General features: G+C 50.8%; 5 protein-coding genes and 1 pseudogene across 7 annotated transcripts in view; 3 read left to right on the top strand and 3 right to left on the bottom strand.

Moving 5' to 3' along the window:
• Positions 1 to 6,759: 6,759 nt before the first annotated feature.
• Positions 6,760 to 10,238, bottom strand: SERTAD1 (SERTA domain containing 1). Of its 3 annotated transcripts, none has more exons than XM_033158652.1 (2): positions 9,445 to 9,519; positions 6,760 to 8,145 (listed from the first exon to the last, which is right to left on the bottom strand). In XM_033158652.1, the coding sequence occupies exon 2, from the start codon at positions 8,139 to 8,141 to the stop codon at positions 7,413 to 7,415; it is 729 nt and encodes a 242-aa protein (XP_033014543.1). In that variant the 5' UTR covers positions 8,142 to 8,145; positions 9,445 to 9,519; the 3' UTR covers positions 6,760 to 7,412. The 3 variants fall into 3 exon arrangements, with proteins under 3 accessions (XP_033014543.1, XP_033014544.1, XP_033014542.1); XM_033158653.1 differs by having other exon boundaries at positions 9,449 to 9,519; XM_033158651.1 differs by lacking the exon at positions 9,445 to 9,519 and adding an exon at positions 10,114 to 10,238 and having other exon boundaries at positions 6,763 to 8,145.
• A 453-nt stretch (positions 10,239 to 10,691) lies between these two features.
• Positions 10,692 to 11,989, top strand: LOC117051928 (annotated as a pseudogene).
• Positions 11,990 to 19,631: 7,642 nt separating this feature from the next.
• Positions 19,632 to 23,188, bottom strand: LOC117051927. The gene is made up of 2 exons (XM_033158650.1): positions 23,112 to 23,188; positions 19,632 to 21,406 (listed from the first exon to the last, which is right to left on the bottom strand). Exon 2 carries the CDS (start codon positions 21,397 to 21,399, stop codon positions 20,455 to 20,457), a length of 945 nt encoding a protein of 314 aa, XP_033014541.1. The 5' UTR covers positions 21,400 to 21,406; positions 23,112 to 23,188; the 3' UTR covers positions 19,632 to 20,454.
• Positions 23,189 to 26,313: 3,125 nt separating this feature from the next.
• Positions 26,314 to 38,819, bottom strand: BLVRB (biliverdin reductase B). Its single transcript, XM_033158649.1, has 5 exons — positions 38,671 to 38,819; positions 32,558 to 32,719; positions 32,367 to 32,456; positions 27,392 to 27,523; positions 26,314 to 26,772 (listed from the first exon to the last, which is right to left on the bottom strand). The coding sequence occupies exons 1-5, from the start codon at positions 38,753 to 38,755 to the stop codon at positions 26,609 to 26,611; spliced, it is 633 nt and encodes a 210-aa protein (XP_033014540.1). The 5' UTR covers positions 38,756 to 38,819; the 3' UTR covers positions 26,314 to 26,608.
• Positions 38,820 to 44,251: 5,432 nt separating this feature from the next.
• On the top strand, positions 44,252 to 129,523 carry SPTBN4 (spectrin beta, non-erythrocytic 4). The gene is made up of 36 exons (XM_033158648.1): positions 44,252 to 44,515; positions 47,082 to 47,233; positions 47,784 to 47,957; positions 49,535 to 49,626; positions 50,822 to 50,902; positions 51,001 to 51,116; positions 57,882 to 57,994; positions 60,160 to 60,347; positions 62,766 to 62,883; positions 64,164 to 64,322; positions 65,893 to 66,195; positions 71,082 to 71,232; positions 74,448 to 75,321; positions 76,445 to 76,582; positions 78,844 to 79,224; positions 80,087 to 80,462; positions 86,663 to 86,865; positions 91,971 to 92,061; positions 94,580 to 94,741; positions 100,626 to 100,889; positions 105,167 to 105,391; positions 106,830 to 106,919; positions 107,806 to 108,084; positions 109,524 to 109,654; positions 110,641 to 110,845; positions 112,978 to 113,355; positions 115,219 to 115,463; positions 117,416 to 117,554; positions 117,826 to 117,910; positions 118,976 to 119,172; positions 120,723 to 121,348; positions 123,605 to 123,686; positions 123,855 to 124,138; positions 125,259 to 125,432; positions 127,261 to 127,303; positions 129,319 to 129,523. Exons 1-36 carry the CDS (start codon positions 44,338 to 44,340, stop codon positions 129,481 to 129,483), a joined length of 7,662 nt encoding a protein of 2,553 aa, XP_033014539.1. The 5' UTR covers positions 44,252 to 44,337; the 3' UTR covers positions 129,484 to 129,523.
• A 7,015-nt stretch (positions 129,524 to 136,538) lies between these two features.
• The window catches only part of SHKBP1 (SH3KBP1 binding protein 1), a 17,589-nt gene continuing 14,110 nt past the window's right edge, over positions 136,539 to 140,017 (top strand). The window contains exons 1-4 of the mRNA XM_033158647.1: positions 136,539 to 136,632; positions 136,840 to 136,893; positions 138,013 to 138,058; positions 139,331 to 139,404. Of these exons, the coding sequence (XP_033014538.1) occupies positions 136,562 to 136,632; positions 136,840 to 136,893; positions 138,013 to 138,058; positions 139,331 to 139,404 (245 nt within the window). The 5' untranslated portion in view covers positions 136,539 to 136,561. The remainder of the gene's footprint in view (positions 136,633 to 136,839; positions 136,894 to 138,012; positions 138,059 to 139,330; positions 139,405 to 140,017) is intronic.

The following is a 140,017-nucleotide window of genomic DNA, read 5'->3' as shown; positions in this document are numbered from 1 at the left end:
TACCAGCTTCTTTACAAGAATATCATGGGGCACCTTGTCAAAGGCCTTGCTGAAATCAAGATAGGCTACATCCACAGCGTTCCCTTCATCTACCAGGCTTTTTATTCTGTCAAAAAATGAGATCAGAGTGGTCTGACATGACTTATTTTTCAGAAACCCATGCTGACTTCTCTCTTCAGTAGTACATGTGAAAAGGATCTAGGAGTCTTGGTAGACCACAAACTTGACATGAGTCAACAGTGTGATGCAGCAGCTAAAAAAGCCAATGCAATTCTGGGCTGCATCAATAGGAGTATAGCGTCTAGATCAGGCATAGGCAACCTTCGGCTCTCCAGATGTTTCGGACTACAATTCCCATCATCCCTGACCACTGGTCCTGTTAGCTTGGGATCATGGGAGTTGTAGGCCAAAACATCTGGAGAGCCGAAGGTTGCCTATGCCTGGTCTAGATCAAGGGAGGTAATAGTACCACTATATTCTGCTCTGGTCAGACCTCACCTGGAATACTGTGCCCAGTTCTGGGCACCACAGTTCAAGAAGGATACTGACAAGCTGGAACGTGTCCAGAGGAGGGCAACCAAAATGGTCAAAGGCCTGGAAACAATGCCTTATGAGGAACGGCTTAGGGAGCTGGGTATGTTTAGCCTGGAGAAGAGAAGGTTAAGGGGTGATATGATAGCCATGTTCAAATATAGAAAAGAATGGGTTACAGGTGGGTAGCCGTGTTGGTCTGCCATAGTCAAAACAAAATCGAAAATTCTTTCTAGTAGCACCTTAGAGACCAACTGAGTTTGTTCCTGGTATGAGCTTTCGTGTGCATGCAAGAAGTGTGCATGCACACGAAAGCTCATACCAGGAACAAACTCAGTTGGTCTCTAAGGTGCTACTAGAAAGAATTTCGATTTTGTTTTGACTATAGAAAAGAATGTCCTATAGAGGAGGGAGAAAGGTTGTTTTCTGCTGCTCCAGAGAAGCGGACACGGAGCAATGGATTCAAACTACAAGAAAGAAGATTCCACCTAAACATTAGGAAGAACTTCCTGACAGTAAGAGCTGTTGGACAGTGGAATTTACTGCCAAGGAGTGTGGTGGAGTCTCCTTCTGTGGAGGTCTTTAAGCAGAGGCTTAACAGCCATCTGCCAGGAGTGCTTTGATGGTGTTTCCTGCTTGGCAGGGGGTTGGACTGGATGGCCCTTGTGGGATTCCAACTCTAGGATTCTATGATTCTAAGATATGAAGGAAGTGGTCTTCTTCTCAGTGCTTTTTTTCCTGGGGGGGGGGATGCAGGGGGACACAGACCCCTCAACATTTTGTGAATCTTTGTACTTTTGTTCATTTACTGTATTTATGTTTCCCAATTTGAGCTTTAACATGGTGATTGTTTTGAGTCAAAATGAGAGTACCCTTAAACATTTTTTTAAAGAAAAAAAGTATTGCTCCTTCTAGTCCGGATTAAGTCTTCCTTCTAGTCAAGGTCGAGTGCCGACCCAGTACTGCCCTCTTGTGGCTGTTCCACAAACGCCGTTCCCATCCCTCCTGTCTTTGCCCGCCCTGCCTCTCTCTCTGGCTGCCCTTCTAGTTACAGGTACCGGTAGGTAACTGTGTTGGTCTGCCCTAGTCGAAACAAAATAAAAAAATAAAAAAATCATTCCAGCAGCACCTTAGAGACCAACTAAGTTTGTTCTTGGTATGAGCTTTCGTGTGCATGCAAATAAACTTAGTTGGTCTCTAAGGTGCTACTGGAAGGATTTTTTTTAATTTTTAATTTTGTTTTGGCTGCCCTTCTGTTATTACTCCTCCATTCCTCTACTCTCGAGGAGCTCTGGAAGAAACAGGTGCCCCTCTTGCTCCTGGAAGAGGCTCTGAGCCTTTAACAGGTCCATAGCACTGCCCTATGAAAGTTTTATTCAGAATAGCAAGACCCACGAAAGAAGACTCGAAACAGTAACAAACTGATTTATTCAAAGTCCAGTTAAACCAAACGAATGGTCTTGATCTGGTGATGCCATATTTGCAAAGTCTGAGAGGCTGGGCAGAGAGGGCACCGTTTTTGTTGTCTTTTTGTTTTCAAATTGTTATTTTGTTATCTATGTCATTTTAAATTGTGGTTGATATGAATGCTGTATTCTTAGTTTTGGATTTTATGATTTATGTGGAATTTTTTTTCATTGGGTTGTGTACTTTTTGATGTGTTTTATTTATTGCTTATGACTTCTGCTATGTTGGTAATTATGTAAATCTTGTCATGTTGTAAGCCGCCTTGAGCATTATTTTAACTATGAAAAGGCGGGCATACAAATAAAAAGCTCCCCCTCTGCCCCCCCATGCCTCTTAGCATGGAATCCTACCGCCCCCCAAGAGCCGCTACCACCCACTTTGAGAACCCCTCCTATAGTACATTCATCTTTCAGGTGCCCCAAGGAGGGGGCGGGATTGAGCAGCAGGGGTCCAGGGCACTGGAAAAGGGGTATGAAAAGTTGGGCAGCTGCTGCAGTCCGCTCTGCCAGGTGTATGAAGGCGCCTTCCTTTTCCTTTTTTCCAGGTCCTGCCTCCATCCCGACGCTCTGCCTGCCTGCCCCCAAACCAGCGGACAATTAAGGCAGGATGAGGCAGCCTCTCCCCAGGAATCTAGGGCAATGAGGCAGGACCCATGGCCCATGGGGTGGGGGGTGGGCAGATGCCAAGGGACATGAGTCAGCCCAGCAGAGACGACACATCATTTCCTCCGTTCGCTTCCTGCCCGGCCCGACTTCAAAACACCTGCCCCACATACGGCTCCTCCTTGCCGTTCAGTGCTGAAGTCTCCACCTGCCAATCATCCCCACCTTGAAAGGAGGGGGAGCCTCATCTTCACAAACAGGCAGCCCCGTTTAGGGAAGCTTTTAAAATTTGATAAATTATTGTATTTAATATTTTGTTGGTAGCCGCCCAGAGTGGCTGGGGAAACCCAGCCAGATGGGTGGGGTATAAATATTTATTTATTTTTATTTCCCCTTGAGAAGTAGACACTCCCTGCCCACCCCCACACGCCAGGGCTCACCTGTCTCCGTGCTAAAACCCCTTGCTCAGCACAGCAGTTGTGGTCCCCCCTCTAACCCCCACCACGTCCTCTTTCAGTCCACAGAATTGGTACCTGACCCTGGAAGGGCAGTTACAGGTGGGTAGCCGTGCTGGTCTGCCATAGTCGAAACAAAATAGAAAATTCTTTCCAGTAGCACCTTAGAGACCAACTGAGTTTGTTCTTGGTATGAGCTTTCGTGTGCATGCACACTTCTTCAGAGAGGCTTCCTCGTTCCCCGGTCTCCATCTCCCAGCGCCAGCGGGGATACGCGGGTGAGAACACCTTCAGCTGAAGCCCACATATTGGGAGAGGGCCCCCCCCCAGGCGCAGAGGATAAGTGCATGGTTAGAAAGCAAAGTCCGGGGCGGAAAGAGACTTTCCCTCTTTCTCTGCACACTGCAGGATTCCCTCCCTGGGAGAACCCACCAAACCCCTTTGGAGGACTTCAGAAACTCCCTTATCACCTGGCTTTTGATGACTGATGTTATGGTTCTTAATTGCTGTTGTATTATTTCCAGCTTTTGAAGGAGGAGCTCTCATGGAGGAGAGCACTATCAATGGTTACATGGCCATGCGCTGCCTCCACAGCCAGAGGCAGCAATGCTTCCGAGTCCCAGTCGCTAGAGTCAGGAGGGGAGAGTCGCTCTAGTGTTCAAATCCTCCTTGCAGGTTTTGTATCGTGGGAGTCTGGTCGGCCACTGTGAAAACAGGATGCTGGACTAGATGGACCACTGACCCGATCCCACAGGCTGTTCTTATAATAATAATAATAATAATTTTATTATTTATACCCCCAGCCACTCTGGGCAGCTTCCAACAGGCTTTAAAAACAGAATAAAACATCAAACATTAAAAACTCCCTTAAAGAGGGATGCCTTCAGATGTCTTCTTATGAAACCTCCAGGCCTCAAGACCATCTATCTCAATTCTTAGGAGTATTGAGCAGCTGTGAGAACAGGATGTGAGACTGGGTAGGGCTCCTTTAGCCAGATCTAGCAAGCTTTTCTTCCTATGAAAGCCACTTTTTTGGGGGGGGGGGTAATTTTAAATGCAGGATAGGAATGATTGAAGAAAGAAGGTGGCGTAATAGTCAGTGACAGACTAGTAGAACCTGGGAGACAAGGGTTTGAATCCCACTGGCTATGAAGCTCACTGGGTGACCTTGGGCCAGGTGCTGTGTCTCAGCCAAACCTACCTCACAGGGCTGTTCTGGGGGTTAAATGAGGAGGGGGAAAGCCACGTGTCCCCCCCCTCAAGTCCCTTGGGGGGAAAAGTGGGATAGAAATGCAATAGACACAAGGATACACAAAACATAAAATGTTGACCATGGTTTCCAGCCGCCTGCCTTACAACTAGCCCAGGCAAAAGTGAAGAGAGCCCAAAAGGTTTGTGTTTAGCCCCATAAGGAGATTCCCTGGATGCAGAGAGAGCAAGGAGGGGGCTTCTCTGGTCTCCCTCACCTTGATGAGCAAACAGCGGGGGCCGTCTAATGAACCAGGACTTCTCTGCCTGCTTGCAAGGCACTGTCATGCATGCCCAGAGATGCAAATCAACTGTGTTGTGTGTGTTACCTACAAATGGGCCAGGCGTGTACCCAGCCTTTGAGGGCCCCCTTCCCCAAAACCGCTCAGGGCTCTTGGAAAAAGACATTTAGTCTGATGGGAGAAGGAGCTAAAGTTCTCTTTGCCCAACTTTTGCTATGCCATAAATCATTGCCCATCACACAATGGAAAGACACTCCTGGGCTCAGGTGAGGCAAACTGATGGAGGAGCCTCATCCTCCATGCCAACTGAACAGAGCCTCCACATACAGGGGTGATATACCTGCAAGCGCCAGATGTTGTGGGCAAATGAACACCCCTGCTGTGTTTGTAGCCTTGGTTGAGTGGGGGCTTCCTAGCAGCAGCAGCTGGCTGGCAATGGTGCAAAAGACATATGGGAGGAGGGGTGCGGTTGGCACTGAGCTTGGTCTGACCCGCCATTGATTTTCTGACATTATTAAATTTAAATCAGTGTCAACGTAGTTTGAAATATGCCACCTACCTGCATCCTGTCACCATGGTTTCCTGTCTGCAAGTTGCGCCCTTCCCCTTCAACCAGTGGCTTTAGGGGATAGATTCAGTCTGAAAGATCCCTTTCTGGGAAGACTTACAAGAATCACATGATAGTCAAGTAATTCTGGAGCAAACTTCCAATCAGCTGTTCCACCCCCCCTCAAAGGATATCTATCAAGGAACACACACCCTCCCAACTTTCTTGCCAGACTGCGAATGAAGGCGACACCTTGGGACCTTCACTGCTCAGGTATAGCACCTGTGCCCCTGAGCCATGAAGGAGACAGCAAGCTGTGATTCCTGCATTGCAGGTGGTTGGACTAGATGACCCTCGGACCCCTTCCATCCGTACAAGTCAGGAAGGGCTCCAAACTGCCCATCTCTTCCTCCCACCCACTGTTTCCTGACGAAACCCATCTCCTTAGCAAGGGACAGCCAGCTATTCTCCCACAAGCCTAGATGAGCAGGGCCAGCAAGCCCAAAGGTCTTTGCCTACGTGAGACTACCCAAGAGGGGACTGCAGTGGGAGGGGATCAAATACACTCTTCCCCCCCCCCCACCTGCGCAAGGGCCTACCCATGGAAATGACATGTGGGGTTCTTTGCAGCAAAATAAACCGAGCATTTCATGGAAGGGCCTAGAGCAGACAAGGGCTATGGGATCCCAGCACAAAAACCTGTTGCGGCCCAAGACCCACCTGGAGTCTTGTGTCCAGTTCTGGGAGCCACAACTTAAGACGGATATTGACAAGCCGGAAGGTGGTCAGAAGAGGGGGACCAAGATGATTGAGGGTTTGGAAACCAGGCCAGATGAGGAATGGTTGAAGGAGTTAATCATATTGTTGGAAGGGACCAAAAGGGTCATCTCAGCCTGGAGAAGAGAAGACTGAAGAGTTCGCCTGACAGTCATTTTCAAATATCCAAAGGACTGCCCCATGGAAGACGGAGGGCGGTACCGGAACCAATGGCTTCAAAATGCAAGAAAGGAGATTCCAATTCAACATTAGGAAGAACTTTCTGGAGGTATGAGCTGTTGGGCAGTAGAAGGGCCTCCCTTGGATGGCACTGGCCTTTCCTTCATTGGAGTTTTTAAAGCAGAGGTTGGATGACCACTGGTCAGGGATTGCAGGGGGTTAGACTGGATGACCCTTGGGGGTCCCCTCTTACTATGGCTCTACCTTTTCAGGTCCCTCAAGTGCAATACACACACAGAGAGAGTAAGATAAATTTGGTCGTTTAAAAAGTGATATGACACATAAACAGTACATGGGATTGCCAGGCTTTGACTCCTCGGCACTCAGACAATAAATTACCCTCCCAGACTCACAACCATTTGCCGCTGAGGGCAGCTCTCAATACACCAGACATTTGTGTGTGCGCACATACGCAAGGATGCAGGCGCAAGGGAGCACCTGGTGCTGCTTTTCTTGCCCTTGCAACTCAGAGGAGTCAGCCGAGGGGTGGAGGAGGAAATGGAATGACTGCATTCTGGAGAAGGCGGGGCGAGCTCAGCAAACAGGCCCTTCAGGACGACCGAGACTCCGGTGCTACTTCTTTGCAAACAGGTCAGTCAACATCTGGCCCGTTGGGGTTTTTTTTTGGGGGGGGGAGAAGCCCCCCCACAAATGGAAAATCCCACCCCACCCCCGGGCCCTGGGAAGCAGGAGAGCTATTCCTGCCTTAAAAAGTTGTCGCAGAACCTTGTCATATCAGATACAGTGGTACCTCGGTTTACTAACTTAATCCGTTCTGGAAGCCCTTTCATAAACCGAAACCATTCTTAAACCAAGGCGCGCTTTCCCTGATGAGGCCTCCAACTGCCGGTGCCCCTCCACCATTCGGATTCCGTTCTTAGACTGAGGTAAAGTTTCCAAACCGGGACACTACTTCCGGTTTTGTGGGGTTCGTAAACCAAATCGTCCGTAAACAGGACTGTTCTTAAACCGAGGTACCACTGTAATCTGTTTGAGCCTCTTGGAGGTGCCCAGATTCTCACAGAAAGCAGGACTCTCACCGCAGGCATGTCAGGGGGGCAATATCTCACACAGGAAGTTGAGGAAACAGCTTCCCGGAAGATGTTAATACGGCCATTTTGCATCTTCATGCAAGGTGTGGCTGTTTCGATGCAGTCAGCATAGAACTACTGAAATTAACCGACAGTCGGTCTACTTGGAGGCAAACTCTGCAACACCCCCATTTCCCTCCGTTGCCCACTTGCGATCCACCCACCAGAAGTGCCTCCACCCCAAGGTGAAACTCGTCTCCTACGGGAACGTCCACTCCCCCCCCCCTCCCCGGTCACAGCTCCTGCGCCTCCACCAACATGTCCATGAGATAATCAAGGTCCGCCAAGCCCGGCCGCTCGTCTTCCGAGCTGGGAAAGGCTTCCTTGAAGCTGGGGAGGCTGGTGGGTGACCACAGCTCACAGTCATACATGGAGGTGTCAATGTCTTCAAAGATGCCCTCCAGGCCCTCCTCCAGCAGGTAGGTGCTGGGGCCCACGGGGTCCAGCGGGGCGGAGGAGCACGGTTGCGACGTCCGTTCCGGCTCCGAGCAGAGCAGGCCCCCCTCGGGCTGGGCGGCGGAGGGGTGCACGCCATCCCCAAACCCTTCCAGGCCGCTGAGGTCCTCCAGCATGGTGGAGAAGACGGAGAGGTCCATGCTGGAGAGGAGCAGCTCGTCCACGTGGGGGGCGAGAGAGGGCGGTGGTGGAGGCAGCCTCCTGCCAGGGTCCTGGAGGGCACAGGGTAGGGCGTCCCCAGAGCTCTCCCTGCAGATGGAGCTGCCAGCGGTGGTTGCAGGAGGGTCCGGTTGCTGGAAGAGGGCCCCCGCAGCCGGCTGCATCTCATCCTGGATGCGCCGCAGGGTGTTTGCCACGAGCACCAGGTGCCGCAGGTTGGGCTCGACGTGCTGGAGGCTCTGGTGCAGCTTGGAGACAGAGAGGCTGAAGAGGGAGCTGGTGGGGGCCGCGGAGGGGGCGGCCTCGTCCCCCTCGATCCGCTTCCGCTTCGTGCCCTTGGCCAGCATCTTTCTGGGGAAGGGAAGAGAAGAGGGGAAGGGGGTCAGGGGGAATCTGTAGGGGAATATGCCAGGCCCAAGCTGCCCAAGGCAGCAGCTGGGAGAGTCACCCCAGGGTGGCAGCAGCAGCAGCCCCTCCCCTCGAAACCCTGCCCACCTGGGAGGGAGGCCCTGCTCCTTCCTGTGCAAAGCCTTCCCCCCCCCCCGCAAAAACTGGAGCAGGAGGAGCCTCACCGGAAAGGCGCCCATTTTTTGGGGGGGGGTTCTGCCCCATTGGTTTCATAAACCCACCCCCAGTGCCCCCTACCCTGTCAGAAGCATGTTCCAGAAGAGAGGTTTGCACCAAGGAAGATAATAAATAGCACAATAAAAGTCAAAGCAGTAACAATCAATTGCATGTCTATTAAGAAACCGTCTGAAACTATTAGGCACCAGTCTTTCTCAAGTTTGGGTCTCCAGCTGTTGCTGGACTACAACTCCCATCATTCCTAGCTATCAGGATCCAAAGTCAGGGATGACTTGGGAATTGTAGCCAAACAACGGCTTGAGAAAGGCGGGTATAATGGATTCAGCAAAACTGGGGAACTGGGTCCAGCGATGCCCAGCAAAACTGGGGAACTGGGTCCAGCGATGTTACCCCTCCAGTGCCCCCTGCCCCCCTCTTGCCTCTTAACTCCCCCCCCCCCCGTAAATCCCACCCCACCCCCAGGGGCCAGCGGCAACTTTGAGAGCCTTGATCTAGATCAGCCTTTGCTAGCCAGCTGCCTTCCTGACGCTCTGGACTACAACTCCCACCAGCCCCCCAGCATGACAGAGGAAAAAGTAGGAAAAAGTATCTGGTAGATCCCAGGACTCTGGGGAGTCCTGCATACCCAATATTCCAGCTGTATTCCATATTATCGCATTTTTTAAGGGCTGGTTTGAAAATGTCATTTATTGTTTAGGTATCTGTACCAATATGTAATTTTTAAAAATAAAATGACAGTGTGAGATGCTTCAAGAGGCCAGAAAAGCGGGGATTAAATTAGGAAATGAAATAATTAAACACACACACGCCCCAGCTGCGAAGCTATTTGGAAGCTGGTTGTTGATTTTGCCCCCCCCCCAAAAAAAAACACACAATGCAACACTATTTTTGGTTTCGGTGTGAAAATATCCAAGGCTCTGATCCAAAGAAGCGCCGCCCCCCCCCCCGCAGTTTATGGGGTGGATCCGATGCTAGCCCTACTCAAAGGAGACCCACTGAGGTTTAATGAACACGGCCAAGTGAGGTCCGTTAATGTCAATGGAGCTACTCTGGAGTAAAGCTTACATACGACGCCCATTAAGAAGAAAGGTCTCTGAGTGAAGCTGTGAGCCGGGCAGGATCTCCACTGTGGACCCAGCTATCGGCCAGCTTGCAAGGAGGGTCGGATCCTTCCCCGCAGTTGACGTGGGGGCGGGGATGGGTGGGGGGCGCGGTGCCCAGGCCCCACCCGCGCAGGGCTTCCGTTCTGGATCCGGCCGCTCTGCACGCAGCGCTCCGCTCAGCTGGGCTCCGGGATCCAACTCCCCGGAGGAGAGCGAGATCCGGAACCCCTTCCCCCCGCTTTGGGGAATCGAACGGCTAAGGAGATCCCTCCTCCCAAGTAACCGCCTCCCCCCAACTCTCTGGGACGGGATCGGGCAAGTCTCGCCTGGCCCGGACCCCCGGACCCCGCATCTGCCCGGCGGCCGCATTTTGGGAAGCCCTCGCGCCCGCGGGTGTCCGTCCGGGCGGGGGCGGGGGCGGGGGCGCGTCCACGCGGATCCCGGCGGCGGGCGCGCGCGCGCAGCTTCCTCCCTGTCGCTGGAGCGGAGAGTGACTCATGACGAGGCGGCGGCGGCAAGTCGGGCTGAGTCCCCGGCCGGTCAGGCGGCGCAGTCCCGGGAGCTGCTGCCACCGGGATCCTCGGGAGCGGAAACCCCGCGAGGGACCCCCGAGACCCCCCGATTTACATACCCGACTCTTCAGGGGCCAATCAGCGGGGTCTGGAACGCGGCGCACAGCCAATCAGGCGCCCGCATGCTTCCCCTCCGCGCTCCGGGCTGGAATCCCGCCGTCGCTGCCGGAGGGGAAGGAGACATTCGCCCTGCGGGGGCGGAGAAGGGAGGCGCCGCCGCCGGCCAATGGCAGCGCACGCGAGGCCGCCTCATCTGCATACAAGGGGGTGGCGCAGGGGACGACTCATCATTGCGGGGAAGGAATGGGGCGGGGCGGGATGGAACAAACAAGCCGGAGGCCCCGCCCCACTCCGCGCTGATTGGCTGCGGCGCGGAGGAGTCGATCCGGATGCGAGGCGTTTAGGCGCGCGCGGAGAGGAAGGGGCGGGAAGAGGCTTTTGAAACAGCAACCGAAATATCTCCCCCTCACTTTTTCCTTAAAATATAAAGCTATAAAATTATCACTTTGTAGACCCACATGAAGGATTTTGTTTTACAGTCAAGCCGTGAATAAATTTTATGAACTAAACGAAATTTTTCCAGTTTAAATATAGCGCCCCCCCCCAGCCTTTTCCCCGGCGGGAGCTTAGGCTGTAAGGAAAGCTCTGGAAATGGTCCGCTACTCACTCGATCCGGAGAACCCCACAAAATCATGCGAGTCAGGGGGGGGGGCAACCTTCGTGTTCAGAGCACACGTGAGACTGCCCAGGCCACCACCCGGAAAGCTACCAAGTACTTGAAACAGGTGGGTAGCCGTGTTGGTCTGCCATAGTCAAAACAAAATCGAAAATTCTTTCCAGTAGCACCTTAGAGACCAACTGAGTTTGTTCCTGGTATGAGCTTTCGTGTGCATGCACACTTCTTCAGATACACTGAAACAGAAGTCACCAGATCCTTAAATATAGTGGGGGAGTGGGGAGGGGTATTACTCAGAAGGGTGGTGGGAATGGGTGATCAGCTGATAGGTGTGGAAAACCTGTTGACGACTCTAAACGGCTGCAGTTAGTCTTGCAGGGAAAGGCAAGGGGTGAGATGGCTAAAGATGGCTTTGTTATGTATAATGAGATAAGAATCCAATGTCTTTGTTCAAACCAGGTTTCTCCATGGTTTTAAGTTTGGTGATTAGTTGCAATTCAGCCACTTCTCTTTCCAGTCTATTTCTGAAATTTCTTTGTATTAAGACAGCTACTTTGAGATCTTTTATAGAATGTCCTGGGAGATTGAAGTGTTCTCCTACTGGTTTCTCTGTCTTGTGATTCCTGATATCAGATTTATGTCCATTTATCCTTTGGCGTAGGGTTTGGCCTGTTTGTCCAATATAGAGAGCTGAAGGGCACTGTTGGCATTTGATTGCATACACAATGTTGGAAGATGAGCAATTAAATAGTCCTGAGATGGTGTGTTTGATGTTGTTGGGACCAGTAATGGTGTTATCCGGGTTTATGTGGCAGCAAAGTTGGCATCTTCAAGTACTTGAAGGTTGTGACCCTAAAGAAGCAGTGTGTTCCCTTCTGTCGTTACAATGGTGGCGTTGGCAGATGGGGCTGGACACAGGGGCGTGCGCCAAAAAGCAGTGCTGAGTTCTTCCTGCACGTGCTTAAAATGCTGAGAGCCATGCTGAAATCGGGGGTCTGGATGTAGGCTCTGTGTTAATTGAGCACATTCAGGTTAACAAAGCTCCTAACACGCGCAGGTGAACCTACAGGGCTCCTGGTGGCATTAACACATACACAAGTTCTCATTGCCACATTTGAGATGATCCTCGCAGAGAAGGAGCAAATTGTCCCTAAGCCAGAAGAGGAAGTTGCTCAAAAGAAGAAGATATCTCAAAAGAAACTGAAGAAACAGAGACTGATGGCTTGGGAATAAACATCTATTCAGTTCACAAATAAAAAACAAATTTTAAGTAAATAATAATAATAATAATAAATAGCACCCCCAAACCAAGAATGAATCGGGATGCAAAGCAAAGTGAGGAGTTATGGAAAGAAGCACCAACCGTGCCCCGAAACCCCTTAAAAGCTCTAAACTGCAACTAAAAGCAACCCCTAACACGCTTGGAAGAAACTGCACATGCCTCGAGGCATCCCTTTAAAGGAAGCCCAGACTGTGGAGCAGCAGCAAGACACCAAACCAAGGACAGTTCCAGTCCTTGTACAAATCCGACCTTTTCTTCCACGGGCAGGGAGCTCCCGAGGTCCTCCCGATGGCCCTGCAGCTGCGCTCCACCTCCCATCAGCTCCTCTGGACCTACTGAAGACCGAGCAACCGCAACAGGTTTGGTTATGACCTTTTTGTGTGTTTTGTCACAGGGCTTTATAAAAACCCACAGGCAGAGTTCCTGGCATGATTAATGTCCATGTCACATTGAGCTAAACAAAAGTAAACAAACAAATGTGACCTGAAGCATCTAAATCAGTGATTCCCAATTAACTAATTACTGAGGACCCCCTATTTTTCAAAAGCCAAGCCACAGATGCTCTACTTTTGGAAATTTTGATAACTCTTTGATAGTTAATTCTGCAAAGCAATGTGGGGTAGCCCCTAATAAGCAAAGGATTTTAGGTAGGTACTAAAAAACAGGCTAGGGCTGAGCGATACCTGGATTTCAACATTATGATGTATCAGCAGCTAAACATCACGATGTTCCGATATATTACAATGTCTGAAGTTAGAGATCAGGCTGAGGGAAGCAGCAGCCAGGGAGATCAGGCAGTTGGGGGGAGGAGAGAAAGCGGAGTCACCTCCATGGTTTGGGAGGGGATGGGGGGCATCAAGCCCCCATTAGTAGGGCAGCCAGGAAAGATGCTCGTCCTCTGTGGCTGCTGGTGCTTTGCTGCTGACTAAGAAAAGCTGCTGTGCCTCCATGCCAGGGGAAGATAGTGCCATGGTGCCTTGAAGGGAAGGCGAATGACAAACAGTTGGGGGGGGAGGCAAGGGATGGGGTCATGGACCCCCTGGGTGCGTTCTGCAGACCCCTAGGGGTCCCCGTACCCTTAATGGGGAACCACTGATCTAAATCATCCTCTCCTAACCCGTTCCCCCTCCCCCCCCAGCTTCATTGGGCTACCTGCAGTCCCAGCTAGCATAAGCCATAGGGTGTTGAGACAGGCAGACAGCGGGAGGCTGTACAGTGGGTACAGTGGGACCTTGGTTCTCAAACTTCCTCCTTTCTGGAAGTCTGTTTCAAAACCAAAGTGTTCCAAAACCAAAGCACGCTTTCCCATAGAAAGTAATGCAGAATGGATTAATCCTTTCCAGACTTTAAAAAACAACCCCCAAAAAGGCAACTTAACATGAATTTTACTCTCTAATAAGACCACTGATCCATAAAATGAAAGCAAGAATCAATGTACTGTACTATAAAATAAATAAGACAGTGTTGTAGGTTTGATCTTCTTAGAGTCCCATGGACTGCAAGACGATCAAACCTATCCATTCTGAAGGAAATCAGAAGGACAGATCCTGAAGCTCCAATACTTTGGACACCTCATGAGAAGAGAAGACTCCCTGGAAAAGACCCTGATGTTGGGAAAGATGGAGGGCACAAGGAGAAGGGGATGACAGAGGACGAGATGGTTGGACAGTGTTCTCGAAGTGACTGGCATGAGTTTGGCCAAACTGCGGGAGGCAGTGAAGGATAGGCGTGCCTGGCGTGCTCTGGTCCATGGGGTCACGAAGAGTCGGACACGACTAAACAACAACATTGTAGATGATGAATTTTTTTAAAAAAATTCCTTACTTGCTCTGATGATAGTCATTGTTTGGAGGGGGGACTTTTATCCATTTCCTCAGTCACACAATCAATCAATCAGCTGAACTGGGTTCCACACAGTCACAAAAACAAATTAACCAAATTAACCAAAAAGCCTCAAAAACAAAAAAGTAAAATAAATAGCAAAACCAAAAGCGCCAAATATTGTGGTTCTCAAACTTGATCCTTTCCAGAAGTCCATTTGACTTCCGCAATGTTCAAAAACCAAGGCGCAGCCCCGGAAACAATAGCCAACATCCACATCGGACATTCAGCTTTTGAAAAATGTTCAAAAACTGGAACACTCACTTCTGGGTTTTGGGTGTTTGAGAACCAAGGTATCACTGTAGTCCCAAAAATCCTGGAGGGCACCAGTTTGAAGAAGGCTGGTCTGAAAAATACACAAATAGGACTCTATGACAGATTAGAAACAGTGCTTTTGACACATTCTGTGGCAGATCCTTCAATGACAAGAGATGGTGAGAGGGGCAAATAATTTATTTTGCGTTCATCAACGTGGCTTCTGTTCTGCCCCCTCTCCCTTGCTTGGGACGTTCAGGAGTGGGCAGTCCCCCCCCCCACTCCCTGCAGGGCTCTCAGGCTGGACAGGAAGCTTTGGCAACACCCAGAGGATCACAAGTGGAAAAAAACACGTGATGTAAAGGCAAGTTAAGAAATGAAACTGAACGGTTGCTTGCCTAGGATCCAGGAAACGCCCCTGCAGCCAGCCTGCCTGGAAAAGCCCTTTTACCCACAAAATGCGCATGTGGCGGTTGGGTGTGTCCTCCAGAGTGAAAGGGGCATTCTGCAGGTGCTCAGAGGCACTGCTGTTGCTGCACATAGTTCAAGGCTTGGCTGGCAGAGTGTGAGAGCCCTTCAGTTCTCATTGAGCCCAGTTGCTTTCATGGAATAACTGGAAAGTGTCGCTGTTAAGAAAGCCTGGTATATTGCAGCTGCCAGAGAAAACTCAGTTCCTCACCTTGAGTGGAGACACAAGCTGCATTAATGTCAGCTACCTTCACCTGCCAACCTAGCAGTTCGAAAGCATGCCAGTGCAAGTAGATAAATAGGTACCGCTCTGGCGGGAAGGTAAACAGTGTTTCTGTGCGCTGCTCTGGTGTCAGTGTTCCATTGTGCCAGAAGCGGCTTAGTCATGCTGGCCACATGACCTGGAAAAACTGTCTGCAGAGAGGACAAATGCTGGCTCCCTCGGCCTGTAAAGCAAGATGAGCGCCACAACCCCAGAATCATTCACAACTGGACTTAACTGTCAGGGGTCCCTTTACCTTTGTTGTTGTTGTTGTTCAGTCGTTCAGTCGTGTCCGACTCTTCGTGACCCCATGGACCAGAGCACGCCAGGCACGCCTATCCTTCACTGCCTCTCGCAGTTTGGCCAAACTCATGTTAGTAGCTTCGAGAACACTGTCCAACCATCTCATCCTCTGTCTCATCCTCCATCTTTCCCAACATCAGGGTCTTTTCTAGGGAGTCTTCTCTTCTCATGAGGTGGCCAAAGTACTGGAGCCTCAACTTCAGGATCTGTCCTTCTAGTGAGCACTTAGGGCTGATTTCTTTGAGAATGGATAGGTTTGATCTTCTTGCAGTCCATGGGACTCTCAAGAGTCTCCTGCAGCACCATAATTCAAAAGCATCAATTCTTCGGCGATCAGCCTTCTTTATGGTCCAGCTCTCACTTCCGTACATTACTACTGGGAAAACCATAGCTTTAACTATACGGACCTTTGTCGGCAAGGTGATGTCTTTGCTTTACCTTTACCTTCAATTTAATGCCCCTCCTGTGGGCGAAAGGAACAGAATGCTAGAAGCAGCCTCTCACGAGGGCATTCCTGGCGCAGAAATTCACCTGTGCTGGGGTGGGGCACGTGCAAGAGCCAGGAGGAGAGGTATCCACCAATGGGAGTTCTCAGCAATTTAGTTGCTCACCTCTCCATCCTCAAAATCTAAGCATCGTAACAGCATACAGTGTGCAGAGGAGGGCAGCCAAGATGATCAAGGGTCTGTAAACCAAGCCTGATGAGGAACAGTTGCAGGATCTGTGTATGTGTAGCACCGGGAAAAAGGAAATTGGGAGGAGATATGGTAACCAGAAGCTTTCTTCTTGGGTATAGTGAGTAAAGAGATACTGAGACAAGATAAAAAAAATTGTTCTTATATGAAACAACTGCAGCAAGAACTTTGTTGGCCCAAAGATGGAAAAAACAGGAGTTACCAACATAAGAAGAGTAGCAAATGAAATTGATGGACTTTGCAGAACTGGCGAAACTGACGGGAAGAATCTGGAACCAGCAAGACCAAACATTCCAAAAAGACTAGAACAAATTTATATTATATTTGAAAGACAACTAAGTAATTAATATCACTAGCAGGGTGATCAGAAGATTTGTAAGTTACTCCATGGAAGAGGAAACAAGCTTGTTTTCTGCTGCTCCGGAGGGCAGGACTCAAACCGATGGATTCAGATTGCAGGAAAGGAGATTCCCACTAAACATTAGGAAGAACGTTCTGGCAGTAATACCTGTATGACAGTACTTTACAACATACGCAAGTTGAAATACTAAAACAGATTAAAATTGCTTCAAGCTTCTAAGCATCTGGACAGGCTTGTCCAAGCAAGAATGTTTTTAGCAGGCGCCCAAAGGAATGTAGTGAGCACACCTGCTTGATCTCAATAGGCAGGGAGTTCCGAAGTGCAGGTGCTGCCACACTAAATGATCTTACAAATTTGGTGGCATCTGTAGTAGTGCCAGTTCTGCCAAGTCGTCAAATGTGGGGTCAGGCAATCTTGCAGAGAGACAGTAGAAAGGGCTCCCTTTCTACTGTGTGGTGAGAGAGCCAGTGTGGTGTAGTGGTTAAGAGTGGTAGACTCGTAATCTGGGGAACCGGGTTCGTGTCTCCACTCCTCCACATGCAGCTGCTGGGTGACCTTGGGCTAGTCACACTTCTTTGAAGTCTCTCAGCCCCACTCACCTCACAGAGTGTTTGTTGTGGGGGAGGAAGGGAAAGGAGAATGTGAGCCGCTTTGAGACTCCTTCGGGTAGTGAAAAGCGGGATATCAAATCCAAACTCTTCTTCTCTTCTTCTCTGTCAGGGATGCTTCAGCTGTGATTCCTGCATTGCAGGAGGTTGGACTAGATGACCCTTCCAACTCTACAATTCTATAATCCCTCCAGCCCTCAAACAGCTGGCTCTCAGGACGTTGAGCCACTGCTGATGCCAGGCCTTTGGGATTGGGGCCAGGTTTGCAGGCACAGCCCCCCATTTCTGTCCTCAGGTGTTTCCTCCCCCTCCAGCCTTAAGACTGTCCCACAGAAAAAATGATGGCATTAACAAGAAATCAATCAACAGACAAAGTTAAAAAAAGAATGGGAATGTTTTAATAATTACTTAACAAAACAAGGTTCCAATAATAAGACTTGGCAGTGTCTTGAATAATTTCACAGGTAGTAAAATATTTTCCTCTTCATTCCAAGATGAGGATAAACAATTAAATACAGGGCAAAAAACAGGAATACTCAAACTGGAACTGTAATGAGGTAGAAGGAAGACAGCAACATCATAAATTGAAAAGGGATTCAATCCAAATTGAAGGTCATAATGTACAAAAAAACATTATTATTGGTTTGAATTATATTAAGTATTACTTTATAATAGATCTATATCAGTCTAAGAATAATCGTTGTAAGATTGCTTTTTTATGTATGCCTTTTTTGTTTGCTTTTATGTATGTTTTTGCTAATGAAAAAATAAATTAAAAAAGACCGTCCCACAGAAAGAGAGCTCTGCTGTGGGGTTTCTGAAAGATGAAGCCTCCAAGCCCCAACTGAAAATGGCAGGAGGGGAGAGTCGCCCTGGCACTCAGGTCCTGCTTCTCCACTTCCCATCATGGGTTTCTGGTCGGCCACCAGGATGCTGGACTTTGGCCTGACCCAGCAGACTCCTCCCAGGTTCCTATGCTGACTGGCTTTGGGTTAGTGAAGGAGGGCAGCGGGCGAAGGTGCCCTCTGAGCCACATGCCAGCGGGAGGCCAGGCTCCCCCCCCCACTGCCTTCCTTGGGTGGAGGAGATTTTTGGGGAGTAGGAAGGGAGCTGCTCTACAGAAAACCTTTGGCCACCCAGCCTCCAGCCTCCCAAGGTCTCACTCAAGGACTCCAGGAAAGAGAGCCACAACAAGATTACTGGGGGGGGGGGCAATTTATTTGCAGACAAAAACAGGAACTTTCAAAAAAAGGTTACTTGCATAGACCATGGCTCTGGTGCCAGAACCTCATGTGTCTCTTTCATTGCTAAAACATGCCAGGAACCAGGAGGGTGAATGACGTTGAGTCTGGAGCTAGAGATGTTTGGAGCCTGAATGCAGAATGTCTGTCTCTTCCTGGCACATTCAGGGCACAAATTTAGGCACTAGGATAATCCAGAGCTGCCTTGTATTGTACATATTGCACTTAAGAGGATTGCATATCACATTTTCCAAAGAACTAGCTGTATAAAATCTTCTGGCACCATAGAAGTGAATGTATTTTTAAGCACTTTTGGTCCTCCAGATGTTGTTAAACTACCTCTCCCATCAATCCTAGCAAGCACAGTCAACGACTAGGGATTGTGGGAGTTGTAGTCCTGCAATATCTAGAGCAGGCTTCTTCAACCTCGGCCCTCCAGATGTGTTTGGCCTACAACTCCCATGATCCCTAGCTAGCAGGACCAGTGGTCAGGGATGATGGGAATTGTAGTCTCAAAACATCTGGAGGGCCAAGGTTGAGGAAGCTTGGTTGAGGGCCTTCAGCTGATGCCAGAATGTGTTTGTCCTTAAGGTGGCATATGAAAGAAAGCCGGGCTGTTCCTCGTATTCACAGCTGGGGATGGAAGGAGAGGCACCTCACCCTGGAAGTTGCCCAGGAGCACACACCCCAGTCCTTTGCCCTCCCCTTTAACATATCAGGCAATAATTTATTACATTTATAAATAACTTGTTACAGACATCAGCACTGACCTGAGAGCTTAGCTTTTTTGGTTAGGTTTTAAAGAAGGAATGCAATATTGTGATATCTGCACTGCAGCGGGGTTGGGCTAGATGACCCACAGGGTCCCTTCCAACCCGACAATTCTGCGATTCCATCAAAGCAACACAACTTGTCTTCAAGTACTTATTGAAGGCGGGTATTCAGAAGTCTAGAAGGGACATTTGCAGCCACGTTGGGGCTCTCCATCCATGCGAGATTTTAATTTGCATCATGCTCATTGGAACAGGACTAGTGAGCCAAAGCAGGCCACTCCAGGGCACCCAGTCAGAGGCTAGCAAATGGTCCAAATGTCTGCCAAGGCAGGAATGAGGCTCCAGAAGTCTCTTTCTGGGGTAGCCAGAGAAATGCAGAGATTCACAGATCACGGGTGCTCCCCAAATTCAAGATCCCAGGGAGAATGGCTCTGGCGAGAAGCACATTCCTTGGCACATCAGCAGTACCTTTCCAGGGCAGACGACCACAATGCGCATGTGTTTGGGGAACCACAAAGCAGGTCCGTCTGGCCAATGTCAGAAGGTGGCAGCAGCAGCCCCAGTTTGAAGAGGTAGTCAAGATGCAATTCCAGGGCTGCTTCAGCCCACTGGCCACATGCTTGGAAGAGGTAGCAAAGGAGTTCCCTCCCCCCCTGAACTGAGCCAGCAAGAGGCAAGGCTGGCAAAAGATACCCACTGGGGGTAGCAGCAGCAAAATGGGCTTGAGTACAGAAAGAGAGTTGGACTCCAACTCCCATCAGCCACAGCCAGCACAGCTAATGGTTAGGGAATGATGGGAGTTGGAGTTCAACAACGTCTGGAGGGCCGGAGGTTCCCAATCCCTGAACTAGGGAGAAGCCACCCCACCCTACCTGAGGCCACGCTTGCCCTGCTCCCACCCCCAGCTACTGAGAGTCAACCTGCCAGGGCTCTGACAGTGTGGGGTGGAGGCAGGAGGCCAGGGCATTGAGCCAGGAGAGGGGGCTGGCGATTTTGGGGGGTTGACGGTGCCCATGAGGCAGGAGCCAGAGGAGGGCAAAAGGAGTGGTCGGAGCCGGAGATGGGCAGGGAGGACGTGTCAGAGGAAGAGGCTGTTAAGGTGAAGGATGGGCCCATCAAATGCCCACCATCTTCTTCCCCCATGGTCTCCTGGAACCAGGAGAGGCTTGAAGAGCAAGAACGCCTCCCACGCAGGAGAAGCTTCCGGTTGTGCCCACGGTTGCTGCTACCACCTTGCAGGGCTCAGACCAGGGGAGTTTCTGAAAGGGCACACTTTTGTCCATGAAGAGTTAACTCTCAGGCCTGGGCCCTCTTTGGTTGGGGGGGGGGGGCAAGGACATTCCCAGAGCCAATGACAAACGTTTCCACTACTCCAATAGACAGGATTTACTGCACTTGCAGCAAATGAGAGTTTAGTCACTTGTTTGTACCCTTTCAAGTAGAATGGAAAGTGTAGGTATTGGAAGGTTTAAAAGCTAGTTGGTTTAGTCCTGCAAAACCCACGGTCCCTTTTCTTTGGGAAGTCATGGTCAATTGACCTGTAAACTTTAATGACAGCAGAACCTTGAAATCCAAGGGACCCAGAGTGGAGCATTTCAGGAGCGGAGAATTTGCTCCATGTAATGGTCGAGGCTCCCCATCCTGCTGCTCGCATCCTGACCGGGAAGAGGCGGCGCTTCAGCCTGGGGGGCATTCTCAGCAGCAGCCTGGCCTGCCATGCCAATAACTGGGGGCTGCCCGTTGCTTGGCGAACCCCACAGGACGCTCTCAAACTCTGACATGTCGATGTCTGCGAAGAAATCCTCTGCAGGGATGTCGCTCGCGTAGCTGGAGGCTAAGATCTCAAGGCTGCCAAACAAGGGGTCGCGGAGCTGCTCCTCATGGCAGAGGGCAGCCCAGGCACCAGCCTCCTGCACTGGGCTGGCAGCTGCACTTTCAGAGGGCCGGTCGTAATCAGTTCTGGGGCCAGCCAGAGACAGGCAGGGGCCATTGCCAACTTCCTGTTGCTGCAGACTTTCCCAAAAATACAGGACTTCACCAGCAGTGCAGAGGAAGGAATCCAGGAGGGGGTCAGGCAGGCCGTCTTCACTGGCCACCTGTCCTGCATCTTGGCAGGGGCTGGAGAAGGCAGGCAGTGCCCCCATGCTGATGCCCACGTCAGCTGCTCTCGCCTGGCTGTTGTCCACGGCACTTGGAGGCTCTTCTGTTGGCTGCGTGGGCAGAGACACTGTGCCTTCGCTCTCTGCTGGGGGACCCTGCCTTGTCTCTTGCCAAGGTGGGGCACCCTGGGGTGCTGCCAGCCCAAGGCCTGTTTCCTGGCTCCCTCGGCTGGGGTCTTGGAGGTGCAGGATGGTGTTCTTGAGGAGGACGCTCTTGTGCAAGTCTCGCACGTAGGGCTTGATCAGCGTGGCGTATTTCCCCTGTGCCACACGCAGGAAAGAGCAGCGCTTGTGGTCTGGGATGTGGCAGCAGCGGCTCTGGTTCCTGGCAGAAGCCCCATCCTGCTCAAGGCGCTGGCATCTCAAGCTACTGGGAGCCATTGTCTCCCTGGAGAGAGGGAGGAAGAAGGCACAAGTCAGGATGGAGCCAAGCAAGGTCAGGGCTCAGGAGACGGGGAGGCAAACCACACTGGCGGCGACTGTGTGCCAAGTGGTGGATCTCGTAGGTGGACAGGGCCCTAAGCAGAAGGGGTGGTTCTCCCAGCGATGCTACTAGCCATGATGGAGGTAGCAATGCTTCTGAATGCCAGCTGCTGGAAACCGCAGGAGGGGAGAGTTGCTCTCATGCTCGAATCCTGCTTGCCAGTTTCCCAGAAAAGGCACCTGGTTGGCCACTGTGAGAACAGGATGCTGGGCTAGATAGGCCATTGCTCTGATCCAGAGGGCACATTCTTCTTATATTCTTATTGAACCTCCAGGCCCAGAGGCAGTCTATCTAGATGCCTAGACTCTTAAGGGCTCTTTTGCCACTGTGAGAACGGGATGCTGGGCTAGATGGCCTGATCCAACAATCATGTTCTTTTCTTGTTCTCATAGTGACCTACCAGATGCCCAATGGAAAGAAGCCCACAAGCAGACCTTAAGTGCAACAGTGACCCCCCCCTTTGCATTTCCCCCAGCAACTGGCACTCAAGAGGCATTAACTGCCTCCAGCAGTGGAGGGTAGTAAAACACAGCTATCCTGGCTAGTAGCCCTCAGAAGCCCTCTCTTCCTCCACGAGTTTGTCCAATCCTCTTGAAAGCCATCTAAATTGATGGCCATCCCTGGCTCCTGTGGCAGGGAGTTCCATAGTTTAATTCAGGGCTATGTGAAGAAGCCCTTACTGTCCTGAATCCTCCAACATTCAGCTTCATTGGAGGTCAACAAATTCCAACTTTTTAGTGCAGTCCCCATTTTCTCCACAATCTTGCACCTTCCTGCCCCCACCAAGGAAACTGGAAGGCCCAGTGTTTACCCCTCACGTGTGGATGGTACAGTGTTGAATGGATGTGATCCCTGGAGGGGAAGGGTTTTGTTTTAGGCTTAGGGGTCTGGTTTCTTATTTGGGGCTCAGACTGAGTGGAGACATTGTCCTCAGTTTCTTGGGGAAACTCCTGTTTTTTTGACTAGGCAGGTCCCAAAAGCAGCAGAGGTTTCAAAGTGGTGCCTGGATGGGTTGCTCCGGTTCCTAAAGGAGCCCTGGCCTCAAAAAGTTGGCCAATTCCTGCAGGCCTAAACTGTGCTACCCCCCACCATAGCCAGGTAGCTGCCCAGGGTTCTCTCTCGATGGCAAAGTTGCTCCCTCGAGAATGACCCTCCCCTGCCCGCTCCCGAGCTTCTGGCCATGACTCACCCCCGAGCCATTCACCCGCCCAGGCCGGAGTTTTCGCCACCTCCCCCCTCCGCAGCCAGGAAATGGACGTGCAAAACCCAGACAGCAGGATAGGTGCAGGGCGCGCAAAGGGAGCGCAAAGGACCCGCCTGCTCTCCCTGCAGAGGTGGGGGCGCGAGACGGAAAATTGGGCAGCGGGGCCGGCTGAGGAAACAAGCCCCAGCTCAGCCCAAATCCGAAGTCAGCGAGCCTCGCCGCGGACTAGAGAACTACCCCGGATTAAGTCCTGGGAAAAGCACGGGCGCACTCCAGGGCTGCGAGGCGAGCCCTTTCGGGGGTCTCCTCGCCAAGGTCATCTTGCCCCGGAGTCAGCGAGCCAAAGGTTGCAGATCCCCCCACCCTGCTCTTTGCCCAGGAGGAGGAGGAGAAGGGGCTGCTTACCTGGCGGGGGCCGGCGCGCGGAGTCTCTGCGGAGCTGCGGGAGCGCCGAGTAGAAAACGCGGCACGTTTCTGGCTTCTGTTCCCCGTCGATCCCCGTCGATCGGCGTTCCCAGCAGCGGCGGGGGGGCGGGGGACTAGCTCCTTGCCCATTGGTGGGCTGGTCCGGAAGCAGGCCCTCTCATTGGCCGGGGAGAGACCCTCACCTGGCAAGGTCCAGGTGCCGCCTCTAGCGCTCCAGCGGCGCTGCTTCGCTCCGGCCTCCAGGTGGCGCCGCAGCCTCCCTCCTAGGTCTCAAGTCCAGCGCCGACGCCACCCGGACGCCTGGGCTCTTTGGAGCCCTGTGAGCAGTGCCGGATTTACGTATAAGCTAAAGCTATAGCTTAGGGCCCCACTCTCTTGGGGGCCCAAAAAAATTTAAAAGGAAAATAACCTGGATGTACATTTCCAAAATATAAGATAAAAACCAAATAAAATAAAACCTACATACAGCAACCATGTTTTGTGTTGTGTAGGCTCCTATGATGTAAGTAATGGGCCCCACCTGCTCGCCTGCTCCCTCAAATATCACTGGTTTGCTCATTTCTATATTTAGGGTGCCGACATTCTGCATGGACTGGTTGCATGGGAACATGTGCAAAGGGCTTCAGATACTCATGAGGTCCATAAATTACCATATAGCATATACTAACTATACCAACTACCAACATGAGTCTGACCAAACTGCAGGAGGCAGTGGAAGACAGGAGTGCCTGGCGTGCTCTGGTCCATGGGGTCATGAAGAATCGGACACGACTAAACGACAACAATATACAGTGGACGCTCAGGTTGCGAATGCATCTGTGCGGGAGGCGGATTCGCAACCCACGCTGCTGCGTCTGTGCACACACGTGATGCAATTCACCCCTTCTGTGCATACGCCAAAACCCGGAAGGTTCAAGGTGGTGCACAACCAGAAATTGCGCAACCTGAAGGACAGCTGGACATATAAAGGGCCCCATTACCTTCAGTAGCTTTAGGGTCTCATCAAACCTAAGTGCGGCCTTGCCTGTGAGGGGGGCGGAATCTAGCAGCAGCGAGTTCCGCAGGTTTAAAAGGCTGCTTGGAATTCCAGAGGGTCCGTGGGATAGGAATGACCATAAAAAGGGGAGACATCTTACCACAGTGCAAATTAAATTAAATCTCCACCATGAGAGGTAGATTGCAGTTGATCAAAAAGTCTGTGCATTTGGGGTTGAATAAAGATAATGGCCAAAACAGGTTTTTAACCCCAACCTGCACCCTTTCAACCTTATACCTCTGTGTACTGCAGCAGGTTGCAGCCTTCAGCTCAACAGTTCTGATTCTAGGCACCTGCTGGCAGCAACCAGCCCTTTCATGCATCAGATAAAGTGTCTCCTAGCTCAGGGACTCAGTTTAGCCTACCGGGGTCTTCAGCCCAAACCCGTAAGAGGAAGGTATGCGGGCACAGCTTCGCTGTCCTTTCTTGGTCCTTGTGACAGCAGAGCATGAAAGTGCCAGGTGTAGAGATTGAGAGGAGAGGAAGGGAGAAAAATGGCTGGGTCTAAATCACGCACTCCGTGAGCCTCGGGTGCCCCTGTGTGTTTGTGTACTTATCATGTGGATCCAGTCGAAAGGCAGGTGATCCTCCAGGGCAGGCAGCCCACCCATCTCCCCGTCCCAAACTCTGCCCACCACCCTCTGGCTAATGGTCTGTCCCAGAGACATGCTTGACCAGGAAGCAGGAGGCTCAGATGGGGAGCAGCCGCAGCGCTGCTAAAAAACACAAAGCAAGAATCATAGGATTCTCTAGTTGGAAGAGACCCAAAGGGTCATCTAGCCCAGCTCCCTGCAATGCTAAGTTAATTCTCCCAAATACGTACTACAGTGGTACCTTGGTTCTCAAACTTAATCCATTCCAAAACCAAAGCGTTCCAAAACCAAGGTGAGTTTTCCCATAGAAAGTAATGCAAAACAGATTAATCTGTTCCAGACTTCTAAAAACCACCCCTAAAACAGAAATTTAACATGAATTTTACTATCTAACAAGACCATTGGTCCACAAAATGAAAGCAATAAACAATGTACTGCAGTCACACAATCAATCAATCAATCAGTAGCTGAACAGGGTTCCACACAGTCACAAAAACAAAACAAAGAGCCACAAATACAAAAACACAAAATAAATAGCAAAAACAGAGACACCTCAGCATAACAAACACTCAAATCAGAAGTGTAACACTCAAAATGGAGCATGTTTGGCTTCCTAAAGAAGTTTGCAAACCAGAACACTTACTTCTGGGTTTGCAGTATCTGAGTTCCAAGTTGTTTGAGTACCAGGGTGTTTGAGAACCAAGGGACCACCACTGTGGTTGCTGACAATTGCAGGAGGGAGAGCTGCTCTTGTGCTGCTTGTGGGTGTCCTGCGATGGGCATGGGGCTGGCCACTTTGGGAACAGGATGCTCAACTAGATGGCCATCGGCCTGATCCAACAGGCTTGTCTCGTGTTCTTCAGCCTCACAGGCCGCAAGTAAAAGGCGAGGGCCTTACGCACTTTCTCTGCCCACTCAGCCTTGCCGTCTGAAGTAACAGAGTGCTGCGCTGCTTTCAAGGGTAACACAGGTGTAGAAGACAACTCTCAACTGGCTCCAAGTGGTGACATCAGAGCCCGAAGGATTGAAATAGGTCAAAATATACTTTTTATTTGACTAACTTTTGTTAACAAGCTTTCCCGTTACACAGAACTCTTCAGCAAGGAAGAGGGAATGAGGTTCCACAGCCACAGGAAGCGAGCAAGGTTACTCATTAACATTAATGCAAATACTTTGTGATTTAGCCACTCCCATTCCAGACCGCTCTCTAATGGCTAGTAATCTTACCATTTAATACATCTATCAATCCCTTTTTAGCTAAATAACGTCTTATGATACAAAAACCTCACTCCCTTCCGATGGGTCCTGGCCACTCAGGCTGCCGTTCTGCCCAATAGTTCTGTGTACTCCTGAAGATTACACATTCCTGACCCCAATAAGAGACTTCTTGGACCAAGCAAGCAGCGCCTCATTCACCAGGGACCCCCTAGCCTTGCTCCCTTCTCTTGGGATGTGGCAGGGAGAACACAGCGGCTCAGAATCACTGCACAAGGACACTGACCTGGGGGGGGGGGGAGAGAGAGAGAGAGAGAGAGAGAGAGAGAGAGAGAGAGAGAGAGAGAGAGAACGGGACAAGCACAGCCACTGTTTAACACAGGAAAACACAGGCATGCAGCAACACCAGTCAAGGTGCCTTTGTGGCATGGAGGGTGTTGGGTGGGCAGCTCACACCCCCATGGCTCATGTTAAGGGGAGAAAGGCACTCATTATAGCACACGAGGCAGAGAGAGGGTTGGGCGGATGGAGGGGGTGGCATCAGCGATGGAGAATTTCCCTTTTGTCAATGGGACGAGGCTTCGGAGACAGAGAGAGAGGCCGACAGGGTGATGCTGGCCGGCTGGCCAGCCTCATTCCTTGGGGTAATGCCTGGAGAGGTAGACGTTCTTCCCATCGTACTCGGAAGTGGCCAGGCATTTGAGGAAGAAATGCCCGAGGTCGTGCTTGGAGATGACTCTGGAGCCGCTGGAAGTGTCCACGGTCACGGTGTAGTCGCCTGTGAGCGGCTGATCACCTGGAGGAGGAGGAAGAGAGCCCAGGTGAGCTGGCCCAGGGAATGGAGCCTGTGAGGGATCTCCCCCAAAAGACTGATACAGAAATCCCACCGCCCCCAACACAAATTCTGCTTCCCCTCCTGCGCCTTCCCAGCTTCTTTGACGAATAAAAACAGGCGTGTAGTTTAAACGGTAATGGTGTTTGGGATTTCATCTGTGTCCCGTGCTGCCACGTTTTTCAGGGTTTCCCTGGTTTTAAAAAACATTTGGGGGTCAAGCTTCCTTGGTTGGGAACACAGAAGGAGTGTGGTGCAGCAGTTAGAGTGCCGGACCAGGACTGGGAGAGGAGGGTCCCCAACTCGGCTGTGAACGGAGCTCACTGGGTGACCTTGGGGGCCAGTTGCTGCTTCTCTCAGCTGAGCCCGCCTCGCAGGGTTGTTGGGAGATTAAGTGAGATGCAAACCACCTTGAGCTCCTTGGAGGAAAAATGGTGGGATAGAGATGGAAGAAAGAAAAGAAATGGCGATGGGCAGAGGTGTGCCTTAGACAGACACCCACCCACACCCTCCGACCCCCTCCCCACAGCCCAGAGACGCAGAGCCCACCCTCCGACCCCCTCCCCACAGCCCAGAGACGCACCTGCGATATGGGGGGGCATGACGTAGACGCAGTCCAGCCCCGACTCCTTCAGGATCTGCTGCATCCGGATGTGGTCCTCTGTCACTGGGCGCAGCTTGGCCGGCACCTTGTCCAGGTCCCACATCAGGAAGGCTGCAAGCAAGGCCAGAAAGTACAGTGGAGAGCTGGGTGGCAGGATCAGACCCTGCAGCAGGCGCCCGCCCCCACCTGTCTCTCTCCCGGGGCGGGGGACAGAGGCCAAGGGTGCTCTCCACCCCGCACCCCCGGTCATGGAAGGCTCAAGAGCTGAGGGGCAGAGAGGGAGAGTTTGCACCTGATCTTGGGGACCTGAGTTCAAACCCCACCTGGGCAAGAGTAATCCGCAAAAGGGGAATGTGAAGAAGGGCAGAGGTGTGACTGTAAGAATTTGTAAGAGGCTTTGGCAGGTAGCCGTGTTGGTCTGACACAGCTGAAATAAATAAAAAAGTTTAAAAAATTGTCCAGTAGTATCTTAGAGACCAACTAAGTTTGTTCTGGGCATAAGCTTTCGTGTGCATGTGAGTGTGCATGTGAGAAGTGTGCATGCACACGAAAGCTTATACCCAGAACAAAGTTATTTTGAAAATCTAAGTAATACTCTATGCTTTGGGAATCTTTAAGGGAATCTTGGAGGACGCAGAAGGCACTGTGGGTTAAACCACAGAGCCTATGGCTTGCCGATCAGAAGGTCAGCGGTTCGAATCCCCGTGACAGGGTGAGCTCCCATTGCTCGGTCCCTGCTCCTGCCCGCCTAGCAGTTCGAAAGCACGTCAAAGTGCAAGTAGATAAATAGGTACCACTCCAGTGGGAAGGTAAACAGCGTTTCCTTGCGCTGCTCTAGTTTGCCAGAAGTGGCTTAGTCATGCTGGCCACATGACCCGGAAGCTGTATGCCAGCTCCCTCGGCCAGTAAAGCGAGATGAGTGCTGCAACCCCAGAGTCATCCATGACTGGACCTAATGGTCAGGGGTCCCTTTACCTTTACCTAAGGGGATCTTAGAGACCCTAACCCAGCCGTTCCCAAACTCCTCCCACCCATTGACCACTCGAACATGGGTCTTGGTGAAGATTTTTCTGCCTCTTGCAGTGTATGTAATGTGCTGTGCTGACAGACACATCACAGACCACCTGGGTGAAGGTTGTGGACCCCCGTTAGGGAACCCCAACCTTTAACACAGTCACCCCATCATATTGCAACTAAACTGCTGGCCCTGGCTACTACCCCTTGTGCCCCATTCCCTCTTTGGATCTCATTGAAGAGTTGCAAGTTGCTGGCAAACGCCCTCGCTCTAACCATTAGGCACACTTGGCTTATCTCCTCTCTATGGCCCACTAGCCCAAAGTGCTAGTTTTGCACATCTCAGAGGGGACGCCTGGGCTGATGTCACGGGAAGACTATGCCAAGCTGCCTTTGGGCATTTTTTCTGCAGGGTGCAAGCGGTGAAAGGCGCCCCAGATCTCCCCCTTACGCAGAGGTTACGTTCCAGGCTCCCACACACCTAAGCAACATGCACCTACGTGGGGAGCCTCATCAGAGCGTGGCACGAGGGCGATTTAAGAGGTATCAGAAAGAACTTTGCCTCCAGAGCACCAGAAAGGGCAGAGAGCAGCGCGTCTGAGCCCCCGACAAGACAGCTTCCCACATAACAGCTGCTGAGTGACGCAGTGAGACAGCAGCAAGAGATCGCAGGGGCCATTTTGGAGCCCATAATTTGTTTTTTCTTTTAAACCTTTATTTCTGGACTTTTGGCTCACTGACGGCCACTTTCCAGCTCTCTCCCACCATTTGAATTGATTGATTTCCTGTGTGTGTGTGTGTGTGTGTGTGTCTGTATTTTAAAAGATTTGGTTTTTAAAATATTGCTTTAATTCCTTTTTAACAATTGCCATTTACACACGCTTAACTTTCTGTATCCCCTCTCTGTTGTTTTAATTTGCATAATCCGCCAATCCAGGAAAAAGCCAGGAGATAAACATCCTAGGCGAGGTAATACCAGTTTACTGGAAGAAGCAAAGCTCCCCAGTGTGGAAGCAAGGATTCTTCAACATCAACTTTGATAGACTGGTCATGTTGTGCGGATGCCTGATGATCGTCTTCCAAAGCAACTACTCTATTCCAAACTTAAGAATGGAAAGTGTAATAATAATAATAATAATAATAATTTATTATTTATACCCCGCCCATCTGGCCGGGTCTCCCCAGCCACTCTGGGCGGCCTCCAACAAATATCAAAATACAATACAGAGTCACAAATTAAAAACTTCCCTAAACAGGGCTGCCTTTAGGTGTTTTCTGAATGTCAGGTAGTTGTTTATTCCCTTGACTTCTGACGGGAGGGCGTTCCACAGGGCGGGCGCCACTACCGAGAAGGCCCTCTGCCTGGTTCCCTGTAGTTTTGCTTCTCGCAGTGAGGGAACCGCCAGAAGGCCCTCGGCGCTGGATCTCAGTGTCCGGGCTGAATGATGGGGGTGGAGACGCTCCTTCAGGTATACGGGACCGAGGCCGTTTAGGGCTTTAAAGGTCAACACCAACACTTTGAATTGTGCTCGGAAACGTACTGGGAGCCAATGCAGATCTCTCAGGACCGGTGTTATGTGGTCCCGGCGGCCACTCCCAGTCACCAGTCTAGCTGCCGCATTCTGGATTAATTGCAGTTTCCGGGTCACCTTCAAAGGTAGCCCCACGTAGAGCGCATTGCAGTAGTCCAAGCGGGAGATAACCAGAGCATGCACCACTCTGACAAGACAGTCTGCGGGCAGGTAGGGTCTCAGCCTGCGTACCAGATGGAGCTGGTAGACAGCCGCCCTGGACACAGAATTAACCTGCGCTTCCATGGACAGCTGTGAGTCCAAAATGACTCCCAGGCTGCGCACCTGGTCCTTCAGGGGCACAGTTACCCCATTCAGGACCAGGGAGTCCCCCACACCCGCCCGCCTCCTGTCCCCCAAAAACAGTACTTCTGTCTTGTCAGGATTCAACCTCAATCTGTTAGCCGCCAACCATCCTCCAACAGCCTCCAGGCACTCACACAGGACCTTCACCGCCTTCACTGGTTCTGATTTAAAAGAGAGGTAGAGCTGGGTGTCATCTGCATATTGATGAACACCCAACCCAAACCCCCTGATGATCTCTCCCAGCGGCTTCATATAGATATTAAAAAGCATGGGGGAGAGGACAGAACCCTGAGGCACCCCACAAGTGAGAGCCCAGGGGTCTGAACACTCATCCCCCACCACCACTTTCTGAACACGGCCCAGGAGGAAAGAGCGGAACCACTGTATAACAGTGCCCCCAGCTCCCAACCCCTCTAGCCGGTCCAGAAGGATGTTATGATCGATGGTGTCAAAGGCCGCTGAGAGATCCAGCAGAACCAGGAAACAGCTCTCACCTTTGTCCCTAGCCCGCCGGAGATCATCAACCAGCGCGACCAAGGCAGTTTCAGTCCCATGATGAGGCCTGAATCCTGATTGGAAGGGATCCAAATGGTCCGCATCTTCCAGGCGTGCTTGGAGTTGTTCAGCAACCACCCGCTCAATCACCTTGCCCAAGAATGGTAAATTTGAGACTGGGCGATAGTTGGCCATATTGGCCGGGTCTAGAGATGTTTTTTTAAGAAGCGGTTTAATGACCGCCTCTTTCAGCGGGTCTGGAAAGATTCCCTCGCAGAGGGAAGCATTCACCACCGCGCAGAGGCCATCGCCCAGCCCTTCCCGGCTAGCTTTTATAAGCCAGGATGGGCAAGGATCTAGGAGACAGGTGGTCGGTTTCACTCGTCCAAGCAGCCTGTCCACATCCTCGGAGGTAACAGATTGGAATTGATCCCATGCAACATGACTAGACAGGGCTCTAGCACTCTCCCGCCCCGGCCCTGCTCCCACGGTGGAGTCTACCTCCTTCTGAATCTGAGCGACTTTATCTGCAAAAAACTTTGCAAAAGCATTGCAGGAGATCTTGGGGTCCCTACCAGACCCCGGTGACAAAGGTGGTTCTGCTAGGTTGCGAACCACCTGGAAGAGTCTCCTGCTGCTGTTTTCTGCAGATGCAATAGAAACAGCGAAGAAGGTCCTCTTCGCTGTCGCCATTGCCACTTGGTAGGCTCGAAGTTGAGCTCTAGCCCGTGTCCGGTCTGATTCAGAATGAGTTTTCCGCCACCGGCGCTCTAGCCGTCTCAGCGACTGTTTCATCGCCCTCAGCTCCGGGGAAAACCACGGAGCTGTCCGGGCTCCATGCAATCGGAGAGGACGCTTCGGAGCCAGACAGTCAATAGCCCTGGTTAACTCCGCATTCCAGCGGGCCACCAGGGAATCAACTGAAAGGCCATCAACATGGGATAATGCATCCCCTACCACTCTCTGGAAACCAATTGGATCCATTAAGTAGCGGGGGCGGACCATCTGAATCGGTCCCACCTCCCTGCAGAGGGGAAGGGTCGCAGAGAAGTCTGGTGGTCAACAAAAGAGGTTCAAAGACTCCCTCAGGGCAAACCTTAAAAAAATGTAGTATAAACACTGACAACTGGGAAACACTGGCCTGCGAGAACAGCCTTGACCAAAGGTGTCATGGGCTTGGAAGATGCTCGAACTCAGGATACAAGGGGCTAAGAGTGCTAAGAGGAAGGCACGCTTGGCAAATCCACACCATGATCAACTCCCGCTCGGAAACCTATGTCCCCACTGTGGAAGGATGTGTGGATCCAGAATTGGCCTCCACAATCACTTATGGACTCATTGTTAAAACTGTGTTTATGGAAGACAATCTTACTCGGCTACGAGTGATCGCCAAAGAAGAAGAAAGATTTTGGGTGGGAACTGAACCTGGGACTTTCTGGAGGCAAAGCACATGTCTTGCCACGGAGCTATAGCTCTACACACACACACATACACACACACACACACACACACACACACACACAGAATAGCCCCGTTGGCTTAGAGAAGTCCTGCCTGGGGCAACTGACCTGAGAGACAAACCACCACCTTGCGGATGCCGTGGGATTTCATGGCCGCCACAATGTTCCGGGTGCCTTCAGACATCATGGTGGTAGGACCTGACAGGAGGGAGAGACAAGGAAGAGAAGAATCAGCTGAGCTGAGGGTCACGGGAGGGGGCAGGGCAGGTGGGGGGGAGGGAGGGGGCAGCTTCACCTACTGAGGTCATTGCGGGTGCCCAGGATGACGATCACGGCATCCTGCCCCTTCACGGCTCGGTCAACGTCCGCTGGGTTCAGAACATCTCCCACCACCACCTGCGCCGGGTGGGGCTCTGGCGGCAGCCGGACTGGGTCCCGCACCAGCACGGTCACCTGGTAGCCTGGAAAGAGAGGCAGGATGAGGCCTGTGGGGCAGGAGGCAGCCAGGAAGGGGGCAGGAGGAGCCCAGGACTCCTGGCCTCCACTGTCAAGCTCTGGAGGGGCAGCAGGAAGGAGGAACAGAAGGAAAGTCATAGCATCATGAAATTGTAGAGTTGGAAGAGACCCTGAGGATTGTCTAGTCCAGGTAGGTCCAATTCTCTAGAGACTGTGATCTACTCCCTGTATAATAAAACTGGCAGTGATCTACCCATTGTCAAGCTTTTTGCGGGAAGGGTTGCCCAGAGTTGCTGAGCTTTCTTTAGGGGGGGGGGAAGCCCAGAGTTATTGAGCTTTTTTTTGGGAAGGACTGGCAAAACTTGTTCAGCTTTTTGGGTTTGTTTTTTTCATAAAATCGCTCATGCAACCGCCCGACACCCTCCCTGATTCCCCCCCTTTGACCCCGCCCCTGGGAATACAAGCTTTCTCAGCTGCAGCAGCGATGCGACAGAGGGCAGCAATCCATCACTTTTTTATTGCTGCAATCGACCTGGAACACACCCGCGATCTACCTGTCGATTGCGGTCGACCAGTTGAACATGTCTGGTCTAGTCTAACCCCCTGCTAAGCAGGAATCTACAGCTGTCCCATACATGGATTGAACCAGCAGCCTTCGTCTTATCAGCACCACACTTCATCAGGCAAGGCCTTCTTCCACCTGCCTTGCCCCACCCTCCAGCCTCTGCTTCTCCCTTGGTATTGTATTATTTTATGCAGTGTGACTTGCCATTGTTTTTATTGATTACAGTTTAGAAATTACTGGTATTTGTAATCGAAACAAAATAGAAAATTCTTTCCAGTAGCACCTTAGAGACCAACTGAGTTTGTTCTTGGTATGAGCTTTCGTGTGCATGCACACTTCTTCAGATACCACACTTCTTATCTGAAGAAGTGTGCATGCACACGAAAGCTCATACCAAGAACAAACTCAGTTGGTCTCTAAGGTGCTACTGGAAAGAATTTTCTATTTTGTTTCGACTATGGCAGACCAACACGGCTACCCACCTGTAACTGGTATTTATAATAATTGTTAAGAGTGGATCTCTGTTTAATTTTTATATGCTGATATTTAATATTATTCTACACTATTCTAGTGGATTGTTGAATATTACTTTTTTATATAAGTTGCTTATTTTGAAGTTATGTTTTATTATCACATTTTTGTACAGTATTGGATTAGATGGTTATAAGGCATACACTCTTTGTTTCTGCAGCTTGTAAACTGCCTTGGGGATTGTAAAATAGAAAGGCAGGAAACAAATTAAAAGTGAAATGAAATTAAATCCAGTCCTGCTGAATCAGGCCAGTGCCCCCCCCCCCAGTCCAGCCTCCTGTTCTCACAGGGGGGCACCTGCAAGCAGGGCCAGATTTAGGTTTGATGAGGCCCTCAGCTCCTGAAGGTAATGGGGCTCTTTCTAGGTCCAGCTGTCCTTTGTCAACAAGAAATTGTTTCTGGCTTTTGTGTTGAATCTATGCTATATGGTAATTTGTGGACCTCATAGGTATCTAAAGCCATTTGCACATCTTGCCATGCAACCAGTACATGCAGAATGTAGGCACCCCATATATAGAAAGGAGCAAAGCAGGGATATTTGAGGGAGTAGGCAGGGCCCATGACTTACATCATAGGAGCCCACACAACACACAACACGGTTACTGTAGGTAGCTTTCATTTTATTTGTTTTTTTATCTTATATTCTGGAAATGTACATCCAGGTTTTTTTCCTCCCTTTAATTTTTTTGGGGGGCCCCAAGAGAGTGGGGCCCCAAGCTAGAGCTTCTTTAGCTTATATGTAAATCCGGCACTGCAGGATCCGAGCAGCAGAGCCCTCTCTCCTTCCAGCAGCTGGGACTGGGTAGCACTGCAGCCTTCCCCTCTGGAGGCCGAGAGCAGCCGCCCTGGCAAGGAGCCCTGGCAAGGAGGCCTCCCTCCTCCACTTCTGCCCACCCTCAGCTGATCTCCAGTTCAAGATGCAGGAGAAAGGAAGAGGCGATTCTCCTCTTTCTCCCTCCCATTTCCCCTTTTCTGCCTTCCAGGCACCGGCCCTGCTTCTGAACTGCTCAGGCAGGAAGTTGCTCCATCCAGGGGTGTAGCGGCAGAGGGGGGCTATGGTCCCCAGCACACAATTTTTGAGGGCAAACCAGCCGCCCCCAGTCCGGTGCTCCCCTCTGCCCGCCAAGCATGGGAGTAACCAGGGGGGGGGCAGCTGCTTCTCGGATCAAATAAAACAACAGAAATACTAAACTAACTGACCAATCATGTTGGCTCTGCCCCACCCAACAAAAATCCTGGCTCTGCCCATGCCCCCAAGGGCCATGTTGGCCTGCCAGGATCCCCCTGCATGGGTTGGCAGGCAGCTCAGGGTGGCCCCGTTTTACTCCGGTGGGAGTGGGGTTGCTCCGGCCCCCCCTGCCCGGCCCCAGCCCACCAACCCCGGGCACCAGATAATAATAATAATAATAATAATAATAATAATAATAATTATTATTATTATTATTATTATTATTATTATTATTATTATTAGTACCCCGTCCATCTGGCTGGATTTCCCCAGCCACTCTGGGCGGCTTCCAACAAAAATCAGATACAAAAATATCACACGTTAAAAACTTCCCTGAAGAGGTATTTTCTGAATGTCAGGTAGTTGTTTATCTCCTTGACCTGTGATGGGAGGGCGTTCCACAGGGCGGGCGCCACTACCGAGAAGGCCCTCTGCGCTGGACCTCAGTGTCCGGGCTGAATGATGGGGGTGGAGACGCTCCTTCAGGTCTACTGGGCCTTTGAGGCCGTTTAGGGCTTTAAAGGTCAGCACCAACACTTTGAATTGTGCTCGGAAACGTACTGGGAGCCAATGCAGATCTCTCAGGACCGGTGTTATGTGGTCCCGGCGGCCACTCCCAGTCACCAGTCTAGCTGCCGCATTCTGGATTAATTGCAGTTTCCGGGTCCCCCTCAAAGGTAGCCCCACATAGAGCGCATTGCAGTAGTCCAATACTGACCCTATGCCACTAGCTCCATCCTTCATTTCATTCCTTGTCCACTTTTCTTTAACCCCCCCCCCCCCCGGAGAGGCCGAGCTTATTTAAGGAAGAGCTATATCCTCTTTGAGTCAGCAGAAGCATTTTCTCTGCCCTTCCCCTGCAGCGCTCCCTTCTCCTTTTGGCACCTGATGCCCCCCCCCCCCGTAGTCACACTCAAAGCAGGAAGGCAGCAGGCAGTCAGGAAGAACCACAAGCCCCACCTTGAACGCAATTCGCTCCTCAAATCCCTTCTTGCTTAGTTAGAAAAACTCTGGTTGGGAATTGGTCCATAGATTGTAAAACAATAAATAAATAAATATTGCACCCGTATATGTAGTTTTTATATTGCTTGTGCTATTTTTAAAATAGTGTGTCCTTATTGCTCTGCTTGGTCCTACTTCCTTGACTTTGCTATTTAACCATGCTGGCATCTTCCTCCAGGCTCGCTTCGCCCCTTCCAGTCTACACTCTGCTCTTCAGACAGGTTTTCTCCCCTCTTCCCACACACCACCTCTCAACTTTCTTTTCGCTAATCCTCTTATTTATTTTCTGAGAAATGTCTCCTTTCGTAAGGCTGAATTCAGCAGCGGTGTCACATCTCAGCTGGGCATTCTTTAGTATTATATCAGGAGTCCCTGCCTCTCCTCTCCTTGGTCCCCAGGACTATTGATTGCAAAGAGCCATTGTTATTTGTATGTCAGCATTTGGGAAACCAGCCGAGGGCAAAGGCTGAATCCTGCACCATGTGCTGCAGCAGGCCAAAGAGGAAGGCTGGGGCCCTTGCCCCACGGTGACCCCACAGGCTGTGCTGGTGGGGCAGCGCTTTCAAGGGGAAGTGGGAAAGGGAACAGGAAGGTGGGAGAGGAGGGCAGCAGGACAGGATCTGAACCAACGGATTCAAATTGCCAGAAAGGAAGAACTTTCTGAGGGCTAGATGGCCCTCTGTCAGGGATTATTGGATGAGATTCCTGCACTGCAGGGGGCTGGACTGGATGATCGTTGGGGTCCCTTCCAACTCTATGATTCTATGGCCCCATGAGGGTAAGCAAGAGTTTGGAAACTAAGTCTTATTTGTGAGGAATAGTTGAGGGATTGGGGATGTTCAGAGAGGAGAACAGAAGACGGAGAGGAGCTTGTTTTCTCCTGCACTAGGGGAGGAGCCAAATCAATGACTCAAATGACAGGCAGGGCGATTCCATCTCAACCTCAGGAAGAACTTTCTGACAGGAAGAGCCGAACAGACTCCCTCCAGAAGTTGTGGACTCTCCTTCCTTGGAGGTTTTTAAGCAGAGGTTGGCTGGCCACATGCCACTGAGATTCCTGCATTGCACAGGGTTGGACTAGATGACCCTGGGTCCCCTTCCGATTCTACCAATCTATGATTCTAAGGCCACCTGATAACCCCAAGCATTACCTTCTTGGAGATGCATTCCTCCCCAAAATAGTTCCTACAAATGTAGCAACCCAGAGCTTCCCCTGCCTGCCCTGGCACGAGCATTGGCACTGCGGCAGCAGGACCTCTTGGCAGCCACCCAGAGGATCGAGCGGAGGGAGCCCTGCCTGAGGGTTTCTGTCAAGGGAATCTCAGGTGGAGCAAGATCCGATCAAGTCCGGGCAAGGTCTCCCCACCCACCCACCTGCTGCTGCTGCTGCTGCTGCTGTTTTGGCTGCTGCTGTGCTGCAAAGGGAGCTTCTGCAGAACTCCAAGTTCTTTTGCGTCCTTTTCGGCAGTGTGGCCACTGAAGGCCAAAAGGAGCAAGGCAGTGGGGGGTGGCTCAGTTGGTCACCCCAGGTAGTCAAAGGAAGGGGACTTAAGCTGGACACTCTCCTGGCCCAGGACACAAGGCCTTCCCATCCCGCTCAGCTCTGCAAGGTTGTCGTTGCTGCACGAAGGAGCTCAGCCTTGCCTGGACACAAAAGTTTGCCCACAAATGCCCGGGCTCCTCTTGTGGCAGGGGCCGAATCTGCTCCTCCTCCCGGCCCTCCAGTAACACCAACCTGTCCCACCCGTCTCCTGGCCACTCCTGATAACCCCACCTTCTCTTTATCTCTCAGTGCACAAGGTGGGAGGGAACAGCTGGCTGGTTAAGGGGGCGGGGAGAGAAAAGAATTCTATTAAGAATACTGGGAAGCAGTGTGGCCTAGTGGTTAGTGTGTCAGAAGAGGACCTGGGAGATACCAGAATTCAACTCCCTCCCCCCTCCTGCTCAGCCATGAAGCTCAACTGGTATCCAGCCCCTGCCTCTCTCGGCCTTAGCCTACCTCACATGGTTGTTGTGGGGATTAAATGAGGGGTGGGAGAATCCTGCACACCACACTGAGCTCCTTGGAGGAACAAGTGGGGATATAAATGCAGTAAGGAAAGGATTAAATCCTGGGGCTTTCCCCCAGTTGCAGGAGCACAGAGGCACCTTTCCTTGCTTATTCCTGCACTGAAATGGGTCCAAGCCACCCAGTGGGTGCGCAAGGGGGCAGCGACCGCCTCCCATCTCAGCCAAGAGGGAACTTCTCTCTCCCTCTTTCTCTCTGACAAAGCCTACCCTGCAGGGCTCTCGCCAGGAGGGAAGGAGGACGGAAGCGGCGCAGCAATTTGGAAATTATTAACTACAGCTGGGGAGTTTGGAGGAGCCGGTTCTCGCTCTCCGCCCCCGGCCAGGAAAGCCACCCGGGCGCGAGTCGGCTGCAGCTGAGCTCCAACCAGCGGGGGCCGTGGACGGCTTGTGCCCGGCGCGTGGGCGGCAGGGTCCACCCACGGGCGCCCCAAGGGGCGGCAGCGGGGCCACGTCGCCAGGCTGGGGGGCTGTGCAGGGAGGGGGTTTCCTCTCTCCGGCGCCCTCCCCCCGCCCCCCGTGAAGAGAGACACGACGGCGCCCCCCACTCCCCGTCCTCTCACCAGCCTCGACGGCTTGCGCCAGGGTGGCCAGGCCAGTCATGCCGGTGGCGCCGAAGATGGCGATCCTTTTGCAGGCTGCGGCCATGCCGGACTCCTTCCCTTCTCCGCCCGTCGGCCGCCCGCCTCCGCCCGCCTAGCCCCGCCAGCGGCCAGCCCTTCCGCTCGGAGCTCCGCCCGGGGAGGCAGGACGGGTGAGGCCGGGGGCGGCGCGTCGCTCGCTCAGCCTGGGGCTCCCTCGACGGGCGCCACGGGAGGAAAAGAAGACGGGGCTCCCTGAAACAACCCCCCTGGCCAGCTTTCTGCCTCGGCGTTGCTCTTGTGCCTTCAGACGGCTTTTATAGGAAATGCCTGCCAAGCAAGGGGGAGAAGCCCGCCTCTCTCTCCAGCGCGCACGAGCCGGAGCGCAAAGCACAGGAGCACAGCTGGAGGGGGAAAGTTGGAGACCCTCTCCTCGCCCCCAAAATGCGGGGGTGATAAGGGGAGCGTGAGCCGCCGCGAGGGCTGCTGGGAGATCCGCCCCACCATGCAAAGCGAGCCTGGCGCCGGTGGGTGGGGCGCCTTTCGCCAGCTTGCGGATTCCGCGCTCGTGTGAAGCGTGCCAGGCGCGGCTCGCGGGGTTGGGCGCCGGCCTCTCGGCGGCGGGGCGGCGGGCACGCCCTCCTCCGCTGCCCCCTGCTCCCAAAAGGCCCTCCCAGGCTCCCTTGTCGTAAACCACTCCGACAAAGATCCCCAGCAGCCGCCCCCTCCCACCGACGACCCTTCGGTACCTGCCTCTCCTCCAGTGCCGGTGCGAAGCAGCCCTAGACGAGGAGGATCCCCGGCTGAATCAGACACTCAGCCCTCCCCACCGGCCCTCTCTCCATCAAAGAGCCCCTTCTCCGCGCGCCCCCACCCCTCTTTGAAGCGCGCGGCTCCGGGAGGAGGGGCCGCGATGCGCGCCGGTGCCCGGGCTGAGGGAGTGGGAGCCGCTCGGCCGGCGAGCCGAAGGACGGGCCCAAGGTGACCGCTTGCTCGGGCGCGCCCTCTTCGTCGCCGCCGCCGCCAGCCCGGCGTGCCCTCTTTTGTGCCTTGCTCCCCCTGGGGCCGCTTCAGGTGGGGCCGGCTCCTCCCCCCCCCCACCCCGCGATCATCCTTGGGTCCGCGCCCGCGTGCGCGCCTGTCTCCGTGTCTGCCTTCCTGGAAAACGCTCCGGGCAGCGGCGGGGCAAGGCGGGCGGCGGGCGCGGGACCGGCACGGAGCGGAGCCCCGGGATTGGCTGCTGCGGCGGCGGATGATGCTGCGGGGCTGCGCCGGGGGCTTCCGTCGCCGGCCTCCGCTCGCCTTCCGCAGCCACTGAGCATCGCCGCCCGCCGCCACGACCGGGCACCGTGCGGGGCGAGGCCGTGGGACGCTTCTCCGCGCCGTCAGGGCACCGTGGGGAGGTAAGTCGCGGGGGGTCCCAGTCATGCAAGGGCTTCCATGCCAAGGGGACCCAGAAAGAGAGTTAGACACCCGACCCCCCCAAATCGCTCTGTTTCGGTGGGTGGGGGCTGGCCCTATATTTGGGGCTGGCCTTATCTTTGGGGACGGAGTGGGGTCTGGTCCTACGTTTGGGGCCGGGAAGGGTCTTGCTGAGGGAGCTGTCCATGGTGTGATGGTTTTGATCTGCCCGAGGGAGCGCTGGGGCTGCAGGCTCTCTCTCTCTCCCCCCCCCCCACAACATTCCCCGCCCCCCTAGTTTTCTGCTCCCGGCGGCGGAGGAGAGGCCGCCCCGGCTGGACCAGCGCGTGCTTGGCGGCATGTCCGCGCGCCTTGGAAAGGCACTGGCGTCCCCCAAAAGCTGTGGCGGGGAAAGGTCAGGGGACGCCTCTCCATCCCTGCCAGGCAGAAGGGCAAGGCCGGAGGAGAAGGGCCTGCTCAGTCCTTGATGCCCAGCAGGATCGGGGCCCAGCAGCACCTGCAGTCTTCGGGTCAGTGCCCAAAGATGGTGCCGGGATGGAGGCGCGTCTGCAGCGCTGCGGAAGGGGGGAGACAAGCTGCCCTCCCCTCTTGCTCCCCCTTCTTTGTGGCTTTGCCCGCCCTTTCTAGGGATTGTTCATGTGCCCCCCCTGCCCGATCCTCCAAGAAGTCGAAGCCTCACTGGGGGGGGGGGGGCTCCTCTGCTGTGATCCTGGGTGGCTCCCCAAGTGTCATGCAAGAGGATCGTGAGCCAGCCCTCCCTCTTGGGCCCAGACAATTTTGAGACTTCAGCGTTTTAAAAAGCTGAGCTTAAGTTCCTGAAAACAGCAGTGCTTAGAAGCTGGGCTCTCTATTATTCTGGAAATATATGGGGTTTTTAAATAGCTAAATGGGTGAGCAGGCTGCATCCTACCTGCCAATTTCCCACAGGGAGGTGGTTGGCCACTGTGAGTACAAGATCCTGGAGTAACGGGCCTGATCCAGCAGGCAGGCTCTTCTCCTCATGGGCGGAGCCAGGATTTTTGTTGGGGGGGGCAGGACTTTGTGGGGGGCTGGAACCAACATGATTGGTCAGTCAATTTAAGTATTTCTATTGTTTTACTTGATGGGGGAGAGCTGCCTCCCTCTTGGCTAGGCCAATACTTTTCCTTTTCTTACAATTATTTACTTGCATCAACTGTTTGGTTAAATAAGTTATTAACTGAAGTCAACACAATTAGATCTGGACTTTGGTCAACCTGGGGGGCCTCCAGATTCTTTGGACTACAATTCCCATCAGCCCCAGCCAGTGCAAGTCCTGCATGATGGGAGTTGTAGTCCAAAGCATCTTGGGTCTGCTTGAAGGCTGGCCAGGCCATTTCCCCTTCACCCAACATGCCTGGAGCTGTTACAATTGGCTGTTCGATGGGCAATTGTAATATGTGTGTGTGTGTGTGTGTGTAATATAATACAATACAGTATAATATGAAGAAACCCGCTTAGAGGTTTAATGTACAATCAAGCAGTATATACACGTAAAGTAGCGTACAATCAAGCAGTACTGTATAGAAATTTTGCTAATTAAGTAATAATTGGCAGTATGACTAGGATTCCTGAGACAAATTATGATTCTTTATTACTTTAGACCAGCTTCAGACTGGTCTACCTTCCAGAGCTACAGTCGTATCTCAGGTTACATACGCTTTGGGTTGTGTACTTTTTGGGTTACAAACTGCGCTAACCTGGAAGTGCAACCTGACACGCGTGTGATTTGCGCATGTGCAGAGCATTTTTCACAGGTTTTTTGGGTTTTTCTGTCTGTGCATGCGCAGAACGAATTGTTCAGGTTACGTCCTTTTCGGGTTACGTACTGTAACCCAGAACGGATTAAGTATGTAACCCAGGGTACCACTGTATTGTGAAGGCCTCTCTCTGCCCTGCTCCCCCCCTTGCCTCCCCCCCCCCCTTGCCTTCTCCTCCTGCCTCCTGGACAGAGAGCTGGAGGCAGCCATGCCTGTGGATTCCAGTTGCTGGAAACTGTGGGAGGGGAGAGGGATCTTGTGCTTGGGTCCTTCTTGCAGGTTTCTGGCCAGCCACTGTGAGAAGAGGTTGCTGGACTAGGTGGGCCACTGGCCACAGTCATCAGTGTTGCCTTTGAGGCTTCCCTTATGTTGGACACAGTTTTCCAGGTGTGGTCTGGCTAAGGCAGAATAGAGTGGGACTCTTACTTCCCTTGATCTGGACACTAGACTTCTGTTGTTGCAGCCTAGAATAGTGTTAGCCTTTTTTGCTGCTGCATCACACTGTGGACTCATGTTTAGCTTGTGGTCCACCAAGACCCAGAGATCCTTTTCACATGTCCTGCTAGTAAGCCAGGTGTCCCCCATCCTATATTTGTGTATCTGGTTCTTCCTGCCTAACTGCAGAACCTGACATTTGTCCCTATGGAAATTCATTTTGTTAGCTTGTACCCAGTTCTCCAATCTGTTAAGGTCATTTTGAATTCTGATTCTGTCTTCTGCAGCGTTAGCTACTCCTCCCAGTTTTGCGTCATCTGCAAATTTGATGAGCACCCCCTCAATTCCTCCATTCATGTCTTTTATAAAGACATTGAACAACAACGGGTCCAGGACAGAACCGTGTGGCAGTGCAGCACCCCACTTGTCACTTTTCCCCAGGATGATGAGGAACCATTAATGAGTACTCTCTGGGTTCGGTCAGTCAACCAGCTACAAATCCATCTAACAGTTATCTCATTCAACCCACATTTTACCAGCTTCCTCATGAAAATATCATGGGGGACTTTGTCAAAAGCCTTACTGATACCAAGATACACTCTGTCCACAGCATTTCCCTGATCCACCAAGTTTGTAATTCTATCAAAAAATAATAATGAGATTGGTCTGGCATGACTTATTTTTGAGAAACCCATGCTGGGTTTTAGTAATCACAGCATCCTTTTCTAAATGCTCACAGACCAGCCTTTGTATTATCTGTTCTTGGACCTTCCCTGTGTTATTTTTGAAGATGGGAACAACCCTTACCCACCTCCAGTCTGTAGGGACCTCACCCATTCTCCAAGAATTCTCAAAGATCATGGACAAAGGCTCTGAAATTCAATCCGCAAGCTCCTTTAGCACCCCTGGATGCAGATCATCAGGCCCTGGAGATTTGAATTCATTGGGGTCACAAAGTCGGACACGACTAAATGACTAAACAACAACAAACAAGTATCTAGGTGTTCCCTTACTACAGTATCTATTTTCCTATCTTGGGCTGCAGCTCCCTCCTTAGAATATTTATTCTGTTATCACCAGGTTGGCCATCGCTTTCTTTTTGGGTGAAGACAGAGGCAAAGTAGGTGTTGAGCAGTTCCGCCTTCTCTCTGTCACCCAAGAGCATTTCTCTGTCTTCCCCACACAAAAGACCAATCCCAAACAAATCCCAAAGCACTTACAAATAACCAGAACAGATCATCACAGCTATAGTGTGTGTCATATTATATGATTAAGAAATCATCCATAAAACCAGGGCTTTTTTTCAGCTGAAACTCCCCGTTCTGGCACCTCTCCTGCCACTGGCATTCTAAGAGAACAAGAGGTGTTCTTTTCCTAGAAAAATCGTCCTGCATAAAACATAATCTATAAAAGAGTATTAACAAAAGAACAATGAAAAATTAAGCGAAATCCTATTATGTTTGCATACTCCTCTCTCTTAGAACTCTTGCACCCACTTCAGTTTCTCCAGTTCATTAAAATACACCCATCCAGGGTCCAAGGAGGAAATACCTACAGCAGGCATTGCCAAACTCTGCCCTCCTGATATTTTGGGACTACAATTCCCATCATCCCTGATATGGGTCCTGCTAGGCATCATGGGAGTTGTAGGCCAAAAACATCTGGAGGGCCAAGTTTGCCTATGCCTGACCTACAGCAACAGAGCAATACTTTAACTTATTAGTTAAAAAGCAGGATTTTTGTCTCATGGGGTGCTGGGAGGAGTTGCTGCTTTGTACAGAGTTAGGCCCTTGAGGCTCCATCTGGCTCACTGTTGCTTACACTGACCGGCAGCAGCTGTCTGGCCTTTCAGAACTGTCCTCTCCTTGACTCTCAAAACTCCATCTTTGCATTGTGTCTTCTCAGTTGGTCTCCTGTGCCATCTCCGCAGGAGGGCTGGCCGGGGCTCCAGGTGCCCATGAGGTCCTTCCGCGCAGATCTGTGAAGGAGCCTTCCTCCCGGTGCCAGGGCCAAGATGGCAAATGTCACGCCAGCCAAGCTGGACAACCTGGAGGCGCAGCAGCAGCAGCAGCAGCAGCAGAATAACAACACCCGGTGGGAGAGCACTGAGCACCACCACCAACACCGGCCCTGGGATGAGGCCACGGCCACGGCCAAGCTCTTTGAGTGCTCGCGGATCAAGGCCTTGGCCGGTACGTCTCTCGCGTGGTTCTTGCCGGCCTGCAAGGATATAAAGCGTTGGACAAGGGGAGGCTGAATTGCAGGCATCAGGCACAACATGGGTGAACTTGGCTGGGCTTGCAGATGCCCAGGGTTGGAAGGGACCCCCAGTGGACATGTAGTCCAACCCCCTGCAATGCAGGATGTGCCAGAGCACAGGGATGTGGTCTGACCCCCCCCCCAAGGTCCCACAGGATTGCTCAGTAAGAGACGGGGGCACAATTGGAGGGAGCAAGGAGGCCAGCTTTGTGGGAGTCAGGGGTACTAAAAATCTGCTTAGGCCCCCACCCTCTCAGTTCCCTAAACTCATCGCCAGTGACTGCTTCCCTGCCCTGCAAAGCGCATTATTCAGAATAGTGCCTCGTACAACCCACTAAGGAAGATAACAGCGTGGTGAAATTCAGAATGGGAGCAATTAATTGCACATTAATTCCAAATCCAATAAAGACTGCTTAATTAATTCCGCATGATGCGTTCCCGATCTAGCATGCCAACGGGGCTGGCAGCTGCATCTGACTTTGGTACTGGCGATGGGACAGTGCCCCCTTTGTTTGGGGGGCAGCAGGCTAGTTTGCTGGGGGTGGCTGGAGGGAGGGCAGAATCTTGAGGAGGTTCGGCTGTCTTTTTGGTGATTCCCCCAGTGCCGAAGGGTTTGTCTGTCCCTCCTGTCTCCCCGGTAGCCTCTGAATAGTGAGGGGCTCCTGCCCCCCTGCTCAGCCTTACTCTGCCACCCCTGATTCTCCCTGGCACCCAGAAGCCCCCCTCTCCTCCGTTTTGAAAATTGCTTGTGTGGCTCATTTCAAAGACAGCTGCAAATTAGCCGGTGGATGAATAAATAGGGAGGTGAGCTGACCATGGGTTCCACCCAGTTCAGCATTGTCTACACTGACTGGCAGCAGTAATGTACATGGGGGCAGTTTCCTTCATCAATGTGAGGCTGCCTGCCTGGTCCTGGGAGGGGTGGGGTGGGGGTGGGGCCAGATGGACAGCTGAGTTGGCTGTCAATTTGCCGGGATGCGCGCCTGTCAGTTCATCTGTGAAGCCGTTGGGGGGAGGGGGGCTCTCTCTAGGAGAGGCGAGGGGGCTTAAGCTTGCTTTGCTGGTGGCGCTGGAGTTTGGGGTTAGGAATCGGCCCCAGCCCGTCATTGGAGACAGCCCCTTGCCAGAGCCTCCCTCGTTGCCGGGGGCTGGGCTAGATGACCACTTGGGGTCCCTTCCAAGTTCTTATGATTTTTGTTTTCTTTATTTACATATTTAAAATTATACAAATCAAACACATTTTTCTGTTATGAAAGAAAAGAAAAGAAGGGAAGGGAAGGGAAGGGAAGGGAAGGGGTGAAATAGAAAAAATAGAATAGAAAAAAAATACAAAAGAAAGTTAAATGAAAAATCTTATTAAAGACATACAGTTTTTTAAGAAATGCAAACCACCATCGACATTATTATAAACATATATTTCCAGTAAGAGGTCCTTTTATCTTCAACTTATCAATTTCTCCTTGCCACTCTTACTTTTTTACCTATGCCTAATCTCTGGTTTTATTCCTCCTTCTACCTCTATGCCAGGGGTCGGCAAGGTTTACCAAGGCCATGGGCTGGGTCACTCCCATGGAGATCGTCCGTGGGCTGGACTGGCGCAGCACGATGCCGGAAATCGTGTCTGCGCCTGCCCAGATGCGAAAAATTGTTCCTGTGCAGAAGCGATTTTTGGCGTCTGGACATGTGCTGACGTGATTTTTGGCGTCTGGGCATGTGCAGACGCCATTTAGCGCAGCGCGCGGGGGACTTGCCAAGCGGGCGGCTCGGTTTGTGGGCAGCTCATGGGCCAGTAAAATGGTCTTCGTGGGCCACATCAGGCCCATGGGCTGCACGTTGCTGACCCCTGCTCTATGCCATGGGTAGGCAAACTAAGGCCCAGGGGCAGGATCCTGCCCACTCACCTTCTCACTCCGGCCTGCGGACGGTCCTGGAATCAGTGTGTTTTTACATGAGTAGAATGTGTTCTTTTATTTAAAATGCATCTCTGGCTTATTTGTGGGGCATAGGAATTCGTTCATTTTTCTCCCCAAAATATAGTCCAGCTCCCACAAGGTCTGAGGGACAGTGGACCAGCCCCCTGCTGAGAAAGTGGTTCATAATGTCTCATTTCTAAAAATTCCTGCCTCTGTTCTTGTTCTACGAAAGACCATTCTCTTAACTCTGTGGAATTTCATCTATGCTCAACCAAGAATCATTGTTGGAAACGTATTTCATCATGTCATTTTTAAAAACACCCCATCCCATTTTAAAAACAGCCCAATGATTTCTGACGGATTCTGTTGCTTTTTCTAGTTCAAGACATTCCCATAGCGCTGTTTTGACCTTCCAAGTTCTATGGCTCTGCAGCGGCAAAGCTGGTGGGCCCTGGGCAGAGCCCTCTGTGCGCTTTTGGGGTGGGTGCCCTGGTGGGCAAAGGGAGGGGGCTGCGGGTTCCCTGGGGGTGGAGGGGGGACCTTGGGGGGCTCTGCCTACTGAGCTTGACCCCCCTCTTCCTGCCAGATGAGCGCGATGCTGTGCAGAAGAAGACCTTCACCAAGTGGGTCAACTCGCACCTGAGTCAGGCCTCCTGCCGGATCAGCGATCTCTACACTGACCTGCGGGACGGATTCATGCTGACCAAGCTGCTGGAGGTGCTGTCCGGGGAGCAGCTGGTGAGGAGGGGCTTTGGGGCGAGAGGAGGCGGGGAGCGTCTTGGGGGGGGGGCTCCGTCTGGAAAATGTGGGGCCAGACCTGTGGATATCTGTGTTGCGCTGATGAATGCACTCTGCACGTGGTCAAGGGCATTTCCTTCTTCACTCCGACACCACTGGTTCCAGGATTTCTGAGGTTTTACTCTGCGGGGGCAGGAGAAGGGCCTGATACAAGATGCGTTTGCGAGATGCGAGAATGCACTGTGCACATGGTCAGAGGCGTTTCCCTCTTCATTCTGAGTTTCTGGCATTCAGAGCAGGCTCTGGCGTTTTGCTCTGTGGGGGAAGGAGAAGGAAGTCATGTGGGATGCATTCTGTGTTGCAAAAGAGAGTGCACTCTGCACATGGTCAGAGACATACCGATACTCTCCTTTGCTCTAACACCACCGGCTCCAGAGTTTCTCGCACTCGGAGCAGATTCTGTGAGGGGAGGAGAAGGGCTTGAGGTGGGGGGTCCCTTTCGGGGGGAAAGAGAGTCTCCCCCCCACCCGTCTGCTTTCGCCCCCGTCAGCCCAAGCCCACCCGCGGCCGGATGCGGATCCACTCCCTGGAGAACGTGGACAAGGCCCTGCAGTTCCTGAAGGAGCAGCGTGTCCACCTGGAGAACGTGGGCTCCCACGACATCGTGGACGGAAACCACCGATTGACGCTCGGCCTCATCTGGACCATCATCCTGCGCTTTCAGGTAGGGCCCAGGGGGGCGAAGACCCCTGCCCCACCCAGGAAGTGGGGAGCTGGGAGTCCGTGGGGCTCTAGGGCTTCCTGTCAGCCGCTGAGACTGCGAATTGTGGCAGTTGGGACACACTACAGTGCTACCTTGGTTCTCAAACGCCTTGGTTCTCAAACGCCAAAAACCCAGAAGTAAGTGTTCCGGTTTTCGAACGTTTTTAGGAAGCTGAACGTCTGATGCAGCTGTCAGCTATTGTTTCCAGGGTGCCTGCGCCAATCAGAAGCTGCGCCTTGGTTTCTGAACATTTAGCCTGGTAGATGAAGGGAACGCTGTGGATGTAGCCTATCTTGATTTCAGCAAGGCCTTTGACAAGGTGCCCCATGATATTCTTGTAAAGAAGCTGGTAAAATGCGGGCTAGACAATGCTACCATTCAGTGGATTTGTAACTGACTGACTGACCGAACCCAAAGGGTACTCATTAACGGCTCCTCTTCATCCTGGAGAGAAGTGACTAGTGGGGTGCCACAGGGTTCTGTCTTGGGCCCAGTCTTATTCAACATCTTCATCAATGACGTGGATGATGGGCTTGAGGGCATCCTGATCAAGTTTGCAGATGACACCAAATTGGGAGGGGTGGCTAATACCCCAGAGGACAGGATCACACTTCAAAATGACTTTAACAGATTAAGAACTCGGCCAAAGCAAACAAGATGAATTTTAACAGAAGAAGAAGAAAAAGAAGAAGAAGAAGAAGAAGAAGAAGGAGAAGAGTTTGGATTTGATATCCTGCTTTCCACCACCCGAAGGAGTCTCAAAGCGGCTCACATTCTCCTTTCCCTTCCTCCCCCACTGTGAGGTGAGTGGGGCTGAGAGACTTCAGAGAAGTGTGACTAGCCCAAGGTCACCCAGCAGCTGCATGTGGAGGAGTGGAGACGCGAACCCGGTTCCCCAGATTACGAGTCTACCGCTCTTAACCACTACACCACACTGACATAAGAATAACAACAACAAGAACAATAACCCCGAACTGCCCTGTGCTCTTTGGTGGTATACAGATTTAATAGATAATATAATGATAGTATTCTCAAAGCTACTAACATGAGTTTGGCCAAACTGCGGGAGGCAGTGAAGGATAGGCGTGCCTGGCGTGCTCTGGTCCATGGGGTCACGAAGAGTCGGACACGACTGAACGACTGAACAACAACATAATGATAGCACATCCCCAGATTTATTTATTTTAGTTCATATAATTTACACTCTACTTGGTTGCCAAAAGGAATGAAAGAAACCTCAAAGCGACGAGAACAGAATTCGAACTCTGAGCCATAGAAGGAATGAGAGATGATGGTCTGGTGGTTGTGATACGAGAGAGAGAAGACGGGGTTCAGCAAGGGGGAGTGGGAAACGGGAGGGGAAGTCGGGAAAAAACAAAGAAAAATGTATTATGTTTTAGAGTGCATATGTGAAATTTTTGAAATTTAATAAAATAAGAAGGGAGGAAGCTGAACTCGGTTTGCAAAGAAATAAAACAAGAAACTCCAATGGCAACACGTTGCAAAAGCTTAAACTGCTAAAATGTTGAAATTTGCAGATCCAGGTGATCAAAATAGAAACGGAGGACAACCGGGAGACCCGCTCCGCCAAGGACGCCTTGCTCCTCTGGTGCCAGATGAAGACGGCCGGGTGAGAGGGCAGCTCCCCTTCTCTTTTTATTTTATTTTATTTTATTGAGATTATTTACAACACATAGACACACACTTGTCAAACTAAACATGAAAATAATAGTACAGAATCAAAAGAAAAACAAACAGCAACAAAACACAAAACAAAAATAATACAAATAAGACATGACAACGTACGAAAACTTATACAAAACAAATAATCAATTATTTTATACACACACACACACATACACACACTCACATTTCAGTTCTTCTTTACTTCTAATTGACTTCCTTCATCCTCAACACGGTTCTTTTTTGGAAAGTTGGGAGAGACTCTGGAAGGAAGACATCAGATTTACAGCATGTTATGATTTAAAAAGAAAATTGCATGAAAATGCTTTACGGGTGACATCTAACGCCCCTTAAGCTAGCCAAAATGTTCAGATCTCAGACAAACACTTGTTGGAAATGCAGGGAGGCGGAAGGCACATGGCTCCACATGTGGTGGCACTGTAGAAAGATCAGACAATTTTGGGAAATGATTTACAACAAAAATGTGCAAATGCTCCTTCCCTAAGAAACCTGAAGCCTTCCTGCTAGGAATTGTGGAAGGGGGAGGATATTCTAAATTAGATTGGCAAAACAAGATAAGAGAGTACTCTGAACTGGCAAGATTATCAGCAAGGCTAAGAGGCATTGCAGATGAAAAATTTATTAGAGTGGGATACATACAGAGTCTATGTAAAAGAACATTGTCCAAAGAGCAATCTATTGGCAGATCTTGATTGAGCTTTGGTGTGTTAATAGGATGATTTTGTAAAATAAAATCTATAGTAAGTTAAATAACATGTAGAAAGCAAAGTTTAAGCGCATATTTAAGGAATTTAATTTGGCAATGCGAGGGGAAGATTGGAGGTCTTGTCAAATTTAATCACAAATGGATGTACAAAGCAAGTATTAGTTAAAGAATAAATAATTGTTTATTTTTTATTTCTTATTTTGCCTATAACATCTATTGTATGTTTCTGTTATAAAGTTTTCAACCAATAAAGCGTTTAGAAATGGGGTGGGGGTGGGGAGGCCGTTTGCGGTCTCCCTGCCTGGCCAGGTCACCCAGGGGCTGCGCTTGCTGCTTGCCAGGCGTGGGGCGAGAGGTGGAGTCGCCTGGTCAGGTGCAGAATGGCCTGCGCCCGCTGACCCTCTTCCCTGCGCAGGTACCCCGAGGTCAACATCCAGAACTTCACCACCAGCTGGCGGGACGGCCTGGCCTTCAACGCGCTCATCCACAAGCACAGGTGTGAAGGGCCAAAGGGGATTGTGACCCCACCCCACCCCCAGTGGGAAATGTAGTTTGCTGCATGGACTGATCTCTTGTGCCCATTCTCTTTGCCAGGCCAGATATCATAGATTTCAAGAAGTTGACCAAGTCCAATGCCGCCTACAACCTCCAGAAGGCTTTCAATACAGCCGAACAGCAGCTGGGACTGGCCAAACTGCTCGACCCGGAAGGTAAGAGATCCCGGAATGATCCCGGAAGCTTCAGATCCACGGCAGAGGACATGCTCTGCGTCCCAAAGGTTTCCAGTGGACATCCCTGATCAGGGCCGTCTTACCCATAGGCGCTAGGGGTGTGGGGCACCTGGGCACTGGGCTCTCAGGGGCGCCAGGCCAAGAGTCCAGGGCCCGAGAGTTGAGTCCGGGGAAGAGTGCCACGGTGGTCTCTTCTGCTGCAGGCGGCTCTGTGCCGCGAGTTTTGGGGAAACTGAGCCAGTGAGACGCTGAGGCGGCCAGCCGGCTCCACCCTCCTGCGCACCTGGACTGGGCAACCGGGGTGTGTGCGCGCCAGGCAGATCTTTGCACCCCGGGGCAGGATATGCTTAAGACAGCCCTGTCCCTGACTGCCGTTCCCCTTAAGAGGAAGCCTTTCCTCTGAGGCCTTGGAGAGAGCTCCAACTTTTGCCAAACTGGTGCCTGCTGGGGGGCGCAGGTGGGCATTTCAGTCCAAGACAGGTGGAAGGGGGCACAGGGTGCGACCAATGATGGAGAGAGCCCTGGGCGAGATGGATTCCTTACTCATTTAATTTCATATAAGTGGTACCTTGGTTCTCAAACTTAATCCATTCCGCAAGTCCGTTCTAAAACCAAAGCGTTCCAAAACCAAGGCACACTTTCCCATAGAAAGTAATGCAAAACAGATTAATCCATTCCAGACTTTCAAAAACAACCCCTAAAACAGCAATTGAACATGAATTTTACTATCTAACAAGACCATTGATCCATAAAATGAAAGCTATAATCAATGTACTGTACTATAAAACAAATAAAACACTACTGTAGATGATTAAAATAATTTTTTAAAAAAAATCTTACCTGCACTGATGATGGTCCTTGTTTGGATGGGAGGCTTTTATCCATTTCCGCAGTCACACAATCAATCAATCAATCAATCAATCATAAAATGAAAAACATAAAATGGAAAAAACGTGGAGAAACCTGAGGAAATCAGATGGTGTTTTCAAAGATTTTACAAGCAACTGTACAAGGAGGAGAAGATAGATGAAGCAGAAATTGACCGATTTCTGGAAAAGAATGGATTGCAAAAGGTCCCAGAGGAAAAACTAGTTACTCTCAACCACCCAATAACGATACAGGAGATAGAAGATGCGATAAATAACATGCAATTGGGGAAGGCTCCAGGACCGGACGGTTTAACAGCAAAATATTATAAGACATTGAAAGACTGGCTATCGCAGCCACTAAGAGAAGTATGCAACAAGATACTAGAAGGAGATAGGGCACCAGAGACGTGGAAGGAAGCCTTTATCACACTGATTCCAAAACCAGATACTGATAAGACTCAAATGAAAAACTATCGCCCAATATCCCTTTTGAATGTGGATTACAAAATTTTTGCAAATATATTGGCTACAAGATTGAAAAGAGTGTTGAAAGATTATATACATAGAGACCAAGCAGGTTTCTTGCCAGGAAGACAAATTAGTAATAACACGAGAATTATTGTGGACATTTTAGAAAAACTGGAGAGAAACATAAATACAGATGCGGCACTATTGTTTGTTGATGCAGAGAAAGCATTTGATAAAGTCTCTTGGACATTCATGAAAAAGAATTTGGAAAGGATGGGAGTTGGTCAAAAATTTTTGAATGGCATTAATGCCATCTATACAGAGCAAAGAGCTAAAGTAATAGTAAACAGTGTGATATCGGAGGAGTTTGAAGTTGAAAAGGGAACAAGACAAGGGTGCCCTATCTCCCCTTTACTTTTCATTACGGTCCTGGAAGTCCTCCTAAATATGATACGAAAGGATAAACAGATAAAAGGAATTCGTGTGGGAGAGAAGGAATACAAACTACGCGCCTTCGCAGACGATTTGATGTTATCCCTGCAAGAACCGGAAAGCAGTGTCCCCAGAGCTTTGGGAATAATCGAACAATTTGGACTTGTAGCTGGTTTCAAGTTAAACAAGCAGAAAACCAAAGTTTTAGGAAAAAACATGAGTGCAGAACAAATTCAAAGAATACAGGAAGGCACTGGCCTCAATTTTGTTAAAACAGTAAAATATCTAGGTATCAACCTCACAACCAAGAATTTGAACCTGTATAAGGACAACTACGAAAAACTGTGGATGGAAATAAAGAAAGACATGGAAATATGGACAAGATTGAAACTGTCGTTAATGGGAAGAATTGCCGTGATAAAAATGAATGTCCTACCAAGGATGCTGTTTTTATTCCAAGCCATACCAATTCTGGACAAACTGGATTGTTTTAAGAAATGGCAAAAGGACTTATCAAAGTTCATATGGCAGGGCAAAAAGCCAAGAATTAAGTTTAAGATTTTAACAGACTCCAAAGAGAGAGGAGGCTTTGCCCTGCCGGACTTAAGACTCTACTTCGAAGCAGCGGCCTTTTGCTGGTTAAAGGACTGGTTCAAACTAGAAAATGTTGATGTATTGGACTTGGAAGGGTATGATAATATGTTCGGTTGGCATGCATACCTTTGGTACGACAAGGCTAAGATCCACAGAACTTTTAAATCTCATATAGTTAGAAAATCCTTATACCAGGTTTGGTCTAGATATAAAGACTTGTTAGAGAGAAAGACCCCTAGATGGATCTCTCCAGTGGAGGCCAAGGCCTACAAGAGACCGAACATGTCTGCAAATTGGTTAAGATATATGGACATATTGCAGCAGGAAGGGGACTCTTTTAAGCTAAAAAGCTACGATCAAGTGAAAAGTCAGGTCCCCGACTGGCTGCATTATCATCAGGTATATGAAACATTCAAAATGGACAAAAAAGTTGGTTTTCAAGTAGAAAAATCAAAACTGGAAACAGAACTGATAGAATCGAACTTTAAGAACCTTTCCAAAATGTATAATCTTTTGCTAGAGTGGCATACGAAAGATGAACTGGTTAAATCGTCAATGATAGATTGGGCGAAAGATGTAGGACAATTATTATGATGGATGACTGGGAGAGATTGTGGCAGAAAGGTATCAAATTTACTGCTTGTCATAGTTTAAGAGAAAACATAATGAAAATGGTTTACAGATGGTATTTGACACCAGTTAAGATTGCTAAGATGAATACCAAAATGTCAGATGTATGTTGGAAATGTAAACATGCGAAAGGTACCTTTTATCATATGTGGTGGCTGTGCCCAGCGGTAAATGCTTTCTGGGATAAGATTTATAATGAGCTCAAGAAGGTAATGAAAGTTACCTTTTGTAAGAAACCAGAGGCATTTCTTCTGAGCATGACCAATGAAGAGATACCCAGTCAGGATAGAGTGTTTTTTATGTATGCCACAACAGCAGCTAGAATATTATTGGCAAGAACATGGAAAGGAGAAGAGATACCAACGGTGGAAGAATGGCAGATGAAGATGATGGAATATATGGAACTCGCAGAGCTGACCGCCAGAATCCGGGACCAGAGGGAGGAGAAGGTGTCAAGGGATTGGAAGAAATTTAAGGACTATTTAGTCAAAACAGTAAAATTGAATATCTGAGCAGAATTAAATAGAATAGCGGCTTTAGTAGATATATGTTAGATAAAATTGTTGGTAAGATATTTTTGTGTGAAAAATTTAATTGTTAGGAATTGTGTTAAGATTTGGAGTTAAAGTTAAGATATGATTAAGCAAAGTAAAGTGTATTAGAAATTGAGCTAATGTGAATAGAACAAGATACAAAGCTACCTTGAAGATATATATGATTTTGAAGACAGTGGAGGGAATGGGGGAAGCCCCTCAAAATAGAGAAGTTAGTAACAAGAAAAGTAAGAGGATAAGTGTTAGTTTAAAGGTTTGTATATGTTTCTTTTTATTGTGATTGTCTGATTATGTTTTTGTGTTGTGTTTATGTATTGTATTCTGTATTTTTATATTGTGAATGTTGTTGTTTATGTCATGTTTTCCCTTTGTCTTAATAGAAAATAATAAAATCTTATAAAAAAAAAAAAATAAAATAAAATGAAAAACAGGCCACAAAACAAAACACAAAAATAGCAAAAACAGAAGCACCGAATGTCACCTCAGGAGACTGTATCAGAAATAGAAAGCTGTAACTACGATGGGGGCGGAGCTTAAAGGAGCTGTGCAAGGGTGAAGAAGGAAGGAAGGAAGGAAGCAAGGAAGGAAGGAAGGAAGGAAGCCGTAATTACTGTGTGGGGAAGCCGTAATTACTGTGTGGGGAACTGCGCAACAGTGAAAGCGGAAGCTCAGGAGCACGCTCGGCTTCCGAGGCAAAGTTCGAAAACCAGAACACCTCCTTCCGGGTTTGCAGCGTTCAGGTTCTGAGTTTTTCAGGAACTAAGCTGTTCGAAAACCAAGGCAGCACTGTAGGTACTTTACTTGAGTGTCAAAAACCACTCAGAGCGGTTTATAAAAAGATAAACCGATAAAATTGCCACGAAGAAAGATGAACAACAATAATTTTGAAATGTTAAAATAACAGACCAAAAACAGATTAAGGTTTACGCCCACTTTCTAAGCATCTCGAGGGGCTTCAGAAATGTTTTCAGTCGGTGCCGAAAAGAAATCAACGAAGGCACCTGCCTGATGTCAAGAGGCAGGGAGTTCCAAAGTGTAGGTGCTGCCACACGAAAAGATTGATTTCCTACAAGTGTGGCACGGGTCTTAGGTGGCACTTGTAGCAATGCCAATTCCACCAATGGACACATCTGGGGTAGTTGATCTCGCAGGTAATCTGGTCCCAAGTTGTTAAGGGAGACTTCCAGCTCCTTGCAGAATCAGAAAGGCTGCTGTGGGGCTGGATTTGCGATTGTGGAAGGATCCCAGCACCCAAACATTTAAGGCTGGTGCCTTGGGCCCCGGTTGCCTCCTGAGACCCAGGCGGGCTCACTCCGGCGGCTGAGCTAGAAAGAGAACCCAGGAGTCCGGGCTCCGGGACACGAGCTCTGCCAATAATCCGTTATTTTCTCTGCGGCCTTACGGATCCTGTCGCCTCTCCTGTGCTTTGCAGCATAAACCCATTTTGAGCTGCTTACTGTAATCAGATCTCCCTGATCTAATTTGTTTTAATCTGAAATCTTTCCAATTGGGCCTCTCTTTAATGTTGTGCGTGGCTGCATTTAATTCCTGTCTCTCTTAGCCACTCTCCAGAGATTACCCTCGCTGCTTCCCTTGCTCTGCAAAATGCTGAATGGGTTGGTGCCACTGCATTACTTGAAGTGAACTCAATTGGTCACCTTCTTGGTGGCTCTCAGGTGCACCTCTCCGCATCTCCATTGTGCCACCTGGGTGTGGCCTTGAGACACAGCGCCTCGCAGCCCCCTCTCCAGCTTATCATTCGCCATTTGGCAGAGAAAATCATCCTCTCCCACCTCAGCTGATCCCCATTTTTTTTGGGGGGGGGGTGTTGCTCAGTTCTCCAGCATGACCTGTCCTTCCTTTCCTCAGTTCCCACTTCAAATCATAGAGCTGTCAAGTTGGAAGGCCCCCAAAGCACCATCTAGCCCACCCCCAGCCCTGCTGCTGCTGCGGGTATTACCCCCTGGCAAAGCCAGCGCTGGCTGAGATGGAGAGGAGAAGGCGAAGGCTGAAGATGTTTGGTGGGAGCGTTGCCTTTGCGCACTGGCCACGTGAGGAACCGGGGATCCCGCTTCCCATCTGACAGCAGACCCCCCACCCCACATTTTCCCAGGTTTCTCACCCAATACACCCCACCCTGTCCTTAATTTTGTGATTTCCCTTGAAGGTTGTGCCCCCAACACCCCCCCTATCTTCTCTGCAGTCCTCCATTGTGGCTCCCATTAGTGGTGCAGGAGAAGTCCTGCTCCTTTCTCTCCAACCATCACCATATTTTCTTTACCCCCCACCCTCAAAAAGAACCCCCCCTGTACAGCTGAACCCTTGCCAGAGACTGGATCCCAAATAGCCTGGGATCTGTTGGCCACGGATCAGCTGCTTTTAAAACAATATATTCTCCTGTTAGCCCCACCAACCCAAATTATGCTCCCTAAAGAAAATAATAATACAGTAGTAATAAAATCTAGGCCACCCCCAGCAATGCAGGAATCTCAGCTAACAAATCCCCAGGTGCCCAACCTCTGCTTAGAAACAACCATCAAACATCTCTTACTGTCAAGTTTTTCCAAATGTTTAGTGAGAATCTCCTTTCTTATAACTGGAAGCCATGGGTTCGAGTCCTACCCAGCAGCAGAGCAGGAGAAAACAAGCTGGCTCCCTCTTCCATATGACATCCCTTGAGATACTTGAAGATGGCTCTCCTATCTTCTCTCAGTCTCCTCTTCTCCAGGCAGAACATACCCAACTCCTTCAACCGTTCCTCATCAGGCTTGGTTTCCAGACCCTTCATCATTGTTAAGTCGTGGGTGGACACAGCAGACGACACAGTGATTTCCAAACAGCTCTTGTTTATTCTCAGGCTGGAACAGAACTGAGCTGAAGGCCTCAGCAGCCTGCTTATATAGAACTCAGCTACAACGCAACAGTAACAACTTTCTGTAGCTACCCAATCCCTGAACGTCCTTTTTCAATCCCTCATTAGCATATGCGGACCTGAGTGAAAACTGCAGCAGAATGAACTATATACACACACCCCTAGTGGCCTAGGGTGAGAACTTCAATACATAACAATCATCATCTTGGTTGCCCTTCTCTGCACACCTTCCAGCTTGTCAATACCCATCTTCAACTGGGGTGTCCAGAACTGGGCAGGGATCTCCGCTTGCTCCTTTTCCTGCCCTCTCTCCTTCCTTTGGCAGATGTCAACATGGAGCACCCAGACGAAAAGTCCATCATCACCTACGTTGTCTCGTTCTACCACTACTTCTCCAAGATGAAGGCCCTGGCTGTGGAGGGGAAGCGGATTGGGAAGGTGAGTGGGGGGCGGGGAGAAGGGAGGGAGGGAGGGAGGAAGGAAGGAAGGAAGGGAGGAAGGGAGGGAGGGAGGGAGGGAGGCGGTGGGTCGGGTGCCTCCTTGCCCCAGTGACAGGGAGGGCTGAGGGCTGGACCTGTGGGCCACTTTTAAACCCCTCGTCTGAAACATTCACACTGGACCAGGAGGAGATGGTTAGACAAAGGAGGGGGGGAGCACACAGCTTCCAAAGAAAGGCAGGGGGGGACTTATTTTCATTTTCTTTTTGTATATAGTTTCATTCATTTTCAAAAATAACATTAATAGAAATTTTCAAAACTGGTACACCAAGATAGAAAACAATTGTTGTTGAAGAAGCACAGGTATTGGTCATGGTCATTTAATGGGAAGTAATATCACAGCAGTAAAACAGATAACTGTTTATCTCTTAACACACACACAAAGGGCAAAATCACCTTTTATTAGAAATTCAAAAGCAGTGACAATCTAATCTGGAGACCCAGCCAGATGGGCGGGGTACAAATAAATTATTATTATTATTATTATTATTATTATTATTATTATTATTATTATTATTATTATTTTCCATGGAAGACAAAGAGATTAGATGGGACTGAGATATCATATGAAAACAGGATGGGAGTCAAATTAGGTTGACCCCAGGCCAAATACCCCTAGGACCTGGGAGATCCTGGCTGCTGGATCAGGCCGGGGGGGGGGGCATCTAGTCCAGCATCCTGTTCTCACAGGGTCCAAATGTCCCTAAGGTCCTTGGAATCTAGATAGACTGCCTCTGGACCTGGAGGCTCCATAAGAACATAGGAAGATCCATGCTGCTGGATCAGGTCGTCTAGTCCAGCATCCATTTCTCACTGTGCCCAACCAGATGCCTGTGGGAAACTAGCAAGCAGGATTCTGATAGTTCTTTCACTTACCCGGTGAGGCGGGGGGGGGGGGAGCCCCGAGGGGCTCTCGCTTCTGGCTGCAAGCGCCCGGCGCGTTGTGGGGGAGGAAGGGAAAGGAGAATGCGAGCCGCTTTGAGACTCCTTCGGGTAGTGATAAAGCGGGATATCAAATCCAAACTCTTCTTCTTCTTCTTCGAACACGGAGCTCTCTCCCCTCCCATGGCTTCTAGCAAATGGGATTCAGAAGCACTGCTGCCTCCGAGCCTGCAAGCAGACGGTACCCAACGTGGCTACTCTTCTCCAGTAGTATTCAGTAGTGTTCTCCTCTTTTAAAGACACCTGAGTTGGGGCCATCACTGTCTCCTGCAGGAGCCCCAGGGCGAGAGGATATATTGTTTATTAATATCCTTCCTAACTTGTGCTAGCAAGTTTCTTTACTTAGCAGTTGCATTCCCCTTTTTAAATGCACAGCAGATGGCTGGTTGCAGGCTCGTGTGAGCCTCTCACTATTATACAATTCAGTCTGTCTCAGATTGAATTGCACGTTCCAGGTAAGTTCCCTTTAATCCCTCTTAAAAGAATAAAGATGCCACAATCTTGTTCAAAGTCAATAAAAGAAGTTTACTCACATCAGTTCACAGTTGGATCCCTGAAAGCAGACTTAGTTACAAATATGTACATGTGGATCTACCCCTTGTGGGGGAATAATCCCAGTGCTTCTGCTAGCTGAGAGCTAGCAGAGCAGCCCTAGCTAAAAGCTGCTCAAACGAAGAAGGAAGTCAAAAAGAGAGAAGGGTGCTGCATGCCTTGTCCTTTTGTTACCTGGACAGGTGAGGTCACGCCCACCTTCTATCACATGCAAAAGGAAGGATGCTCCAGCCAGGAGGAACGAAGTTTTCAACTGGCTGGACCATGGGTAGGCAAACTAAGACCCAGGGATCTGGCCCAATTGCCTTCTAAATCCGGCCTGTGGACAGTTTGGGAATCAGTGTGTTTGTACATGAGTAGAATGTGTGCTTTTATTTAAAATGCATCTCTGGGTTATTTGTGGGGCATAGGAATTAGTTCATTCCCCCCCAAAAAATATAGTCCCGGCCCCCCACAAGGTCTGAGGGGCAGTGGACCGGCCCCCTGCTGAAAAAGTTTGCTGACCCCTGGGCTGGACCAACACCCCCCTGCATGTCCATTCTAGGAAAACAAGGAATGTTGTGTTACTGCTCCCAGTGGATTACATCCCACCGCCTGGTCCCTTTTCTGCAGGTGCTGGACCAGGTGCTAGAGATTGAGAAGATCATTGAGCGCTACGAGTCTCTGGCCAGCGAGCTCCTCGAGTGGATCGAGCTCACCATCGCCATCATCAGCAACCAGAAGTTTGCCAACTCCCTGGTGGGCGTCCAGCAGCAGCTGCAGGCCTTCACCGCCTTCTGCACCCTGGAGAAGCCGGTCAAGTGAGTGGGGGGCACAGGGTGGGGTTGGGGAGCAGAGGTCAATGAGGCTCCCGGGGCTGGAGGTGGGTCTTCAGTTGGGCAAAGGGGGCAGCAGGGCAGGGACTGGTGTGCGGGGGCAGGGTTTGCCAACCGAAGCCAGCTGTGTTTTTTGGCCGCCACCCCCTTGACTCCGTAAAATACAAATAATAATAATAATAATAATAATAATAATAATAATGACTTATTATTTCTACCCTGCCCATCTGGCTGGGTTTATTTATTTTACATTTATTTGTATATGTGCACACAGACAATCATTATTATCTCATATTAAAAACTGGGAGAGGGTGGCTCTTAGTACAGCCCTCTAGTGTACACTTGTGGCCAAAATTGTGGAACCTTCTGGGGGGGAAGTATTTCCAAGGTTTGGGGACGCAGGGGGACGCATACCCCTAAACATTTTGTGAATTTAACGGGAGAAGAAATTCATTGTATTTATTTTCCAATTTCAACTGCATTTATTTTCCCCGGGTGGTAATTTTTGAGTCAAAATGAGAGTACCCCTAAACATTTTTTAGAAAAAAAGCACTGAGTTATACCATAAAATTATATATCAATGGAAAGATAATTCAATGAAGAATGTAGCGCAATAACTTTTATGAAGGATTATTTATTACGATAGTAGTCATAAAGAAGAAACTTGAAACACACAGAAAAAAATGAAATATACAGGTTAAATTGCTGAGTTGGAACTTGGTGATAAATAAGTGGGTTTTGGGTTGCAGTTTGGGCACTCGGTCTCTAAAAGGTTCTCTATCACTGCCCTATAGTCCCCCAGTTCCATCCCTGAGATCATTCGCAGGAGCATTGCTGGTTGCTCCACAAATTGATAAGGCTCCTTGGATGGCAACAGGAAACCCAGCCTGCCGTGTCCTTGGTCCAGTCCGGTGGAACTCTCTTCCACTGGAGATTCAGTGGCAACTTTTAAACACCTGCTGAAAAATTTCCTGTTCTGCCCGGTTTATGCAGGCAATCTCCCACAATCTTTTCTTGATCCTTGCTTTTAACTGTTTCTTTTTCCTTTTAAGTTGCTTCTCTGCTTCTAGTGTTAACTTTGTGTTCCGCCTTGATACGTTTTGTGCTTTGTTGTTGTTCTGTTGTGTCCGACTCTTTGTGACCCCATGGACCAGAGCACGCCAGGCACGCCTATCTTTCACTGCCTCCCGCAGTTTGGCCAAACTCATGCCAGTCGCTTCGAGAACACTGTCCAACCATCTCATCCTCTGTCGTCCCCTTCTCCTTGTGCCCTTTCCCAACATCAGGTGTTTCCTGCTTGGCAGGGGGTTGGACTGGATGGCCCTTGTGGTCTCTTCCAACTCTATGATTCTATGATTCTAGGGTCTTTTCTAGGAAGTCTTCTCATGAGGAGCCTCAACTTCAGGATCTGTCCTTCCAGTAAAATTCCACGGGTACTAGAGAGGACTCGCAAGTGGGTTTAACACCTGTTCGTAGCACCGTAAATGCAAATAAAAAATAAATACTACACTGTAAAATATGGGGAAAGCGATGAAGGACATTAGAATTAATTGCACAACAGTCTCAAGCTCGCAGATCGGCAAGAAAACATTGTTTTGTACCATTTTACAGTATGTCTGTTTCAGCAGTGATATCATAAAAGCCAATTTTTGTAAGGTTGCGAATTTAAGCCACACTTTAACTTTTCACAGTCGAGATTTGGAGGGAAATTGCGGCTTATATTCAACCAATACGGTAGGCAGGCCAGGCGGTCCTTCTTGTAAACTGGTTCCGAGCTGTTGAGGCTTTTACAGTATATACTAAAAGTAATGCCTCATTAGCAAAATACTGCACAGTGACTTGGTTTCTTGCCTCTGGGAAGCATAATATTTATTTATTTATTTGTTTGTTTGTTTGTTTATACACACACCTCCCATCTGGCTGGATTTCCCCAACCACTCTGGGCTGCTTCCAGCAAAATAATAAAATACAACAATTCATCAGATATTAAGAGCTTCCCTAAACAGGGCTGCCTTCAGATGTCTTCTAAAAGTCAGATAGCATCCTTAGCAAGGAAGGAGAGAGCAGGTGCCCTCTAGGGCCAATTTAGGCCTTCCACACACACACACACACACACACACACACCCCATTTCCACAGCCAAGTCTTGCTCTGCAAGGAATAATTTCTTTCTTGCATTTCTATTCCACCTTTGTTCTCCCCCTCCTCTTTTAATCCTCACAACAACAGCCCTGCGAGGTAAGTCAGGCAGAGGGGCAGTGGCTGGCCCCCAGTGAGCTTTGGGGTTGAGGGGGGATTTGAACCCTGGTCTCTCGAGGGTCATGGGAGCTGTGTGCCTGTCGATGGGCGTGGTCCCTTCTCTCTGGGGCTGGAGGCTGGCTGATCCCTCTGTCCTTGGCCTGCAGGTTTCAGGAGAAGGGGAACTTGGAGGTCCTCCTCTTCTCCATCCAGAGCAAGCTCCGGGCCAATAACCGGAAGCTCTACATCCCCAAGGAAGGCAGGAGCATCTCCGACATCAACAAGGTGGGTCCCAAGAGGGTCTGCGATGGCCAGTAAATCTGCCATGGACAGCGCCTAAATGATATCGAGCGCCAGAACAACTTGGCCGCAATAAGGAAATTCTGCCCCTGGCATGGCTATCTCCCACCTTCCCATTTCGACTCTCCGGCACCCTATCTGCATAACCGAGCAATTCCAAAATATAGACGCGTTTTTACTCTCGCAAGATTGAATGTCTTGCCCTCGGCTGGACTTGAGGGACAATTCGAACAGATTCCACATGAAAAACGCTTATGTCCCTGTGGAGATGGCAGTCCCGAATCGGTGGCACGTGCCCTCCTGGCTTGCACTGTTTATAAAGATTTGATGAATGAGGTTATCCTCCCTCTTTTATTGTCCACTCCGGGTCGCCCAGCCACTGCCCCAGTGTCCTTTCTCTTGGCAGATCAAGATGAAGAGGTGACAGCAAAGGTGGCAAGGTTTTTAGCTGGGGCAATCAGAATAAGACCCATTATTTGACTGTTGATTCAAAACCCTAAAATGTATTTGATATAATTTGACTTTTTATTTTTATTCTTTGTATATCAAATTGTTTTATTGCTGCGGCCGATGGCTGATACAAATAAAGATTCATTCATTCATTCTGTGAGGGGCAGGGCAGCCTGGGGGAGTGTTGAGCCGGGGGGGGGGGGGAGAGACGGGACCTCAGTGCTTGCAGACCATGTGCAGAGGAGGGAGACCAAGATGGTCAGGGAGCGGGAAATGGTTCAGAGAAGTGGGGAGGCTTAGCCTGGGGAAGAAGAGGCTGAGAGGTGGGATGAGAGCCATCTTCCAATATCTCTGTCCCACGGAAGGTGGAGCAAGTAGGTTTTCTTCTGCTCTGGTGGGCAGGACTCAAACCCATGGCTGCAAGTTACAAGAAAGTAGATTCTGACTCAGCATCTTGGATACTTGAGTTGAGATTCCCACCTTGCAGGGGATTGGACCACGTGACCCTTGGGATCCCTTCCAACTTGGCCATTCTCTGACTCTCTGTTGAGTTTCCCAGCTTGAAGGGGGTTGGACTAGATGACCCTCGGGATCCCTTCCCACTCCACAAGTCTATGATTCTATAAACCTTAGGAAGGACTTTCCGTGGGATCTCCTTTGCTGGAGGCTTTGAAGCCGAGGTCGGAACGCTCTCCTCCGTCCGGGATGTTTGGACGGTTGCTCCTGCATTGCAGGGGGGCTGGACTGGATGACCCTTGGGGGACCCCTCCCGCTCTGCTGTTCTGTGACTCTTTGCCCCTTCCCTTTCTCGGCAGGCCTGGACCCGGCTGGAGAAGGCGGAGCACGAGCGCGAGGTGGCGCTGCGCAATGAGCTGATCCGCCAGGAGAAGCTGGAGCTGCTGGCCCAGCGCTTTGACCACAAGGCCGTCATGCGGGAGACCTGGCTGAATGAGAACCAGCGCCTGGTCTCCCAGGTAAGGCGGGCAGAGAGACGGGGGGGGGGGAGGCTGGGGGGCCAGGACTCGGATCAGGGCAAGGGGAGGAAGGACCGCAGGTGATAGAGGGACCCGCTCCCGTGCTGCATTGTAAGAAAGAGGGTGTGCAGAAGCTCTTCCTCTATACCAGTGTTTTTCAACCTTTTTTGGGCAAAGGCACACTTGTTTCATGAAAAAAATCACGAGGCACACCACCATTAGAAAATGTTAAAAAATTTAACTCTGTGCCTATATTGACTATATATAAAGTAATTTTTCAATTTTCCCCACGGCACACCAGGCAACATCTCGCGGCACACTAGTGTGCCACGGAACAGTGGTTGAAAAACACTGCTCTATACAGTGGTACCTCAGTCCTCAAACTTAATCTGTTCCGGAAGTCCGTTCCAAAACCAAAGCGTTCCAAAACCATAGAAAGGAATGCAAAACAGATTAATCCATTCCAGACTTTTAAAAACAACCCCTAAAATATGAATTTTACTCTCTAACAAGACCATTGATCCAAATGAAAGCAATGTACTGTGCTATAAAATAAATAAGACCGTATTGTAGATGAAAATTAAAATTATTATTTTTCCTTACCTGCACTGATGATAGTCCTTGTTTGGAGGGGGGGGGCTTTGATCCATTTCCGCAGTCACACCATCAATCAATCAGTAGCTGAACTGGGTTCCACATAGTCACAAAAACAAATGAACCGAAAAAGCCAAAAAACAAAAAATGCAATATAAATTGTTGTTGTTCAGTCGTGTCCGACTCTTCGTGACCCCATGGACCAGAGCACGCCAGGCACGCCTATCCTTCACTGCCTCTCGTAGTTTGGCCAAACTCATGCCAGTTGCTTCGAGAACACTGTCCAACCATCTCATCCTCTGTCGTCCCCTTCTCCTTGTGCCCTCCATCTTTCCCAACATCAGGGTCTTTTCCAGGGAGTCTTCTCTTCTCATGAGGTGGCCAAAGTCTTGGAGCCTCAGCTTCAGGATCTGTCCTTCCTATTATATTTTGCAATATAAATAGCAAAAACAAAAGTGCCAAACTTAATCCATTGCAGAAGTCTGTCTGACTTCTGAAATATTCAAAAACCAAGGCACGGCTTCTGACTTGTGCAGGTGCCCTGGAAACAATAGCCAACAGCCGCATCGGGGGTTTGGCTTCTGAAAAACATTCGAAAATCAGAACTCCTACTTCTGGGTTTTTGGTATTTGGGAACCAAGGTACCACTGTATTCCAAATTGAAAAAGTGGGGGAGGGCTTGTGGTTTCCTGGTGCATGGAAAACACTCTGCACATGGGCAGATGCCTCACTGTTCTCCTTAGATCAGATTACATTGGCTGCCTCCTGCTCACTACCTGGTCCCTTCCTTCCTTCCTTCCCTCCCTCCTGCCAGGAAAACTTTGTTGTTGTTGTTGTTTGTTGTTAATTTTGTTAATTTTCATCGATGTTATATTATCTTGTAATTTTCATACCACAGGAATCATTCAAGGCCTGCTGCTGATGTCATATTGCTACAGCAATCCTTCAGATATTTTTGTGCGTGTCTCATTTCCAGGACAACTTCGGCTACGACCTCCCTGCGGTGGAGGCCGCCATGAAGAAGCACGAGGCCATCGAGGCGGACATCTCCTCCTACCAGGAGCGCATCCAGGTGGTGGTGGAGCTGGCCCAGGAGATGGAGTCGGAGGGCTACTACGACAGCAAGCGCATCAACGCGCAGAAGGAGAACATCCTGCGCCAGTGGGGCCTCCTGACGGAGCTGGTCAGCGGCCGCCGAGCCCGGCTGGAGCAGAACGTGGCCCTGCAGAAGGTCTTCCAGGAGATGGTCTACATGATCGACTGGATGGACGACATGCAGGTACTGTTGGAGATTCATTCCCTGTGTGCAGTCATGGGTTTGTTGTCCATCACATGACTGGGTGTGTGTTTTGATTCCACAGGAATGGGATGTGATGAAGACAGGATGTTTGTCTTGCTGTGTTCCCTGAAGTGGGTCTATTGTCCTTTGCTCTTTCTCTTTGCTGTCTGATGCCAGAGAGAGAGGGAGCCATGTTGAAGTGCTCTCTGTGTGTTTTATATGTAAATGCTGAGTTGCTGAGTTCTGTTACGCAAATGTGCAAACCTCTGCGGATCCGTTAGTGTGCTGATGTCTTCTGGCATCAGTCGCTATGATGTTCGGGCTGAGGAATGCTTAAGAAGCTCCCGAATGATTGTCCAGGAGGGAAGGAACATGCCAGTCAGGCATGTGTCTCTGCCAAGTTCCTACATCCTGACAGGTACCTGGGGGGGGGGGCCACAGGGGGAGCACCTGGCCAGCCACTGTGAGGACAGGGTGACAGACTGGATGGGCCCCCTTTGGCCTGATCCAGCAGGCTCTTCTCATTTTCTTCCCCTTGCTTCATCTTAAACAGAGGTTGGGTGGCCCCCCGTCAGAAATTCTTCAGCTGTGATTTTCGCCTTGCAGGGGGTTGGACTGGATGACCCTCGGGGGTCCCTTTCAACTCTACAATTCTTTTAAAAAAATATATTTTCATTAAATTTTCTACAAAGGTAATAAAAAAATAACAAATACAACAACAAAGAAAGAAAGAAAAGAAAAAATATACACAAAAATAGTATCAAATTCATAATTCTGTGAACGCCATGACTCCCCCCCCCCGTTCCCTAAGTTTTCACCTGTATATCATTTCTACTCCAAATTATTTTTTTAACCTCAGATTTCCTGTACTATTTCTAAAATTATGTGTTTTTAAAATATATTAACCTGCTTACAAGACTTTTGCAAATACAAAGTAAAGTTTTCCAATTCTTTTTTAAATTTTTCGTCATCTTGATTTCTGAGCTTTCCAGTTAGTTTTGCAATTTCAGCATAGTGCATTAACTTGGTTTGCCAATCTTCTTTGGTCGGGACTGCTTCAGTATCTGTGGCCATCATAGCATATATAAACAATTTTTTCTGGTCTTTTGGAATCACCGCTCCTAGAATACCTAATAAAAAGGTTTCTGGTTTTTTTAAACAAAGGTTACTTTAAACATTTTTTTCATTTCATTATAAATCATTTTCCTTTTTAAAAACAAACACCTTGCCTTTCCACCACATATGATAGAACGTACCCTCTGTTTCTTTACATTTCCATCACTTATTAGTGTCACCCATGGAAGGGGGGAGCAGGAAAAAAATTAAACATGTAGCAGAGTTCCCAAAAAATAGAACAGAGGCAATTGAATCCAGCAGAGTTTACTGAGTTTACTGATAGGGAAGGCAAATGAGCAGAATGGTCACAAATCCAATACAATCAGGATTGGCCCTTTCCATAAGAAGATAGGAGCGCCTGGCGTGCTCTGGTCCATGGGGTCACAAAGAGTTGGACACGACTAAATGACTAAACAACAACATAAGAAATCTCATTGCAGCACTTATAATAAGACTTAACCTTAACACTAATGTAATAAAAATTAGGTTCAACCCCAGAAGGGAGTCCACGAACCCGGGGAGAGAGCCTTAGTAGGGCTCCCCTCCTCTCAGGAGCACTTATGAATAAATAGAGACGATACAGAATCTCCCAAAGCAAGGCAGTAGCCCTTTATTAGAACTGCTGCAGCAGGGTGTTTTTGCAAGCAAAAGACCCCGAACAAAGGCGCGCAAGCTCCTATATAGACTTTTGAAATTGCCCCCCTCCAGCTCAAGACCACCCCTCCATACATTAGAATTACATCACAAATTGGGAGGGTCTGGTAGCAATGATCTGAGCATCTTGGACCCTGCCACCATGCCTCTTGCCCTCCACCAAAAACCCATCAAGTGAACAGTATCTGAAGAAGTGTGCATGCACACGAAAGCTCATACCAAGAACAATCTCAGTTGGTCTCTAAGGTGCTACTGGAAAGAATTTTCTATTTTGTTCCATCAAGTGAAACAAAAGATATTTACATTTCCCTATATCTCAGCCAAGTTAATCACACCCTTTTGTCTGGCACTCAGGTATCAGGATGCCAGACATTATCACTCAGCCAGAGGGCTGCTGAGTAGCTGGAGGGGCAGCCCCCCCCCCCTCTTTGTTCCTGAGACAAAGAAATACTTGGTCAGTTGGGAGTCAAAATGGAGTGAGGCCTGTCTTCCTGTGCTGTTTTTCAGACATGTGGCCTTATTTGTTTTGGTACATTAATAACTATTATATATAAATAAAATACCTTAAAATTCTTACAACACTAAGCATACAGAACAGAAGACCAGAACAAAGTGATAGACAGGGAAAGTGAGTGAGAGTGAGACCCAGGCTCCTCCTGGCCTGACAACCTTGACGGACGAGATAACAGGACCAGTTCAAGCCAGCTGTACTCAGCTTCCTAGCATAAATGACCAAAACATCAGAAATCTTCTTCCTGTTTCTCACACACAGAAATAAATCTAGAACAGTCCTGAAATAATATTTATTTATTTATTTATTTATTTACTCACTCACTCATTTATTTATTTATACCCCGCCCATCTGGCTGGGTTTCCCCAGTCACTCTGGGCGACTTCCAACAGAAGGTTAGAAATTAATTAAAACATCAATCATTAAAAACTTCCCTAAACAGGGCTGCCTTCAGATGTCTTCTAAACGTCAGGTATTTATCTCTTTGATATCTGATGGGAGGGCGTTCCACAGGGTGAATAGCAAAGATCTCTACACATCAGATTAACACTTTCTGTACTAAGAAATGAAAACTGACCATTAGATCTTGTTTTGCTCATTTAACCAGGGTTAGAAACCACCGGTACATCGTTTTAATCAATTCTGCAACTCTGTTACTCTTTTATAACTGCTTCTCCCTGAGCTCCTGGCCCCTGTTCCTTCCTGGAGAAGACCCCTTGCCCCCCGCCCCCCAGCATCCCCTCCCTGCTTGACCAAATGCTCAAGCCCACCAGCCACATCGAAGGTTGGAGTTCCTCCCAGACACAACCCCACAGTTTCGACAGCCTTCTTGATCCAGCGCTGGACGCCCCCCAAGCCCACCCCACGATCCTTTCAGATCTTAGAATCATAGAAGGGTGACGTGGGAAGGGAACCCCCAAGGATCCTCTAGTCCAGCCCCCTGCAAGGCAGGAATCGCGGCTCAGGAATAAAGAAGACTGGCAAGTTAAATTAATGGAATATGCTGAAATGGCAACATTGACTACGAAACTAAGAGGCAGAGATGACAACGAATTTAAGGAAGAATGGAAGGTGTTTATTGCATATATACAGAAGCACTGTACATAGGTTAATACATTAGCAGGGTTTTAAGATTACTTGTCATTTTGTTATGAATGGATAATAGGTGATTTAAATAGGTTACAAATTTAACAATGGACATTCAGTATCTTGATAAATAATGGAACCAAGGAAGGGATTAGAGGGAAGTCAATTTGTTCTGTTTTTGTATTGTTGTTGCTTTTTATTTTTGTTAATTTTGAAAAATCAATAAAATGTTGTTGTTTTTAAAAGAGGAATCCCTGACAGATGGCCACCCAACCTCTCTGGAAAAGCCTCCAAGGAAGCAGAGCCCCCCCCCCACCTCCTGAAGGAGACTGTCCCCCTGACTGGGTCATGTGTGGACCCTGCAGGCTGGCTGGCTGCCCACCTGAGTGAGCCGAGAGGTCTCTTGCCTGCCGCAGGGCAGCCTGGGCGCATGCCAGGGCCATTCTCTCTCTTGCCCATCCTGCAGCAACCGGCACCCTCCTGTTCTTTGGGGACATGGCCTGGCCTGGCCTGTGCTTGCTGCATTTCAGGGGGGTTGGACTCAACGAGCCCTGGGAGCCCCTTCCAATCCAGTGACTCTTAAGAGTCTGGCTGGTTTCAAGCAGGGTCCTCTGAGGAGCCCCCCATCCCTGCTGCTGCCCTTCACCCTGTGGGAATGTTCAAGGAGGCAGTAGAGGATATATTGTGTATTAATATCCTTCCCAACTTGTGCCAGCAAGTTCCTTTACTTAGCAGAGTTTCAAATTCCCCTTTGCTGGTTGCAGGCTTGTTTAAGCCTCTTAATATTGGGTTCCTGGTAAGTCCCCTTAAACACGCCACAAACTTGTGTAAAGTATATAAAAAGAGTTTACTCACATCATCAGTTCACATTTGGATCCTGAAGGGAGACTTAGTTATGAAGTATATACATGTGGATCTACCCCAGGGGTCGGCAAGCTTATCGGATCATGGGCCAGAGCGTTGCGCATGCACGCTCTTCCGTGTCAGAGGAGTGCCTGTGTGTATGCGCACACGCTATTTCCGGTGCTCCTCCGACCCGGATGTGGGCCGGAAATAGTGTGTACGCATGCATGCGGGCACCATCAACACAGACGTTGGTCCCCGTGCCGTGCTGCTCCAGTAAGAGTGGGCGGCGGGGGCAGCAGGGGTCACCATGGGCCAGTTAGATGAGCCTTGTGGGCCAGTACAAACCCATGGGCCTTAGGTTGCCGATCCCTGTTCTATTCCATATGGGGTTAATCAGCATCTCTAGCTAAAAAGCTGCTCCAACGATGGAGAAAGTCAAAAAAGAGAGAGAGTGCTGCGTGCCCTGTCCCTTTTGTTACCTGGTCAGGTAAGGTCATGCCCACCTCTAGTCACATGCAAGAGGAAGGATATTCCAGCCCAGGAGGAAGCAGGAAGTTTTTGACTGGCTGGGCCAAACATCCCCTTGCATGTCCACTCTAGGAAAACAAGGAATGTTGTATTTGACTTCTACTTATGCATCACATCCCCCCCACACCCCTCTCCTTCCCGGCAGGCCCAGCTGTCGTCCAAGGAGTGTGGGAAGCACCTGCTGGAGGTGGAGGACTTGCTGCAGAAGCATGCGCTGCTGGAGGCCGACATCTCTGCCCAGAGCGAGCGCGTGCAGGCGCTGAATGTGGCCGCCCTCAAGTTCTCGGAGCTGACAGGTAAGCCAACGGGACAGGGACCCCCTCCTCCTCCTGCTGTCAGGGACTGGAGCGGAGAGGAATGGTGGAGACCACCTTCCCTCCTCCTGAACCTTCCCCAGAAGAGGAGGACAGTGTAGATTTAGAACAGTGGTTTGCAGAAGGTCATAGTTCAGAGGCTGCAGAGGGGAGAAGCTGGAGAATATTGGGAGAGCAGCAGAAGGAGGAAGCAGCACCAGGGGAGAGACAGCTGACAGACTCTGTGTCCGTGCTTGGAAAGCAATTGACTGTTTGGCTCTGAAGCGCCCTCGCCAATTGTATGGAGCCCGGACAGCCCTGTGGTTTTCCCTGGAGCTGAGGGTGATGAAACAATCGTTGAAATGTCTAGAGCGCTGGTGGCGGATAACTCATTCTGAATCTGACCGGACACAGGTTAGAGCTCAATGTCGAGCCTACCATGTGGCAGTAGCGATGGCGAAGAAGACTTTCTTCACCGCCTCTATTGCATCTGCAGGAAACAGCAGCAGGAGACTTTTTCAGGTGGTTTGCAATTTAGCAGAACCACCTGCTCCATCAGGGCAGATAAAGTTGCTCAGATTCGGGAAGAGGTAGACTCCACCATGGGAGCAGGGCCAGGGCGGGAGAGTGCTAGAGCCCTGTCTAATCAAGTTGCATCGAATCAATTCCAATCTGTTACCTCCGAGGATGTGGACAGGCTGTTTGGACGAGTGAAACCAACCACCTGTCTCCTTGATCCTTGCCCATCCTGGCTTATAAAAGCTAGCCGGGAGGGGCTGGGCGATGGGCTCCGAGGGTGGTGAATGCTTCCCTCTGTGAGGGAATCTTCCCAGACCTGCTGAAAGAGGCGGTCATTAAACCGCTTCTTAAAAAAACATCTTTAGACCCGGCCAATATGGCCAACTATCGCCCAGTCTCAAATCTACCATTCTTGGGCAAGGTGATTGAGCGGGTGGTTGCTGAACAACTCCAAGCACGCCTGGAAGAAGCGGACCATTTGGATCCCTTCCAATCGGGATTCAGGCCTCATCATGGGACTGAAACTGCCTTGGTCGCGCTGGTTGATGATCTCCTGAAGGCAGCCCTGTTTAGGGAAGTTTTTAATCTGTGACATTTTAATGTATTTTAATATTTGTTGGAAGCCGCCCAGAGTGGCTTGGGGGACCTAGCCAGGTGGGCGGGGTACAAATAAAATAATAATAATAATAATAATAATAATAATAATAATAATAATAATAATAATAATAATCCTGACCCTCCTTCTCCCTGGCATCAGTGCCAGATTTACATATAAGCTGAACAAGCATATAAACTGAACAAGCTCTAGCTTAGGGCCCCACTCTCTTGGGGGCCTCCTAAAAATTTAAAGGGGAAAAAACTGGATGTACATTTCCAAAATATAAGATAAAAAAACAAATAAAACAAAATCTACCTACAGCAACTGTGTTTTGTGTTGTGTAGGCTCCTAGGATGTAATAATAATAATAATAATAATAATAATAATAATAATAATAATAATTTGTTTGTTTTTCGTAAAGCCACGCTTCCTCCGACCGTGCTTCTCAAGACGAAATCTCCGCTATACGACAGCACTCGTGGAACGAATTAATTTCGTCTTGCGAGGCTCCACTGTATAGCATATATTCAACACCAAAACCAGCAACATTTTGTTGTTGACAAAACTGCTAGAAACTTTCTACTCGTTTCTGGCAGAATGATTCCCTAACAGAAAGCTCAGAGGCAGAAAACTCAGATTAGCCAACGCAGGGATGATGTAGAATAGGAGAGACAGAGGGGGTGGGACTTCATTTGGAGCAACGCCATTATTTTCGGGAAGCTGCCTTCCTTTGTATCTCTCTGTGAACGATGGAATAAATTACTTGGTAAGAACTCCTTTTGTTTATCTGCTAACTGGCTGCCACCAGGGGAGGGATCGGGTTCCCAGAAGCCAGACACCTGCCTGCTTTGGCCTGGCGGGGGCAGGAATGGAGTCTGGGGAGTCCCAGACCCAAGACGGGCTCCCTGACCCCTGGGCCAGGAGCGCCCCACGTTCTGGGTGAAGGCGAACATGTGCAGAAGGACCCACAATAGCAGAGACAAGAGAGAGAGAGTGTGTGTTCTTCCTCCTCCCCCTCGTCTTTTTTCTCCTGCTTTGACTCTCTCTTTTAAAAAAATACTTTTACGTAAATTTTACAGTTTTATCAGTCACAATCAACATTATTTCAAAAACGAAATACAATATAATTCCCCAACCCCCTCCACCACCACCCCGAGACTTCCCTCAACTTCCTTTTCTGGTTCTTAAATATTTGCTTGCCCTGCTTGTTTTAATTTACCTTAATATTACAATCTTTAATTTAAATATTATTATATTCTTAACCTTTTTATAGCACACATATTTTCATATTTCCTCTAACTCTTTATTATTTTCCAGCTTTCACCTCTTAATTTCTATGTTATTAATTGTAAATGGTTAGTCAAACCCTGCTAGTGAGTCCATTTCTTTATAGTTTTTCTGTCAGTTCATTCGTACCTCATGTTAGGAATGCTTCAGGTTCTGTTCGTCATGGGATATGAACACGCCGAACCCGGAAGTACTGGAATGGGTTACTTCTGGGTTCGGGGGTTCGCGCATGTGCAGACGCACAAAATGACATCACGCACATGCGCAGAAGTGCCGAATCATGCCACGCACATGCGCAGACGCGGATCTTCAGGTTGCGGACCTTTCAGGTTACGAACGGGGCTCCGGAACGGATCCCGTTCATAACCAGAAATACCACTGTATAACATAAATGGTTTCCAGTCTTTTTTCAAGTCTATGTTGTCCTTGTCTCTTAAGTTTTCCAGTTAACTCTGTCATATTCCATCAGTTTTTCTTGCCATTCTTCTTTAGATAGTGTCTTGTTGTCTTTCCATTTCTGAGGTAGTAAAATCCTAGCTGCCGTTATTGCATACCATAAATAACTTCTTCATTTCTTTTGGCAAGTCTTGACCTGTAACGCCTAAGAAAAATGCTTCTGGCTTTTTAAACAAATGTGCTCTTCAACATTTTTTTCATTTCATTATAAATTATTTCCTAAAAACTTGTGATTATTTTGCAGTTCCACCACATATGAAAAAGTGCCTTCTTTTTCTTTATACTTCCAACACTTATTGGAGCTCCTCCTGCTTTGACTCTCCACCATCCCTTCCTGCTCCCCCTCCTTCCCCTGCAGGCTACCAGCCCTGCGACCCACAGGTCATCTGCAACCGGGTCAGCCATGTCCAGAGCTGCCTGGAGCAGCTGCAGGAGCTGGCGTCGAAGCGACGGCAGGAGCTGGAGGCGTCCCGCCAGCTGTGGTCCTTCTTCCAGGAGATGGAGGAGGCGGAGGCCTGGGTGCGCGAGAAGGAGCGCATCCTGTCCTCCCCGTGTGGCTACGGCAAGGACCTCAACAGCGTAGCCAAGCTGCTCAGCAAGCACAGCATCCTCCTGGGCGAGCTGGGTGGGCGCCGTTCCCTGCTGCAGACGGCCATGCGCCGGGGAGAGCAGGTCCTGCTCCGCAGGAAGGGCACGCCGAGTGCAATCCAGGAGAAAACCCGCGAGGTGCGCCAGCACTGGAAGAAGCTGGAGGAGCTGGCGGCCACCCACCTGCGGAAGCTGCAGGAGGCCCTCGGCTTCCACCAGTTCAGCGCCGACACCGAGGACCTGGTGGTGTGGCTGCAGGACGCCTACCGCCTGGTCTCCAGCGACGACTTTGGCCACGACGAATACTCCACCCAGTCGCTGGTCAAGAAGCACAAGGGCGTGGCCGAGGAGATCGACCAGCATCGGGGCACCGTCCTGGCACTGCGCACCCAGCTGGCTGCCCTGGCGCCTGAGTACCATGAGCTGGTGGACGTCCAGGTGCGCATCGTGGAGGTGGAGCAGCTGTACGGGGAGGTGGCTGAGGTGGCTGTCCTGCGCCGCCAGTGGCTCCAGGACGCCCTGGCCGTCTACCGCATGTTTGGCGAGGTCAACGCCTGCGAGGTCTGGATCGACGAGAAGGAGCAGTGGCTCAACCGCATGGAGGTGCCCCAGAAGCTGGAGGACGTGGAGGTGGTGCAGCACCGGTAAGGTGGAGGAAGGGGTGGACCCTGGCCCCATGGCCGGGGGGAGGAAACGGGATGGGGGGGCAGGTTGTTCAGAGAAAGCCGGGCTGTGGTTCAGGGGGCAGCACCTGCCTGGCATGCAGAAAACCCTGGTTCTGTCCTCTGGCACCGTCCCTGCTGCTGCTGCCCTTCACCCTGTGGGAATGTTCAGGGAGGCAGGAGAGCATATATTGTTTATTAATATTCTTCCTAACACGTTAGCAAGTCCCTTTACTCAGCAGAGTTTCACATTCCCCTTTTAAACGCACAGCAGATGGCTGGTTGCAGGCTTGTGCAAGCCTCTCACTATTAAGTTCCTGGCAAGTTCTTATATCCCTCTTAAAAGAATAAACACGCCACAATCTTGTGTAAAGTATATAAAAGGAGTTTACTCACATCATCAGTTCCCAGTTGGATCCCTGAAGGCAGACTTAGTTACAAAGTATATACATGTGGATCTATCCCATATATGAATAATCCCAGTGTCCTCTGCTGTCCTCTGTTGGCCATGGGCCGGTTAGATGAGCCCTGTGGGCCACTACAGACTCATGGGCCTTAGGTTGCCCACCCCTGTTCTATCCCATATGGGGATAATCAGCATCTCTAGCTAAAAAGCTGCTCCAAAGACAGAGGAAGTCAAAGAGAGAGAGAGTGCTGCGTGCCTTGTCCCTTTTGTTACCTGGACAGGTAAGGTCATGCAAGAGGAAGGATGTTCCAGCCAGGAGGAAACAGGAAGCTTTCGACTGGCTGGACCAAACATCCCCTTGCATGTCCGTTCTAGGAAAACAAGGAATGTTGTACTTGACTGCTCCTTATGCATCACATCCCACAAGTGGATGGATATGGGCTAAGGTGATGGGCTTCATATCTCAATGGGTTTCTGGAGGGTTTTCTGGAGGGAAGGAGAGCCAGAAAATGCCCCGATGGGATGGAGGAGCAGAGCTGGCCTCTGGGAACGACACCACAGCCACCTCCTGGGATAGACTGGAAGGCCAGAGCTCCTGGGCTGGGGGCTGCCCTGCTGCCATCTTTCTGCCCCCCTTTCTGTCCTTGGCTCCTGAGGCAGCTGCCTCCTGATGGGTCTCCCTGCTGTCTTCCTCCACAGGTTCGAAAGTCTCGACCAAGAGATGAACAGCCTGATGGGCCGGATCCTGGACGTCAACCAGATAGTGCAGCAGCTGGTGGACGGGGGCCACCCCAGCTCCTCTGAGGTCCGCTCCTGCCAGGACCACCTGAACAGCAGGTACAAAGCATCCCTTGCGCTGAAGGGCGAGGGCTGCTCACTGGAGCATGTGCAGAGTGCCCTAAGAGAAAGCTCAGCCAGCCTCAGAGATCTGAGCGTAGGGCTTTCCTGACTGGGGGGCCACTGGGCTTTCTGTAGCCCAGATGTGGGTATGGCGGAGTCCCCTCCCCCTCCCCCCGCAAGCAGAGTGCCTTGGGTCGGGGCTGCAGGAGGGATGAGGGAGGTCTGTCCTCGGAGAGCCCCCTGCCCGCCTCTGCTCTCTTTAGAGGACTGTCCCCTGTCCCTTTGCCACCTCCACCCTGAGCGGCCTCAAAAGCAGCCACCTCTCATTTGGCTCATTGCTGTTTCTTGTTTGGCTGCAGCCCTGAGGGGCTCGTCGTCCTACGAGGATAATTGGTTGTCCGTCCACCCCCCACCCCCTTCGCTGCAGCAAAATGTCACAGTGTCACTGAGCACAAAAGGGCACATAGGACCCCTCAGGGAGCCATCTCTCTCTGTCACCCGCCTCTCCCCTTGCGAGGACCCTGGAGTCGGGCCTGCTGGTGGAGAAACGCTGTGTGTGTGTTGCCTTTGCAAGCATCTCCCCAGTTCCCAATCCCCCCCCTTCCTCTCTCTTTCCCCTTTCTCCTGAGTGGGGCTTAAACCAAAGACCCCCACAAAGCTGCTCACAGGTCCCCAAAAGCTCCCAGCCCACAGAGGCATTGACTTTTGTGGACTGTAAAAAGAGGAGAGAGAGAGAGATCATTTCTGCCAGGCTCCCCTGCTCTGGTTGCTTGGAGGCCATTCCAACTCGCCAGAGGCGACTAGGTGAGAGTCTGCTGACCAGCTTTGCCTGATGCCCTTGTGCTTGATCCCCTTCTTGATCAAGGGATGGAAGGAAAGGTTGGGGCTTTTGAGTTTGGAGAAAAGGTGCGCCTGGAGAAAGTGGAGAGAGGAAAGTTTTTCTCTTAACTCTAGAACTCAGGGACATCCCATGAAGGTGGAATGAATGAATGAATCTTTATTTGCGCCAGCCACCGGCCATAGCAATAAAACAACAATACAGTATACAAAGAATAGAAATAAAAAGTCAGTTATATAAAATACCTCTTAGGGTTTTGAATCAATAGTCAAATAGTGGACCTTATTCTGATTGCCCCAGCTAAAAACCTTGCCACCTTTGCTGTCACCTGCTCATCTTGATCTGCCAAGAGAAAGGACACTGGGGCAGTGGCTGAGCAACCCGGAGTGGACAATAACCTCATTCCTCAAGTCTTTATAAAGAGTGCAAGCCAGGAGAGCATGCACCACCGATTTGGGACATAAGCGTTTTTTGTGTGGAATCTGTTGGAAACGTCCCTCCAGTACAGCCGAGGGCAAGACATTCAATCTTGCGAGAGTAAAAGCGCGTCTGTATTTTACGATTGCTGGGTTATGCAGATAGGGTGCCGGAGAGTCGAAATGGGAAGGTGGGAGATAGCCATGCCATGGGCAGAATATCCTGATTGTGGCCAATATCCTGATTGTGGTGCTTGATATCATTTAGGTGCTGAGAAATTAGACTGTTTGCTTTACTAAAACTCAAAGTGAGTAGCTGTTGTGGTGATAAACTGCAAGAGTGAAGTTTTTGATAGACAATTTTAGTCCAGGCACTCTTGTGACAATCTTGCAGCACTAGGGATAATAGACTGGGGGGATTTGAGGTTAGGCAAAGCCAAGAGATAAGTGTCCTACACCAGATCCGTAATTCTACCGAGGGAAGATTAGCCTCTAGGCGCAATGATGTATTTTGGAAACAGGGTGGTACAGAGACAATTTGCCTTAAGAACTTTGATTGGACAGCTTCCGTAGATCCAAGGGGCAACCCATGAAGGTGGATTTTGCAGGGATAGTTCATTCCAGGCTTCCTCAAACTCGGCCCTCCAGATGTTTTGAGACTACAATTCCCACCATCCCTGACCACTGGTCCTGCTATCTAGGGATCATGGGAGTTGTAGGCCAAAAACATCTGGAGGGCCGAGTTGGAGGAAGCCTGGTTTATTCACACAGCGTAGAGTTAAACTGTGGAACTCCCTGCTGCTTACTCGGATGGTTTTAAAAGAGGATTAATCCAATGAATGGAGGAGGAGAGGGCTTTACTCCACTTCCAACCATTGGGGGAGGCAGCCATGCTTTCTGTGCTGGAAGTCCTGGGAGAGCTGCTTGAAGAAAGCCCCATGGTTTGGCCCCTGTGGGGTCCGATGGGCCCCCTTTGGCCTGATCCAGCAGGCTCTTCTTTCCAGGTGGAACCGGGTGGTGGAGCTGGTGGAGCACCGCAAAGACCACCTGAACTCCATCCTGAAGATCCAGAACTACCTGCTGGAGTGCAACGAGATCAAGTCGCAGATCCGGGAGAAGCGGCGAGCCGTAGAGTCCACGCAGTACAACAGCGGCGACCTGGGCAGCGTCCTCTCTCTGCAGCGCCGCCTCTCCACCATGGAGGCCGCCCTGGTGGTCCTTGAACCAAGGCTCATCGAGCTGCAGCAGGAGGGGGAGCTGCTGGCCAACACCCACCCAGGCCAAGCCATGGACATCCTCCTGCAGTTTGAGGAGATCAGCGAGGAGTGGGAGGCCCTCAAGAGGACCCTGCAGGGCTGCGAGGACTCGCTCACGGTGGCCAGCAGGTCAGCCAGGCTCAGAGCGGGGAGAAGGGAGGGTCTCCTGCCAAAGCGGGCAGAGGGGTTGGGGTCCTGGGGGGGGAGTCCTCAGGAGCAGGGGGAACTGAGGCCTCTGGAGAACATCTCAACCTACCCGAACCCTGAGATCATCTTCTGAGGCCCTTCTTCATGTGCCTCCTCCTCAAGAGGTGCGGAGGGTGGCAACACAAGAACAGGGCCTTTTCTGCAATGGCTCCCTGTCTGTGGAATTCTCTCCGCGGGGAAGTTCACCAGGCACCTTCAATATATACCTTTAGGTGCCAAGCAAAAACGTTCCTTTTTAACCAGGCCTTTGGTTGACCTGATGGACATCTTATACCCTTTTAAAATATGGCTCTTTTTTGGGGGGGTGTTATTGGGTTGTTGTTTTAATTTTGATTGACAATCTTATTCAAAGTCAGTAAAATAAGTTTACTCACATCAGTTCACAGCTGGATCCCTGAAGGCAGACTTAGTTACAAATATGTACATGTGGATCTGCCCCATATGGGGGAATAATCCCAGTGCTTCTGCTAGCTGAGAGCTAACAGAGCAGTCCTAGCTAGAAGCTGGTCAAACGAAGAAGGGAGTCAAAAAGAGAGAGGTGTGCTGTGTGACTCGTCTTTTTGTTACCTGGACAGGTAAGGTCACACCCACCTTCTATCACATGCAAAGGAAGGATGCTCCAGCCAGGAGGAACAGGGAGTTTCGACTGGCTGGACCAAACATTCCCTCGCATGTCTTCTCTAGCATTTCAAGGAATGTTGTACTTGGCTGCCTCTCACGGGTCACATCCTGCGCCAGCCCAGGTGTTCCCTGACCCCCTCCTGCCCCTCTCCTTCCCTGCCAGGCTGCAGCAGTTCATCCAGGACCTGGACAGCTTCCTGACGTGGCTGGTGAAGACGCAGGCGGCCGTGGCCTCAGAGGAGCTGCCGGGCAACCTGGCGGAGGCCGAGAGGCTGCTGAACCACCACGCCTCCCTCAAGGAGGAGATCAACCGCTACGAGGAGGACTACGCCAAGATCCAGGCCGTCAACGACGTGCTGGCGCTGGAGGAGGCCGACCTGCCCTACCTCTCCCTCCAGCAGTGGCTGCAGAAGCTGGACGTGGGCTGGAACAAGCTGCTGGACATGTGGGAGAACCGGCGGGAGGTCCTGGTCCAAGCCCACATCTTCTTCCTCTTCTTGCGGGACGCCAAGCAGGCCGAGGTCTGCCTCTACAACCAGGTAACGCTGGGCTCCCAAACACACAGGGCCGGGGGCTTTGCAAACAAATCAATCAGAAGAAATGTTATTGCGTTTATTTGCTGCATTTAAATCCCGCCTTTTTCTCCAGGAGCTCAAGCTGCTGTGCCCCGGCTAATGGATTGAGGTTGAATCCTGACAAGACAGAAGTACTGTTTTGGAGGGGGGACAGGGGCTGGCTGGGTGTGGGGGACTCCCTGGTCCTGAATGGGGTAACTGTGCACCTGAAGGACCAAGTGCGCAGCCTGGGAGTCATTTTGGACTCACAGCTGTCCATGGAAGTGCAGGTTAATTCTGTATCCAGGGCAGCTGTCTACCAGCTCCACCTGGTACGCAGGCTGAGACCCTACCTGCCCGTGGACTGTCTCGCCAGAGTGTTGCATGCTCTGGTTATCTCCCGCTTAGACTACTGCAATGCACTCTACGTGGGGCTACCTTTGAAGGTGACCCGGAAACTGCAACTAATCCAGAATGTGGCACCTAGACTGCAGCCCCACCAGCAGGGCTGTGCTCCTCCTAGCATCGTTTGCCTGGGGCTGATGGGAGTCCAAAACATCCAGAGAGCAGCAGGTTGGCCAAGCCTCTTCTGGGGCATTGGGAACGGACAACAGCAAACTCAAGCCCTCCTGCGTTGAAGCCGCTGGGTAGAGATGATTCGGGCTCAGCTTTTCTGAGCAGCAAAAGCTCCTTTTGCAGAGATTTAGCAGGCGGCTTTCAGGCCCAAGTAGCAAGATTTAGCTGGCTGCTTGGGACTTGCGGTTTGCAAGGAGGCCGTTTATCAATCAGCTGCTAATTGCTGGTGGGTAATTGTTTGCCTTTTCATTCCCATTAATTAGGCGTTTGGGTCAGATGATGACCAGCAATTACAGTTAGTCCTAGGTTCTTTGTACAGAGGCTGTTAACTGTCAAATCACGGAGGAAATCTTCTGAGCGTCACAAAGGGGGAAGTTCTCCTCTGCAGCCCCCTTGGAGAGGAGTTTTGCAAGAACTTCGCAGCCTCCATTTTTCAGGAGGAGGAGAATGTCTGAGCTTGGACGTTTTAAGCGGAGGTTGGATGGCCATCTGTCCTGGGTGCTTTAGTTGAGATTCCTGCGTTGCAAGAGAGGGTTGGACTGAATGACCCTTGGGGTCCCTTCCAACTCTAAGATTCTATGACCTGTGGTTTCTAAACAGAAGTCATCAGCTGGGTGGGCGCCTTAGCAGTCATCTAGGGCTGGATCTACACACAGGGGGGGAACGCTATAAATAAGACATAAATTAAATGGTTATAGCAAAAGAAAAAAATACTCTATGTAAAATCACATAGACAAAGTTTGGTGCTCTACAGTGACATCTGGTGCTGCATGTTTATAATGCAGTTATAGCATTGTAACATGGCTAATGTAGCTGAGTCCTATGTCTTGCAAGCAGCTAATTACCCGGTACATTTTTAATTAATTTCCTAGTTTTTATTCCCCCCTCCCCAAACACTTGCAGAAAGAGTAAATGTCCAAGAAATAGAATTTTAAAATTTATGTTGCTGCTGCTGCTGCTGGGAAAAGGTGAACACCTAATAATAATAATAATAATAATAATAATAATAATAATAATAATAATATAATATCCTGTTCCCCGGACCAGGACTCAAGGTACCTCTCAACACAAATAAAATACTAAAAGCTAAAAAGTATAACATTTTATTTATTCATTCAGTTTTATTATATTTATTTGTATACTGCCCTATGCCTGTAGATAAAAGGTAATCAGAGTGGCTGGGGGGAGCCAAAATAATAATAATAATAATAATAATAATAATAATAATAATAATAATAATAATGTCACAGAATCATAGAATTGTGGAGCTGGAAGGGATCTGCGGGTCATCTAGTCCAACCCCCCTCTTGCAATGCAGGAATCTCAGCTAAAGCCACCCAACCTCCATGTAAAAACCTCAGAGGAAGGACTCTTAATAGAATTAAAAACAATATAAAAATAAATCTGTTAAAATACAGATAATAAAAACATCACAGCACTATTAAAAGCCCTTTCCTTAAAAAGAAAAAAGTCAGTTCCCAAAGGCCGAAGGTCAGAACGAAACAATCTTCTCCTGCCGGTGGAAGGAAAGCAAGGAGGGAGCCAGTCTGGCTTCCCTTGGCAGGGAGTTCCACAGTTGCCTGGGCGGAGCCACCACCAAGAAGGTCCTTTCCTGCATCCCCACCAAGTAGACTTGCGAGGGTGGGGGGACTGAGAGAAGGGTTCCCCCCCCCCCAAGATCCCAGGCAGTTTCGTAGGGGAGGAGATGGTCCCTCAGGTATCCTGCACTGCCTCTGGCAAGCAAGGAAATTTCAGCAGCAGGCCAGAGATTTCAGGCAAGGGAAGCAGCCACTGGGGTTGGCTGTTGCCAGCTGCCCTGCCCAGGCTTTGCTGTTGCTTGGTCCTGCCTGCTGAGGGCGCTGCAGGGAGGGGGGCCCTGGGGGGCCCAGGGCCGGATTGAGGTTTGATGCGGCCCTCAGCTCCTGAAGGTAATTGGGCCCTTTCTATGTCCAACTGTCCTTTGTCAACAACTAAAGGCCACTGTTTTTTGTGTTGAATAGATGCTATATGGCAATTTCTGGTCCTAATAGGTATCTCAAGCCATTTGCACATCACAAAAGATGTATTGTATCAAAGTAATTGTTGATCTGAAATACAATTAAGAAGAAGTTCATTAATAGTGAAATAATTATGAAGTTCTAACTTAAAATGATTTTGGATTCATAACAAACTTAATGTAATGCAAATACATTGGCATTTGGCAAGAACAAAAGTTCCTTTAGAAACACAATTGACAGAGACTCATAATCTAGTCTCTAGGGCAGGCACCCCCAAACTCAGCCCTCCAGATGTTTTGGGACTACAAATCCCACCATCCCTAGCTAATAGGACCAGCGGTCAGGGATGATGGGAATTGTAGTCCCAAAACATCTGGAGGGCTGAGTTTGGGGGTGCCTGCTATAACATGAAATAATAAGAGGTGTAAATGTATGATGCAAAATACTAATAATGATAAATAGCAGAATGCAGGCACCCTATATATAGAAAGGAGCAAACGGGGGATATTTGAGGGAGCAGGCGAGCCGGGGGGGGGGGCATGACTTACATCATAGGAGCCCACACAATGCAAAATGCTGTTGCTGTGGGTAGGTTTTATTTTATTTGTTTTTTATCTTATATTTTGGAAATGTATATCCAGTTGTTTCCTTTAATTTTTTTGGCGGCCCCCAAGAGAGTGGGGCCCTAAGCTAGAGCTTGTTTAGCTTATACATAAATCTGGCACTGGGGTGGCCCTTCCGGAGGAGCCTCGGCTGCCCCCTCTCCCGTTGCCCCCAGTCCCTCCGGCCGTCCCTGGCTTTGCAAAGCGGAGCTAAACGGCGCATCCTTCTGCCTGGGCGCATCTCAAAGGCTCATGGCTCCTGCAGCCGCCTTGCTGGCTGCACACGCTCTCATGCACCATTGAGTCGGCTTGGCTGTCGCTTTGCAGCTGGGGCTCAGCGGGAGCTGGCGCCAAACGCCGTGAAGCTGCCCAGGGTGGCAGGCGGTCAGGGTGAAGCTGAGAGCGCCTCGGGGGTCGCCCGTCCCTCAGTTGTCTGGGGCTCAAGGGGCACCCTCCCCCCATCGCCACCTTTAGCCCAGACACCTTACTATTAAAAATTTAGCCTCTTCCACCCCCAGCCCTAGATGCCCCAAAGGGGCTCTGCCAGTCCATTAGCTGTCAGTCCATGCATTAACCAGTTGGAGCCCCCAAAGACACCCTTAGGGGCAAGAAGGGGATTCCGACTGAACCTCCGGGAGAAATTTCCGATGGTGAGAGCCGATCTGCGGTGGAACGGACTCCCTCCGGAGATCGCCTCTCCTTCCTTGGAGGTATTTAAGCAGAGGTTGGATGGCCACCGGTCAGGGATATTTTAGTTCCATTTCATTTCACTTTTATTTGTCTTCTGCCTTTCTATATCCCTTCACACAAGGCAGCTGACAGCAAAGATCACACACCTATTTATCTGATCCGGTAGAAGAAAGTATTTGAAATAAACAACTTATATCAAATAAAGCAATGTTCAATAACTCATTAGCATATAATAGCAAACAGCAAAATTAAGCAGTTTGCACTTAACAGTTACATGAATGACTAAACTATACTCAATAAAAAGAACTGCATAAAATATCACAAAACATACAAAACCATATAAAGGGATCAAATTGAAAAACAAGGACCCACAACTTGTAAAATTATTTTTAGTTGTGATTCCTGCATTGCAGCGGGTTGGACTAGATGGCTCTTGGAGGTCCCTTTCAATTCTCTGATTCTATGAATGCCATTTAGAATCCTCTATTTGCATGGGTAGGTCCTTCTCCCGTGTATCTGAAGGCCTCACAGCAGACTTGCAGGACCCCAACATCGCCAGCCCTGCTGCAACCTGCTTGCCCTGGGAATCTGGGCCTCTGTTCTTCTGCTCCTGCCTTGCTTACAGTGGTTCCCACCCCAGTAGCTGTAGGTAGGAGAAGTGGGGGGCAGCTGCTTTTCCCCTTTGGGTAAGCGCCCTGAGCCCGGTTTTTGGCTGGGAAGGGCGGGGTATAAATAAAAATTTATTATTATATTATTATATGAGACGTGGGCATCCAAGTGCCCCTTGGCATCCTCACTGCCGCCTGCACAGGGCAAGGCAGCAGCTGTGGCTAGCCTCCCTCGGCACAGATGGCCTCTGCATACGCATGAGAAGCGGGGAGGGGGGCCAGGCAGGCAGGGAGCCCCTGGGATCATGGGGGGGGGAGGCACAGAGGGTCACGACCAGGGCAGGAGCTGGGGGGACTCCTGGGTTCTCTTGCCATGGGTCTTTTCAGCTGAGAGAAAGGGCAAGCCAGAGGTGCCATGGCAGGCGTTAATGATGCGCAGCCTAGAAAAGGGGGAGAGAGGGAATGTTGTTGCCCTTTCTCCCAACACAAGAACTCATGGATGTCCAAGGAAGGTGACCATTGGAAGGTCCAGGACAGATAAAAGAAAGTCCACCTTCACACAGAGTTAAACTCTGGAACTCCCTCCCACAGGAGGCAGCGATGGCACCACCCTGGGGGGCTTGAAAAGAGGATGGGACAAATTCCTGGAGGAGGAGAGGGCATTTTAGGGCTCCTAGCCAGGATGGCTCTGCTGTGCTTCGGAAATCCCACTTTCTGGAAGCAACGGGAGCGGAGAGTTGCTGTTGAGCTGAAATCCTTCCAGGCTTCCCATCGTGGGCATCTGGTCGGCCACTGGGGGAGCAGGTGCTGGACTACACAGGCTCCTATTGCGCTCTTAGAATCTTAGGTTGGTGTTGGAGCAGGAGGTTTTGGGATGTGATTCTTTCTCATGGATCTCAGCAGTGTCGGATTGACGTATAAGCTAAAGAGGCTCTAGCTTAGGGCTCCACTCTCTTGGGGACCGTTGCCCATCCCAGGCTCACAGGAGGGCAGAGCTAGCTGGTGCCTCAGTACCTCCTGGCTCGGTCGCCCCCGAACACGCGGCACAAAGCCACCTGCAGCAGAAGAGTCTGTTGCCGCACTTCGACTGAGGGGCGGACTCTTCCCCGGACTCAACTCTCGGGCCCCGGACTCTTGGCCTGGCGTCCCTGAGAGCCCGGCGCCTGGGTGCCCCGTGCCCCTAGCACCTATGAGTAAGACAACCCTGTTCAACACAAAAAACAGGGGCAATTTGTTGTTGACAAAGGACAGCTGGACATATCAAGGGCCCCATTACCTTCAGGAGCTGAGGGCCACATCAAACCTCAATCCGGCCCTGGCCTAGTCTGTGTTTATCACAGGACCCTCTCCTATTGCCTTTCTCTATCTGCTCTTGGTATTTCGTTGTTTTTCCATCTTTGAGCTAGCAATATCCTAGCCGCTGTTGTGTCATACATGAATAGATTCTTCTTCTCTTTTGGCAAATCTTGACCTGTAATGCCTAGTAAGAAAGCTTCTGGTCTCTTAACAAAAGTTATCTTAAACATTCATTTCATTTCATTATAAATCATTTCCCTTTTTGGGGGGGTTATTTTACAGTTCCACCACATATGGAAAAAAGTACCTTCTTTTTCTTTACATTTCCACCACTTATTGGATCTTGTACGACATTTGGCCAAGTTAAAATAGCAGTAGACTCGGGCCGATGGAAACCCTTGTCTCTTTTCTTTCAGGAGACCACCCTGGCGCACACAGAGTTGCCCACGACGGTGGAAGGGGTGGAGAAGGCCATCAAGAAGCACAAAGACTTCATGACCACCATGGACCTCAACATGCAGAAGACCACCACGGCCCTCAAGGCGGGCGAGAGCCTCATCCGCCAGGGCAACATCTATGGCCAGAGGGTGAAGGAGAAGATGGACGGCCTCCGGGCAAAGTAAGGCACCCAGGGGGGACCCGTAGGGTGCTGAGAGCCTTAGAAATATGTATATTTTAAGATTAGAGTCACAAGCGCGCAACTGCTGGTTGCTGGTCATCATTAAGGGTTCTTGCAGATCTCTTGGAGCACAAAATATGTCTGCCTGAAAGTGGCTGCAGGAGCAGGGGGCAGAATTAGTTAAACTGTGGAACTCACAGCTGCAGGAGTCGCCAATAGCCACCAACCTGGGTGGCTGCAAAAGAGGGTGAGACAAATTCACGGGGAGAGGCTGATCCGTGGCTACAAGCCAGGATGGCTCTGCTCTGGCTCCACCTCCACAGCTTCTCTCGGGCTCAGATCCTGCGTGTGGGTTTTCCCTAAGGGGCACCTGGTTGGTCACTGTGAGAAGAAAAGGGTGCTGGACTAGGTGGGAGCCCTTTGGCCTGATCCAGCAGGCTCTTCTGGTGCACTTAATTCACTTCAATTAAGAGACAGAGAACAAGACTGGACTGCACTGCAGGGTTTCTTGTAAGCAGTATATTTATTTATTTATATTTAATTTCTATACCACCCTATGCGAGAAGGTCTCAGGGCGGTTCAAATAAAATATCAAATACACAAAATCAAAATAAAACCCAACAACCCAATAACACCCCCCCAAAAAAACCAGAGTCAGCATTTTAAAAAGGGTATAGGATGTAGATCAGAGATAAGCAGACTTTTCCAGCAGGGGGCTGGTCCACTGTCCCTCAAACCTTGTGGCGGGGCGGATTTTTTTTTCTTTCTTTAAATGAACAAATTCCTATGCCCTACAAATAACCCAGAGATGCATTTTAATTAAAAGCACACCTTCTACTCATGTAAAAACACGTTGATTCCCGGACCATCCACAGGCCGGATTGAGAAGGTGATTGGGCTGGATCCGGGCCCCGGGCCTTAGTTTGCCTACCCATGATGTAGATCAAGTCAGGCAAAAGCCTGGTTAAAAAGGAACGTTTTTGCCTGGCACCTAAAGGTGTATAATGAAGGCGCCAGGCGAACTTCCCTGGGAAGAGCATTCCACAAACAGGGAGCCACTGCAGAGAAGACCCCGTTCTCATGCTGCCACCCTCCGCACCTCTCAGGGAGGAGGCACACGAAGGAGGTCCTCAGAAGATGGCAGGTTTGCCCCCCATAAGCCACTTTCCCTCCTAGTGTTGCATCTCTTGGCCTCACCTTCCAATCTGCAGGAAAGGTGTAAATCCCTACTGCAGTTTATTTCTCCCCTCCTGGCATAGAAAACATTTTGCAGGGCAAATCCTAAAATGTTTAAAAACTTGGGGGGGGAGCAGTTTTCCTGCCCCCCCAAAAAAACTTGAATCTGAAAGATCATCAGCCCCTCTATTCAGTCCCAGTTTCCTCCATGAGCACCTGCTGCCTCCCTTGCCCTCAAACAACCTTCCCAGCCCCACCTGGAGGTGCCAGGGGTTGAACCTTGGGTTCTTGGCATGCAAGGCAGGAGAGCTATGGCCCTTCTCTTAAAAATGAAGCCAAGATTCCAGTCCTCATGGGTCTGAATCAAGAGATGGTTTCAAAAGGAGTACAGGAAGAAGCAGTCTTATGCTGAGCCAGACCATTGATCCTTCTAGCTCAATATTGTCATTGGCAGAACAGGGTCAGTTACCTATTGGGAACCCTTTATTTAAATTTGCAGCATGAACTGTGTTTGGCGAGTGAATCTTGGTTAGAGAGCAGACTTTGCCTGCTGCAATCACACAGGCAAAGAGAAATGCTTGTAGGTAAGAAAATAATAGAAGTTGTTTATTGTCAGAAATGCATAACTTGGATGTGGGAATGTTCAGGGAGGCAGGAGAGGATATATTGTTTATTAATATCCTTCCTAACTTGCACTAGCAAGTTTCTTTACTTAGCAGAGTTTACATTCCCCTTTCTTACATGCACAGCAGATAGCTGGTTGCAGACTCGTGTGAGCCTCTCACTATTATACAATTCAGCCTGGCTCAGATTGAATTGTATATTCCTGGTAAGTTCCCTTTAATCCCTCTTAAAAGGAGAAACACACGACAATGTTATTCAAAGTCAGTAAAAGAAGTTTACTCACATCAGTTCACAGTTGGATCCCTGAAGGCAGACTTAGTTACAAATATGTACATGTGGATCTACCCCTTGTGGGGAATAATCCCAGTGCTTCTGCTAGCTGAGAGCTAGCAGAGCAGTCCTGGCTAGAAGCTGGTCAAATGAAGAAGTCAAAAAGAAGAGAGAAGGGTGCTGCGTGACTCGTCCTTTTGTTACCTGGACAGGTAAGGTCATGCCCACCTCTGGTCACATGCAAGAGGAAGGATGCTCCAGCCCAGGAGGAACAGGATGTTTTCGACTGGCTGGACCAAACATGTCCCCACGTGTCTTCTCTAGCATTACAAGGAATGTTGTACTTGACTGCTCTCAGTGGATTACATCCCACATTGGATAGGAAGAACTCCAGGGTGAACTCTCATCTTGAGGTCTGAGAAATAAGAGGGAGGAGGAGGAGGAAGTTGTGAAACCGGATGCAACCGGAGAATATCAGTCTGACATCAAAGAGACAAAGAACTCAGCCCAAGAGGTTAAGGGTACAGGGATTTGCAGGTCCCTAATGCTATCTGTCTGAACCCCACTTCTGCAAGCTGGGTTGCACCCAGACCTCCAACAGTTGCCTACACTGACTGGCAGCAGCTGTCTGGGGTTTCAGACGGTGCCATTCCCAGGCCTGTTGTGTAGATGCTGCCAGGATCAGACGAGGTGCTCTATCACGGAGCTTCAAAATGAACCATGGAAATCAGCCACAAAGGATCCCTGACTATTTGGACATTTCTATTTATTGTGTCCAAAGCACTTGATTTTCTGGGGCATTATGCAAAAGTTGTGCCCCCCCCCATGCCTGTTTGTTTGTGTGTGTAAGATCATAGCAAGGTCCTGCCCCTTGGCTACATTCTAGATTCCAGTTTTGTAAAAGCTGGGCTTGTTTAAAAGTTGTCTCTGGGCCCATTGCAGCCTAATAATAATAATAATAATAATAATAATAATAATAATAATATTTATTATTTGTACCCCGCCCATCTGGCTGGATTTCCCCAGCCACTCTGGGCGGCTTCCAACAAAAATCAGATACAAAAATATTACACATTAAAAACTTCCCTGAAAAGGGCTGCCTTGCACCTGTATTTGAAAAGAAGGTGAACCTCTGGGGTAATCTGGGCTGCTCACTGCATATACTTCTCATGGGGGGGGGCAGGAGAAAAATAGTATTATCTGCGGGGGGGGGGGGGGGAGACCACAAAACCTTTCATGAATAAGAACAAAGTCAAGCCCAATTTCCCTCATACAGCAGAGATCAGTCATGGAAATTTGTCTCGAGGTCTCAGAATATTTGGCGGGCGGGGGGAGCAGAGAAGGGGCTTGGGATTTTGAAAACAACTGCCACTGCCATGTGGAGCCAATTAAGGCCCCCGCCTCCCTTTGAAGTCTCCCTTTCTGAAGGACCAGCTGCTAATTTCGCCTGACGTTTTAATTGGTGTCAAATCCTTAATATATTTATCTGCTCCAGATAGATAAACCAGCTCAGTGCTGTGTGTAATTGTTATTTGAGCTTAAATTGGGGTGGGGGTGGGGATGCCGAATATTGGAATTACGGCTATATCTCAAATGCGATGCCTGATGCTCCACATCTTGCCTGGCATTTTTTTCTGGGATTTGGGGTGGGGGGTGGGGAGAGTGAGTCAGTCCCTCTCCTAATGGAAGTCACGCATGTGAGCAGCTTGCCTGGGCCCAAACTCACAAGATCACGAGCTGCTCGCTCGTTTCAGCTGCCACTGGAGGAGAAGCAGAAAGGCTGAGCAAAGCTCAGAAGTGCTCTGGATTCGAGGCGCCATGAGGCAGCCCTCGCTCAGCCTCACTGCTCCTGGGTGGAGTCTGTGGGATCTGGTCCATGTGAAGGAAGGCTGTGATTTTTGCTGGTGGCTGGTGGGATCCTACAGACTGTATGTGCCAGAAAAGAGGGCCTCTTGTAAAAATACATAACTTAAGCCATGTTAATTTTCTCCAATGCCAATAGTCGTGTTTGTTTTATGACTTCCAAGAGCAAAGTGATAATTTTACAGGGAGCCAGGCAGAGGGGGGCCTTCTCGGTGGTGGCACCCGCCCTGTGGAATGCCCTCCCATCAGATGTCAAGGAGATAAACAACTATCTGACTTATAGAAGACACCTGAAGGCAGCCCTATTTAGGGAAGTTTTGATGTCTGATGTTTATTTGCACTTTTAATATTCTGTTGGAAGCCGCCAGAGCCAGTCAGGCGGGCAGGATATTATTATTTATTATTATTATTATTATTATTATTATTATTATTAATTTATTTATTTCTCCAGTTCTTAATTTTACTACATTTATACCTCTCCTCTCCACCAAGTTCAAGGCTCTCCCTCGCCCCATGTTATCCTCTCCACATGGTCTGTGGAGGTTGGTTAGGCAGTGACTGGCCACTTAGGTTACATCCAGGGAGCTTTCTGGCTGTGGGGATTCGAACACTGTTCTCTCCCAGACCCTGGTTTGACATTCTAACCACGGCACTGCAGTGGCTCTTTGCAAACTGGCCTCCGTAGAAGAGCTTTGGGTAGCCTGTTCAAGAGGTGGAACTTTACCGAACCAGAGGGGCAACCGCCGGCTCCTTGGTCGCTGGCCAACCAAGCAGGAGGCGGTGAGGTTAGACCTGGTGAATGAGTCATGAGGTCTCAAGTCCACTGTCCAACCTGGGCTGAACTGGGGAGCCCAAAGCAGTGGCGTCTTTTCATGGGATTGTGATCTAAGGAGGTCCAACCTGAACCTCATTGGATCTTTCTTCTCCATGTTGGGTCACCCATAACAAGAGGCCATGATGGCCACCAACCTGGCCATCCAGATGGAGCCTCCATTTCTAGAGGCAGTGTACCTTGATACCAAGATGCTGCTGTCCCTGGGCGGTCCCCATACTGTCATTAACGAGAGTGAGAATGAGGCTTGGGCGTGTGAGAGCTCTTCTTCCTCTCCTCCCTGGCCACCCCCACTGGCAGCCCCCGCCTGACCCGTCTCCTTCCTCTTCTTCCTCCCCAGGAGCCAGCGCAACTTGCAGCTCGCCCGCACCTGGATGCAGCGCCTGAACGACCATCTGCAGCTGCAGCACTTCCTGCAGAACTGCCACGAGGTAAGGGCCCCCGGGAGGGGGTGGGGAGGGGCATGGCATTCCTTCCCATACTTGGGGTGCATGGAACAGTGTGGGGCATGAAAGAGGCACCCGGCCACCCTTCAGGAGTGCCCTAGAAGGGGGGAGAGCGCAGCCTGCGTGCTGCAGTGAAGATTAAGTGGAAGCCTTCCCCTGAGAGGCTAGTCTTCTAGGTGCAGGGAGGCCCTTTTATTTTTGCATGGACATTCAAACATGTACATACCCCTTTCCCATGCTCACGGTCTGTGATGACATCAACCCAGATGGGTTTGGAAGAGGATCGGACAGATTCGTGGAGGAGGAGGAGAGGGCTATTGATGGGTCCTAACCAGGATGGCTCTGTTCTGCCTCCACTGCTAGCCAGTTGCTGGAAACCCCAGGAAGGGAGGGTGTTCTTGGGCTTGTGGGTTTCCAGTAATGGGAATCTTGTTGGCCATTGGTAGGAGACTGTGGAGACGATGGCTGGGGAGGCACCAGAGAAGTGTGTGCCCCCCTCCCTTGGTGGAAATGCAAGCTTCTTTTCCCTCCACAAGGATTCCAGCTGTCATCCAATTTGCATTTTTGGCCCCGCCCACTAACACATCTCCATTTCTCCCTAATTAAGGTAGCTTTCATGTTCCCAGGGTGTTCCTCAGTTGTGCTAATTAATCCTGGGTAGGCACACACTCCAGGTTAACTATGTGTCCTGGGGGAAGAGGCTGCAGTGGCAGAGGCATATGCCCCCCCCACAGTTTGCACCTGAACGTGCCCACCCAGGAAGCCGTGGCTCCGTGTTGCAAAGGAATGTATTGCTCGGTTCTTGAGGGCTGGGCAGGAGGGCAGCTGCCCCAAGGCCTGGGGGCCCCGTGGGAAGGGTGGGGCTGAGGAGTTGGTGTAGGTGGGGCTGGATCCTGCCCCTTTGGCCTGCAGCCTCCCTATCTGGTGCACACTGCGCAGTGTTACACCCAGGAGGCAAGCATTCCCACAGGGGCTGCTCTTTGTGCTCTGGCTGTTCTTCTGGATTGGGGCCCTCTTCCTTGGGCTTCCTCGAGGAGGATGCTCATGCTAGTGAAGTGTGCCTTGAGAGAAACACAAGAGTCTGACGGATCAGGCCAATGGCCCATCTGGTCAGGGGGTCAAGCAGGGGTCTGAGCACAAGAGCCTCCTCCCCCCCCCTGTGGTTTCCAGCAACTAGTCTTCAGAAGCCCCGTCCTCTTGAAATCTGCACCCCAGGGGCTTTGGGGTGGTGGGGATGTTGCCCTCTTAGTTTTAAATTTTGTTATTTAAAGCCGTTGTCCACTTATTGACCCGGGCTGGACTCGGTGGGCCCTGGGAGCCTCACGTGGACGTGTCCTTCTGGCTGGAGCCAGCTGCCGTTTGAAATTGCCTCCAAAGGGAGCTTCCAGGGGTGGAGTTTGCGCCTCTGCTGTTTGAGAAATGGGCTGGAGAGGAGCAAGGGCGATGGGGGGGGGGAGAGAGAGAGAGAGAGAGAGAGCGCAGCAGCAGCGGCGGCGGCAGAGAGTGAGGAGGCTGCGGCTCAGCCTGCAGTAATCAAAGGGAGGGAGGGAGGGAGCTCCTCCTCCCCCCCCATCCTCCTGGCGAGGGGTCAACCGGGCCGGGCTCGTCCCTCCCTGCAGCTCTGACCGTCCTCCCGCTTCCCTCGCGGTCTCTGGACGGGGCTCCCTCTCTTCTGCCCCCCCCCGCGCCCCCCACCTGCAGTGACCCACTTTCTCTGCAGCGCTCCGAGGCGCGCATCCCCAGCTGCCCCCCGCCGCGCTCCTCGGCGAGGTTGGAGGAAATGTTCCTGGGGAGGAGGCCTTCTCCCCCAAGAGAAAAAGGTGGTCCCCCCTCCCCACGGGGGTGAGGCGCTGACTTTGCCCTCTAGGCAGGGGTGGGGGGGAGACGTTTTGAAGGGCTGCCCAAAAGAGCCAAGGCTCGGAAGTTCGGGGAAAGGGTTGCCTGGTCTTGGTGGGGGGGGGGGGCGCCTTGGTTTGACCCGAAGGGCAGCCAAGCCGGGCGCAGGGTCTCAGCTTTCCCGCTTCCTGCGCCTCCCTCCGAAGGAGAGGACCCGGGCGTCCGGGCTGGCGGGACTCCGGAAGGCTAACTGAGGTGAAGCGGGCTCGGGCGCACGTGAGCGCGCCACACTCGCCGCCCCCATCCCACTCCGCTGGGGGTGGGACCCAGGCGTCCGAGGCCCGGCCGCGCGCCTCTCCCCTTTGCCCATTCCCGTCGTCCTCCCTCCCTCCTTCCCCGGTGACGCGCTCGGAGAAGGGAGGGAGGCGCTCGGCTCGCCCGCTGCAGCATCCCGGGCAGGTCCGGAGCGCGGGACTGGGAGCGCGCGGGGTGACCGGTTGCGGGGGTCCTTGTAGGCTGGAGGGGGGGGAGGCTGGAGGCGCGCGCCCTGCGGCTGCGGCGGGAGGGGGGAGGCGGCCGAGCGGAGGTGGGGGGCTTTCCCCCCTCCCGCCGGCCGGCTGACGCGCGCCTCCCCCTCTCCCCTGCCCCCCTCCCTCTCCGCGTGCAGCTCGATGGCTGGGTGGCCGAGAAGGAGGCGCTGATGGCCGGCGAGGCGCCCCCCCGAGACAAGGACGCACGGCACCAGCGGGCGCCCAAGCGATGGCTCCGGCACCGCGCCTTCATGGCCGAGCTGGCCCAGAATAAGGAGTGGCTCGCCAAGATCGAGAAGGTGAGTCCAGCCCGCCGGTTTCAGCACCGCCGTGGATTCAGCACCACGGACAGCGCCGCGACTCCGCGCCGCCGCCGCCGGGAACCTGCCGCCCGAGGCCGGAGATGGACGGATGGCATCTCTCCCCCCCCCCCCAGAAGTGCTTTCTCACGATTCACTTCCCCCCCCCCCAGCAGCGCGTGCATGCGCGTGCCTCTCTCCCCCTCTGCACGTGTTGATGTACACATCCGTGCTGTGATGCTAAGCCCCCCCCCAGCCCGGGCTTTCTCCCGCCCCCTCCTTTCAGATCTGCAGTTCGGCCTGTGTCTGTTGAGATGCGCTGGGGTGCGCATTTGCTCCCCTCCCCCTGCCAAGCAGCACCCTTTCATCTCCTTCCTTGGTCCCAGGGTCCTCCTGCCCCCATTAGGGTCCTGGGTGGGTCAGACTGGGATCTCCCCGGGTTTCCCCTGGTTTGAAGGGCCCTTTTTTTGGGGGGGGGGTGAGAGTTGATGCTTTCTTCCTTGATGTCTGGCCCCAGGCCTCATCCAGCTCAACCACCAGTGGGGCCCAGCTCCAGAGCTTCTCTCCCTCCCCAAGAGACATCTTGACCTAGGGATTCAAGGGTCCTTGTGATGCCCTGGTTTGTGGAGGAGGCACAGAATTGGGGGGGGGGGTCAGCCTGGAAGCTAAAAAAGCACATGAAGCCCTTTTTTGAAATTTATCTGAACTGTTTTAATTTGTGTGGGTCCCAGTCTGGGGAAATGTGATATAAATGAATAAATGATATGATTTGATAATGATGAGAGTTGCCCGAGGCCTCAAGACATCCACTTTGCTCAGAGAGATGCCCTTTTGTGGAGGTGGAGAGGAATTTCCCCCTTGGATCAGTGGGTCAGTGAATGCTTTCCTTCCCCTCTGCTGCCTTTACCTGTGGGACGTGTGTTTTTGTGGGCGTCTGGGGTCATTTCCCCCACCTGAGGCCCCTGGAAGCAGTTTTCCTGCTTTCTCACTAGGGCACTTTGTGGTCTGGTTGTGTGCCTAGATCTGGGGCGCAGGGCGAGATGGGGCTGGGTGTGTGGCCCTGCTTTGTGGCGAGGAAGTTGCTTGAGTTCTAGATCAAGGAGTGTTGGGTCTGGGTCCTGTCAGTCGTGGCCCTTCTGCTTGGAAGGCAGGTTGTGGTTAATCAGTGGTGAGTGAGCAGCACTCTGCACGTGTTCAGGAGTGCTTTTGTCATTGCTCTCATTGAGCTGACTTCAGACTGTGTCCCCCCATACAGTGGCAGCCGTGACCCCTGATGCCTGAGTTTTGGGGGGGGGGGCCTTGTTTGTTTTGGTACAGAGAAGCATCCGTTGTTGTTGTTGTTGTTGTTGTTGTTGTTGTTGTTGTTGTATGATGTGAGCCCCAGATCAAGGGGTCCTGCTCAGACAGAGGTCGGCCATCTCAGTGAGGACTTAGCTACTTGGCATTTAACTGCCTCGGGACCAAGGTTCGTTCTGGAGCTGGTTCCTGGCTCAGATAGAACCTGGATGCAGTTCTCATGGGGGGGGGTTACCATTCTGCCCCCTTGAGACTGAGATTTGGAGGGAGGCAGCATCGCAGCCATGGCTTGGGCAGGGGCGGACTTTAGTCATACGATACCTTGAGTAAGGACAAAATTTTGGGCCCCCAATAATTTCTTATTTTCATGCCCCCCCTCCCTCTTGTCTTCTGCTCTGCGCCTCTTTGGCTTGGACCCCTGTGCAGAGCAACTGCCCACAGTGCCCTAAATCTGGCGTTGGCTTGGAGTGACCTGGGAACTGCCTCCTTTCTGACCTGCTTTCCATCAGCTGGCCCTCGGATGACCCTGTTGCCTAGGAAAGACACCCCCCTGCGGTTCTTCCTGAGACCTTGCAGATGGACTGACGGTCTGTTTCTGTCCAAGGCAGCTCTCCATCAGGCCTCGCTCTCCAGCCTAATGCTGGAAGGAAGCCTTTGTGGCCCTGAGGAGGTGGTGTGTGTGTATGTCTCTTCCTGGCACCAAGGATTTCCCTCTTTTTCCGAAGCACCAGATTTAGTGGGTTTGCAGAGCAAGGAGTTTCCACCGCGGTGGCACCTTCCTTGTTAAGAAGTTCTTGGTGTGTTATCCGGCCTGCCATCCGGCCATCTGGCCCAGGGTAGCTGAGGGACGATATTCCCTCATACAAACCTGCCTGGGCTCTGAGATCTCCAGGAGAGGCCTCTCTCTCTGTCCCGCCACCTTCACAGATCCACTTGGTGGGGACGCTGGAGAGGGCCTTCTTGGTGGTGGCTCCTTCCAGGCAACTTTGGAGCTCTCTCCCTGCAGAGGCCAGACTGGCTCCCTCCTTGCTGTCCTTCTGCTGGCAGGTGAAGCACTTCTTATTCCAACAAAAAAAAAAATTAAGAGAGAAAGGGGTTTTAACAGTGCCATGTTGTTTTCAATATCTGCCTTTTAATAGATTTGGTTTTTTATTAGAGTCATGTTTTTAACGGTCATGTTTTTAGCTTTTTATATTTTAGCTGTGTTGTTTGTGGGAGATATAAATAAATTTTACAGCAGCAATAATGATTTGTCTGTCATTTCTCGGTACTGGTGTTTTTGGTGGCGATGCATTTTTTAATCCTCAGCCGCTGCTTTGCCAAGGTGGGAATCTGATGGTTGTTGGCCTCGGCTTGTGAGTGTGTTTTTGCAGAGAAGCAACGCCTGCGTTCAGGGGGTAGTGAGCAAGCGACTCTCTCCATCTGCGCCGGAGAGGCGGTGGGAGGGAGGCCTGCTGGGGTGACAACTCCTGCAACGTTTGGGGCCTGCTGGGCATTTTCTTGTTGGCAACACGCCACCCTGTGATCTCTCACAGCGGCAGCCCATGCAGATGGCGGCTTGGAGGCTTCTCGGAGGCCCAGGCTCCCGACCAGATTGGGGGAGGGATATTGATCAATCCGGCTGGGGGGTGAGGAGGCGTTAGGGGAGGCGACGATAATTGCCAGGGGATCCGACCAAGAGTGTGGGAGTCTCTGGCTTTTCAGGGGAGCAAAAGAGGCATTTTGGGGAAGGAGGAGAGTCAGCTGCTTGTGTTTGCTCTGCAGAGTTTCTGGAAGATCACTCAGATCCATTGCGAAACGGCTCCTGCAGCCAGTCTTCGGACTTGGCAGGCAATGTTGAGAGGCCAGGAGAACTCGGCATGTTTGTGGCTTGAGATGGAGCTTCCCTCTTCTCTTCCCTGCCCCTGTTGGGCTGAACGTGGGGGCGCAATCGGAAGCAGGTGGGAGCTGAGCGAGAGCCCTTTCGCTATTGGCCAGGAAGGTGGAGGCGTCCTCCCCTGTAAAGGGTTATGGCTGCCAGGTTGCCATGGAGACACTCACGCCTTGGTGGGGACCAGAGGGTGGCATCTGTGCCACTCCTGGGATTGCCCTGTGGGCAGCTGGGCCCCCTCAAAGAGCCAGCACAAGGGGGGTGGGATGAATGGTGTTGAGCTATTGCAAGGGGAGCAGGAATGGTGTTCAGGGGATCGTGCCCCTCTGGTTCCCCCACAAAGTGAGGCCTCTCTGGCTGATGTGAACGAGACAACTATTTCAGCGCCTGTTGGGCGATGCTGGGTTTCACTGGGTGACAAGAGAGAATATGTTACCAGATGGCATTTGACAGCCTTGAACATGCGCAGAGTGGATTTCTGCCATCACCAAACGATTAATCCCGCCTAGGCAATGATTGTCCAGCCTTTCTGCCTAGTCTGCCCCTTCGTGAAACATTCAGTCCGTCAAAACAGAATAATTTCCTACGTTTTGCAACGAGCTAAATCGCTAATGTAAGACGAGACAGTTGTTTAGTTTCAGCTGGGAGTCAATTTTGACCTCCCCGAATGCACTTTGAGCCTTTCGGGTTTGTAAATGTTCCGTGAAGTACATACACAGTTAGAAGGTACAACAGGCAGAATAATATACAACTGCAAAAATGTCTCCACTTATACACAAACCCCTTTGCTACCACCCTGAATAAGAGCAAGAGGAGAAGAGGAGAAAAGTTGTTCCTTTTTCTGCAAATGTTTGGCAAAGTAAGCAAAGATGGCAACTGTTTTCTTACACCTCTCATTCCTGTCTAACTGTTGGAGGAAGAGGACAAGTAAAGCCGGGTGGATCCACTGATCCCTTTTGATTTTTATGGAATCTGCCTTCTATAAATAGCATGCAGGGTGGGGCCTTACTGTGTCTTTTAAACCTCCTGAGCTGGCAAATGTTTCAGAGAATTAAAGGGCAGAGTTGTTCTGTGGGGGTTCCCCCCCCCACCCTGCTAAGATAGAATCATAGAACCGTAGAGTTGGAAGGGACCCCAAGGGTCATCTAGGCCAACCCCCTGCAATGCAGGAACCACAGCAATGGCATCCGTAACCTCTGTTTAAAAGCCTCCAAGGAAGGGGAGAGTCCCACCTTCCGGTCTACTCTCAAGCAGCTCTTACTGTCAGAAAGTTCTTCCAGATGTTGAGTCGGAATCTCTTTTCTTGTGACTTGAAGCCATGGGTTCGAGTCCTACCCTCCAGAGCAGGGGAAAACAAAACTGGTTCCCTCTTCCATGTGGCAGCCCTTCAAATCTTTGAAGATGGCTCTCATATCTCCTTCTCAGTCTCCTCTCTTCCAGGCTAAAAAGCCCCAACTCCTTCAACCGTTCCTCATCAGGCTTGGTTTCCTGACCCTTGATCATATTGGTCACCCTCCTCTGCACACCTTCCAGCTTATCAATATCCTTCTTAAATTGTGGCGCCCAGAACGGGACACGGGATTCCAGATGTGGTCTGACAAACGCAGAATAGATCCATTTATTTTTCTCTTGTTTCGTAATGGCTGCTTGGTTACAATTTTGTTCAGAGTTTATTCCTGGTTTAGAGGTTTCCCCTGAGGAAGGAAGTTTGCATTCGTGAAACACGTTGGGCTTTAATAAATTCTGGGGCTTCTGGGACTCTGTTTCCCCTTGGCTGCCTTCCCACGGTGCTTCTGGGGTGGGGAGGCCACTTCACAGGCCAGGCAGCTACCATGGCAGGCTCTGATCCCTTGCCTTGCCCTCCACTGGCAAAAATGGCTCTTTTGGTGGCAGAGATGCCATGGGGCTCTGCAGTAGTCCCTGAGACAAAACACTGGGCTCCCCTGTCTGATATGTAGCTGAGCATTAAGACTGTCTACTCCTTTTTTCTTATTTATTTATTGAAAGGTATTCACTGCTTGATTGTAAAAAAAAAAGAACTCAAAGCAGACATATATATATATATATAGATAGATAGATATATATAGATATATACACATATATATATGCATGCAAAAGTAGCTCTTTAAAGCCATTATATCTTTTAAGGCTCCTGGCGAAAATGTTCCTCTTCAACCAGGCCTTTGGCTGATTAATATTCTACAGCCTTTTAATATTCTACAGCTTGTGGGAAGGGGAGGAGTTATTGCTTTGCTGTTTTGCCTCGCTTATTTACTTATTTTTATCCTGCATTTTATTCCGTGGAAACACCCCCCCCCACCTTCGATCTTACATTGAAGGGCATTATATAAACCTAATAAATAAACAAATGATAAAATCAGCAATAAATTAAGAACACATTAAAACAGACAACATCATTCTACATATCTGGGAGGGCTTATCTAAGCAAAAATGTTTTTAGGAGGCGCCAAAAAGAGTACAGGGAAGTTGCTTGCCTGGTGTCCAGTGGCAGGGAGTTCCGGATCTCCAGGGCCTTGTCTTGTGTGTGGAATTTTGCCCCCCGACCCCAAATAAAACAGCAGAACAACTTGAGTGCTGTTGCAGGAAGTGTGTGCCTTTCCCAGATCACACAGGCCAGGGGGAGGGATCCCTTTCTGCAAAGAGGGTTTGGGGTCCTCGGGACGCGCAGGCAAACGGCTCCCAACTCTCTGTCCCCAGGAAGGCCAGCAGCTGATTGCGGAGAAGCCGGAGCTGGCCGAGACGGTGAAGAAGAAGCTGGGCGAGATCCGCCTGTGCTGGGCCGAGCTGGAGTCCACCACCCAGGCCAAAGCGCGGCAGCTTCTGGAGGCCACCAAAGCCGACCACCTGGTGCAGAGCTACGCCGACCTCGACAAGCGGCTCTTGTGCATGGAGAGCCAGCTGCACCTGGTGGACTCCGGCCCGGACTTGGCCAGCGTCAACAGCAACCTCAAGAAGCTCCAGGTGGGTCTCGAAGGGGTTGGGGGGGGGTCTGGGGCACCATGTGGCTGGCGGGGCGGGGGCTCTGGGAAGAGGCAGGGGTTTCCGGGGGACTGGCATGGATCCTCCTGGATGGGGTGGGGAGCAGAATATTGCCCTCTCCAGTGAAGCACACATAATACTGGCTGTGCAGCTGTGACTCTGGGGTGGGGGGTCTGCAGGCACCTGCTGTCGGCTCGTGAGCCCCCCATCACCAGGAAGAGTCAGGCTAACCTCCCCATCGAACCCTTCCACACCACCCCTGCTTTCTAGTGGGGCACTGGGAAGGATGGGGGGGGGGGGTTTCTTGCATAGCAGCCAGGCCAAGCCAGACCCCCAGCCACAAGACCATAAAAGAGCCTGCTGGATCAGGCCAAGAGGCCCATCTAATCCAGCAGTGGCCAAACACCTCTAAGAATTGAGACAGACTGCCTCTTGATCTGGAGGCTCCATCAGAACCTAAGTGCCTAGCTGCTGGATCAGGGCAATGGGCCCGCCTAGTCCAGCATCCTGACCTCACAGTGGCTGACCAGATGCCCATGGGAAACCCTCGAGCAGGATCCGAGCCCAAGAGCAGCCCTCTCCCCTCCTGTGGCTTCCAGTAACTGGGCTTCAGAAGCATGGCTGCCTCCACCATTTCATCTCCGCACCTCGGTCTCCCCGCATCTCCTGAACCCGCAGCGCTGTACAAACTTCGCATGCCAGGGATCCCTTCCTGGCACAGGGAGACGCCTGATGCCCCGGCCGTGGGCTTGTGCCTCCTTGCGTGCTGCCCCCGTGACCGTGGCCAGAGTTGGGTCCTGCCAGCCTCGCTGTACCCTTTGGGGGACGCTGTGCTCACGGGGGAGATCAGCTGGGCCTGGGAGCTGGACCACTTCAGCTCACATCCCTTCCCTTCCTCATTTGAAAAGTTGTAACTCGTCTTTCCTGGGGGAAACAGTCCAAGGAGGCTGCTGAGATAGAATAAGGAAGCCATAAAATCTGAGTTAACAAGAACAATAAAACCCCGACTCCCCAAATGCACAACAACAGTGACACAGAAATAGGTTCCATAAACATGGCAGGAAGAAATTGTAGCAGCCCCAACACAAGTCAGGCATCCGCTCAAATCTTGGCGGAGTCTGTGCTGTGTCCAGAGGCAGATCTGGCAAGCCAAACCTTGGCCATTGGCAGGCGAAGTGAACCTTCCTCGAAGGGGTGGCGTTTCAGAGCCCGGGTTTGACCACAAAGGGTCCCCCTTCCCATTCCCGACAAGGTGGGCTTTGAGATTGATGGCCCCCAACTGATGACTTCGGCAAACGTGCAGGTTGACATGGGAGGCAACAGTTTTGGTTAGAGTGCTGGGCTAGGACCTGGGAGAGACGAGGGTTCGAGTCACCACTTGGCCATGAAGCTCACTGGGTGGCCTTGGGCCAGTTGCTGCCTCTCTCAGCCGTAACCGACCTCACAGAGTTGTTGTGGGGAACAAAGGAGGAGGAGGAAGACCAAGGATACGCCCCCTTGAGCTCGTTGGAGGAAGAAGGTGGGATAGAAATTCAGGAAATAGAGGCCGGAAGGGCAGTCCTTCCAAGACCCTGGTGCTCAAAGGGCTTCCAATCTCATCGGAAAGCAAGGGGGTCCGTTTTGAGGGGTCTGTTTTCCCTTCCTGCCTGGTAGCCACATTCTCAATCAGCTGAAGTTCCTGAACCCCCCTTTTGAAAGGCAGCCTCACACAGAGTGCATTGCAGTAGTCCAGAGGGGAGGGACACAAGAACAGCCTGCCATCCCTGTGGCCAGATCTGCGGAGGGTTAGAGCAGGCACCTCTGGAAAAAGAGATCTGGCCACCACCAAAACCCGAGAAGTCCTGGGGGCCCCGATTCCAGAAGTACCCCAGACCTGCATCTTTAGGGTTGGGTCCCCAGTCCTGGAGCAGCTCTGCCTTCTCATGATTCAGCTCCAAGGTGTTTGCTCTGCTCCATTATACAGTGGTCCCTTGGTTCTCAAACTTCATCCGTTCCGGAAGTCCGTTTCAAAACCAAAGCATTCCAAAACCGAGGCGCGCTTTCCCATAGAAAGTCATGCAAAATGGATTAATCCGTTCCAGACTTTTAAAAACAACCCTTAAAACAGCAATTTAACATGAATTTTACTATTTAATGTACAGTACTATACAATAAATAAGACAGTATTGTAGGTGATAAAAATTAAAATTAATTTTTCTTCTTACCTGCACTGATGATAGTCCTTGTTTGGATGGGGGGCTTTTATCCATTGCTGCAGTCACACAATCAATCAATCAATCAATCAGTAGCTGAACTGGGTTCGACACAGTCACAAAAATAAGTGAACAAAGAAAGCCTCAAAAGCAAAAACGCAAAATAAATAGCAAAAGCAAAAGCACCAAACTTAATCCATTGCGGAAGTCTGTTTGACTTCCAAAACATTCGAAAACTAAGGCGCAGCTCCTGATTGGTGCAGGCACCCCAGAAACAATAGCCGACAGCCACATCGGATGTTCAGCTTCCAAAAAACTTACTTCTGGGTTTTTGGCGTTTGAGAACCAAGGCGTTTGAGTACCAAGGTACCACTGTATCTCCAGACTCTGAACTTCTGACGTTCTCTTGAGTTGTGCTGGAAGAGGGGGGGCATCTGCCTAAAGATGGCCCCACACTCCACATCCCCAGGTGACCCCTCCTGGCGTGGAGCTGAGGGGCTGTCCTTCCGTACAAAGAAATGCCTTGCCAAATAGACAGCTAGCATCTCAAGGATGAGGGTTCCAGCCCAGCCTCCTTCCTGCCACGCCAGTTTTCTGCGTTGAAGGGAAGTGAGTGATCCTGTGTGGATCCTTCTGCGCAGAAAGCTAGAGCTGTGAGGAAGAAAGTGGGCCTGGGGCCCTCCTCCCTGAGATGCTTCCTTTCTATGATTTAGTCTCTTTTCCATTTCTCTAGGTTGGCGGCCATCACAGCCTCCTGTTTTCAGACCTTGGGTGGGGCTTGGCAGCTGAATGGGGGGGGGGGTAGGAGAGAAACAGCTGCTGCTTTGACTGGACAGGGGTCTGGCAGAGTGGGTGCCTCTCGGGGGCACAGCGGGTGCTGCTTTCCCCTGGGGCTGTGGGGGCCGGGGCCTTGCTCCCCCCTCCTCCCCTTGGGAGCCATGCGCCATCTGGGGGGGTGAGGGGCAGCCCGGCCCCGGCAGGAGGGGGGGCTGGCCGGCCAGCCGCCTCCCCCCTCACTCCAACCTCTCCCTTTTCCCTCCCCAGCAGCCCCCGGCAGTGCAGAGGCCGCCATTGCTCATCACATCCTAGCGTGCGGTTTGTCTCATCACACTGCATGGCGGTACAGTAGCCCTTTTCTTTGACTCCATCGGTCTCGCCTTTTTTGCATTTCTGCTTTCCTTCCCCCCACCCCACCCCATCCCAACCCCCGTTTCCCCAAGGAGATGATGGAATGGGGGGGGACACAGACACGGAGACCCCCCCCCCATCTCCTCCCCCCTTCCCCCGTGTTTCTCCTCCATCTGGTTTCTTCTTTTTCTCATGTGTCCCATGAACTTTCGCCAGCTGCCAAGAAACGCTTGCCTGCCTGCCTGCTCCCTCCATGGCGCCAAGCCCCCTTCCCAACACGCTGCGCTTGGTGAATGGGTGCCAGGGGGAAAGGCTCTTGGAGGTTGCCAGGCCCCCATCCATACCACTCTTCCACCACCCCCAAGCATGTGGGTCAGCCATTGTTCAGCAAATGCACCGGCAATGGCCCTGATCCTGCTGCCATGCAGACAGGGGAGCATGGAGGTCCAGGTTGCTCTGTAGGTGTAGGACAGGACGTCGTCATTCTCCGGGCTTCTGATTTTAGGGTCCCTGGAAGGTACAGATCCCCAAGGATGCTGAGGATTTTCTGCCCAAGACCCTGTCTGCACCATGGCTCCCAAGGAGGAGGGGGGATGCCAACAGCAAGTCAGGCTGGCTTGAGCTGGGAGTGCAGGTGTTCCCTGAGAACGGTGCCCAGGCCTCCCATTTTGAGCATGCAAACTGGAGCCAGGGGCAGGGTCCACCGCGGAGAGAGAGAGAGACCCAGCCCCATGGAAAGGGACCCGGCAGAGAGCTTGGAGGAGATGGGGCCGTCCAGTTCATGGACGGAGAGGAGTTTCCCCTTCTGCCTTTTGCCCGCACTTGCCTCTTCCCGGGCTTCCAGGGTGGGCGGCCACCCCCGTCACCCCACTGGCAGAGCCCCTCCTGGCCCAGCCCAGCACCCTCCTCCTCTTCCTCCTCCTCCTCTCTGTCTTGCAGACGATGGAGACGCAGGTGGAGGAATGGTACAAGGAAGTGGGGGAGTTGCAGGCCCAGGTAGCCGCTCTGCCCTTGGAGGCCACCAGCAAGGAGATGGTGGACGAGCGGCAGAACGCCGTGGGCACCCGCATTGTCCGCCTCATCGAGCCCCTCAAGGAGCGCCGGAGGATCCTGCTGGCCTCCAAGGAGGTGCACCAAGTCAGCCACGACCTGGAGGACGAGATCGTAAGTGGGGCACGGAGGGAAGGGGGGAAATCTGAAACCAGACAGTCAGAAGGGAGCACTTCCGATTGTGGGATTGTTCAGGGAGGCAGGAGAGATGTATTGTTTATTAATTTCCTTCCTAACTTGCGTTGCAAGTTCCATTACTTAACAGAGATTACATTCCCCTTTACACAGCAGATAGCTGGTTGCAGGCTCGTGTCAGCCTCTCACTATTATACAATTCAGCCTGGCTCAGATTGAATTGTGCATTCCTGGTAAATTCCTTTGAATCCCTTTGCTCACATCAGTTCACAGTTGGATTCCTGAAGGCAGACTTAGTTACAAATATGTACATGCGGATCTACCCCATATGGGGAATAATCCCAGTGCTTCTGCTAGCTGAGAGCTAGCAGAGCAGTCCTGGCTAGAAGCTGGTCAAACGAAGAAGAAAGTGAAAAAGAGACTCGTCCTTTTGTTACCTGGACAGGTAAGGTCATGCCCACCTCTAGTCACATGCAAAGGAAGGATGCTCCAGCCAGGGGGAAACAGGAAGTTTTTGCCTGGCTGGACCAAACATTCCCCCGCATGTCCACTCTAGGAAAACAAGGAATGTTGTACTTGACTGCTCTCAGTGGATTACATCCCACAGAAGCAAGCTTTCAGGCTGCACAGGGCTCTTTGTCAGCTGCTCTCCTGCAGCCATGTAGAACCAAGGGCCTAAAAATCTGGGCTGAGCAGGCTACCGGGCCAGTTTTCCACTTGCCAGCCCGCCCCCCCAAGCCAAGGCCAAGCAGCAGGGAGAGGAAGGTGGCCACGTTCTCTTCTGGAAATAGAGGAATTGGGAGTAAGGGGTCTCTGGGGAGAAGCGATGAGTCTCCCCCAAATACAGGTGGGTAGCCGTGTTGGTCTGCCATAGTCAAAACAAAATAACAAATAAAAAAATTCCTTCCAGTAGCACCTTAGAGACCAACTAAGTTTGTTCTTGGTATGAGCTTTCGTGTGCATGCACACTTCTTCAGATACACTGAAACGGAAGTCACCAGACCCATATACTGTATATAGTGAGAGAGTGGGGAGGGGTATGACTCAGAAGGGTGGTGGGAATGGGCAATAGGCTGATAGCTGTGGTAAACCTGTTGACGACTGTTAACGACTGCAATTGGTCTTACAGGAAAAAGCAAGGGGTGAGAAGGTTAAAAACAGAAGAAGTGTGCATGCACATGAAAGCTCATACCAAGAACAAACTTAGTTGGTCTCTAAGGTGCTACTGGAAAGAATTTTTTTTATTTTTTTATTTTGTTCTCCCCCAAATGTGATGGGACCTCTTTCCACCTGTGCTTTGGCTCCGATGCCAAGGGGAGCTGTCCCTCCTCCGCCTCTGTTGACCCCAATGATGCCCATTAGGAACTGTACTCACCGGGGGGGGGCACTTTTGTGTTTCTCCCCCACTCACGTCTAGATCTGGGTGCAGGACCGGCTTCCCTTGGCCACATTGAAGGATCACGGGAGCAACTTGCAAACGGTCCAGCAGTTCATCAAGAAGAACCAGGTGCGAAGAGGAAGCCGGGGGGGGGGCTGATTTTGTGGGAAGAACTGGGGAGCCCCCTTTCCCCAGGACAAGGGGGAAGAACAATGGGGGGAGCCTGTTTGGTCCTGGACGTTGCCATGGTGGCCTTCAGAAAAGCAGGGGCTGGTGGCCTAGGAGAGCCCCAAACTCAGAGGCGCCGCCACCATATAAAGACAGTGCGGTGTACTGGTTAGAGCAGTGCCGGATTTACATACAAGCTGAACAAGCTATAGCTTAGGGCCCCACTCTCTTGGGGGGCCCCCCAAAAAACTGGATGTACATTTCCAAAATATAAGATAAAAAACGAATAAAATAAAACCTACATACAGCAACCGTGTTTTGTGTTGTGTAGGCTCCTATGATGTAAGTAATGGGCCCCGCCTGCTCCCTAAAATATCCCTGGTTTGCTCCTTTCTATATATATAGGGTGCCTACATTCTGCATGGACTGGTTGCATGGGAACATGTGCAAATGGCTTGAGATACCTATGAGGTCCATAAATTACCGTATAGCATATATTCAACACAACAGTGACAATTTGTTGTGGACAAAGGACAGCTGGACATAGAAAGGGCCCTATTACCTTCAGTAGCTGAGGGCCTCATCCAACCTAAATCTGGCCCTCGGTTAGAGTGTCATATTAGGAGACCCGGCTTCAAATCCTCCACTTGGCCATGACCTTGGGGGCCAAGTCACGTACTCTCACCCCAGCCTAACTCACAGGGGTGTTGTTGTGGGGATTAAATGACGAAGGGGGAAGAGCCACAAAAGCCACCTTCAGCTCCATGGAGGACCAGTGGGGTACCGGTGTAAACCTCAAAAACACTTGATCCTAATTTGAAAGCCTCTCCCTTTTCCCGGTCGCCAGAACCTCCGCCGAGAGATCCAGGTGCACCAGCCCCGCATGGACGACGTCCTCGAGCGCGCCAGGAGCATCGCCACCATCAAGACCCCCGAGGTGGACCCCGTGCGGCTGCTGCTGGAGAAGCTCTCGGAGATGTGGGGCGCCCTCCAGGAAGAGACCGAGCAGCGCCAGCACCTGCTGGACGCCACCTACCAGGTGGAGCAGTTCTACTTTGACGTGGCCGAGGTGGAGGCCTGGCTGAGCGAGCAGGAGCTCTTCATGATGAACGAGGAAAAGGGCAAGGTGGGGAAAGGGCAGGGGGAGCGGGGAGACGGGCCTGGGGATCCCCACATTTTGGGCCGGGGGGAGAGGCGGGCAGCTTTGCCCAAGGGTGCTGCCTTTGGAGACGCTTGTTGGGCAGGATGAGTCCCCATCCCTTGGTCCAGGACGGGATAAATTCATGGGGGAGAAGCCTCCGTGGCTTCTAAGAGGGGGGTTTGTGTGGGAATGTTCAGGGAGGCTGGAGAGGATATCTTGTTTATTAATATCCTTCCTAACTTGCACTGCCAAGTTCCATAACTTTAAGGTAAAGGGACCCCTGACTGTTAGGTCCAGTCGCGGACGACTCTGGGGTTGGGGCGCTCATCTCGCTTTACTGGCCGAGGCAGCCAGCGTACAGCTTCCGGGTCATGGGGCCAGCAGGACTAAACCGCTTCTGGCGAACCAGAGCAGCGCACGGAAACACCGTTTACCTTCCCGCCCTAGGCTCTACATTTCCCTTTAAACACACAGCAGGTAGCTGGTTGCAAACTTGTTTAAGCTTCTCAGTATAGATTCCTGGCAAGATCTCTTATTTCCCTCTTAAAAGAATAAACACGCCACAATCTTATTTAAGGTATATAAAAGTAGTTTAGTCACAGCACCATCAGTTCGCAGATGGATCTCTGAAGGCAGACATAGTTACAAAAGTACAGTGGACCCTCTAGTTACGTACCGCTCTGGATACGTAACTTTCAGGTTACGAACGCGGCAAATCCGGAAGTGTATACTTCCGGGTTCCGCTGCGCGCACATGCGCAGAAGCGCTCAATTGCGCCATGCACGTGCACAGAAGCGGCGCCTCTCTCTATGGACTTTCGGGTTGCGGACGGATCCCCGGAAGAAATTTAATTCGTATCTGGAGGGTCCACTGTATATGCATATGAGTCTATCCCATATGGAGATAGTCTCTTTGAAAAGCCAACAGAGCACCTCTGGCAAAAAGAGAGAAGTCCAAAAGAGACGCTGAAGTCCAAAAGAGAGGAGAGAGGTGCTGCGTGCCCTGTGCTTTTGTTACCTGGACAGGTAAGGCCACGGTCACCTCTAGTCACATGCAAGAGGAAGTTTGTCCCAGCCCAAGAGGAAACAGGAAGTTTTTGACTGGCTGGACCAAACATTCCCCCGCATGTCCACTCTAGGAAAACAAGGAATGTTGTACTTGACTGCTACTTACGTATCACACCTCACAGTTTGCTCTGGTGCTCAAATCCTGCTTACAAGTTTCCCACTGAGTCATCTGTGCAACCCAGATGTTGAGCTCTATGTCCCCCTTGGGCCTTCTGATGGAACCTCCAGCCCCGGAGGCAGTCTATCCGGATTCCTAGGTCCTTAAGGATCTCAGGCCACTGGGAGAAGAGGAGGCTGGGTGGGCTCCCCTTTGGCTCTTCAGGCGTCCTTACACCTCCCCCCCCTCCATCCTCTCAGGATGAGCAGAGCACTCTCCAGCTCCTGAAGAAACAGCTCATGATGGAACAGACGGTCGAGAACTACGCCGAGACCATCGCGCAGCTGTCGCGACAGTGCCGGGCGCTGCTGGAGCTGGGGCACCCTGACAGGTAGGCCAGCTGTCGTCCCGCTCCTTCCCTGCCCCCTTCTCAGCCCACCCCACTAGGCCCTAGCCCCCTCCCCACTAGGGCTGGGCAATATAGCGAGATACCCTGGTTTGAAGTCCATATCATGATATAGTGGTCCCTTGGTTCTCAAACTTCATCCTTTCCGGAAGTCCGTTCCAAAACCAAAGTGTTCCAAAACCGAGGCGCGCTTTCCCATAGAAAGTCATGCAAAATGGATTAATCCGTTCCAGACTTTTAAAAACAACCCCTAAAACAGCAGTTGAACATGAATTTTACTATCTAATAAGACCATTGATCCATAAAATGAAAGCAATAATCCATGTACTGTACTATACAATAAATAGGACAGTATTGTAGATGATAAAAATTAAAATTAAAACATTTTCTTACCTGCACTGATGGGGGATGACGACTTAAATGAGCTGCGCAAGGGTAAAAAACAGAAGGAAGGAAGCCTTAATTACTATGTGGGGAACTCAAATTTGCTGCACAACAGTGAAAACGGAAGCTCACGAGCACGCTCGGCTTTTGAGGCAAAGTTCGGAAACCAGAACACCTCCTTGTGTGGATGGGGGGCTTTGATCCATTTCCGCAGTCACACAATCAATCCATCAGTAGCTGAACTGGGTTCCACGCAGTCACAAAATCAAATGAACCGAAAAAGCCTCAAAAACAAAAGTGCCATACGTAATCCATTGGGGAAGTCTGTCTGACTTCCGAAATGTTCAAAAACCAAGGTGCGGCTTCTGATTGGTGCAGGTGCCCCGGGAACAATAGCCGACAGCCTCATCGGATGTTCGGCTTCTGAAAATTGTTCGAAAACCAGAACACTTACTTCTGGGTTTTTTGGCATTTGAGAACCAAGGCACCACTGACTGTATCGGCACATTGCGATGTTTAGCAGGGGTGTATCAGCATGTTGGAAAGCGGCTCTCGCCCGGCCCCTCTGACGGTCCTTTTCCCGGCAGCGAGCAGATCAGCCGGCGCCAGTCGCAAGTGGACCGCCTGTACGTCTCCCTGAAGGACCTGGTGGAGGCGCACAAGGCCCGTCTGGAGCAGCAGTACTGGCTCTACCAGCTGAGCCGAGAGGTGGACGAGCTGGAGCACTGGATCGCCGAGAAGGAGGTGGTGGCCGGGTCCCCGGAGCTGGGCCAGGACTACGAACACGTCACGGTGAGACAAGGGGGGCGGGGGGCGGAGAGGGGCCACAAACCAGACAGACCTCAAAGCGGTTCACAAGAGCAGCTTTAGTTTTATTTATACAGGCCTTGTGAAATGTCTTGAATATTCATATATACAGAAGCAATGTACACAGGTTAATACGTTAGCAAGATTCTAGAACTACTTGTAATTACATGATGAATGGATTATAAGTCATTCTAATGGTTCTTTAATTTACAATGGACACGCAGTATGTTGACAAATAATGGGTCTAGGAGGAAGTCAACTTTTCTGTTTTTGGTTATGAATTTGTATTCTTATTGTTTTATTTTTGTTATTTTTGCAAAATCAGTAAAATATTATAAATATATATATATGAAATGTCTTAAATATTTATCCATTTATTTATTTATTTATCTATTTATGATTGATTTGTTGCAGATTTATACCCAGCCAGATGGGCAGGATATAAATAATAACACCACCATCATCATCATCATCATCATTATTATTATTATTATTATTATTGTTATAGTCTTATGGACAGAGAAGCAAAGGAAGATATGTAAAAATTAAGGGTTGTGTTCAGCTAACGTTTATTCAGAGTAGACCCATTGAGACCAATGGCCATGACTCACTTAGGTCCATTAATTTCCATGGGTGTATTTTGAGCAAAAGTTAATTGACTGCAGCTCTCTATGTTGTATATGTCTTGCTATTATTATTATTTTTAAAAAGCCTAGTGCTTTTCCTCAACTGCAGTGAGCATGTACAGAGTGCCTCTGCTCCACTGGCAGCACACTTCCAGCATCCAGGGGACTCAGGCCTTGCAGTTTCTCTGCCTAGTTCTCCCCCCCCCGGCCCCCCAGCCCCGCTTTGCACTTCAGCTGCAATTCCTGCTTCACGGGGGGTTGGGTTGGATGACCCTGGGGGGCTCCCTTCTCACCGTACAGTGTTCTTTTTTATTTTATTAGTTTTCCAATTTAATATTCCACACATAAATCATATGAAAGAAAAATAATAAAAGAATTCAAATATCCCCCCACCCTATGACTTCCCTCAGCTTCCCCTTCTGGTTCATTAAATGTTTGTTACTTCCGCTTAATTTATTTTCTCGTATTTTGTTAATCTTTTAATTAAATGCTCTTATGTTCTTATCACTTATTCGTACCATATTTTCTTTCCAATTATTTGTTGTTGTTCAATCGTTCAGTCGTGTCCGACTCTTCGTGACCCCATGAACCAGAGCACGCCAGGCACCCCTATCTTTCACTGCCTCCCGCAGTTTGGCCAAACTCATGCCAAACTCATGCCAATTATATTTCCAATTATATCTGACACTTAATTAGTTTCCAACTTGTTCTTTCTTCATCTTTACATTTGTTTTCTTAAATATAAGTGTTTACTCCAATCCTGCTAATGAGTCCATTTCTTTACAGTACTTCTGTAGATACAGCATGAACGGTTCCCAATCTTTTTAAAAGTCTCTATTACCATTGTCTCTTGAGTCTTCCTATGAGTTTTGCCATTTCCGTGTATTCCATAAATTTGACTTGCCATTAGGACAGTTCATTAAAAACTTTTTTTAAAATGCCTGCTCCAAGGGTCTTATCTTAGTAGACTAGGGATTATATAGCTATCTCTGAAATTTCAAGCATATCAGTTAATATCTTGACCCTGCTCCACTGAACTGAAATTTCAGCCTTCACAACATAGGAAAACGGCCAAGTAAACAGCTATTTTGGTGGAGGAGGGTCAAGATATTAACTGATATGCATGAAATTTCATATATAGCTATATAATCCCTAGTGTAGTAAGATAAGACCTTTGGAGCAGGCATTTCAAAAAAAGTTTTTTATGAACCTCCCTATTTGCCATTCTTCTTTCCTTGGTATCTTGAATTTTATTGACATTGATGCTGCATTTATGTTGTATTTTATGCTGTTTTTAAGTCGCATTTTAATCAATGTTTCATATTTGCTGTTAGCTGCCCTGAGCCCAGTTTTTAAACAAAGAAGGGCGGGGTATAAATAAAAAATTATTATTATTATCATTATCATCATCATCATCTTGTCCTCTTTCCATTTTGGGGCTAGTAAAATCCTAGCTGCTGTTGTACCGTACAACTTTCCGATTCCCCGCAGCTGCTGCAGGAGAAGTTCACTGAGTTTGCCAGCGAGACGGGCAGCATCGGGAACGAGCGGATCTCGGCCGTCAACCAGATGGTGGACGAGCTGATTGACTACGGCCACGCCGACGCCGCCACCATCGCCGAGTGGAAGGACGGGGTGAACGAGGCCTGGGCCGACCTGCTGGAGCTGATGGAGACGCGGGCGCAGATGCTGGCCGCCTCCCATGAGCTGCACAAGTTCTTCAGCGACTGCAAGGACGTCCTCTCCCAGATCGAGGAGAAGAAGCAACGCTTGCCGGAAGTGACGGCTCGTGAGGCCAAGACATCAGCTGGCACCCTCCAGAGAATGCTCAGCTCCTTTGAGCACGATGTGCAGGTCCTGGTGACGCAGGTGAGGCTCTGCATGTGTGTGTGTGTGTGTGTGTGTGTGTAAGGGGGAGGCCCCATTCACATCCTACGTTTATTTATTTTGTTTATAATAATTTTATTACTTTTACATATAATAACATTACGTAACATCCTATCTTCTATTGACTTCCCTCCCTCCTGTCTAGTGGTATACAAACTTAAATTCTGCATCTTTGCATTTCACTTCCTTTCCTATTCTTGTTATATCTTATACCTAAGATATTACATAAGGGATGCGGGTGGCGCTGTGGGTTAAACCACATAGCCTAGGAATTGCCAATCAGAAGGTCGGCGGTTCAAATCCCCGCGACAGGGTGAGCTCCCATTGCTTGGTCCCTGCTCCTGCCCACCTAGCAGTTCCAAAGCACGAAGTGCAAGGAGATAAATAGGTACCGCTCCGGCGGGAAGGTAAACGGGGTTTCTGTGCGCTGCTCTGGTTCGCCAGAAGCGGCTTAGTCATGCTGGCCACATGACCTGGAAGCTGTATGCCAGCTCCCTCTGCCAGTAAAGCGAGATGAGCACCGCAACCCCAGAGTCGTCCGCGACTGGACCTAACAGTCAGGGGTCCTTTAAGAAATATTTCAACCTGAATAGGTAGTAATTTCAACTTGCAAATCTTCTGATAACCCTGCTAGTGATGTTAACTGCTTACAGTTGTCTTTCAAATATCATATAAATTTGTTCCAGTCCTTTTGGAATGCTTGGTCTCTCTCTGGTTCCGGATTCTTCCCGTCAGTTTCGCCAGTTCTGCAAAGTCCATCAATTTCATCTGCCACTCTTCTTTTGTTGGGATTTCATGCTGTTTCCATTTTTGGGCTAGCAAAATTCTTGCCGCAGTTGTTGCATACATGAACAGTTTTTTATCTTGTCTTGGTATCTCTTTACCCACTATACTCAGTAAAAAAGCTTCTGGTCATTCACATCGTACGTTTAAAGCAGCGCATTTTTAGCCTATGGAACTCGCTGCCACAAGAGGCAGGGGTGGCCACCGACTCGGATGGCTTTAAAACAAGATTGGACAAATGGCTTCTACCCCGGATGGCACAGATGGAGGCAGCAATCATTCCGAATCTCAGTTGCTGGAATCCACTGCAGAGGACGAGGCTGCTGCTCTTGGACTCTGCTCCTGCTGGTGGATTTCCCTTTGTGCATCTCGTTGGCCACCATGAGACCGAGATGCTGGACTAGATGGACAATTGGCCTGATCCAGAAGCCCTTCCTGCTTTAAACCGTCCTGGCTTCCCTCAAAGAATTATGGGAGCTGTAGTTTTCTAAGGGCGCTGAGAGTTATTAGGAGACTCCTCTTCCCTGCCTACTCTCCACGCCATGAACCCTCAACAAACTGCAGTTCCCATGACGCTTTGGGGGAAGCTATGCCTCCTTAAGGTAGAATAATTGCATCTTACATTACGCTCCGCTCTGCCATCCACAGTTGGAGGCAACAGCGCTTCCAAATACCAGGAGGAGGGGAAATGGTCTCTGGTGCTCGAATCCTGCTTGGAGGCTTCCCATCCTCAGCATCTGGCTGGCCACTGTCAGAACAGGATGCTGGACCAGATCTGCCACCCCTGGCCTAATCCAGCATTCAGAGTCTTTTTGTGTTCTGATGGAACCTCCAGGCCCAGAGGCAGTCTATCTCGATTCCTAGGTTCTATGGGGGATTTGGCAATGTGAGGACAGGATCCTGGGCTAGATGGGCCATTGGCCTGATCCAGCACACCGCGCCTTCCCTGCCCCCTTTCCGCCCAAGAAGAGAGAGCACTGCCTGCGCCACGAGGCCCCCTTCCCTCCCAGGGGTCCAGTGAGCCCCCTCTTGCCCCCTTAACCTCCCCCTGCTCCCCACCAGGTGCGGCAGCTGCAGGAGGTGGCAGCTCAGCTGCGCACGGTCTACGCCGGCGAGAATGCCGAGGCCATTGCCACCAAGGAGCAGGAGGTGCTGCGCTCCTGGAAGGAGCTTCTGGGCTCGTGCGAGGACTGCCGCCTGCACATCACCACCACCACCGACAAGATCCGCTTCTCCAACATGGTGCGGGACCTCATCTCCTGGATGGACACCATCATCTGCCAGATTGGCACGGGAGAGAAGCCCAGGTAATAATAATAATAATAATAATAATAATAATAATAATAATAATACACTGGTCCCTTGGTTCTCAAACTTCATCCATTCCGGAAGTCCGTTCCAAAACCAAAGTGTTCCAAAACCAAGGCATGCTTCCCCATAGAAAGTCATGCAAAATGAATCAATCCATTCTGGTCTTGTAAAAACGACCCCTAAAACAGCAATTGAACATGAATTTTACTATCTAGCGAGACCATTGATCCATAAAATGAAAGCAATAATCAATGTACTGTACTATAAAATAAATAAGACAGTATTGTAGATGATTGTTCTCGAAGCGACTGGCGTGAGTTTGGCCAAACTGCGGGAGGCAGTGGAGGATAGGGGTGCCTGGCGTGCTCTGGTCCATGGGGTCACGAAGAGTCGGACATGACTGAACGACTGAACAACAATTGTAGATGATAAAAATGAAAATTAATTTTTTTTCTTACCTGCACTGATAGTCATTGTATGGATGGAGGGAGGCTTTGATCCATTTCCGCAGTCACACAATCAATCAATCAATCAGTAGCTGATCTGGGTTCCACACAGTCACAAAAACAAATTAACCGAAAAAGCCTCAAAAACAAACACGCAAAATAAATAGCAGAAACAAAAGTGCCAAACTAAATCCGCTCCAAAAGTCCATTTGACTTCTGAAATATTCGAAAATCAAGGCACAGCTTCTGATTGGTGCAGGCACCCCAGAAACAATAGCTGACAGCCACATCGGATATTCGGCTTCTGAAAAATGTTCAAAAACTGGAATGCTTACTTCCGGGTTTTCGGCGTTTGAGAACCAAGACGTTTGAGAACCAAGGTACCACTGTAGTAGTAGTAGTAGTAGTAGTAGTAGTAGTAGTAATAATAATAATAATAATAATAATAATGATGCAACAAAACATCAAACATTAAAAACTTCCCTAAATAGATGTCTTCTAAAAGTGTTTATTTCCTTGACATCTGGTGGGAGGGCGTTCCACAGGGCGGGTGCCACCACTGAGAAGGCCCTCTGCCTGGTTCCCTGTAGCTTTGCTTCTCACAGGGAGGGAACTGCCAGAAGGCCCTCGGAGCTGGACCTCAGTGTCCGGGCTGAACGATGGGGGTCGAGACACTCCTTCAGGGCTCTGGGAGAGCGGCAGGGTGGAGCACAGCTTTGCGGGAGGCGGGGGGGGCATCTCCTCCCTACTACCTCTGGCATCCCATCAGACTGCCAGGCCCTGGCCTTTTCAACAGCTGGGGGCCATTTGCACCTCCGCTAACCCCAAGCTCCCCCAGGGAATGGTTGCAAGGCACCCAAAAGGACTTCTGGCCCAGTGCCCTGCGAGGCAGGAATCAGATCCACCCCCAAGGGGTGCTACCACCCACTTTGGGAACCCCTGACTTAGAGGCAGGAAACAGGTCAAAGCCTCTCCCAGGGCCGGATTAACATATAAGCTAAGGAAGCTCTAGTTTAGGGCCCTACTTTCTTGGGGGGGGGGCAAAAAAATTAAAGTGGAAAAAACTGGGTGTACATTTCCAAAATATAAGATGAAAAACAAATAAAATAAAACCTACACACAGCAACAGCGTTTTGTGTTGTGTTGGTTCCTATGATGTAAGTCATGGGCCCTGCCTGCTAGCCTGCTCCCTCAAATATCCCTGGTTTGCTCCTTTCTATATATAGGGTGCCCACATTCTGCATTGACTGATTGCATGGGAACATGTGCAAATGGCTTGAGATACCTATGAGGTCCATCAATGACCATATAGCATATATTCAACACAAAAAGAGCAACCATTTATTGTTGACAAAGGACAGCTGGACATAGAAAGGGCCCCCTTACCTTCAGGAGCTGGGGGCCTCATCAACCCTAATCTGGCCCTGGCCACTCCTGTGAGCGGGGTGTGTGTATCTTCCCTCTCGCATAATCTCTCTGCCCCCCCCCGCTTCTCCCTGCAGGGATGTCTCCACTGTGGAGGTGCTGATGAACTACCACCAGGGCCTGAAGAGCGAGATCGAGACCCACAGCAAGAACATTGCCTCCTGCGTGGACCTGGGCAAGACGCTGGTGCTGAACAAGAGCCCCGCCTCCGAGGAGGTAGGCTCCGCCCCATCTCTGTAGCCCCACCTCCACCCTCCCCATGACCAGGAGAGAGGGGGGCCCACCGGGCAGTGGGGTAAAATGGGGGGCGCCATCCTTCTCTCTTCTGCTGCACCCAAGGACCGCGTGGCATGATGGAGGGGGGGGGAGATCTTTTCGGAGGAGCAGGGACTGGGATTCTCTGGGGTGGGGCCTGGGAATTTTTTTGGGGGGGCGGGCAGGCAAGGTCTGGGCAGAGACATGACTCTCTTTCTTCTCTCCACATCAGATCAAGCTCCATCTGGAGAAGCTGATGACCAAGAAGAAGGAGATGGTGGAAAAATGGGACCGGCACTGGGAGTGGCTGCAGCAAAGTGAGTCCGGGTGCAACGCCAGCCCCTCCCCCCCCCCAAAAAAAAATATCCCCCTGCAAATCCTCCCCACAAAACCATTCCTCCTCTCATGGTTTCCTTTGTAGCCCCCCAGGGGGAAGTGGGGGGCATCCCTTTCCCTCCCGACTCCCATCCTCATATATATATATATATATATATATATATATATATATATATATATATATATATATATATATATATATATATATTTGGGGGGAGGGGAGGAGTTGATCCCATGTTTCTCTGTCAACACATGCTATTTATTTATTGACTGAAACATATGTACAGTGGTACCTTGGAAGTCGAATGGAATCCATTCCGGAAGTCCATTTGACTTCCAAAACGTTTGGAAACCAAGGCACAGCTTCTGATTGGCTGCAGGAAGCTCCTGCAGCCAATCAGAAGCCGCATAACCCGCGTTGGATGTTCGGGTCTCTCTGGGGCCAGCCCCACACAGGCCCGGCAGGGGCACCCAGAGAGGCAGCAGGACCAGCGGCAGGGCTGACAGCTGGGCATGGGGGTCTCTTTCCCTCTCTCCTCCCACAGTGCTAGAGGCCCACCGCCCTCCCTGTCCGCGTCCCCCTGCCGAAAAGGGGCTGCCCCCGAGGGCCCAGCAAATGGCCCCAGTTGGAGGGGCTTCTGCTTGGCTTCTGTGGGGCTTTGGTGGGTGGCTTCCTGCCCTCAATGGGTGAAGAATGCTGCAGCCAGGGTGCTGGCAGGAACATCATATTATTATTATTATTATTATTATTATTATTATTATACTTCATATACTGCCCTATACCCAGGGTCTCAGGGCAGTTTGCAGAATAAAACCAAGATATAAAACCACAGAATAAAAATAAAACAACCCAATAGCCCCCACGCGACAGCCTCGTGACACCCACTCACGACCGAGCCGGGTTCGAGGTTCTTGCAGCTGGCCGAGAATACCTGAGCCCACCCTTTCAGCAGCTGCACCGGCTGCCCGTCTCGTCCCCGGACAGGTTCAAGCTTCTTGCCTTGATTTGCAAAGCCCTGAGCTCTTTCCCTCCCCCCCCCCCGCAGTGCTGGAGGTCCACCAGTTTGCCCAGGAGGCGGTGGTGGCCGATGCCTGGCTGACCGCCCAGGAGCCGCTGCTGAAGAGCCGGGAGCTGGGCAACAGCGTCGACGAGGTGGAGCAGCTGATCCGGCGCCACGAGGCCTTCCGCAAAGCGGCAGCAGCTTGGGAGGAGCGCTTCAGCTCCCTGCGCCGGCTCACCACGGTACGGGATGGAGAGCGCCGGGCGGGCGGAGGGGTCGGGTGCGAATGTCCACCAGGAGCATGACTGCAAAATATTGGAAAAGTAATATATTGCCAACCAAAGAAGAATGGCTCTTAAAATTAAGTGGATATTTGGTGGTGGCTAAACTCACAGAAATAATTAGAAATCAGTCAAATGAGAGAATTAGGAGAGAATGGGATGTGTTTATTAATTATATGAAAAGGGAGGTTTCCAGGACTTCGCTTGGCTCAGCTTAGACCAAAATTCCACATGGAATCAGATTGTTTCTCTACAGACTTACTAATGGAATACAGACAACCAGTAATATGAGATATTAAGAACCGTACAGGGATAGTGGGAAGTCAAGATATAAATCAGAGAATCAAGCAAGAAGTCAGAAAAGGAGATGCTATAAGTATAGAAGAGAAGGAGGTTACTAAATAGGATTAAGGACGGCTTGTATTCCTTACGAAGAGGTTGAAATGGAATGGTTTTGTCGGTTTGCTTTAGGTTTGTGTGGTTTTCTTCTTCTTCTTTTCTTTTATTTCTTCTTTTCCCTTTCCTTTCTTTTTACTATCTTCTGGACAGTGGTGCCTCTAGATATGAATTTAATTCATTCCGGGGGTCCATTCTTACCCTGAAACATTCGCATCCAGAGGCACCTGTTCTGCACATGCGCGCGGGGCGGAAACCTTTCCGTTACTTCTGAGATTGCCGCGTGCGTAGCCCGAAGGATACTTATCCAGAGGTGTTTGTCAGGATGTCCTACACATGAGTAGGACCTTGACAGAGAAACATGCCCGAGTGGCATGTTCCTTTCCTCCTGGTCGATCGTTTCAAAAGCATTGCTCAGCCTGAACATCACAGCGACTGATGCCAAAAGACATCAGCACACTTAGGGATCTGCAGAGGTTTGCGCAGTTGCGTAACAGAACTCAGCATCTTGGCTAATCTACTTTATTTACATATAAATACATATGGAGCACTGTAACATGGCTCCGTCTCCCTCTAGCATCAGACTTCAAAGAGAAAGAACAAAGGACAATAGTCCCACTTCACAGAACACAGTAAGACAAACATCCTGTCTTTGTCACAACCCATTCCTGTGGAATCAAAACACACACCCAGTCATGTGACAACAAACCCATGACTGCACATGGGGAATGAATCTCGCAACAGTGTTCACAACTAGAGGTACCACTGTACAGTGGTGCCCCGCTAGATGAAAATAATTCGTTCTGCGAGTATTTTCATCTAGCAGGTTTTTCGTCTAGCGAAGCAGCAATGCAAACCGCGGTTTTCGCTAGACGGAAAAAAATTTTTTTCGTCTTGCGAGGCAGCCCCATAGACAAATTCGTCTTGCGGGGCAGCCTTCCGCTAGACGAATGCCTTCGTCTAGCAAGTTTTTCGTCTAGCGAGGCATTCGTCTAACGGGGCACCACTGTATGTGTAAGGTGTAAGATGTGTATGTCAATAAATAAGAAGAAGAAAAAGAAGAAAAAGTCCAGAGTTTTCCCCAGGCTGACCCTCCTTTGTGCCCTGCCCCACAGATCGAGAAGCTGCGGGCTGAGCAGAGCAAGCAGCCCCCCACACCGCTCCTAGGCCGCAAGGTCTTCCCCGACCCAGCGGAGCTGGGCCACAAGTCGCTCCTGCGCCAGCCCCTCCATGAGAAGGAGCTGCTGTTGCTTCGCGGCCGGGGGGAGGCCCAGGCCCTGGTCAACGGGCTGAAGCCGGAGACCCCCGAGCGTGGCGAGGCCAAGGTGGGCTACGTCCGGCACGAGCTGAAGCCCGAGCGCCTCCAGCCCAGGATCGACCGGCTGCAGGAGGCGACGGAGGCCAAGGCGCCCGGGGAGGAAGCCACCCCCCGACCGGACTCGCGGCCGGAGCCGGCAGAGACCAAGGGGAGCGGGCGGGCAGAGGTGCACGTGGAGCGCCACCGGGAGCGCCACGAGCGGCGGCTGGAGCGCCAGGAGTCGGTGGAGCAGCAGGAGGCGCCGCCGGTGCGGCACGAGCAGCCGGAGCGGCGTCGGGAGAGGCGAGAGCGGCGGCTGGAGCGCCAGGAGTCCAGCGAGCAGGAGGCGCCCCGGCAGGCAGGCCGAGAGCGGCACGAGAGGCGGCTGGAGAGGCAGGAGTCCAGCGAACAGGAGGCCCAGCGCAACGACCCCAAGGGAGGAGGGTGAGGAGCCGCCGGGGGGGGGGCGGGCGAAGTAGGCAGGTCTGGGGGCCACAGGGGAAGAAAGCGCAGCTCAGAACCCCCAGCCCAGCGGGTCAGCTGAAAGCATTTGCTTAATTTTGGCAAGTTACTTTTTAATTAGGTTTTTAAGAAGGGATGCAACATTGGGATAGCTGCACTGCATTGGGTTGGGCTAGATGGCCCCTTCGGGTCCCTTCCAACCCTGCAATTCAACAGTCCTTGAGCTAAGATTCCTACATTGCAGGAGGTTGGACTGGATGACCCTGGGGGCTCCTTCCTACCCTACAATTTGATGATTCTGTGACCCAGCAAGGCAGTGGAGGTTTTCCATGAAAGTCAGATAGCTAACTTCCAGATATTTGAAACAAAATAGGAAATTCTTTCCAGTAGCACCTTAGAGACCAACTGAGTTTGTTCTTGGTATGAGCTTTCGTGTGCATGCTTTCGTGTGTATCTGAAGAAGTGTGCATGCACACGAAAGCTCATACCAAGAACAAACTCAGTTGGTCTCTAAGGTGCTACTGGAAAGAATTTCCTATTTTGTTTCCTATTTTGTTTCGACTATGGCAGACCAACACGGCTACCCACCTGTTCCAGATATTTTTCAGCCATCATTCCTGCGGCGTTGCAGCAGGGGGCTGGTCTAGATGATTCCTGGGGTCCCCTTCCAACTCTACAATTTGCAGCATTCAGGCTTGGGCAGCCCTGAAGGCGGCCCTGCTTCGGGAAGTTTTTAATGTTTGATTCTGTTTTTAATATCCGGTTGGGAGCCGCCCAGAGTGGTGGTGGTGGTGGTGGTTGTTGTTGTTAGGCTTTGCCTGTTCCAGAAAAGGCTGGTCCCGGGAATAGATCCCGCCAAGCCAGCCAGCAAAAGGGTTCCAGAGGATGGGGGACCAGAGAGGAAACAGCTAGAGGACTCGAGTTTTATTTCTTACAGACTTTATCAATAATAGAATTGATCTGCCGCCATCTCGTAAAAGTGGCCAGGGGTTGCCATGCAATGGGGCAGACGGGGAGACGCCTTAAAAGGCTCTGGCGATGTGGGGAGCCTCTTTGCCGTCAGGTCCCAGGAGAAGGCTGAGCTGGAGAGAAGGGTGGTGAAGGCAAGCGGGGGCAGCTGCTGCTCCTGGGGGGCACATGGACCTCAAGAGGACCAATAATAATAATAATTTATTATACCCTGCCCATCTGGCTGGGTTTCCCTAGCCACTCTGGGTGGCTTCCAACAAAATATTAAAATACAATAGTCTGTAAAACATTAAAAGCTTCCCTAAACAGGGTTGCCTTCAGATGTCTTCTAAATGTCATGTTTATTTCCTTGACATCTGCTGGGAGGGCGTTCCACAGGGCAGGCGCCACCACCGAGAAGGCCCTCTGCCTGGTTCCCTGTAACCTCACTTCTTGCAGTGAGGGAACCGCCAGAAGACCCTCGGAGCTGAACCTCAGTGTCCAAGCTGAACGATGGGGGTGGAGATGCCCCTTCAGGTATACAGGATCGAGGCCATTTAGGGCTTTCAAGGTCAGCACCAAGACTTTGAATTGTGCTCGGAAACGTACTGGGAGCCAATGTAGATCTCTCAGGACTGGTGTTATGGGGTCTCAGTGGCCACTCCCAGTCCCCAGTCTAGCTGCCACATTCTGATTAGTCGTAGTTTCCGGGTCACCTTGAAAGGTAGTCCCATGGAGAGCGCATTGCGGTATGTCCAAGCGGAAGATAACTATAGCATGCACCACTCTGGCCAGACAGTCTGCGGAGAGGGAGGGCCTCATCCTGCTTACCAGATGGAGCTGATTAAGAGCTGCCCTGGATACAGAATTGACCTGTGTCTCCATGGACAGCTGAGAATCCAAAATGACTCCCAGGCTGCGCACCTGGTCCTTCAGGGGCACAGCTGCCCCATTCAGGACCAGGGAATCCTCCACACCTGCCCACCCCCTGTCCTCCAAAAACAGTACTTCTGTCTTGTCAGGATTCAACCTCAATCTGTTAGCCGCCATCCATCCTCCAACCGCCTCCAGACACTCACACAGGACCTTCACCGCCTTCACTGGTTCTGATTTGAAAGAGAGGTAGAGCTGGGTATCATCCGCATACTGATGAACACCCAGCCAAACCCCCTGATGCATGTAGATGTTGAAAAGCATGGCTGGTCACTCTCCCCTGCCAGTCCCTGGGGTGCAGCGCTCCTGAATCTCCCAGGGGGCAACCCCTCTGACACTCTTCCTGGTCACCCGCAGCAAGGCGACGTTGGCAGACATCGTGGAGCAGCTGCAGGAGAAGGAGTCCACCGGGCCGGTGGCCACGCCAGCAGCGGCCACGGTGAGTCCACTCCCCCATTTTTGCTGTGCCCACCCCAGCCCCTGGCTATGCCACCCATGGGTTCCTGGGCTGACATCATGTCTGCGGGAGCCTGGGTGACAAAACCCTCCTTGGGGGTCCTCCGTCTTGGCCCCTGAGACATCAACCCCCCCTCTCTCTTTCCTGCAGCCTCGCGAGAGGGAGTCTCCGGCCCGCTTGCCCAACGGGCTAGACATGCTGCCTGACCGGACGCCCCGCCCCGACCGCCCCCGCGCCCGAGACCGCCCCAAGCCGCGCCGGAGGCCCCGGCCCAAGGACCCCAATGCCCCGCCGGGTGAGGCGCGCCGGTCCCGCTCGGCCCCCGCCCAGAGCAGCGCCCCACCCCCACCGCCCCCAACCCACACCGTCCAGCAGGAGGGCTACCTTCTCCGCAAGCTGGAGCTGGAGGGGCCCAACAAGAAGGCCTCCAACAGGTGAGTTGGGGGGCGGGAGACGCTCCTGCCAGCGGCCTCCCCGCCTGCCCACCCGCAGGACTGGCAAAGGAAAGGGGTGGGGGCAGGTCTGTGTCCCCCTGCCAAAAAGGGGCTGTTCCCAAGGGCCTGGGGAGGGCAAAGCAAGTGGGCACAGCTGGGTTGGGGGGCAGACGTGCCCCGAGTTCCAGGGGCTTCTGCTTGGCTTCTCTGGGGTAGGGTGCTGGCGGGAACATCATCATCATCATCACCATTATTATTATTATTATTACAGTGCTACCTTGGTTCTCAAACTTCATCCGTTCTGGAAGTCCGTTCCCAAACCAAAGCGTTCCAAAACCAAGGTGCACTTTCCCATAGAACGTCATGCAAAACAGATTAATCCGTTCCAGACTTTAAAAAAACAACCCCTAAAACAGCAATTTAACATGAATTTTACTATCTAACAAAACCATAAAATGAAAGCAATCATCAATGTACTGTACTATAAAATAAATAAGAAAGTATTGCAGATGATTTTTTTTAAAAAATCATTTCCGCAGTCACACAATCAATCAATCAGTAGCTGAACTGGGTTCCACACAGTCACAAAAACAAATTAACTGGAAAAGCTTCAAAAACAGAAACGCAAAATAAAGAGCAAAAAGCAAAAGTGCCAAACTTAATCTCTTCTGGATGTCCGTTTGACTTCTGAAATGTTCGAAAGCCAAGGCGCAGCTTCTGATGGTTGCAGGCGCCCCAGAAACAATAGCCAACAGCCACATTGGACGTTCGGCTTCCGAAAAACATTCGAAAACCTTCCGGGTTTTCGGCGTTTGAGAACCAAGGCGTTTGAGTACCAAGGTACCACTGTATTATTATTATATTTATTTATTTATTTAAAGACTTTAGCAATTTCCTGGCCTCTTAGCCAATGACCACTCAAAAGCATCCCCCAAGCATCACAGAAAGGGGTGGTCTGCAACAGGAATTTGAGTGGCTAAAACCTTGGGACCTTCTGCATGCCAAGCAGGTGTTCCCCCCCGAACATCTTCTCCCCACTTGTGGGGGTGGGGGGCTCCTGACCCTGGGAGGTGCTGACCCTGGCCGGCTTTCTTTCTGTCTCTCCCTCTCTCCCTGGCAGGTCCTGGATCAACCTCTTCTGCGTCCTCAGCAAGGGGGAGCTGGGCTTCTACAAGGACTCCAAGGGGCGAGAGTCGGGCAGCACCCACGCCAACGAGCCCCTCCTCAGCCTCCTCAACGCCACGGGCGAGGTGGCCAACGCCTACAAGAAGAAGAAGAACGTCCTAAGGATCAAGTGAGCCCCTGGCCTGGCATATGGGGGGGCGGGTGCTCTGCTCCTTCCCTCCAAAGAGGGCAGGCAGGCCCCCAAGCAGTGGGGGGCTTGCTGGGCAAGGCACTGGAGACCAAGGGAGCCCCTCCTGGCTGCGCCAAGGAGCAGGGCACAGGTGGCGCCCCTCCTGAGAACCAATGTGCAGAAAGAAGGCGGTGGGAACAGGAGGCCAGAAGGCAGCAGTACATTACATGGGAAGTTGGGAGAGATTCTGGAAGGAAGAAATCAGATTTATATCATGTTATGATTTAAAAGAAAACTGCATGAAAATGCTTTACGGGTGGCATCTAACACCCCTTAAGCTAGCCAAAATGTTCAGATCTCAGACAAGCACTTGTTGGAAATGCAGGGAGGCGGAAGGCACATGGATCCACATGCGGTGGCACTGTAGAAAGATCAGACAATTTTGGGAAATGATTTACAACGAAAATGTGCAAATGCTATAGAGGAGGGTGAAAGGTTGTTTTCTGCTGCTCCAGAGAAGCGGACACGGGGCAATGGATTCAAACTACAAGACAGAAGATTCCACCTAAACATTAGGAAGAACTTCCTGACAGTGAGAGCTGTTCGGCAGTGGAATTTGCTACCAAGGAGTGTGGTGGAGTCTCCTTCTTTGGAGGTCTTTAAGCAGAGGCTTGACAGCCATCTGTCAGGAATGCTTGGATGGTGTTTCCTGCTTGGCAGGGGGTTGGACTGGATGGCCCTTGGGGTCTCTTCCAACTCTAGGATTCTATGGTGCTCCTTCCCTAAGAAACCTGAAGCCTTCCTGCTAGGAATTATGAGTAATGAAATCCCCAAAAGTTCAGGAGAGTCTTGATGTATGTTACAGTCACTGCCAGAATTCTAATCGCAAAAGCCTGGAAGGGAGAGGATATTCTAAATTAGATTGGCAAAACAAGAGAAGAGAGTACGCTGAACTGGCAAGATTATCAGCAAGGCTAAGAGGCGTTACAGATGAAACATTTATCAAGAGTGGAATACATACAGAGTCTATGTAAAAGAACATTGTCCAAAGTGCAATCTATTGGGCTTTGGTGTGTTAATAGGATGATTTTGTAAAATAAAATCTATAGTAAGTTAAATAACATGTAGAAAGCAAAGTTTAAGCGCATATTTAAGGAATTTAATTTGGCAATGCGAGGGGAAGATTGGAGGTCTTGTCAAATTTAATCACAAATGGATGTACAAAGCAAGAATTAGTTAAAGAATGAATAATTATTTTTATTTCTCATTTTGCCTATAATATCTATTGTACATTTCTATTATAAAGTTTTCAACCAATAAAGCGTTCAAAAAAGGGGGGCGGCAGTACATAAGAACACAGGGGCCCTTCGAGCCCAACATCCTGTTCTCAGTGATCAAATGCCCCAAAGAACCTAGGAATCAAGATAGACTGCCTCTGGACCTGGAGGTTCCATATGGTTGCGGGATTAGGCCATTGGCCCCTGTAGTCCGGCATCCTGTTCTCACAGGGTCCAACCAGAGGCACATTATGGGAAGCCTGCAAACAGGACCTGAGCAGGACTGCGCTCTTCCCTCTTGTGGTGTCCAGCAACGGAGCCATTGTGCCCTGGAGCCATTGATAGCCCTCTCATTCCCCTTCCTAAATTTGCCTAATCCTCTGTTCCAGCCATCTAGGCTGGTGGCCATCACTGTCTCTTGTGGCAAGGAGTTCCATAGTTGCCCCTGAATGGCAGTGGCGAGGAACGCAGGAGAGCCACTGGCCAGATCCAGCCCAAGGCTATTTTTCTGTTCTTGACTTCCCTAACTGGTGCTTCTTCCTCTCTTCCAGGACTAGCGAAGGTGGCGAGTTCCTCCTGCAGGCCAAGGACGAGGTGAGCTCTGGGTTCTCTCTCAGAAGGGTGTTTTAAAATTTATTTATTTTCCCCAAAAAAAGTTTATACAAAACCCTGCAAAAGACAGTGTTATCAAACAGGATCTGGCGGCAATAGATGTATCCCATATATGATTATTTGTCTGTGGTCAAACACTGGCTCCCTCCGCCTGAAAGCGGAGATGAGCGCCGCACCCGAAAATCGAATTCGACCGGACTTAACTGTCCAGGGGTCCTAAAGCAGAGACATAACAGTTGAACAAGGCAGGATTATGAAACAGGGACCCTGCGATACCAAGGCAATGTGATTAACTTATTCAAATGCCCTTAGTCACTGTATCAATCATATTCATTCGTGGGCCAAGGGGACCCCAGACCATCTTCCTCCTGGCTTAGAAATGAAATAAGGTCAGATCCCAAAAAAGGTGGAAAACCATCCCTTTTCCTTTAGCCCCTGAAGACCCTCAGCTGTAAGCTGTTTTCCACTTTAGTGTAGCAAGTAGGAAGCCCCAATCTAAATTTTTCCAAAACTGTGCAATGATCGTTCTAGCCGCTATAAGCAGGTACACTATCAAGTCTTCCTTATGCCAATCTTGTCCCATATAGATAAAAGGGCTAACTGAGAAGTTGGGATAATGTTATGAGGTCCTTTTAATCTGTTTAGGTGTTTAGCATAGCTGAGACCCAGTACACTCTAGGAAGGCACAAGTCAACCTCAGACAACCAATATTGGATTTTCTCTATAATATTGTTTTATTGATTAACAAGTAATTCACACGTCAAGACAAGGAATATGGACTCCACCATACACACATCCCTTCATCTCCCATACTCACCAATCCCACTTCCACTCTTCACTTAAGTTTCAGTCAGAGTTTTGGGTGACCAGATAGCAGGATCCCGTCTGCCTCTGGCACACACACCAATCTGGAAAGTCTCATCTTTTCTTGCTGTTCATCTGAATCTTGGCAGTCCTTCTTGTCCTTGGCATGTTCTTGGCACTTCATGAATGTTCTTGTTTGAACCTGGTGTTGTGTAGCTCTGGGCATATTACAACACTTATTGTTTGAGACTAGTGTTGTGTAGCCAGTCTTTTACGCCTCCTTGCATGTAGCGTTCATATCATGTTGTTTTTGCCAGAACGTGCTCATTCCATTAGCTCTCTGATCAACACAGTTCATTAATAGTTCATCAACAGCATCTGTTTTGTGGTGTTCTTCAACCATTTTAGGCCCATGCAAACCATTCCATTTGTTACAATAACATGACAATTAATTAATTTGTGCAGCTGCCCAAAATTCTGGTATAGCCCCACCACAGATGGAGGTAGGGTCCCTATCTGAGCCTTGGCGGTGTGGATGGGTTTATGTCTTCCAGGAGTCATGCACCACTTACAACTTGCCCTTCAGAAGGGCCAGCGGTGGTTGTGGGCTGTCCTGCATTGCAGAGGGCTGGACTAGATGTCCCTTGGGGTCCCTTCCAGCTCCCCAAACCTATGATTCCATGGAGGCCGCTGTGCTCTGACCTGAGATTCTACCCCTTCCTTCCTTCCTTCCTTCCTTCCTTCCTTCCTTCCTTTTTTGTACTATAATATTTTACTGAGTTTTCATTTTACAATATAAAATGAATATAGTAGTTCTGCAATATTCGCCAGTTCTGCATATTCCAACATCTTCATCTGCCACTCTTCAATTGTTGGTAATTCCTGTTGCTTCTATTTTGAGGCTATTTTGAGGCTGCAGTAGTTGCATACTTAAATAATTTTTGGTCTCTCTTAGGGATTCCTTCTCCCACTATACCCAGTAAAAATTGTTTTTTAACAAATGTACTTTTGTACATTTTTCTTTAACTCATCATATACCAAATCCCAGAAGGTTTTTACTTTACTGCAAGTCCACCACATATGAAAGAATTTTCCCTCTTTTTCTTTACATTTCCGACATTCCTTATTTATCACCTTGTACATTTTAGCAAGTTTTGTTGGTCTTAACCCTCTTCCTTCCTTCTTCCCTGCAGGAGGAGCTGAAGACCTGGCTGGAGGCCCTCACTGCCTCCATCGCGGAGCACGCCGAGATCGCCCGCTGGAGCCAGGCCTTGCTGACCACCTCCTCCACCGACGAGGGCAACCCCAAACATCGGGACGCTGACCGCAGGGCCAGTACCTCCGGCCGCAAGAAATGAGGCTGGCCCTCTCGCCGCAGGGCCATGAGGCTGCTGTGAGGAATCCTCAGAAGAGGCGCCTGACTCTCTGTGCCCGTGGTCCCCATGGCCCTCGGCCCACGCAAGGAGGAGAGCTTCCTGGGGCAGACTCTGGGGGTCTTGGGGAGGGGCACGGCCAGGTGCCAAGGCACTCCAGGGGCCCTGAGGTGTGTGTGTGGGGGTGCCTGCTCACTGGCCTCCCTCTGTATCTGCTGAACCAGCCAAGACTGTACTGACGGTGAATTGCTGGGGGGGGGGTGAGGCTCCACCAGCACAGAGGGGGGAGAGCTTGTGCCCCGGAGGGTCCCCAGAGCCTGCCACCCTTGCTCCTGCCAAGAGGCACCCAAGGGACCCTGGCAGATGCGCGGGACCTAGGAGGCTGCTCCGCTTTCCCATGGCTGGTGCCCAGGAACAAACAGCGCCCCCGTCAACCACAGAGTCACGTCTTCTGCTTTCGTCCAATCTGTGTCCCAGGACCCACCCCCCTTTCATTCCCCCCCCCACGCTCCAAAATGTCTGCAGAGTCCTCCAAAGGGGACCCATGCCAGGCAGAAGCAGGCCAGGCAAGGGCCACGCGCCACGGTAGCGGGGGGGGGGGGGTTGTGCAGGGCTGCCCCCCATTGCTGCCACCAGCGGGGAGAGGCAGCTTGCCCCCCCATCCCTCCCCAGGAGCTCAAGGGAGGTGTGTCAAGGTGGGGAGTCGCTGCTTCTGCTTTCTCTGCAAGAATTTCTCCTTCCAGTTTCTTGTCTTCCGATCAGCAACAAAACTTGCTCCAGTGGGGGCAGTTTTTTGTGAGAGTTTGGGGGGGTTGCGTGGGCATCGCTCCAGACCCCCTCTGCCTGCATCCGCCTCGCCACCTGCTTCATCAGCAGTCAGACTCGTAGGAACTGCATTCGACGCGATGCGTTTCTGAAATGCAGAGACGATCCCAGGCCGCTCCCCTGCCCCCACCCGGAAAAATGTCTCGCCTGGGGTGCTGTGTGTGTGTGTCGGCCCCTGGCCAGTTCTCCATCTGTGTCTGGCTCTGCTCCCATCTCCCTCCTGAAGCCATCTGCCCCTTAGTTGCCTTTGCGCCTCTCTCTGCACGCCATTTCAATGCCCTCTGGACAGAATCCTCCTCGGTGGAAGGAGAAGGGGCCGGGGGGGGGGGAGAGGCTGCCTGCTCCCCCCTTTTCAAAAGCCACCTGGCGCTCTGCCCCTCCTGCCTCATCTTGGGGCTCCGGGGGGGGGGCATTTGAGACAGAAAGGGCTCCAGGAGGGGCCTGCGAAGGATGCGCAAACGGCGCCCAGACTTCGGAGCACAAACTCATGTCAGCAGCACAAGGGGGGGGGGGAGTCCGCGGGCACCGCTTTGGCACTGCTCTTAACAAGCCATATCCCCCGCCCCTTGCCATCACAACTTCTGCTATTGGGGAGGGCCACCTCGGGGAGGGGGCTCACCCGTCACGGCAGGGAGGTGGGCTTTTATGCAATAAACAGCAGAGTCAGGAACTGCACCTGGAGACGGCCCCAGGAGGTGCGGCCTTCACCAGATCCAAGCAGGGCGGGGGGGGGGGGAGAGAGCTGGTCCCCAGCCACATCGGAGGCCACAAGAGGCCCCCGACAGGCAGCCTCTGCCCCAGAACAGCACATCAGCTTTGCCTGCGCCCTCAGAGAGTAGAGACCGTCTCGGATCCTTTAGCTTGCGATTCCTGCATTGCCGGGGGTTGGACCCGATGACCCTTGGGTTCCCTTCCACTTCTATGGGATGATGGGGTCAGCCTGAGAGGGAAGGGAGGTTTCTGTGGGTCTTTACACTGCAGAGACTGGACCGGTCCTGATGAGGGTTTTTCAAGCTGGATGTTTCACCCCAGACCCTTGTTTGTCCCCCTGAAGACTTGATTTCAGGTCTGCCTGCCTGGCTTCCAGCTCTTCCCATTCAGTGCAGAGAGGAAACGGAAAGGCAACATCTGCCCTGGAAGCCAGCTGTGCAGCTCTGGCAAGCTGGGGGGGGGGGGCTTAGGATCAGCAGCTCCTGTCCATTTGCCCTGGAAGCACAGGGAGATGCTGAAGTCGGTCCAGCTAGCTCCATCCGTATTTTGGATACCGACCGTGGCTCTCTTGAGATTTCAGACAGGCTCAGGAGGTGCCGAGACCAGAACCTGAAGCTCTCTGTATCCAAAGCAGGTGCTTGACCCCTGACCTACGGCCTTCCTGCCCAGTGTGTCCCATTCCCAGGACGGCCACCGACCCCCTTAAGATCTCCCTCCCAGTGTGAAACGCCTTCCTGCAAGTCAGTACCTGCCTTCATTTGCAGCCTGAGCTTTGACACCAGGGGGGGGAATGGTGCCCAGGGGCCAAGCCCCCCACTTCAGATTTGGGGCTGTGCTTTGTACATTCTTCAGGGGGCCAATGACCCTTTGGGTCCCTCCCAACTCTACAATTCTATCCTCCTATGAGCTGCAATGATTTGTGACCTTGGAGATTTGAAAACCCAAAGTTTAAAACGTGACTGTTGTCCAGAGGAAGGCTCCCAAGAGCAGCTGGCATCGGTCCCCAAACATCTCTCAGCCCCAGGACTTGGTGTCGAGCTGCTCCCTGCCCCAAGTCCAGCCGCATGCTTGATCCGTCCGGGGCCGGCACACTCACTAGCCAAGGCCTGGTGGAGCTCAGATTAATTGCCGTGCCTGTGAACAGACCATTCTGGGGCAGCTTTTTCCAATCTCGTAATGTTTCCAGCCTGAGACTCTGTCCGATCCAGCCTCCCTCGTCCCGGGTGTGTCTCCACGGTGCCTCTCCTGGAGCTGGTGCACTTTTATCTGTTGAAGCTTCCGCATCCCCCTCAGCCTCCCCTAACCGTTCAGAAGCCTGTAAGATAATTGTAATTGCTTTAAATAAGTTTTTTTTTTGTCTTGTATAGAAAAAGAACCACCAAAAAACTGGAGCATTTGGGGTTTTGCATTCTCTCATTTTGTTTGGCTGTAAATCTTTCTGAAGAACTGTGTTTTTCAAACAGAGACCAATTTGTAAAAGAGCTTAGATCTTGGTTGCATGAGATCCAGCGATCAACTTGCTTGCTGCCTTTTCGTGTGGGTCCCCACCACTTCCAGTCTCGAGAAGCCACGAATCCCCCACACACCGCGACAGGTGTTCTTCCAACATGGCTGCAGCTGTCCACTACTCAGACTTGCCCACCCATGTCCAGTTGCACAGAGATTGGTACTGTAGCTTTCTTTCTGCTCCCGGTGCAGATCCCAGTCACCCCACAGCCTTGACCAATGGGGAAAGCATGAGCTGTGCCACCTTGGTGTCCAATAAAGGGGAAAGGAGTGGTCCCAGACCCTGGCTGCAACCAAACCTGTCTTTTGGGGTCCCATTTCTTTGCCAGGCTTCCATGGCAGCGTGCTAGCGGAGACAGAACAGGCATGGGGTCCCAGTGGCCCTCTATGTATGGTTGGGACCATAACACCCATTGGCTAGGCTCCTTGAAGTGGATTAAGGTTGTAGTCCAACCCCCACTGTGTGGGAATGTTCAGGGAGGCAGGAGAGGATGCATTGTTTATTAATAGCCTTCCTAACTTGTGCAAGCAATTCCTTTACTTAGCAGAGTTTTACATTCCCCTTTTAAATGCAGAGTGGATAGCTGGTTGCAGGCTTAAGCCTCTCACTATTAGGTCCCTGGTAAGTTCGCCAGAAGTGGCTTAGTCATGCTGGCCACATGACCCAGAAACTGTATGCTGGCTCCCTCAACCAGTAAAGTGAGATGAGCACTGCAATCCCAGAGTCGTCCGCGACTGGACCTAATGGTAAGGGGTCCCTTTACCTTTACCTTTCAAATTCCCTTATATCCCTCTTAAAAGAATAAACATGCCACAATCTTGTTTAAAGTCAGTAAGACGTTTACTCACGCCATCAGTTCCCAGTTGGATCCCTGAAGGCAGACTTAGTTATACACGTGGATCTATCCCATATGGGGATAATCCCAGTGTCCTGTGTTGGCTGGAAGCCAACAGAGCACCTCTAGCTAAAAGCCGCTCCAACAATGGAGGAAGTCAAAGAAAGAGTGTGGCAGCATGCCTTTGTCCTTTGGTTACCTGGACAGGTAAGGTCACGCCCACCTCTAGTCACATGCAAAGGAAGTATGCTCCAGCCCAGGAGGAACAAGGAAATTTCGACTGGCTGGACCAAACATCCCCTTGCATGTCCACTCTAGGAAAACAAGGAATGTTGTACTTGACTGCTACTTATGCATCACATCCCACACCCTGTGCTAGACCCGAGCCCTTGCTATTGCTCTGCATTTTCTGGGTGCCCCTCTCCGCTCTGTTGCCATGCCTCTTTCTTGCTAGGTGCCTTAAAAGAAGATTGGACAAATTCACGGAGGCAGGAATGCTCCTTAATACTAGTTGCTGTAAACCCGGGGAGGGGAGAAGGTTCTTGTGTCTGGGTCATGCTTGTGGGTTTCCTATACTGGGCATCTGCTTGGCCACGGTGAGGACAGGATGCTGGGCCCCATGGGCCATAGGCCGGATCCAGCAGGTTCCTCTTACATTCTTAACATAGGAATCTGCCTTTTACCAAGTCTGACCGTTGGTCCATCTGCTGGTGGCAAGGAATAAATAGGTATATAAAAAGGAGAATTCCTGGATGCCAAGATCAATGTTTGGAGCAAGTCCCTTTGGTGAGAGAACCCCGGCAAAGATTTAAAATCACAAAGCATGCAGCAAGGTAAAGTGTGGACATTTCGGCTGTTAGGCCTTTAAGTGATGCCCTTGTGAGTTCCTTCCAAAGTTCACCTCTTCACCTCTTCCCCAGCATAGAAAAATACCACACGTTTAGTAAGTTAATTGTTTACTTACAAACTCTCCAAAGGTCTGATTCATGTGCTTTTCCACACATTGGTCATAAAACACAGGCAGTAAAATTTGGTTTAGTTGCAGTGGTGAAAGTTCCTAAATTATCAGCATGATAGGAAATCAATAAAAGCTTATTACAGCCACGTGGTCTGAGCCTGGAGCAACAAGCTCCAAGCTCAGACCTTGTTACACACGGAGCTTCTGAAGTACAGCAATAATTTGTTTGTCCATTTCCTCCCAAAGGTGAGGGGCAGTGACCTAGCTAAGCCTGGCTGGACAGTTCACTCTATGGCCTTAAACCCTTCGTGCATTAATTAGACTTAGGCATGTCTGGTATATGATGCTAGTTATCCCACAACATCTGCCTCCGTACTGTCTACTGTTACCAGGAAATCCAAGCAGGAGCAGGAAGGTTGAATTGCACAACCACACCCAGAGGCTGAGACAAAGGACCCCTTGGCCAACTGAATGGCAGGGTTTCAGACCAGCAGTCTCTAAGGAGCCTAGTTGCAGATAGGTAGCAGATGCTGCCTGCTGTGGACTGAACCCTCCACCCCAGAGTTGCTGACCTGTCCAAAGACTGAACATGGGCCACTTGCTACCCTGCCCCACAGGATTGTTGTAATTATGGATACTCAATGGGATGGTCTTTATATGCTGCGGGATTCAAAGGGAGCTGAGCTGAGGGCCTGAGGAGGAACCCCTCCAAGCTTTGCAGAGGAGGGTGAGAGAAGGCACTTTTTGCTGCCACACCGGAAAAACAGTCACTCAGGATCAGGGGAAGCGGTGCCTGTCTAATTGTGTTTCCCGCCAGAGAAACCCACCAGGCGAATGTCTCCGGGGAGCCCAGGAGGGGCCACCCTCTCTCCTGAAACTGGCATTCAGGATTTGGGGGAACTGTAGTTTCAGAGCTACAATTCCCAGCACCCTGATTCAACTACAGCTCCTGTTGTTCTTTTGGGGGGTGGGGAGTCACGTGCGCCAAATGAGTCTGCTCCCGCCCTCCTCTCCAGGGGGAGGATCTGCTGGCTCTCCCTAGAGTGGCTACAAAATAGGAAATTCTTTCCAGTAGCACCTTAGAGACCAACTGTTGGTCTCTAAGGTGCTACTGGAAAGAATTTCCTATTTTGTTTCGACTATGGCAGACCAACACGGCTACCCACCTGTACCTAGAGTGGCTGACAGCTTCACTTAAAAATGGAAAGCATAATGCTGGTGGTCAACAAAAGAGGTTTAAAGAATCTCTCAAGGCAAATTTAAAAAAATGTACCACCAACAATTGGGAAACCTTTGCCTGTGAGCGCTCTAATGGGAGATCAGCCTTTGCCAAAGGTGTCATGGGCTTTAAAGACACTCGAACTCAGGACGCAAAGGAGAAACGTGCTAAGAGGAAGGCACGCTTGGCAAATCCACACCGTGATCAACTCCTGCCCAGAAACCTCTGTCCCCACTGTGGAAGGACGTGTGGATCCAGAACTGGCCTCCACAGTCACTTCAGGACTCATTGTTAAAACCGTGTTAGTGGAAGACAATCTTACTCGGCTACGAGGGACCGCCAAAGAAGAAGAAGAAGAGGAGCGGCTGAGGAATCAATCCCTGCCAGATGGAGGGCGAAGGACGGCATGCAAATTAAGTTCACAGCCATGATAGTTAGGGGGCCATGAGGGCCCAGGGCGCATCCCCCCGCCGAGCTTCCTGCCTCTGGGCAGCTGGAGGTTCCCCCCCCCGGGAGAGAAAGGTAGACTGCCGCTGGTCCTGGAGGCTCGTCGCCCCTTCGAGGGGATCCCACCTGCGCCTTCCACCCCTTCCTGCCCTTGACCTTTGACCCCCCCGGGTCCGCGACCCTTGACCCCGGCACGCCCCTCTTTCACGAAGACCCAAGCGACGCGGCCAATAGCGAGGCGGGACGAGTGGGGCCAATGAGCGGAGGCGACCGCCGTTTGTTTATGCCAAGGGCTCCGCCCGGAGGAACCTCACCCAATCGCACGTCCGCACGTGACCAATGGGGAGAGAGAGGGAGGGCGGGCTCCGCCGTCCTGGGAGCCAATGCAGCGGCGGGGACGCGGTCCGGCCAATAGGTTTCGGAGGAGGGCGGGGCCTCGGCAGTGGAAGGCGGGCCTGGAGCTGCCCTGCGTCCAATGGCGTCGCGGCGGAGGCGGGGCAGCGCGCGGAAGCGGCCCTGAGCCCGGAAGGGAGCCGGTGGCGGCTCCGGCAGCGGCAGGCGATGGCGGCGGCGGCGGCGAGTCGAGCGGGCGGAGGGGCGGAGCTCGTGCAGCTGAACGTGGGCGGCCGGAGGCGAGTGGGGGGGGGGGGTCGGCGTCGCCATGGAAACCGCCCTGGCCACGCCCCCTTGACGGGGGGAGGGGGAGGCCCTGGAAAGACCAGCCAAGGCGCTAGTCCTCATGGCGCCCGCGCGGACTGGCAGCCGCTTTCCTGCTCGGGGAACTTCTGCCCGGCCTGCGCTCACGGCCCTCCCTCCTCCTCCTCCTCCTTTTTCTGCAGGTTCAGCACCTCCCGCCAGACCCTCACCTGGATCCCGGATTCCTTCTTTTCCAGGTGCCCAGGAGGGGTGGGGGAGGGGTGGGGGAGAAGAGCCCCTTCGATCCTCTTTGATCATTTACACCCCTAATTATAAGAGTGGCTGGGGAAACCCAGCCGGATGGGCAGGGTAATAATAATAATAATAATAATAATAATAATAATAATAAAATTATTATTTATACCCCGCCCATCCAGCTGGGTTTCCCCAGCCACTCTGGGAAGCTCCCAACAGATTAAAAACAGAATAAAACATCAGCTATTAAAAACTTCCCTAACTAGGGCTGCCTTCAGATGTCTTCTAAAAGTCAGATAGTTGTTTATTTCCTGGACATCTGATGGGAGGGTGCCACTACCGAGAAGGCCCTCTGCCTGGTTCCCTGTAACTTGGCTTCTCGTAGCGAGGGAACCGCCAGAAGGCCCTCAGAGCTGGACCTCAGTGTCCAGGATGGACGATGGGGGTGGAGATGCTCCTTCAGGTATAGTAGGCCTTTGAGGGCATTTAGGGCTTTCAAGGTCAGCACCAACCCTTTGAATTGTGCTTGGAAACGTACTGGGAGCCAATGTAGGTCTTTCAGGGCTGGTGTTATGGGGTCTCGGCCGCCGCTCCCAGTCACCAGTCTAGCTGCCGCATTCTGGATTAATTGTAGTTTCCGAGTCACCTTCAAAGGTAGCCCCACGTAGAGCGCATGGCAGTAGTCCAAGTAGCCCCGTCCACTTTGGCCCTTGAGGAAGGGAGAAGGCCCAGGGGCCCCTGCCCAGAGCATGCTGGCTGGGCTGCAGGGCGCCTCTCTCCTGGACTTGGAGGCCACGTCAGGCATTTCAGGGGGAGCGCCAGGCAGTCTCCCCTTGCCCCCCCCGGGGGGGTGTTGTTGCTGGGAGGAGGCTCAGAATGCTCAGCCCCCAAGAGCCCCATTTCCTGGGTTGCCCTGCAGAGTTGCCTCTGAACAGCCAAGGGCCCCGGTCTCCGTGATGAGAGGAGAGGTCACATGTTCAGTGGCGACAGGGGAAGCCAGCCTGACTCGTCTGCCTGGCCACCTTGAGCACAGGCCTTTGGGGCGCTGCTGCCTCTCCAGCCTCGCTTTTTCTGATTCAGCAGCAGCCCTGAAACCTCACCTGCATCTGTTTGACTTGTAGCCTCCTCAGTGGACGGATCTCCACCTTGAAGGATGAAACGGGGGCGGTGAGTGGCTCTGTGATCCTTTTCTGTTCCTGGAGAGCAGGATGAGGGTGGCGCACAGTGTGGCAGGAGGGGTAGCTAACCTGGTGCCCTCTTGGACTGCAGCTCCCATCAACCCGCTAGCAGGGGCTGATGGGAGCTGGGTTCCATTATAGAATTTTAAAGGTGGAAGGGACCCCAAAGGGTCATCTCATTCAGCCCCCTGCAATGCAGGAGTAGCAGCTAAATCATCCCTGATGGGTAGCCGTCCAGCTTCTGTTTAAAAACCTCCAATGAAGGAGAGTCTGCCACCTTCCGAGGGAGTCTGTCCCTCCGTCAAATGGCTCTTGCCGTCAGAAAGTTCTTCCTAATGTCTGGAGGCCCCATGTTCCTTATCTGTGCTGTGAGGAATTAAGTGAAATGAACACCCAGCACATCTGCCTAAATGGGGAGAATGAGACTTCTTCCCCAAGAGCTTCTCTGGGCTTCGTTCCCGTGGAGCTTGCCTCAAGGCAGCGTTTCTCAAGATGGGGCGCAAGCATAAACAAGTTTTGATTTGTGGAATTGGCACTACTACAGGTGCCACATTGGTAAGAACGCAATCTTTTAGTGTGGCAACGCATTGGAACTCCCTGCCTATTGACATCAGGCAAGCATTATGATTGTCTTTTTGGCACCTGCTGAAAACATTTTTGTTTAGACCAGCCTGTTCAGATCCTTAGAAAGTTGGTGTGAGTTTTGATCTCTTTTTAGTCTATTGTTAGATTCAGCTAGGTAGCCATGTTGTTCTAACACAGTCAAAATAAATAAATTTTTTTAAAAAATGTCCAGTAGCACCTTAGTTGGTCTCTGAGGTGCTACTGGACTTTATTTTATTTTTTTACTTATTTAGTCTATTGTTAGTTTAACTTTTTGAATGTCTTAAATGATTGCTGCTCATTTTTCTCAGTGATACTTTTATTATTTTATTTTTTGGAAAACTACTTTGAGGTTTTTTGACAATCAAGTGGTATATAAATGTTATGAAGTGAATACATAAATTGTAAGCTGACCTTGGCAGCAGAGGATGTCAGCTGGGATGGTGCCCTCCCTTCACAGCACACAAACTGGTTTTTTTTTTCTGTCTGCTACGCTGGCCTTCATCCCCCTTTTCACATCAGACTCTTTGAGCAGCTTCTCTTCCCAGGGCTGCGGTCACACTGGGGCTTAGTGAGCAGATGTTGCATTTTTGGGACACACTGCGAGCTGCCTTGGTGTGAGTCTTCAGCCAAACACCCCCTGTCTCTTTCCTCCTAGATCTTCATCGACCGAGACCCCGATATCTTTGCCCCCATCCTCAACTTCCTCCGGACCAAAGAGCTTGACATCAGGTGCGGTAGGAAGAGCTCAGCAGCCTCTCTAGGCTGGGCATGGAGCCGGGGGGGGGTCTATGTTGGTGCTCCACTGTTCTAGCACTTTCTTCTGAGATTCCTTGGGAGGCAGGTTGTGCCGGATCGGGTCAATGGCCTATCAGGTCCAGCATCCTGTTCTCACAGTGGCTGACCAGATTATTGGAGGCGAATTTTCCCTGGTGGCAGACGACAGAACCATGAGACTGGTGTAAAATACTCAAACAAGAGTTTTATTACGGCTATACAAACAACAAACACAAAGCAGGTGGGTGTTCTCTTTCTGCAGGCAGTTGCAAACTGCAACTTCTTCTCTCTTTCTGCACATCACCAGCTGTGCCTAATTAGCCTGGAAAACCGCACCCAGAACTCATAGAAAATATCCTGCACCCTTTCCCTGTTTTGTGACAAATGATACCTAAGACAGATGCTGCTTTTGGAAAACCGACAAGTGAAATCTGAGCCCTCTCCGCCATGAATTTGTCCAGTCCTCTTGTAAAGTCATCCAGGCTGGTGCCCATCGCTGTCTCCTGGGGAAGAGAGTTCCACAGTTTAACTCTGCTGTGTGAAGAAGGCCTTCCTTTTCTCTGTCCTG

The sequence above is a fragment of the Lacerta agilis genome, chromosome 8 (genome assembly GCF_009819535.1).
Source record: "Lacerta agilis isolate rLacAgi1 chromosome 8, rLacAgi1.pri, whole genome shotgun sequence".
NCBI classification, from domain to species: domain Eukaryota; kingdom Metazoa; phylum Chordata; class Lepidosauria; order Squamata; family Lacertidae; genus Lacerta; species Lacerta agilis.
The sequence above is the reverse complement of the archived record's forward strand: the minus strand, read 5'-3'. Positions and strand labels throughout refer to the sequence as shown.

What these genes read in the sequence shown, in the direction of transcription:
- BLVRB (XM_033158649.1), bottom strand. Translation starts at nt 38,755, where the DNA reads ATGGCCGCAGCCTGCAAAAGGATCGCCATCTTCGGCGCCACCGGCATG. An exon ending in GGCGCAAGCCGTCGAGGCTG is followed by an intron (nt 32,720 to 38,670) that starts GTGAGAGGACGG and finishes CTCTCTTTCCAG; the next exon opens with GCTACCAGGTGACCGTGCTG. An exon ending in CATGCCCCCCCATATCGCAG is followed by an intron (nt 26,773 to 27,391) that starts GTGCGTCTCTGG and finishes CTCCTCCTCCAG; the next exon opens with GTGATCAGCCGCTCACAGGC.
- SPTBN4 (XM_033158648.1), top strand. Translation starts at nt 44,338, where the DNA reads ATGGCAAATGTCACGCCAGCCAAGCTGGACAACCTGGAGGCGCAGCAG. An exon ending in CAAGTTCTCGGAGCTGACAG is followed by an intron (nt 71,233 to 74,447) that starts GTAAGCCAACGG and finishes CTTCCCCTGCAG; the next exon opens with GCTACCAGCCCTGCGACCCA. An exon ending in AGAGCCCCGCCTCCGAGGAG is followed by an intron (nt 117,555 to 117,825) that starts GTAGGCTCCGCC and finishes TCTCCACATCAG; the next exon opens with ATCAAGCTCCATCTGGAGAA.
- SERTAD1 (XM_033158651.1), bottom strand. Translation starts at nt 8,141, where the DNA reads ATGCTGGCCAAGGGCACGAAGCGGAAGCGGATCGAGGGGGACGAGGCC.
- LOC117051927 (XM_033158650.1), bottom strand. Translation starts at nt 21,399, where the DNA reads ATGGCTCCCAGTAGCTTGAGATGCCAGCGCCTTGAGCAGGATGGGGCT.